The 120,145-nt window shown below is 40.5% G+C and overlaps 3 protein-coding genes across 7 annotated transcripts; 1 reads left to right on the forward strand and 2 right to left on the reverse strand.

Annotated features, from left to right (window-relative positions):
* The first annotated feature begins 51,588 nt into the window (after positions 1-51,588).
* On the forward strand, positions 51,589-90,484 carry runx2b (RUNX family transcription factor 2b). Of its 4 annotated transcripts, none has more exons than XM_067481474.1 (8): positions 51,607-52,172; positions 52,383-52,506; positions 69,605-69,867; positions 71,157-71,313; positions 73,222-73,326; positions 82,404-82,571; positions 84,473-84,634; positions 87,288-90,484. In XM_067481474.1, exons 2-8 carry the CDS (start codon positions 52,449-52,451, stop codon positions 87,764-87,766), a joined length of 1,392 nt encoding a protein of 463 aa, XP_067337575.1. In that variant the 5' UTR covers positions 51,607-52,172; positions 52,383-52,448; the 3' UTR covers positions 87,767-90,484. The 4 variants fall into 4 exon arrangements, with proteins under 4 accessions (XP_067337577.1, XP_067337575.1, XP_067337574.1 ...); XM_067481473.1 differs by having other exon boundaries at positions 51,608-52,168; XM_067481476.1 differs by lacking the exon at positions 84,473-84,634 and having other exon boundaries at positions 51,589-52,168.
* Positions 90,485-95,953: 5,469 nt separating this feature from the next.
* clic5b (chloride intracellular channel 5b) lies at positions 95,954-107,473 on the reverse strand. 2 transcript variants are annotated; one of them, XM_067481477.1, is made up of 6 exons: positions 106,752-107,473; positions 99,622-99,731; positions 99,408-99,533; positions 98,617-98,723; positions 98,209-98,390; positions 95,954-97,596 (listed from the first exon to the last, which is right to left on the reverse strand). In XM_067481477.1, the coding sequence occupies exons 1-6, from the start codon at positions 107,292-107,294 to the stop codon at positions 97,432-97,434; spliced, it is 1,233 nt and encodes a 410-aa protein (XP_067337578.1). In that variant the 5' UTR covers positions 107,295-107,473; the 3' UTR covers positions 95,954-97,431. The 2 variants fall into 2 exon arrangements, with proteins under 2 accessions (XP_067337578.1, XP_067337580.1); XM_067481479.1 differs by lacking the exon at positions 106,752-107,473 and adding an exon at positions 102,703-103,016.
* A 276-nt stretch (positions 107,474-107,749) lies between these two features.
* Positions 107,750-115,581, reverse strand: enpp5 (ectonucleotide pyrophosphatase/phosphodiesterase 5). Its single transcript, XM_067481472.1, has 4 exons — positions 115,330-115,581; positions 111,358-112,260; positions 110,797-110,973; positions 107,750-110,005 (listed from the first exon to the last, which is right to left on the reverse strand). Exons 2-4 carry the CDS (start codon positions 112,235-112,237, stop codon positions 109,602-109,604), a joined length of 1,461 nt encoding a protein of 486 aa, XP_067337573.1. The 5' UTR covers positions 112,238-112,260; positions 115,330-115,581; the 3' UTR covers positions 107,750-109,601.
* Between the last annotated feature and the right edge of the window lie 4,564 nt (positions 115,582-120,145).

Genomic DNA, 120,145 nt, shown 5'->3' on the forward strand with positions numbered 1-120,145 from the left:
AAATAGATGAGTGAGTATGAATTAGTCTTACTTATTTGGTATGTAACCATTCAGCCACCAGTGTGCTGTGCAGTGGTGTGAAGCCAAACTTCTTCCGCAGAGAAATAATCTACATTACTATATATTTGTAATGAAATGAAATTAAATTGCTGAGTTTTAATTGACAATCTTAAGTCTCGTCCACCAGTCCCACAGTTGTTGGTTTGATCCCTGGCTCATCCTGTCACAAGTCAACACAGTGAAACCCAATTTAGTTGCTCCTAGTAAGTGTTGGCCAGCTGTATAGCAGCTCCCCCATCGGAATGTGAGTGTGTGTGATTACAGGTGCGAATGGGTGAATGAAAAGCGGTGTAAAGCGCTTTGAGTACCAATAGATAGAAAAGTGCTAAATAATTGCAGACCATTTACTCACACCTACCGTAAAGAGTAAAAAAATGCTCTTTCAGAGTACACAAATGTTGAATTATGGGGGAATTATGTGTTACACAGCACTACATTTATCATACTAAAACACTTGGGAGTCATCTGATCTCTGCATATAGAAAAAACAGAATGGTAATGTTTTGGTGATCGAAACATGCTGCATTATTCATCAGTGTCAGATACCAGCAAGTGACAGGAGGCTGGAAACTGGCAAGAGCACTTGGCTCGATAACTGCGCATTAATGAACAGATGAAATGTATTCATGTATGCTGATCTGCAACTGGTTCTGCTCACAATTTGTTGCTAAACCAGATGCTATTTGCTTGCATTCAGCTTCCCTTTCACTACCAGTAACAAACTAATGAGTAATTTTGGTAATCGATAATTGTTCTGCATCTGCGTCAACTATGCTACACGCTTATCCAGTTAGATAACAGTAAGTGGGTTACGTAGCTGACATGCCAGGCCGAACCAAGAAGATCACATGTTGCTGGAATGGTAAAAATGTTACTAGATTACCAGGTACTCGCAAGACAAGGAAAGAGGAGGGCACAAACCTGTTGGTGTTTCAGCACTGCTTTCTTTCAAAACTGGGCGCTACAAAGTAGCATCTGCTGCTTAAAGGAGCGAAAATTTATTTGAATGAAAATAAAATTTCTGAATATGAATTTAAGCAAACAGGAGCGTTACTCTTGACTTTTTATTAGAGTTGTCAAGATAACAAAATTATGACTTTGATACCAATGCTTGCTTGAAACAATACCAGAGCATGAACCTAAAGCAGCGCAAAAATTAAATAATAGATGACAGAACATTGAAATCAACAGAGAAATCTATATATTTAGTTTGTTAATATGCTGATGCTGATAGAAAACTAGAATGCACTCAGTAAAGAGCAGACCTTCACAAAGGAGGTGTTTTGAGTAATTTAAGTGAAATTTGTTATTTGCCTTCAATAATGGACTACTTCAGTGCGCCAGCTAATGCTAGGTTTGAGCATTAAAATAATTTATTGCCAGACTTGGATAGAATAGTTTATGCCTATTATTATCATGCTCGATACAATTGTCTAGTAGACTGCATCTTTTAATTGTTGCTCTGATTAATGCATGTATGTGTATAGCATATTAAAGCTTTTGTATGTACTTTGGTATTCTAGTTTCTTTTATACTTGGGTTTATAGTATTTTAATATTAAACTTTAGGTTTGCAACAAAAATATCACTCATTAAACAGTGTTTAATAGAGTGTCAATAGAGACTCAATAGAGAGGTCCTCGCTCTTCTGTGCACATTTTCTAGTCTGTAGAAATAGCTATTGGCAAAGATGTACAGTACATGCCATGATTTCCATTACCGATAGCTACAAAGATTAAGGTAAAGATTGACTATTTAAAACTTGTTATTGATATTCATACTAGTGCAGGCCTGATTTTAAGAAATTTGCATTTATGGTAAAGTTAATATCTCTAGTTGCAATGGTGGTCAAAAAGATAAAACCAAATTAGACTGTTATCTTTTTCCTTTATTGGCTTGCTAAACTCTCCTGGTGAAAACGGTTCCCTTGACAAAAGAAAAACCACACTCATTGGACTTAAATTCATGGGGATGCAATCTATGATATTGGCCAGCCTATTCCTCTTTAAAGTCAGTATATCTGGGAGCGAGGTGATTTGCCAAGTTGGACATGTTGGCTCTGTGTTCATTTGAAACATGTTTTCGAGGCTTTGTAGTGTCTGCTTGCTCACCATGACCATTAGATCTATAAGTGAAATGATGCTGGATTTTGCTTTGCAGCACTGTAGGGTCGGGAAGAGCTTTTGTACTTGCAGTCATGTTTCTTATTCAGCATCAGAACATTCAACAACATCAGAACAAGTCAACTTGCTTAAGGGTAACCTTAAGCAAGTTGACTTTTCTCTAGAAGGCAAATTAGCCTTCTAGACTTCTTAACTGTCATATAAACGTAAAAATTGGTTTCTGATTGGCTGGGGATTAGGGAAACGTAAAGGTATTCAATTAACACTAAATGCCTCGTAGAAGTCTAAATAACGCACTTTCTGCAGTTTATTTTTAATTCACTTCTGGAAGTCTTATCAGCTATGTCTCCCCCCCTCTTTACCTCAATTTCCCTGCTCTGCAGTGACACAAACATAGCAAAAAAGAAATAAGCTTGAAAAGTTTGAAAGCAGCATTTTCTGTCATTATGCAGTTAAAATCTATAAGCCATGCTTACAAAATGATTCCAAAGTGGAGTTAAAATCCAATTACTATTCTGCTGCATATACTGTATTTGTGGATTTCCATTAACGTAGTTTCTTAAGTGCATGTAAATTCCTTTCAGCAATTATTAGAGAAAGCTGATTTCTCAGAGTAACCTGGTTACTTAAGGGTACATACAGGTAGTGCATGCTAGCTGACCACACTCAATTCATCTCAGGAAAAATATCTCTGATTAAAACACTGTCATTCCGAAAGTACCGATCCCAATAAAAATTGGTTTAGTAGTGTTTTTAGTCGCAGGGTATTGCGGTACCTTTTTAGATTTGGTGTACTATGTGACAGTACTTTATATATGTAAGTTACCAAATGTGCTAAACTCAGACACTATTTATCAATAACAAATGAATGTATAAAATGTTTAGCAGCATCTTCTCATTTTCAGCCAGTCCTGACCACTGCATTTACAGGTCATTAAAGTTGTCCCTAATGGAACACAATTCTATTGTTAAAGTACTCTGGAGCTAGTGTCTGTATCTAAATGGTTTGTGAGCAGAGATGGAGAGATTATTTTTGGTTGTTACCACTTTGCAACCACAAATAAACTGAGTCTGTATTTTAATCCATTTCAAGTGAAAGGTCTTCACTTAAGCGTATCGTTGTATCCTGTATCCTTGAGCTCTAAAAACAGGTTGAATATGTTTCCTTCTTTGTTAGTATTAAATAATGTATATAGATTTTTATCAATATTAATCAGTTTTTTAAAAATGTGTTGTGATACTATATATATATGTAACACTGTAAATGCAGCACTGTAAGTGATAAAATTCATACGCTAAATGTATACATTTCTTCTTATTCAAATCATAACAAAAACCCCACACATTACTTGCTTGAATTAAATACAGAGCATGCTGTACTGTGCTGCTACAATCTCATCATTACTCATTTTGGAAACTGATAAATGCTCTAATTTCTGTGGCAAACAAACATGCAACAGAATTATAATAAAACCATTTTTGCCCAACCCAATTTAAATAAATCAGCTTGAAATGGTATCAGAATAAAGCCAAATATGTAATTGAGCCCAGCCTTCATATTGACAAATGGAAAAAAGGAAGCTGACTTTATTTCATTTGCCACTGGGATGGTGCCTCTTTAAGAATGAAAACCGCAAATTGCTCTCAACAATTCCTATACCTCTAGAGTTGACCACTTTAAAATTGGCCTGTTCTGAGATTATAAATATGACTATTTGATGGCTCTGTTATTATGCCTGAAAGGGGGGAGGAGAAGTAGAGTTTGTGGCTGTAAGGACGGATGGTTTCTATTGATGTGGCCAAGAGCTTTGAGCTTCCACACCACACACTTCTGTGCTCTGCAACAGGAAAAACACAGGAGATCACTTCCAAATGAAAATGCACGTGCACATGCAGATACACACTCCATATGCAGGCAATAGAGTGAAGTGATAAACCAAATAAGCAGCTCGTCCTATTACCGCACAACATCCTAAGTGTTAGATTGATGACAACACTAGGTCCTTTCGCTATAAACAGTAGCTCCTTAAGCTATATGTTTGTATGTTGGGTTTTTAATGGGTATACCTCTTTCCATAGGTGCATACATAATGTCATTCCTCCAAATGTTTAATGTGGATTTTAACTGAGACCTTGAATGGAGTCAAAGACATATTTTCATTCCTGCCCTCATTTAATGATAGTAATATTTATTCATGATTTATCTTACAGTGACTCACTCCTTGTATCTACTTGAGGACATACACATGATGATTAATATATTTTTTCTCGTTCTGTTCATGTATGCAGTACACACATGCATGTGTGGGCATGAGAGTTACAACAATAGCAAACAGCAGCCTTTTATGCATCATAAGTCTTTATTGTCGCTGGTGAGCAGCATTTCCAGTAAACAGGGCTGTTATGGAGGCCAGGTTCCTCATTTGTGTTTGTGTGCTATGAGGTCAAGAGTGGAGTCATGGAGTCAAACGATGAATGGCAAAAAAGTAAATCCCACAGCAGGAATCCTTAACAGTCTTATTTTAACAAGAACCTTGGGTTGTTTTCTCTCCCCCTTGTTCTTCTCCGTTCCCTTTGCATCTGGCCATCTCACAAGTACACACACATTTCTCCCTCTCTGCTCCTTGGTGTGGGTAGCTGCTGCAAGGCTGACTCAGCCCTCTGCACTATTCTTGGGTCCTGACGAACAGTGCTGATGTACCCTGTCTGATGGCCACACGCCATAAACCAGTCTTTGTTCCTCCTTCCACTTTTTCAGAGCCATTCGCCCTCGCCTCTCCTCCCAAAACTGCTGCTTGACTGACCAAAGTAATTGATGAATTGTAAGCAAACCACTATAGATCAACACAAGACGTTTATCTTTCAGTAAGTGAGTGGGCCACTGTAGTGAAACATGATATTGCAACTACTGCAGAGGTCTAAAATAAAAACAAGAATGACCACAAGCATCTCAACATACTCCTGTGGCCTTTGGGGTCAGGCGATGTATGATGTTCATTTACAGCATTAGAAGACCAAGGATAATAAATTCATTAATCACTTCATTAGCCTGGACCCTTGATGAAAATAATACTTTAATTCAGTATTGCCAGGGGCTGGAAATGATTTCACTACCTGAGATAGAGGCCTCAGTTGTGCAGGAAAACGAATGGAAGAGAATAGTTTGATTGTTCAGAACTAGGACTATCACTGTGTAGGTTTATTATCAGATAGACACGCATTTGACAGATCTCACAACCGCAGTCTTAACAGTTAAATACATGTGCATTCATTGTGGAGCAGGGGCAAATTTGCTTCTTTTCTTGAATCCATTCATGTAAATATAGTAATAAACAGAAGGCGAGAGGAATGGCTCTACAGTTTGCTTGCTGCTTGCTTACACTGTCTGCATTAAGATGTGAGATAAATTCAAAGCATGTCTGATATTAGTGGATGGCAGCATGGCTCAAACTTAAACCATCTGTGTGTGTGTAATCACGCAACTCTGGAAGAGATGTAGGGGTGAAAACATGCGTTGCCTATTATGATTGTTGAGAGGGGCACAAAGCGACTATGGCAGTCCCGAAAATAGCGTAACTGTCATGATATTATCATATTTGGAAAATTCATAAAGCTACCACTATCAAAGGGACAAAGGGACCTTTAAACATTATCTGAGACATGAAGAGAAATCTGGGGTTGTGCAGCTCATAACAAGTAAGATTGATGGGATGCCTGAGGACAGTGAATAGACAGGATGGATAGAGAGAGTTAGAGCGGCACAGAGAGACAGACAGATATGCTGACAGAAAGTGTTGATCTGACAGCAGAAAGATCATGAGGTGTGTGTCTAGTCTCTATGACCCACATAGAGATGCACAGATACACACACAGATCTGGCTGCCACTGCTCATCAGTCATCTAAGAAAACAGATTCTGCTTTTTCTATTTGACATGTCTGCCATCAGCTGGATATGGAAAAAAGACTGAGGAGTTTGAAATCTTATGCTTCATCGAAAGTATAACCAACTTCAGCAGATTGTGTGGAATGTTTAAAAAGGAATGCAATCCTTATAATAAGAGCCACAGGCTACTTTTATCAGTTATATAAGGCTTAACAGATGCCAACCACTAATCTAATGATGAATATCAAGTGCAGACTTTGTCAAAAGCTTTTATATTAAAGGTGTTGTGATTTTAGCAAATCTCTAGATCGTTTTACCTCCTGAAATTGAAGGAGCTCGGGTTGCTGGTCATAATAAATTATGTCACATAAATCAATCTGCTGAAAAGAAAAAAAAAAAAGACCCGTGGAAGAAAATGTCCATTCATGATGGGAAGAATGAATGCATTGTCTGAACGGCACTGTACTTTACTGTACAGCATTCGGCTTTAAAGAGACAAATCACCCCAGGCCTTCAAGAGTGAAGCATAGTGGGAGGCCAAGATGAATACAGTACATTTCCCCTCTCTGTTTCCCTCTCAGCTAAAACATAGCAATTAAAAAGTCCCCATAGAAGCCGAGCTTGAAGGAGCCAGCAGCTCAGTGAGAGACACAAACCACGGCCTCTGCTTTAATTGAAACAGGGCCTTAAGTCTAACGGCAATACCCATATTTATTTATTTTCAGCCATTTAACATGCCTGAGATCTTTGTCTCAGAGAGCTAATTGCTCCTTCCGACAGGAAGACAGTGAGTCAATGGGTAGATTATGTACAAAGAGATTTTAATCTTATCCCTCTCCTAGTTTTCAGCCTCATGGAATCAGCAGAAAATATGGAAAGTATGAGAGTTGTTTCTCAGTGTTATAACAATACAGGATAATCCCCAACTGTTTTAGTAAGGTTGGTAAATATTTGAAGTGTTTGCCTGGGTGTAAACTTTTGGTTATTGCTTTAGCAGTAGAGGAGAGTTTGTTTTGTTGTTTCCTGCATCTTTCTAGTCCATTACATCATGAGATCATTTGTTTGAAAGTTTGATTAGGGGTCTCAGAAAATCCACAGAAATGCACAAAATTGTCCAGCCTTTTTGGCCTGGCACATACTCAGTAAAGGAAGAAAAAAGGAAAGCTCTGGGTGAAAGGAATGTAATCATGGTGGATTCATGGATGTCAGTGCACTGAAAGATCTTTTTAAAATCCCATCCGATGAGTCTCCCAGACCACTCCAGTAAAGTAGAAAATGGGAAATGTTATACTTTCTCTCTCATCGACCACACACTCACTCAACTAGCCTAGTAACAGAGGAACAGAGGCCACTTCTGGAGTAACAAGAGCTTTTGATTTCTTTGTGCCTCCTTCAGATTTTTTTCTTACTGTCTACATTGCAATACCCCTTGTGTGCACTTTAGGCATGTCTGCACACACTTTTACATGTGCATACATTTTATTTATTTTTTTTGTCCTTTCAGCTTATGCTGTGAGTTCAGGGTCGCCACAGCGGATCATTGTCCGCAGTTGTCCCAGTTTTTACGCCGGATCCCGGATCCCCAATTTCTACCGGGCTTGGACCGCCACTGCACAGCTGGGGATGGGAATGGGCTTTTAGGGGTTCAGTGTCTTGCCATGAGAAACTTCGACATATAGCTGGGACTGGGGATCGAACCTCTGACCCTGTGGTCCGTGGACAACTGCCTTACCAGCTGAGGTATAGCCACCCCCCTTACAAGTGCATACATTATTGTTTTAAATGCAGTTAGTCTTTGTTTCCCTTTGCTAAATTAGCTGGACATCAGGTGAGCAGAGAGGAAGGAATCAAAGACATGGTCACTGCACATCTGTCTGCCAGCTGTGCATATGTTTACACCTGACCCCAGCCAAGTCACCGTCTGGGTCACTCCCTCTCTCTCCCCTTCACATTACCTCCATCCCCCCCCCTCCCTCCAAAAGTTGTCCCTCCTACTGTCGAGGAACTTTTTCAGGTCTGGCTCAAATGCGTAACTGCAGCAGGATTCGAGTGTCTCACATCAGTTACACACAAGCCACCAGCAGGCTCAGACAAAACTATGACAAAGTTTGATTGGTTAAAGGTGATTAAAATAATCAAGGCAAAATGAGGTTATTGAAAAAAGAGAATCGTATAAAATTAGCGGCAGAGAGCTTAACCAGAGGTTGTTGGAAAAACTGTCATGGGATGGGATGGATTTCAGAGAAAAGACCCATTCATGGTGGTCATGTGTGTCATGGCTCACATATGACTGTTACTGCAATTACAGTTTTTTTTCTCGTATAAACACAAGCATTGCATCATGTGCTTCTGTTTTAGCAAACAACGCAAAAAATATACCATCACATTCACTGAGACATTTCTGTTCTTTCTTTATCCAAATGAAGCTGTTTTGAGAAGACAAGTATTTATACTTGCACAGACAAGGGGAAGTCTTGGTCTGACTGATTACTAAACATTGCTAATCGCCATGATAAAAAATGGAGCATTAAAATCAGCATTTGATAAACATGAGCTGCGGAGTCACCAGAAGATAGTCTTTGATACAAAGGGTTTTTCCCTGGTCTATGTTATTTTTATTTTTTTGCTGTTCTGTAGGTGGCCAACCACTGGGCTAAGTTGGGAGTGTAGTGAGACTTAGGTTTGGATGGACTTGGGGTTTCAGCTGTCATTTTGTGGAAACAAACAAATCTTCGTAATCAAAGTCACTGTTTGGAGCGAGTCAAAGATCCATTCCATCTTGTCTACCAACTGTGGGTTGTTTCATTAAAGGAATTTATATTGTATTCTAAGTGCTCTTTAGGTTGCTTTGTTTATACATATCTGTTATACTACAGCTATTGTTGGCATTACAGTTTCCTTTTTTTTTTTAAGCCTCCGTGCTGTTCACATTATTTGAGGATACTGTGTACAAATGACAAACAGCGCTTTCATTTAGGCCATTTAAGAAATAGCTGTTAAATGTACATTAAAGTTATTACGTCATATATTTAGTTCTGTAGAATAGTTTTTGTTGTAAGCGGTAGAGTCCACCAATCCAGTACAGTCCACTGAACAAGAATGAAAGATTGATTGGAAGTGATGTATGCATGCAATCCAGTGTTACAGTTTTCAATTATATCTAATTTTTATCAGCCTCATTATGTAGTGATCACTCTCCCACAACCACATCAGAGCTCTATAAAGTTACTGGTAATGCAAACACGACACTGCTTCCCACTAAAAACAGTCAACCTGTGAAATACGTAGTAGCTTTTATTTTGAAGCAGAAATTGGATGCATTTCTTGCTGAGGTTTTCACTGACCACAATTGATAGTTTTCACATGACTTCACACCCTTATAGGACTGCCCACTTGGAGGGCAAAAGAAGTCTTTCGTCCAATCCCCACCACAATAATTTCTTACCTTTTACTTGCTTTTAGTCTAGACACAGGCCTCATCAATGCAAGCAATGGCACTCGGTTTTTACAAGTGCACAAAATAGCCCCAGTCCCTCTTCTTCGCAGCAAGACTGATGGCTGTCAGCACTGGTTCATTTGACCCGAAGGAACAGTTTACTTGACATTAGTGAAAAGTTTTAATTCTTTTTAAATCATAAGTTATCGTGTTAACCAGACAAAAAACGAGTACATTCTTGAAACTACTGGCAAAAACAGTGACTACAGTGTCCCTGAAACTAATAATCATGGATTATTATGGGTTATTGAGTTAACAGGCTATGAGTTGTTTGTCTAAACAAGACATGGTCTTTTATGGCTTTTATCGTCATTAGATAATTATCATTTTAACTAGGTTCTCATTTTTTGTATTTCTGTAAGTATGGCTGCTCCAGTAGTGTTTGATTCAGTAGCTGTTACCATGGTAACCATGGGTGTCACATAATAAATTAGGACTGAAATATTGTGCCTATCTTGTCACAGTTTTTCCATCATGGCAATAACCACTCAAACCCATATGACTTTGTAAGGTGTCAGATCTTTGTACTTTAACTTAGGTAAAGTTAGTGACTCAAAATCAATGTAATTGAATCTCATAATAAAGTGTAATACTGTAATACATGTTTCTTCGTAAGAGGTCCATGTACTTTTTTCTCGAAATTACTCCCATACAAAAACCTAGCAGCCATCATCAGGGGCCAGTGGGTCTACTAGATGGCCCATGGGGGCCACATGGATGAGCACGGCCTGAGCCAGACTGTTACGGATCGCTTGCTTTTAATTAGCGGCTTCATATGCAGTCCGTGTGGAGCTGCAAGCCCACCGCAAACGCATGGAAGATGTGACAGTTCCCCCTTTGGGAGACACGGCCTGGGGAAAGGCTCCAGCATTACTGCAGCGTCTCGACTCAACACAATGCCCAATGTGCACGCCAGACCCACGGCAATTAGCTTCTAAGGTTCCCCCTCGTTCTTTGCCTTCTCTCTTTCTTTTTAATGTTGGAGCTTGGAAAGGCTCAATATAATCAAGTCAAGAAAAGTTTATTCTGTTTAGAATTCCATCTGGTTTCAGGGGGGCTAATTTTAGCAGCATGCAGGAGCGGTATGTAGTGAGGCTGCATGTACCATCCTACTTAGAGCAGTGGGGGGGAGAGCTCAGCTCAGACACCCAGGCTCCTAGGCAATAGACTGGCCGACTGGTGTTTCTAAACACTGCTGTAGCCGCTCTCCCATCACTCAGCACACCCTGTATTCCAACAAAATGTGTCCCTCTGGCACTTACCACAGGATCCAAGACTCTTTTTCCCTCTCCACCCCCAGTCCCTCGTGCCCCCTATTCTTTCTTCACTCTTTGTTTTTTCTCTGTATCGGTAACTTTTACTGTGTTTCAGCACTTGAGTATCACCTCAGTTGAGGGCCCTGCAAAGAGATTGACTATGTTCCAAGCTGTGATGCTTTGTGGTGATAGTGCTGATTGGATGTGGCACTTAAAATTACCTCGGTCTGAGTATGCAGTCATTACGTACGCCTGCATCATTTGCAAGCAGGACGGGGCAGCAGAATTCAATTCACACGGAAAGTATCATCTTTGTTTCCCTATATGATAATTGCAGGATTTTGACAAAACATTACTCTCTAATTTCAGGGTTAAAAAGTGATGCCTTCAGACTTTCAATTTCCACAGGCACACATGGATTTTTAATTTCAGAATATACCCAAAATATGATGTAATTAATCAATATCACACCTGTATGAGAGTGGGGTTTTTAGGACAATACTAAATAATTTTTTCTCTGTTAAAAGTACAAATCCCTCAGTACAACATGCACATTTATCGCCCGCTGTAGCTCTTCAGTCAGGTAAGGAATCACACCTTTTAGGTTATGGAAAATTATGCATCGTGTGACTGTGGATGTGCCTGCCTCTTCATTTCAGGTTGTGTTCGAGTGCACTGAAATGGGAATAGAGGCAGACTGAGATGGGAATAGAGGCAGACTTGTCCTCTCTTAGGGTTGCATTACACCAGAAGGGAAGCCTTTTCACGCCTAGCTGGAGAAACTTGAGAGAGCTTATATACGAGCTTTGTGGGACCTGCAGAGTCCAGTAGTGATTCAAACCAGTTAAGAATAACACACCCTCACCCACTAAGTACTGTTTAGGCTAATATTTTTTCTTTGGAAAAAAATCCACTGGTCAGAGCATGGATTTCTTCTTGTCTCTGGACTGTCATTTGTCATTTCACATTGTATGTCAGTATTTCACCCTGTGAGAAAACCCTGTGAATCCCCATTGACTATAAGTACATTGTTTATAGTTTCACTAATTTGATATTAGGGTATTTGATGGATTGTGGACAAGGGCTGCAGACACATAATCACTGCATTGAGGCATTTATACCCTCCATAATTAACCAAGTCTTAAAGTAAAAACACCATGTTTTTTTTAACCGTGGTATTATTTGTGTCCTGCTAATCAGAGAAATGTTTATTGCTCTCCACCCACAGCTTGGAGCATATAAATATCAGCAGTGTGTTCATTTCACATTTTTACAGTGGTGGCTGGTGATTTTAGTTTCCTGTAATTAATAAAGTTTAATTTGTGCAAACAGTTTTAAAAGCTCTTTAAAGAAAGTGAATGAGAATACATAGAAAAATAATGCTCAGTGACAGATTAAAATACAGTCTTCCTTTTAAAATGTGCCCCAGCCAAATACACAGATGAAAACAGTTCTTTTTCCCTAATGTCTATTCACTCCTGCAATTATTTTCATGAAATAATCCCAAGGCGAAAATATGGATCAGTCATCAGAAAATGCCCTTATTAATCTCTGTCTGTAGTCCTAACAAATGAACACTACAATCATATGGAAACAATCTGGCCCTTGCCCTTAAAAAGACAGAAAACAGAGCCAAATGAAGAACATCCTTTCTCTTAAGACCTGTAATTTGTTTTTATTACCTATTAGGTAAAACACCTCATTTATCAATGTCAAACTCCTCACAAAATGATAGCTGTCCACATGTAAATCAGCTAATGCGACGTATGGTTCAGAATTAAGTGGGCTCTTTCTTATGAAATGCTCTACTCTGTGGGCTCAGTGACCCAGCTAAGCCACCCACGACCAGACGTTTTTCTTTCACAGGGCTGTGCTGGAAAACTGAGCTGAGAACACTTAAAACAGAACTGATTAAGCATAGACCAAACTGTGTTTCTGCACCCCACACAAGCCACGGACGTGTGTGTATGAACTGCAAGCCCAAGAATTAACACTGAATAATATTAAAACCAAAAAAACCTTTGAAAATTATCCTTAAAGCAGTGTTTGTCTTATTTTGCTCTTTCCGCATTTTGACAATGTAATTAAATGCATGCATCTGTTTTTTTTTTTGTTTTGTTTTGTTTTTTTGTTTCCCAGTTATTACTTATACTGAGTAACTCCATAAACTCACAAAGAAGCTGCATTCCCCCCATTAAGGCTAGGTTCCACTCTTCACACTAATAAAACCTCTGATTCTGACGATGCTTGGTAATTCTACTGTAAATAATTAGCCGCTTTATTTCTCCATAACGTGTAAAAATATTTTTTCTATTCATGTCACAGAATGTGTAACTTTTTGCTTATGGAGATGAAATTTCCCTGTTTGCCACTATCCACAAGTTCCTTTGCAATTGCTTATTCCACATATTGCACACTATGCCATCATAAGCAACTCGGACTACTACTTTCAGCTAGGCAAGAGCATGATGAATGACAGGTCTCATCTGAGCTGTGCCAAGTAACACAACTCAAAATACATGATACGGAACCGTCCACTACAACTGTAGAGTATATCTGTCAGTCTGGCAGAGCTCTCCAAAACAGGGACCACACACTCTTTAGTAGAGCCAGTAAAATGTCCCAAAGATGTGGCTTGACTGTGCTTTTTGCATAGCTACAATGAACAATAGTAGGATTGTGCTGCTTCTCTCTTTTTCTTTTTGTAGGCCTATTATTTTTTCTAGCATTTGTTATTCTCACTTAAACTACAGGCTGGCTCCACGAGCGGGCCACAGCGTCTCAGAACCGGGCCTACTCAGGCCAGGAAAAACCCGGCGGAGCCAGACAAATAAAAAGCCAAAGCGCCGACGCCGCGCGGCTTCCAATCTGGTTCCTGTCAGGGGGACATCAAGGGAACACCCGCAACGCAATCTCTAAACGTCTCCCCATTAGTTTTTCTCCCTCCCTACTTCTCTCCCTCCATCTCCCCACCTTTAAAGGGATACGTCTTACAGATGACTGAACCATCGCCAAATGCTCCCAAAATGCTTTTTTTTTTTCTTCCTCCATTTCTCTTTTTCCCCCTCTCGTGTCTCTATGTTTGGAGCCAGCCCACATGGATTGGGATCAATTTAGGATGAAATGATAATTACCCTGTCAGTTTCAATTCCGACGTGATGAAGTGAGAAACAGGAAATGTAATAAACATAAATGGAATCTCAAGCGCTTTAGATTGGGCAGAATTAAATCAGACTCCACAAACTTGGTTGAATTGTCAATTCCGTGCCATCCCTGCTGAGAGACAGTTATGCATTTATGCCTCGTCTCACACCAAAATGCTGGATAAAGCATATTGCTGCAGATAATTACCAAATTCCACATTCAATACCAGCACTATATGCCTGTTACTGTTTAGTTTGGAACTTCATGCATAAGAAATGATTCATGTCACATCTTTCCAGAGGAAAACTCTGGAGCCTTTCCCTCCTTCAAAACCCTTAGCAGAAGCCACATATCTCTGTAAATTTGATCACGATATCCAGCACCTGAACAAAAGTGAGTTTGTCGTTTTGGAACATATTTGGTGTTGGGAGATCAATGATAGTGTGCAGCTAACGGTAGCCAGTTCTAACCCTGTCATGTTGGCTGTTCCACAGCTGATGTATGGAGCCGATTCCTAGCGGGCCGCCCTGCGCTGCCTGGATTTGTTTAACCCGGCAGATCAACCTTCAGACAGGAGCATGTGTGCAGGTAATGGCTCCCAGATGAGGCGAGCTCTTAGAGGCCTAGGGGATGCTACTGAGGAGTATTGAAAAAGCATACACATCCATATACAAACAAACATACAGACCTCGGAACGTTTGTAAGAGACAAGAACAAATTTGGAGATTAAAAAAATCTATATGCAGAAGAATCAAAGCTGTCTTACTGTATATGGGTGGTTCATTGAAGGTTTGTAAAGATATAAGCCTGAGGTATTTCTAGGTACCATTTGTTTTTGTGGTGCCAGCGTGGCTTTGTGCTGAGCCTTGATGTGCTGTCACTTGCCAAAATATCTTGACACCGGTTGGCAGTGAGAAGTGAATGGACATGAGCTAACAGCAAGGTGCCAGCCGATGTCTGGACATTAGTCTGGAGGAGTGGCTGCCTGACCAACCACAGTCTAGCAGGATGAACGGCCCCCTGTAATGAGGATACACTAGAACTAATAGATCTTTTCCAGCTTGCATATTCATTCATAAAACAAACAAATAAATGCCAAAGACTAAACACAGAAGGGGCATCTTTGGAGCCAACCATGCCCACCCAGAAGGGCTACAAACGACGAACTTAGCCGACAACCGCTCAAATAAAAATAAACAAAAACAACACCTCCTTACTAGGGATGCAAATAATTAATTGTGCGTATGGTTTAGAACAAATATTTTTAATGAATGGATTCTTAGCAGGGAGTATTATAAAAATGTCCAAGCTGTATATGATGGCAATTTTAGAATTTGCACTTTTAGCATCTGATTTCATCTCTTTCACCCAGTTTTACTGTGCGGCTGTTTAGAGGAAAGGTAAAAGTAATTCTTTCCCCTAAACGTCATCATGTTCTAAACTGGTCAGCATGACCATAAATTAATTTGTTCCTTTTGCTGTACAGAAAGTGAACTTGAGCTGTAAATTTCCAAGAGTAAGCTTGGAAATGATGAGGGAGATCTATCTTATAAGCAATTATTACTGAGTGTACCCTCTTTGATGGGTCAAATAAATTGAGGTGGTTATTACAGAGGTGGTTGTAACAGAGACCTCTTTTTCTCTCAGCATAGTGGTTAAAGATCCTTGGGCAATGCACCTTGGGAAGAACATACAGCGAACTGCATGGGAGGTCAAACTTAGCGATGAACACAAAAAGAGCTAAATTTATGACCTCTGCTCATGAAGCTACTTTTATTTGGCTTGTTAAAAAGAAATAAAAAGAACTGTGTTGCTAATATTTTACTTGACCTTCTGTATGGGCTGTAATCAGACAAGGATCCCCACATTTACTACAGTGTAATTTATACCGACAACCCTCCAAGCAGCCTCAACAGGGGAACAAACTAGACTCAGGGGTTACTTAAAGAAGCTGGAAAGGCCTCCGTTAGCATCAGCTACCCTCATGCCTGCACAAGTTAGAAAACAGAGGGAGAGTCAAGCCAAACTCTGCACCTGGCCTCTGCGGAGCCCGCCAAGTCCCTTTCCTGTTCCTGTTTCCTGTTATGACGTGTGTGTTTTTTTTCCTCTCTCTTTCTCCATGTAATTTGCAGCAGGTAAAGGGGGCATTCAAGTGTTGAAGCCACCTGGGACAGCAGGTTGAGCAAAGTACCGGGGGAGTTTTGCTCTGGAACATGTCTGCAGGCAAATTATTCTGCCTTTACTAATTAGTCCGACCAGCCTCTCACCTGGCAAACACAATCTCACCATGTGACAGCCTAACAGTCACACTGTCAGTTAAGATATGTAAAGCCTCATCATTTTGTGACTACATTTCAGGTATTTTTATTAGTAGTAGTACTGGTAGTACTGGTATGTGTATGAATAGTAGTTATATATATAATTTATAGTTTTGGTTTTCCAATAATTCATTATTTTAAGTCAAAAACACAATTTTTAGAGAATTTAAAAAATTTAACAAAAAGTCCACAGTGCATTATAGCTATATTAGTATGTAATAATTTGTTTATTAGACTCTTCGCACAATTTCGATGAATGTTTTGAGCTTTTTATTTTTACTGGTGTTATATGACTGATGTAAAGAAATATTATGCCATATGTTTTATAGCTGTAGAATTTCTTCTTTTACCTGACAGTTTTGAAACACCACTTAACTAGGTTGTTGATTTCACTGTTTATTATTTTAATTTTATTTTTTTTACCTTATTTCTCTACAACATGTCAGATAAAAATGTAATTTTCCCACATTTATTTAACTGCTATGTGGCTCTTAAAGAAGTGTATATAAGTCATAAGTCATACTCATAGTTTCAGCTTTGTAGCAGAATATAAAATTGCTCTAATTAACTAAATATTGAAGAAATGTAAATGCCACTGATGTGTTGTGAGTTAGAAATAATGGTCAAATAGAATATTATTATTATATTAGACACATTGAGTGTTTTTGTGTTTTATACATAAATAGTTTGTCGATAAAACATTCATGCAGGATTTTGAGGAGGGGTATATTTAACAAATAATAATAAATTTTTAGTAAATGATTTAAATGCTTCTTAATTACTGATTATTATAATAATTGCATTTTTTTACTCAGACAGTATTTTAATTCTCCTTTGCTGTGACTAAAGCTCCACAGTTGAACACTGGGTGGCACTGTGCAGGCTGATGCCGATATCTTGACAGCAGCAAAAGAACACAGCTTTAAGATAGAGAGAGAGAGAGTGAACTGCAGTGGTGGTCCTCTCTGTCACCATCCTCCTGGATCAGCACAACACTGGCTGAGAGCTGGGCAATATTTAGCCATAAGAAAATATGAGACCCTGTTTCTATGGTAAGCTAACATACACAAAATTTGGAATGAAAACATTTTGGAAGAAATGTTCCCTCTCCTCTAGTGTCCATTTTGAAAACCTATTCACATTTCAGCAGCAGTGTACATAATAATTACCCTGACCGCTCTTTCCTCCGCTCTCTTCTTCTTGTCCTTATTCTCCTCCTCTCCTGCCTCCTTCATAAGACAGAAATAGATGGTTAGATTCCCATGTAGGGCGGCTCTGGTTTTTATTCAGGATGTACTTTCACTGCATTTTCTCATAGTCATCCATTTATAATGCTAATGAAAAATTTATGGAAAACTCAACATCATACTGTATGTGTAGCTGTGCATCTTTGTGATTTTGAACAAGTGGGATATATGTGATATATATGAATATTTCTAAACATCAGCCTTTATGTGTGTGTGTGTGTGTGTGTGTGTGTGTCTGTGTGTGATTGGTCTGCATAAAGCTGCATATCATTGAATGGACTCTCTGTGAGGTTTCTAAGAAAGGAGGACATCTATTAGGAGGTTAGCAAAACACTATCAGCTAATACGACCTGTAATTACACCAGCAGTGAGGAAACGCAGAAAGCTAACACCAGTATGGAAACAATCTGAGAATGCAAACAGTGCAACTAAGCCACCACGTGTGTGTATGTACATTTGTAAGCGTGTGCATGGGTGAGTGAGTGCGTGCGTGTGTGTATGGACCCGGGCCTTCTTGCGCAGATTGTGGGTGTGCGAACTGTCAAACTGGAGTGGGTGGGTGGGAGTAGAAGGATCACATCTGGAGGGAATTTATTGTATAATTCAGTCTATTATTGCTGCGGTCGGTGCTTAAGGAGCACGCACACAATTACCGTCCACTCTGCAAGGCTACAAGTGGCCTCTGGCCTAAACTAATAAACTGTGGAGGATGGTGGAGAGAGGAGAATTCATTTGAGGTTATCATCATCACACTCCTCTCTGCTACCTCTCAGACTGACACCAGAGTTTACTATAAATCAGCGAGGAACACCTACTGTTCAGGCTCAGATTATGGTCAAATTAAAATTGAATCTGGTTTTAAAGGTTTGAATTAGGCACATATTGCCAGAGCAGCACATGCCTTAAGACTTGCTGAACTCTGGTTTAAGCGTGTTTTTAAGTACTGAAAATGTATATTGGTACACCAAAGCAAGTGAACACAGTAAATGCCTTCTGCAATTCCATTCCTTGTATGTTTTTTAAATTCATTATTCATGTAAGAAATATAAAAGGCTTCTTGAAAACAAAGTATTTGAACAAATGGATAACGTCTAAAACCCCATCACAATTTCATATTTAAACAACTGTTCTGTTACTATGAGTCCAAAAACCACTGATGTAATAAAAACTATTACATACAACAGACTTACATTTTAGAAACTGCAATATTTCACCTTCCTGTTTGGAAAATGACTCAAACCAATAATTGATTGTCAAAATAATTAATTTTCCGTCAAACCACTAATGCACTAGTTTTGTAATTACGCAAATTAGTGCTCCACATACACCATTATAGTTCATGTCATTGTCTGAATGTATTTTGCACTCTCATGTTTCATCCGAAGTGTCCTCTATTGGGTATTAACCAGGTGCAGGAGCAAGGCAACTATATCAGTTTATGAGGTGATGTCTTTTCATATACATTAGTTTGAATCATAAAATGGCCCCAAATAAAACCCACTTTGTCTTTTCCATTTCAGCAGCTTCTAGGAATAGAGTGGTGAGGCGTCTCGGATAAAAACTTTACCAGGGGAAAAATCTGCTCAGGCCAGGCAGTATCTGGCTCAGGCAGCCCCAAATGACCTGTGGTGTGTGTTTGTGTGTGTGTGTGTGTGTCTGTGTGTGTGTGTGAGAGAGAGAGATTTAGGAGCTTCTAAAAGCACTGGTGAGGAGCTCATAACTCAGAACAATAAAGTGCTTCCCCTCCAAGCCTCCCAGCAGTGACCTCCACTAAAAGTTAAAGGTTCAACTAGCTACACGTGTCAGGGTTGTGACCTTACACCCCCTCAGCATGTCGGTCCCTCTCTCTTCCTTGTAGGAAGGAAGAACTTCTACTTCTTTCTCTCCAACCATTAACCCATCTGCAGATATCCCAACACTTTGTTTATGCTACTTAATGATTCTTTGTCCTGCTGTCTGCATCACTTTTTAGTTACCAGTTCATTAATTTTCCATGTCAGGCATTTTCTTCCCCAATGAAATCAAATATGTATTCAGCTTCTATTTTGGCAAGGCAGACTTCCAAATCTGCATTCTACAGCCTGACAAAGATACCGCTTGCATTGCATCAGATGCTTTGCAGATACCTAAGTTTTAGCAACTTTGTCTTCTAAAATCTGTGTACTTGTATAACTAAACTGCAGCCGCGATTACTTTTTTGTGGGGAACATAATCAATGGATGGAATATACGCCAGGGCAACTCTTTTTTGAATGAACGGAGCAGTACACTTTATAAATGAAAGTGAGTCAACAACAACAAGGAGGTGATTAGAGTTGATGGTGGGTGTACAATGCTTACAAGCTTGTACGAAGTTCAACTTATTTTTTGGTTTTGTTTAGGCAAGAAAATCATTTTAGTTAAGGTCAAAGATCAAAGTTCTGTCAAAAAGGTTAATATTTGCTATGTGTAAATTGGCTTTTCATTTTTTCTCTATTAAAACCAACTACACTAAATGTAACCATGAAAAACTAATAATGCTGTAGTCAGACAAACTGCATGCTGTAATACCTGATTAGTTTATCTAGTGCCCAAAAACCCATTGTCTGTGTTCAGAATCGATGTATTTACAACTAGATATTTGATAATTTGACGAGATTAGTCAAATATCCCGTTTATGTTATTAGAAAACAGTCTAGTTGAGATTATGTTCCTTACAAAATGCATGTGTTTGCTCATCAGTTGTATTAAAAAGTATTAGAAGACAGGGCTGGTCTTAGACCTTGCGTAATAGTCTTTTGTTTATTGTCTATATTTTATTGTCACTACTTACATGAGAAGGTTGATAGATAGGCCTTTTGTGGTTGTATGTTAAATAAAAGTACAGCAGTGCAGCTGGATATTGCAGACTGAAACGGGAAACGGCTATTCTGGATCTGTGCGACAGTGAAAAACAACATCTCTAAACTCACTATTTAACATGTCACATCCCACTAGCTTAATCTGTACCAAAATTAAAGTGCAAAGATATATGAGGCTTTTGTGTCATGTCCCAGGCTATTTCTGTACCGTTATGCCAAGCTGAGCTAAACTAATCTGTTTCTGTAGCCTCATGTTTTCTCTACAGATATAAGAATTGCATTGATATTCTGATCTACCTCCAAAATTTTAAGTTTAAGTTGCCAAATGACAGCATCAAAGTCTGACTTCAAACTTAGTCCTGTGGTCCTTTAATAATATTTTGTTGAACACGTTTTCTATGTATTTCAGACTACATTTGATATACACATAGATAATGGTAATTTAAATTCTCCTACAGTTATTTTGTTATTATTGGTTCTGTTTTACAGTAACACCCATAAGGTGTTACGCCTGCCGGGTGCACAGCAGTCTACAGCCTCTGGATACACTATAGTATTTACCAATATTGAAATTGCTTGGGATGAAGTGAGTATTGAATCAGGAATGTGTTTGTGGCAGATCTCCACCCCTGATAATATAGGGTGTTTTTTTTCCCCAAGTGGTTTTGCCCACTTGTTTTTCTCTCAGATTTTTTCTCCCATTGCAATGCTCTGTCACTCTTCCAGTAAATGTCTATATATGTGTGTGTGTGTGCTTGTTTTTATTCCGGTTGCTGTCTGTGTTTGTCGTTATACTTTCTTTACAAGTCTAGGGTAGTGACTTGGAATGTAAAGTCACACATGTCCAAAGAACACAATGAGGTCTGCTGGTTATACTTCCTATGCACAAAGTCTGGGCTAGAGTTTTTCTGGACTGTTCACATAGCAACTATAAAAATGGTTAGATTTTGTGGCCTGTTGTTGAGAATCAATTAGGAATAATTGTTTTGGTTGCTGTTAAATACATTAAGGACAATGCAAGTAAAGTTTAAAAATTGTTCAACGGCATTTAAGTGTGGGATGAGTGACATTGTAGCTTTTCAAAATGTAAGACTGGTCATTCTCAAAGAATATTAGAAAGAGCAGCAGATACGAAAGGCTGTCAGTAGAAAGACACACTATAGAGGTACAAGCAGGAGATTAAATATTTAAACTACGCAGGCGGCATGTGTACTTGTCCTTACTGTAGTTAAGTGTATTTCATTCATTTAATATGTTGCCACGGCATACAGTAGTCAAATGATACCCTAGTCTTTTGTCTGTCCCAATGTGCAATTTCCACAGCTTGGTGATTTGGTCAGAGGGAGACCACACGATGAAGGGCGATAGACCACAGACCAAGTGGCAAAAGAACAGGAAATATGCGATGAAATGTGCAATGAAGTAGATGAGGTCACCCACACACAGCAACCAAAAATCACGAGACTCAGAATCAAAGATAATCATTTCTGTAAAATACAGCATTTAGGCCTCCACCAATGAAAAACTAGTCAAGTGTTTTTTTCCTCCTCAAAGTCAGCTTCAGTGTACATTCATTTAAGATGAGTGTAGAGAGACCACAAAAAAGGGGGAGACAAATAGAAGCCAATTAGAAAATGATGGGAAAAAAACTACAAGAAAATAAATGTCACAAAACTGCTGCGGTCACTACATGTGTGACAGTTAACAAGCTTTCATAAAAGCTGGAACCAAAGAGACACTTTACATACTGTATCTTGACAAGTACAAGGGGATGTAGAATAACAACCACCACACATTCCTTTTTTTGTTGACTTGCTGTTGTTATTTTTGCCTTTCTGTCACTTAAAAGTACCAGAATGTCTTTGTTCCCTGGATAGTGTGGAAAGTTGGGTGTGATTGAGATTGAGCGTGATTTAGAGGATCAGTGAGCCTCCGTGCTCACTAAAATTCCAAAAGATACAACATGGAACAATTTTTAAGTATTGTTTACTAAAATTATGCTCCAGAACAAATCGCACAATTGTGATTCATAATCACAAAATGTCTGTATTTTGCTTTTTTGTTTTTTCTCTGTTTTTTCCCCCCTTTATTACTATTTCATAATGGTGACCAGCACAGCAGTGCAGGCGTAGGGAGGGCTGGACAGTGTAGAGTGGATTTTAAATCTCATGCCAGTTCAAGCTTTGAGGTTCTCCCCATTTCAAAAATGTGTCTATGTACATTTTTAAGTAGCATGTCTCTCTTTCTAACCTTGGTGATTGCTGATTTTTTTGTCCTCTAGATCTACCAACAAGTTTAGGGGATTTTAACAGTATATCTTTACCTATGGGGCCCAGAGGATGAATAATATTAGTTTTGGTGATAACATTTGTTTTTTTGTAGTGCAAGTAAAAGTTAATTAAAATATGAAACTCTAGAACCGATGCTGCTTTTTTAGCGTGATCAGCCCCTGAGAAGCCTCTCACCTGTCAGTGATCCGATAGCAATTTTTGCTCATGATGACAAAGGAAAAAGTTTACTCGTAATATTAGTCTGCAATAGCTAATAAAGTCTATGCCATCTGAAGTAGTCCTGCTGCTCTTTTTGTGGCAATTGACAGAAAAAGGAATAAGTCAATATATTTTGTTAATGTGGTGGATAGTAATATTTTGCCATTACATGTAGGCCTCCTTGGCAAGAAATGATGCTATGATGGAAAAAAAGGGGGTAGGGATCAGACCACCTTGTCAAATACATTACGACTTTGAGAAGGAGCACAATTTTTTTTATTTGTTTCTACAACTCATTGAATTTTCTCTATTGTGTAAATCCTGTTAAATACCCATGTTAATTACAGGTTATATCATCAACCCATATTTTATTAACAATAGAACATAAACAAAATATCAGATGTTAAAACTGAGAAATTTTACTATTTCGTGGAAAATATTAGCTCATTTTGAATTTAATGGCAGCAACACATCTCCAAAAAGTTGGATCAGGGTGATGTTTACCATTGTGTAGCCTCCCTACTTCTTTTTACAGACATTTACAGACAACTGTCTGTAAATGTCTGAGAAGTGAGGAGACCAGTTGCTGGGGCTTTAGGAGAGGATTGTTTTCCCATTCTTGTCTGATGCAGGATTCTAGATGCTGAACAGTCCTGGGCCAGTTCAGCATCCGGACTCTTCTCCAGCGAAGCCATGCTGTTGTGATGGATGCAGTATGTGGTTTTACATTGTCTTGCTGAAATATGCAAGACCTTCCCTGAAAAAGATGTCGTCTGGATTGGAGCATATGTTGCTCTAAAACGTTTATGTTTTCAGCATTGATGGAGACTTTCCAGATGTGTAAGCTGCTCACACCATAGGCACTAATGCAGCCCCACACCATCAGAGGTGCAGGCTTTTGAACTGTCTGCTGATAAAAAGCTGGATGGTCCCTCTCCTCTTTAGTCAACAGGACACGGCGTCCATGGTTTCAAAAAACTATTTCAAATTTTGATTCGTCTGATCACAACACAGTTTTCCATTTTGCTTCAGACCATGTGAAACAAGCTTTGGTCCAGAGAACACGGCTGCATTTCTGGATCGTGTTCACATATGGCTTCTTCTTTGCATGATGCAGCTTTAACTTACATTTGTGAATTGCACAGTGAACTGTGTTCACTGACAGTGATTTCTGAAAGTTTCCTGAGCCCATGCAGTGATGTCCAGTAGAGAATCATGCCTGTTTTTGAATGCAGTGCTGCCTGAGGGCCCAAAGATCATGCGCATCCACCTTTAACCTTGGGCTTAGTCCTTTTCCCACAAAGATTCCCCCGGATTCTCTGAATCTTTTGATGATATTATATATTGTAGATGGTGAGATCTTCGAAGTCTTTTCAATTTTACGCGCAGTTTTTCGGTGCAGATTGTCACAATTTTGTGTTGAGAAACATTTTTCTGAAATTGTTTCACAATTTTTTTTAGACACAGTTTGTCACAGATTGGTGAAACTCTGCCCATCTTTACATTTGAGAGGCTCTGCATCTCTGAAATGCTCCTTTTATGAGCAATCGAGTTACTGACCTGTTGCCAATTAACCTAGTTAGTTTTTAAATGCTCTTCCATTTGTTTTTGATTTGCGGCAATTACTTTTCCAGCCTTTTGTTGCCCCTCTTCCAACTTTTTTGAGATGTGTTGCTGCCATCATTTATTCATTCAAAAGGAGCTAATATTTTCCATGAAATGGTAACATTTCTCAGTTTCAACATCTGATATTTTGTTTATGTTCTATTGTGAATAAAATATGGTTTGATCAGATTTGCAAATCATTACATTGTTTTCATTTACATTTTAGACATCCTCCCATATTTTGGAATTGGAGTTGTATATAGATGTGCTTTTGTGTATCCCTTCATGTTATTCTCTAACTTAGACTGTTATACTGTTCACGTAAGTTTTTAGAAATTTCCCTTGTCACATGGTCAGCAAACAGTTAGTGTGCAGGTCCCAGTTGCTGTCAAGTTTCAAAGGCTAAATGCTGTGTGTGGCGGAAATACACTCACACATTCGGTCACTCACAGTCTTACTTTGTCAAAAGCTATAAACAGTGGCTACACAATTACCAACAATTATGGAATAAACTTCCATCTACTATTACAAAATGATTTTTTTGTGTTTTAAGGGGCTTTATAAATACATCTGTGTAAAGACCAGTTTGTTTTTTCATTGGGTCTACAATCTTCTAATCCTGAGCAGTTCAAAGTATTTACAGGAACAAGCCATAACAAGATCAGCCTCTGAACAAGGCAAGAGATCAAAGCGTGGAGCTGCTGCCGACATAAATATGGAAATAATATGATTCAGTGGGAACACAGGGTGTAACAGAGCCTAGTTTGGCTGACGAGAGAAAAAGACTGGGTGAGGAAGAGACTTGCATTTTAAGGCGATGCTGATTACATTTCTGTTTTGTGAAACTCAATTACTCAAGTCCAGTAGGTTCTTTCATTATTCCCCAGCAGTAATTTGTCTCACAATTTGTTGTTTTATGTTGACCTAAACTTAGCATTTGTGTGGGGTTCAAACCAGAAGGCTTGTTCTGTTGAGTGAGTTATGGCTTTTCATATAAAAACCACTAAAACGTTGGACAACAAAGCCATGTGGCGGAAACTTGGCAGATTTATTTGTACGCAGGTAGTCGGAAACTTGTTAACAAACCGTGACACACTGGCAGACAGCACTCTATCTCTCCATCTCAAGGAAAACAGTAGCTCACAGCCCGCAGCCATTCTGCTGACGAAACCCTGCACATGACCCATGTAAATTTTCATAACCTTTAAAAAGCACAAAAGTAATGTTGACTTGTAAAATCAACTAAAGTTCTTAAGAGTTGCTGACAAGAAACAAGAAAGTGTTCTTTTAACTTTAAGGTGGTCCCGTTTTTTTCCATGCTGCCTTTAGTTTGTTCAGGCTAATAACTCAAGTGCAGTACCACACACATATGACATACTCTACTCGCAAAATGGTTCATCCAGGACATTGTTTGTACTGGGCTCCTAACTGCACCTGCTAACACAAATATCTGCTTGTTATTGATTATTAAATATATTCCTTTACCTTTTTTTTTACTTGTTTATGCAGTTATTGCCTCAAGCTGACACCATATATTTTATATTGCGTTATTTACTTTAACATGACTTAAGTCACACACATAGTTGTCACATCAATACAGAATTTTGCTTTGACTTAAGCAAGTTTATGCATGTGGTTTATGCCGGTGTGAGTATTTCCTTTATAGTTGTGTGCTAGGGTTTCTGTTTCACTCCAATGTGGCTCAAGTCTCTTTCACACATGCACTGGATTCCTGCAATTTTCCAGACTTTATCCAGAAGCATTGTATGTGAGAACTTAAATGTCCTAGTGAGACACTCCCGAGATTTTGTGCATGAGCCTTTGTCTGGAACATGCTGTTCTGTCTGAAGGATTAAAAGATTCTAATAGTCGCCTGTCTCTGCATCTTTCTTTTTTTTTTTTTTTTTTTTTTTTTGATGGCTCCAATGTGCTCTTTAAGAAAAGTTTTTGGCAGCATGTAGTTTCTATCACGTTATACCTCCTGTACGTGCTTAGCCCTTGCTTAGATCAACCAATCAATCTCCCGTGAGAATACTTCATATCTCCCTTTGCATGTTACATGTGTAAAACACAACTCTGGACAATGTTCTGAGCTGATTTCTCTGGACATCTTAAAGGCTCATCTTGAAAGATGCCTCCACTGATATTGAACTTGCTTCTTTTGGGTCTGGTTTGAGTAGTGTATGTAAATAAATACCATTAACCTTCTTACTCTTACTTCTCGACAATAAAATATCTTCCTATTTCAAGCTGAAAAATGCCTTCAGATGACATCACTCAGAGGAGCTTTCAGTCCAGATTGTGACCTTGTTGCTAAAACTATGATAATTGTGGTCAATCTGCTTTTCTAGAGCTCCCACAGTTGACGTCATCTGAACTCCTAATGATGAAAAATTCCTCTAGGGATGTCATCAGGAGTTTTCCAGCCAGCGGCAGATAAATATTATAATATAGGGAATCAGAATGAGGTTTAAAAGCATTAATGTAAATTTGCATCCTGAACTAGAGCCATAGAAAGCAAGTTTAAAATTGGTGAAATTGTCCTAAGTAGAGAGAGCCAGTTCTGGAACAAGGAATTCAAGGTTAAGGAGTTTCAGTTGTTAATTTTATATTGAAAATAGGATGAAAATGTTTATATGCTAAAATTATAATCTGACTGTTAGTGTTTGTGAATTGCAGTAGCTCCATCTGCTGTAGCAGTTCTTTACTCAAAATTACTCAAAAATTTACACAAAAGCCTCATTTAATCTAACAAAGCAATACAGTAGTTTAGTAGTAGCTTAAAACATTAATTGGCTGCCAACATCATTATTCACCTCATCAACATGTAGTATGCAGTGTGCATGTGTATTAGCAAACTGTGCAGAAGCTCTCCGTGGTTTCGAGCTACGGCATGGCTGATAATTGAGGTCTCCTAATTGTATCAGCATAAAAAATAATTTTGGGTAGGAGAGACAAATATGATAAACACTCACATAGCTCGTATCCAAAGCTTTTAGATGCATAGAAAATATTTTAAAAACTCAAAATAACATTTAATAAATAGTTTTGCCATTGTATCAAAATTGGTATCAAGAAGGTAAGGGATTTTTTTTATTTTGAAAGAATCGTAAAACTTAGTGATTTTGGTATTAACTATCAAATTTCTGGTATAGTGACATTCCTAGTTCCTAAATGCCTGGGATGCAGGACCCTGCAGGATCAAATCCCAGCCTACCCACCAGGTTTGTCCTTGAGTGACACACTCATCGCTAGTGCCCCAGGCGCCCCCTTTGGTAATGCCATGTACTGTCCAAGTTAAACTCCAGGTGAAGTATTACTACTGCCAGTACAGTGAAGTATATTTGCATATATCCTTTAAACAGTTTGACAGGTGTCTGCACATTCATTTAAAATCTGTTGGTTTTCTATTATAAACCATCCAGTAAACCACAGCTCATAATATTATACTGCTCAGGCAGTAAATATTTATACATACACATGTCATTTGTCTTTTGGTCTTAGTGCCCAGGCAAGCAGCCTTTGTGCTTTTGAAAATGTATGAAATTGAAGATCAGATGGTCTTGCCCTTTAAATTATGAAATTTATATTCTGGTAGGGAGAATCCTGCATTATATTTAAACTCTTAAAAATGATTTATTTTAAAACTTTCCTCCTTATTCTTCATCTGTGATTTATTCTAAACTGCTGAGTTCTTGTTTCCATACACTGTTGCATCAGCTGCACTCATTGCTAATGTTTGTCTTAATTTTCTGCTAGAGATCTGACTCAACAGCTAGGTAGGTAATAAATGTGATGTAAGGGATGCATTATTTTAATCAGTTAGAAATCATTTATTGTGATGGACTTGAATATGTGAGCTCCTCATAAATTGGCTTTTTTTTAAATTGCTTAATTCATTTGCTATTAATTCCAACTAAAAACTTGCATTGTAATAAAATATTACTGGAAAATGTATCCAATCCATTAACTGGGGAGCCAAGTGGTAATGACCAGTAATTAACCATTAGTGAATATTGCACCTGGTTCCAATACGGGTAGAAATTGGGGAGGGTTGTGTAAAAATCTGTCCAAAATCAACATGCAGACCAGTGATCTGCTGTGGCAACCCTGAACTTATGGGACAAGCTGAAAGATATAAAAATATATAAAAATTGAACCCATTAAGCTCTATTTCCAATTAGTTGTGTATTTCTACTTAGGTTGTTTGAAATGAGATTTTCAGCTCTTCAACGAGCTGGTCAGAGCTTATTATGAATGGTTTGGTTGTTAAAATGAATGTCCCTGACTCTCATTCCCCCCACGGCTTGAAATAATAAACTTTTTTTCCGCTTTCTTAATCACAATATCTGTATGAGGGCTTAATAATGGGGGTGTGCACATACTATCTGTGCATCTGCATGTAAGTAAGCGTGTTCTCTGTTTGTGTGTGTGTGTGTGTGTGTGGGTGGGTGGGTGGTTGGGTGCAGGGTAAGAATTAAAGAGTCCCAGGGATGAATATGTAGAGCAGATGTAGCAGCCGAGCTCAAAGGTTTACGCCTGGAGCCCATTTGACACTGTAGGAAATGTTGTCTATGACAGAAGGCAAATCGTCTGTGGGGTCACCAGGTTGAACTAATAAATGGAATCTTCAAAACGATATAAACATATACAGAAGTATAAGTGGCCTCCCCTTCCAGAGCACCGTTTCTGTTTAACAGAATAATGGAGGCTCTTGCCATAATTCTGGGAGTGCGCTTTTACGACTTCCCTATTTAATTTCTGTTCCTAACATAAAGGCATTTGTAATATAATAAATGCCAGCAACTTCTAGGGGGAAATCTATAATTCATTCCAGTTGGATAATTTATTCCATTTGTTTAGTCACAAAGGGTTTTGGTCCGTATCAGGAAACTACAGAGACAACTGTCTTTAGAAAGCAAGCAGACTGGACGGTGATCAGTCAGTTCTTTCGGAGCAAAAACGAGGAAAGCGTTTCTCTGTAGTCTCAACAACGCCTCCGAACTCACGGGTCGTTTATGCACCATAAGGAAACTCCATGTCAGCGTTTCATGTCAGGACTCCCACTCTCTCTGTCTCATACAGCCCTCTCTCTCTCTCCCTCCCTCTTGGATTCTTCTCTCTCAACTTGCAAAAAACACAGACATGCTCATAAACAAGAAAAAAGCATCCATTAAGAGTCTGTGAAATGAATCCTCAACACCACAACATAATGCTAAGCAGTGAGAAAGAAGTGCTTGATTTTGCAGCTGGCCTGTGTAAAAACAGTGTAGAAGGAGACTGGTCATTTAAGCTGTGAGCAAAAGCCTAAAGGTTAGTGAAGCTGATTTGTGAACAGGAACTTGCTGAAAGCATGAAGAGGCTGCCAGGCTGCCTCGTACAAGGTGTTTAACCCTCAGTAGAGCTGCTTTGTGGCCAGTAGTTGATGAGTGGATATTTTTGCAGTTACCAGTTGTAAATGTGTGTAGCTGAATAAATGCAGATAAAAGCAGTGTGTTACTGAAAAGACAATTGGTGCTTTGTTTGCTTAAATTCATCAATTGAATGTCATCATCTACAACAAAATCAGTACAAAAACCAAATATAAAGTCAATTATAAAAATGGCTATGACAGATATTTTACAACTTTTGCCAACAATAATAAAATTGTATTCATGTAGTGTATTTTTTACAGCCAGCTTGCATATGCAGTAGCTCACTTCTGATTGGTTATACAGTATCTTCCGTTGGCCAACTATGGGCCCAATCAGCCAAGACCCTCTTTAGATTAGAAAACGTAATGCATGTGCATTGCAGTGCATTTTTATGTTGAGAGGTCCTGATCAGACAGGATGCGTTTTAGCTTGCTTGCTAGGTGACCATTTAATTATTGTCCTGAGCCAAAGTGCTAAAGTAAAGACCACTAGTTAGCTAAACATCTCTAAACATTTATATAAACATTTATCATTTTCCTAAACATCTGCAAAATGGACAAGTGCGCGGTACCTGCTCTGGCTCTGGTTGAGCGTGAGAAGCTGCTCTCCACTACACAGGAGAGAGAAATGGAGATCCAAGTGGATACATGAGACAGAAAAGGGGAGAGATCACAGAGAGTATGTCTGCTCGTCTATTTACGGACATTAGTGTCTTATTATATTTCTAGAAAACCTTGGTTTTCGGTTGCGATAAGTCTTTTCACCTCTTTGGATCCACGTCACTTTGCACCTATATTTTAACACCTGTAACCATTGTAACAGTAATAACCAATGATGGGAACAGCTGCTGTACTGTAGCCTAAGAATGCAGAGAGTCCTAATCTGATTCCAGACTCTCAACACGTCTTTAGTAAATGTCTTAATCCTTAAAATCATACATTTTGTCACTATATTATTCAAGGGGTTGTCTCGGATGTGTTTGGATTTGAACTTTGGCGTTGCTTCCCAGCTGCTCTGTGTGGGACACTGTTTCAAATTCGTGTCCCACTCTTGAGCGATTGTGTTTATTTTTCTGACAAGGGAGGCACTGAATGCTTGTGCAAGACACTGAACAAAGACTGTGTAAGTAGATTTTGTGTGGGACTTGGTATATTTGGACTTCCACACTTGTGTACAGTAGAAGCCCTGGAGTGCACTGTGGTGTGTATTTGTTTGCACCTGACTGTCTTTGTAGATATAACCAAGAAAGATGCAAGCTTCCATATGGGAGAGCGACTGAAATAAGTTTCATATAAGAGCTTATGAAGGTTGTGAAACTAGTACGTTACATTCTCCGTGCAAAACCAACAGAACAGTAGAAACATCTAAATTGTTTCAGATGTTACTGAAAATTTAGCATTATCAAATTAAATTGAACAGGCTGTCTGCGAACTAACTTGTATGACATTACTCTGTGTCTGTCTTATATCACATACTTGTCATTAAGCAATTCCTGTACAGTCCATTTTACATCTTCATGGCATTAAGCTTCAGCTATCTATTGAAACCATGTGTCTTGTATTGAACACTTCCCTTCCACTTTAAATAAATCAGCCATAGTTGACGTTCTGACTTATTTGCAGCTGTATTAAGCTACGTTATTCCGCTCAAACTTTCGCCAAAATTCTTTTATTTCATTATTAGAGCTGCTGCTTGGCTATTCAGAAACTCTAAAAGGTACAGCACAAAGTTCCTTATTAGTACTAGACATTTTGCTAGATAAGAGAATTTCATGTTTCCCTTTTATATATATTTACAAAACTTTATTCTTGTTTCAAATTCAAGACGTGCTTTGCTCGTGTTGAAAAATAAAATAAACATTTAACGACTGAATGCTCAAATAGTGGAAGGATCTATTTTCAGGGACTCTGTTTAGGCAGGAGCCACCACAACCCCAAGTTACCCCACCCCACCCATGTCCTATCTTACCCCAGCCCATCCTCACAATACCCCACTGCTCAACTCTACAATTTAAGCCCCCTCTCCTGCACTTCTAAAGCTCTCCTGATGCTTTCCTCTGATGAACTAATCTCTGAGGTGAGGGTCAGGCTGCAGGAGAGGATGACACGCCTCTGACTCTCCTCATCTATCCAGGCCTTTCATTATTAACCCCCATGTACTTTCATTTTTTTGAAACCCCAACCTTATACCCACAGTCTCAACCTCAGCCAAAGGCCCTGAGACAGCCAGCCAACCAGACCCCTTAGAGAGGCACGGTGCCTTTGTGTGGCTGCACTTCCCAGCTTGTCTGCGTCCCATTATTCCCAAGCTGAAGCCTCAAATCAAAGCCAGCTCACATATGAAATGCTTTTGAGGTTTGAAGCTTAACTACACCACTAGTACAACCACTGCCACTATATTACTGATATTGCATGATGGATCAATATTCATGAATGTTTCAAGCTGTACAGAATCATATAGGGACATCCAATTTATGCTAAGCAGCTAATATCAGAAACAACTTAGTGTTTCTGAACTAAACAGTCTTCAGCGATTTAAGCTAAAAATACTGGGTATTTAATTTCTATTTATACCTGCCCAGAGTCTAGGGGTGAGTCATAGTTACAGTGTACCTTTTTTCATTCTCAGTTTGACAAGTGGTCAGTCAAATGGAGTGCCATGGGGCTGGAGACTCCAGAGTACAGAGGAATTTTTGCAGCTTGCTCTTTATTTAATCTAGTGTGAATGGAAATGAAATGACAGCTGTACCACGCTTATATACTCTCCAAACAGTGATGATGGATGCTTTTTGATTCTTTCTTTTCTTTTTTTTCGGATGTTCGTTTTTGCTATGGTTCCCTTTCAATAAATATTTTTTAGTCTGTCAGTTAAATCAGCAATTTTATCGATGAACTCTGTCCAGAAAAATAAACAGGCAGCTACAGCAGTTGGCCTCAATAGGGACATGTTATTTTGTTCCGAGTATTGGCAGGGACTCCCCACCAAAATATTGCTTATTTTGCTTCGTTTCAGATTCAGGCTTCTGACAGTTTATGTGAAAAACTGCTAACTGTATTGCCATTTAAACACAACTGCTCTGGTCTGTAATTACAAGCTCCATTCACACTGATGAATGGGACAGACAGCCACAGAACGAGGATTGTTCTTGAGACGTACACATTCCTAAGATCTATAACAAATTGTGGTCAAATTGCAATCAGAAGGGAAAAAAGACAAATTTCCTCATCATATTAGTCATCATATTTGTATCAATCTTTACTTGCTTTTTAAGCACTGAATGGAAATTTTGGAAATCCCAACGCGGTAATTTGTTGTATAAAATTTGGGAAAACATTGGTGTGTCCACTCTGTCAGTTATATTTCTTTATAAAGGATGCTGCTGTGTAGAAATGTTGACACAATCACCTCAAAAATGTCGTGCGTCAAAAAAGAAACATCATCGGGTGGTTTAGAGCAAGTCATCAAGCTTTGTTGTAAAAGTCATGAGTGGGCCAGCGGCTGTAGTGGCCTACAACCCACTGAGTGGGGTTACTCCAAAATAGAATGGTAAATTCCAAGCCAGTATAACAGCAGCAGTGCACCATCACAAGACCGCAGTAAATGGCAAAATTATTGTGCATACTTTCTGAGGCACGCCTGAAAAACCCCACTGTGTCCACATGCACTCCCGCTAACATCAGGTAGCATTTAAGTGTCCTTCGCCCTAATGTATGACTAAACATGCTGCCCCTTCGCAAAGCTGCCCTGATATCCAGAGAGGGACACTGCAATGCTGCTGTTGCTGTCTCACCAGGCAATAAAGACACCCATTCCTTCAATAACAGGATATGGTTTGCATTTCTCATTTTGAAAATGTGCACAAACAGCTCTTTAAAGTAAAATGCAGTTTGATAAAAAAAGAAAAGTCAAAGAGTAACAAAACAGCCGCCCATTTCCTGGGAAACTTTGCTTTGTCGCTGTAGTGTTTTTTCGTTGTTGTTGTTTTTGTTTTGTTTTTTGCATTTTTTTCTCTCAAACTGTGTGCTGTACTCCTGTGATGAAAAAATCAAGAATGTCCCTACCATAATGTATTAAAAGACAGGATGGGAGAAAATTCAATTAATGTTAATGTGGTCATTAGGTTACGACCCAGCCGGAAAACTTTGGCAAACCTCAGCCAGTCATGCTGTACCACTGTTAATCACTTTGCTAAGCTCCAAACGTTCATCTGCATAGTTTTGGCCAGGAGCAGAGAGAGTAGGCAACCCCAGATCTAAACCAGAGATCTGTCTGCAGCAGAGTCTGTCTTCCAACTGTACACTGAGAGCTCCCAGTGAACACACAAACTTTGCTGTGAGGTATCCTTGAGGAAAATATCCATTGACTTCTCAGTTCCACACAAAGGTGCGCTTGAATTTGGGCAAAAATAGAAAAGCTGACACAAAGGCTGCGTCATATCTCCCCCTTTTCTGTATGCATTTGCCGGTAATTGCATCAAACAGAGCTGTCAAAACCTTTAATTTAATCCCGATGAAAAAATTCATAGAATAGGAAAAAAAACAAACCAAAGGTTTTTATATTTGTAGATTTGGTTTGTTGCTGAATTTTTAGTTTAAATATTAGCTGGAAAGAGTTTTTTTTTTTTTTTTAATTAACGGTGCCAAGTGGAAAGTACACTGTAACCAAAGTAATGAATTTGAGCATGAGAATACTGAAAAGCACAGATCCAACCTTAAACGCATTTACATTTGATAGATCTGAATCTGCCTGTAGAATGAAATTATTGTACGAATATATCCTGGGAATCATCTGTTGTATATCAAATAGATCCACATTTTCAATAGGAGTAGCATCAGCATCAATGTATTCCAGATCTGGCAACCTGATAGCCTGTCTTTCTTCTCTCCGTAAACAGATCATCCATTTCAAGCAGCCGACAGCTGTCTAATATGAGCCCAACATTTTTGACAAGTTTGAGTCTGGTTTCCGTCGGTTCCACTCAATGAAAACAGCTCTTCCCAGAATCTCAAATGATCGTTTGATGCAAGTCGATGCAGAAGAAAGTTCTGTGTTGGTAGTGTAGGATCTCAGTGCTGTTTTTTTAAAACAGAAAGAATTGGCTGTTCTGTTGAGCCTATCTTCTGCAAATTAGACACGTCTATGGACAAGGGTTTAGATCTTATTCTGCATCTAATTTGTTTGGCTCCTTACAGCTGAGGAAGATTGAAAATCCCAAGGCCGGCTGTGTGTCCTTAAGATAATTAGATAGAAGTTATTATTTATGTCTCTTGACTATTGTAATTGTTTTGTTCTCGTTCACCTAGCTTAGCAGGACATGCCTCAGTTGCTTACAAATCATCCAAAGTGATGATGCCAAGTTCTTGACAAAGTTCCATAAAAGGTCTCATGTATAAATAATCTAATGTATGTTGCAGAATGATGGATCAAACTTGTTGGTTTTAGTGTCTTTGTGGGGATTGTTGAAAATTAGATTAAATTAGAACATGGCTTAAATAATTTTTTTAGCTTTTAGTAAGTTATTTTAAAAGTTGTAGTTTTTCTGTTTATGTTTGCATTTTAATTGTGTTGCTCAGGCTTCTATTCAATGTTTGTCTTTATTAAGAAGCACTTGTGACATCTGCTCTTGAACAGCACAACATACCATTCTCATACTTACATACTTACGTTGTTCATTGACTGTGTTTTACATGTTTGCAGTGGGTTGTGCGTGGGCACATTTGATGAGAGCTAAGGGGTCATGAGTCATTGCACCAGGGACGTGACTGATGCCCTCTCTAAGTCTTACTCTAATGACTGCTGAAGTGTTAGTGATTGCCCGGGTGACAATATGGGGCTCAGGTGGCGTGCTCTCTCAGCCCAGCCAAAATGACACTGTCCCAAAACCAAAGCTCGTAAGCTGTAATTGAGCATTACTCAATCACTGCACACCTTGACGTTTGGATGTGCGTAGGTCATGGCGAGCAGCAACCTTGTCAGCTTCTGTAGTAATTGCTGCTGAATAATGTTCTTGCTTTGGCTCAGATTGGGACAAACTCACCAATAAATCTGGAGGCCATTTTAGGACATCGCCCAACAGCCTATGAGTTCACATGGGAAAAAACCTCTACTATAATAAGCCAAACAAATGGCAAAGTTGAAACCATGCAGCCTTAACAACATCAAATTAAAGCTCTCATCAAAAGTTGGCTGCTGTGGAAAGAGGGTGAGAAGGCACAAAGTTGGCCAACAAAGCAGCACAGTTAGAGGCTATACCCGCACTGCTGACTGCACAGAAGCACAGCCTGTAGTCATTTCCAATGCTTGCAAAGACAATGGGGATACGCTGAGGCTTAAGTAATAAGACCAAAATGACTTCCAGAGCAGCAGGGCCTCCTCATTTCAATGTAGCATCGATGCGGGAAAATCAGAGCCACGCGAGTTGAGGGTTTCATGAAGGATCAAAGATCGTGATTAGCCTACACTGTCCATCGACCATTATGAGGAGATCTGCCGTCGATGGCAACCATATGCTGGCTGGATTAACCTCTCCATCAAAATCACTATCCAAGAGATGAGGAGATGAAGACTAGGAAAGGGAAGAGGAGAGACACAAAGCAGGCGAGGAGAGCAGAACAGAGAGGTGAGAGTAGCCCAAACAGAATGAGAGGAGTGGAAGTGGAGGTTGAAAACATCAAATGTCAGTCAGTGATGTGTGGCATAACACATGTGCCCAATATGCACAAAGCCTTTTGGCAGGTTTCCCTGACCTATATAGTCCGGAAGTTGGAGAAACTGCAGCCTGAAACAAGTCTTTCAACTTTTAAATGAGCCACAGTAGATTCTCTGTACTGCACATTTGGTATTTTAATAAAGCTGACAAAGTGAGCAGAGCAGTCGTTTCATTTTAAGCTGTGTAAGAAGAGAGTGTCATCTAATACTCCGTTTTTTTAATTTTTCTTTAATGTATGCATTTATTTAACAACAACAGTAGAAACAGGAATTAAAGTGAATGAGGAGAGATGCGAAATACAACAAAGCCAGACAAAAACTAAGGATACTGTAGTTCAATGTCAGTAATGTGGCCTATACTGCCTCATACAACATATTTGGCACATTCTCTAGTTTTTACAAAAATGGTGAGGCAATTTATTGACATATCATAGATGTTTGTTACAGTATTTCCTATGGTAGCAGTTGACTGAAAAGTGAAAGCTTACTTCTGTGGCATGCTACTCGATCCATGGTCAACACTGACACAATGCATCCTGCCCCCACCGACCTCATGTGAAAAACATAATTATTTCAAACTTTTATCATTAAATTAAAGGTGCAGTGCGTAAGATTTATCGGCATCTACGTAGTAGCAGAAAGCGCGTATCATTATTGTGTAATCAGCTGAACACAAGAATTGTTGCTTTTATTTTGTTTTGTTTTTTTGGTTAGAGTGAGCCTTTTATATCTGCATTGAGCGTGGTTGCCTTTCACAGTCTAGTGTAGCTCAGTTGAACAGATGCTTGTGATGTGACAGCTGTCACCTTTCATTGTTTCATGATGTACTGTGTGAGTGTTGTGTTGTCTGACAATGTCAGTTACTGTTGTTTAAAATGTGCTAAAGGTACAAAAATAATTTTTGATAGGACAAACAAAGAGAAGTGACTCAATGTGAAATTTACAGGTCACATTTCCATCTGTGTTAAAAACAACACCAACGGCTTTTCCCTTCCGAGGTTCCCGCATGTTTTTACGCCAAGCGCCCTTCCTGCCACAGCCCTCCCATTTTTATCCAGGCTCGTGACCGGCACCAAGGTTGCCCTTGGTGACTGGCCAGGCCACACCTGGTGGGGTGGGATTGGAACCCGGGACCTTCTGTATCCCTCCCCCATGCTCTACCACTCTAGGACCAGTCCTCCTAATCTATGAAAAAAAATAAATAATTAAAAGCATTTCATTTTCAAAACGCCAGGTGGCTCTTATTGTGAGCATTAGGAAGTGGCCTCCTTCACTAGTATTTCTCGTACAGTTTTTGAGGATGGCCCAGCAGATTTGCACCTGTGCATCATTATTTCAAATTCTTAATAATGGATTTAACTGTGTTCCGCAGTATTTACTGACTTGTAAATGTTTTGGGATCCATCATAATCCATCATAATTAAGTAAGTGTATTAAGTTTTTTTCAGTTTTATATTTTTAATGAATTTGGATGAGTTAGTAGAACTATGTTTTCTATTTGAGATAAAAGTCTTTTTTGTGTAGATTTTTGTCAAAAAGCCAAATCAAACTGAACATGATTAATTGTACAAAAAATAAAAGGTCAGAAGCACCAAGGGGGATGAATACTTTTTATTGGAACTGTACGTTTAATGATTTATTTGGAAACAAAATAATTTGAGTCCAGCTTTAGAGACTGAACTGTGACTGTTTGTCAGTTGTTTGTCTATCATTCTTCTGTCTTTTTCACCCACTCACCCAGATGTGCCACATTACTCAGATGAGTTGCAAGGTTTAATAAGCTTCTGCTCCCTTTCATCAGAAGAGAGCCCAGTCATCACTACTGAGTGGAAAGCAATGTGGGCTAGGCTCCTTGGGGAATAGAATCAGGATTGTAAGTGATATCATATTGTTTAGCAGGGGATCTCCCTCCCTTGGCAGCAGCTCTAAGATCCAGTCATGCCTTCAATAGGTGGGTAGTCATCGTGTCTTCTGATTCGGCTCTGCAGGCAGTGATATCTTCGCTGGGGATATTGTATCTTGCAGCTGTCATGACAGTAAATCGAAATTAAAATGAATGCATTTGTTAGAAATGGATGAGTCACTTGTATATGTTGTACCCACACATTCATGCAGTTACACACACAGCATCTGTGATGGTCTGTCTTTCTGTTCTCTCCAGCTGACAAAGTGGGTGGGTGTGATCAGTCAGCCAATTCCCTTGAGGCCTGTTTTTGCATGTAGAGTGAGCTATCTGATGAAATAGTATTTTGTGAAGCAGTAGTTATGGTTTATATATTTTCAGTGTAAACTATTTAGCCTTGTTTGATTTAATTGGACCAGGGACAGGAGAACATTTGGCCGGTGAAGTTTCTTGAGTGCACATTAGCTTACCGAATTACAGAATTGCACATCAGTTTACAGTGAAATTTAAATGAACATACTGTAGCACCGAAATGCTTAAGGGAGCCTGGCCCTGGTTATAAGAGAAGGCCATACCAGATAACTGCTATTGCTTCGAGACTTTGTAGTAGCAGTTTACACCAGGCCTCAGATGACTTCCCTGTGGTGTTCTCACACCGAAGGTTAATGTCAATTTTTAGAGCCTTGATACCATGAAACCTGAACTCCAAACCCCTTTAAGTATTCTGCAGAATTACAGTGTCATTCATGTCTTGCCAAAACTGACTTTACGCTTGAATAATACAACGTGTAAGGCATATCCTCATATCCTCATTCATTCTGAGATTTGCTGAAATTAAGGAAACAAGAAAACCCAACACAAAAGCACTGCAGTTGCATTAAAAGACAAGGATATTTGTGAATCTGGAGCAGTGGTTTGTGCCTGTGAAGAAGCAGACCCTTCTATCCCACTATTCCACTCTAATTAGGTGTAGCAAATTCAATATAAACGTCACGGCCTTTCATATAATCCTGCCCATTAAAATAAAACCACCATTAGGGAGCAGTGATGTAATGACTGTTATGAATGCAAGCAGTTCTAAATGTCAAATGTCATTTATTATGGCCACCCAAGTTTCTCTATGTTATGAGATCTTTCGGAAGGTTCACAGAAGATTCTTAAAATGCTATGTGGGTTAGTTTCCTGAACAAAATACAAGCCTAAAATGCTAAAATGGAAAGAATAAAAGGAAATACACACACTAAATTGTTGTATTCTGCAAAGAACATAATGCTACAGGATGAAACCTTATTGAAGATATATTCTTTGCAGTAAGTTGTTCCAAAACGTATCCTACTGTGAAGAGGTGCTGTCCAAGCCTCATGTGAAGTGCTGAGATTAGCTACTGAAAGTTTTTGAGCAAGGCTTACTGAAGAATTACTGCTTCATTAGTATGTTTGGCAGTATTATTTTTTTAAAGGAAATTTATAACCACCAAAGGGACATTGCTGAAGGGCCGTGCAGAGTATGGCAGAGCCTAATGCTGGAGAGGAGCAGAGCAGAGCAGGAAGATGGAAGGCTGGGCTGAAGTTAGCACGAGTTTCAATCTGTGTCACTTCAAATTTAGCCATCCCAAAAAGAACTATCAATAATTATTGTTACCCTTAAAACAAAAACAAAAAATTCCCATCATCCTTTTGCAAAGAAAAAAAAGCAACTCTGTCTGTATTTATGAGCTGCCTGCACATGCACGTTTCATTTTTTAAGATGCAGACAAAACTCATCAGATTGGTGTTATTTCATTAGATAATGTTAAATTTATTTATTTATTTATTTATTTTCAAACTAGCCAGCAGTCTGAAGGGGACTCACAGCTACTTCTGATGCGTAATGAACAAGATTTGTATGTTACTTCTAGGTTTATTAACTTTTAGCATTTAATGGTGGTCAAGCAGAAGCAGCCTGTCCTGTCTGACTGTGAAATGTTAGCTAATAAACTCTGACTTTATAACTTACAAAAAAAAAAAAAGGTCTTACTTAATATATTTAAACACTGTTCACTTCATTTACACCTACAGTATGAGGGGGAAGACATTTCAGTGTAATGCAACCCACTACTAATATTACACTGAATATACATTTGTAGCACTCCTGGGTATGTGTCAAAGTGTCCTTGGGCAAGAAACCCTCAGGTGAGCGAGCACCTTGCATGTGTGGATGGTTAAATGAGAAGCAACACTGTAAATATATTTAAGTAGCCTTTTACCATATACTGTGTTGCCTTTTGTCCTCCTAGATGGATAAATCCTTCAATCCCTGCACAGACAATGATGCTTTAAACACCGCTGGACTGTGCCTGCCTAATTTATTAGATTAAAAAAGCCCTCAAAATACATACACACACCCCCTTATATGGCTGTCTCAGAACAACACACAGGCTGTTCTGTTTATACAACTTGTGTTTGTAAAAACACTGTGTGCGTATGTGAGATTTATTTTTAGGAGTGCAAACATTTATCTGGCTTCAGATCACTACCGTCAAACCTCCATTATTAGTTAGTGGAGGACTTTGTTTTCAAGATGGAATTTCCAAGTACTTTGAGTCCTTTCAAACCAAGAGTTGTATAGTGGTTATGTGTTACTACATGTTAAAGTGAAAAAGCAGAACTTGGGTATATTGATTAATTCCCCTCATGCTGTAACTTTAGTGCCTTCTGGAAATATCTATGCCTGTGGCTGCTTATTCAAAGAACAACACAAAATGTACTTTAGAACATTTCATCAAATTTCATGACATAAAGAAAAATGCAACAAGACAAATATTATTTTTACCTTTATGACAGTTGACATTAATGGTGATATATGAAGTGCAATGTTTAAGTTCGAAACTTCTTTACATCGCAGATATGGCAGGGAATCATCCAGAGAAAGCAGCTTTGAGATTAAAGTGTCCTTTAAGGACTTCAGTCTATTTTGAGTGAAAGTTGGTTTGTTAAATATGTTGGAAAATCACATTTTGTATATGATGATCAACTGCATCAAAGTCAAAAGATGGAACACATGCAATTCTAAATAAAGACTGAGACAGACTATTACAGCAGACAGTAAACACTATAGCAAATATGTCTTTGCGTTTGAAATGTTTTCGATGATCTTCTGAGGCGTTAAAAAATCTGCTCCAGTGAAAAAGAGTTTATAGTTTATTGTGTAGTGATGATGTCTGTGCACACATAAAAATGTTGCTTCCCCACCCACAACTCTTTAGGGAAGACACCAAGGGGAAAAACTGTAAATCTCTCATATGCAAGACTTTTAACAATTTAGCCACCCTTTGAAATTTGCCTTGATGAGCAGTAATTGCCATGCAGACCCTTCCATCATCTGTACACTTTCATGTCCCCTCAGTGGGTCTTGAAATATTGCATCTCGTGGTCTACTAAAAGACCTTTTGGGTCTGTGATCTCTAGGAGAAGACCACCAAAACTGCCAAAACTTTGGCACCTAAAAAGACCCTCTGGTGTGTCCATTAAATCATTGTAACCTTTTCCTTTGTATTTCTGAACTAAATAAATATTTGTCTAATGGAGACTGTAGGTGCATCCAGTGTTAAGATTAAATCCACCACTAATAAAACAGGAGTGAAAGAGGAGCATTTAAAAGTCACTGATTATTGCCAATCAAGTATCTGCACATCTCTGATAAGCCAGCAGCTTGATTCCTGTCAGAGTGAATTCAAATTACATTCCCTAAAGAAAACATTTAACTTGAGCCTAAAACTACAAAATCTGACTTAATTTTTTGATTATTTATTGGCCCTTACAAAAAAAAAAAAACAACATTCAGAAACTATGTGTGGCACTCGCCCTCTTGAAAAGGACTATGTGATAATGAAATAGAAAAATAATTGTAGACAAAATGTCCTTGCTTTCAAGAAGAACTTTGTCTATATTCAGAGCAGTTCCTTCAATTACAACTGTTTCAAAAATCTCAGATATAATATGGAAAAAATAAACACTGATAATTTGTTGAGAGATGATTTTGAAATGTTTACGGTATCTCAGTTACATAATGCCTTATGGGTTGTAGTCCAATTGGAGAGACACTGCTGGCTTTCATTAGCAACAGGCATTTTTCTCCATCATATTGAGCGATGCAGCCAGAAGTCTGTGCTTCTGAAAACATTGCAGGGTCCTGCCAACAAGACCCCCCCCACCCCCCCCCCACTACACACACACACACAGCCTCTCTCCTCCCAGCTCAGCCAGACCGGGGCCAGATTGCTGAAAGGCAGTACAGGCAGTGTGGCCCTTCTCCAAGCTTGGCCACTTTGGTAATCGCCACACGCAAGTGCTGGCTTCCCTGTCAGTGGCATGATGGGGTCACCTCTGGGGCCTGGGGTGGGTAAACACACATGACCCAAGACAAACGTTCACAATTCCGCCAGGTGTGCAAACAGGAGGCCGCAAAAATACCCGGAAAAGTCTGACCATGCAAAAACAATATGAGTGCCTCTGATGAACTCCTGCGAATGCAGAAAGAGAGGCAGAGAGGCCGACCAACAAAGGGTGGACCCACTGCAGGGTATGTTAGCATTGTGCATGAAAATTTGGCACAGATCAGAAAATGAGATATTTGATTGGTTTGGACAGAAGACTCACCTGTTCTAATGGCAACTAATGTGGAAGTCATCCAGCCCACCCAGTTAGCTGAGAAAAGACAGAACTTCATGGAGAAATACATTGAAAAATGGGAAAAGGGGAAATTTTTTAACAGTGTAGATTAAATCTGAGCTTGTCTTCATTTTGTTTAGAGTTCTAGCCCCCCCCCCCCCCCCCCCCCATGTGGCCAGTGTCTTTAATATTGTGAGGCTTTCTAGTGTTAATTTCATGGCCTACACCGGCGATCCAATCCAGCGTGTCCTAAACCATTGTCTCTTGGGCCGGTAGTCCTGAAGCTGACCTCTGTGGGGAGTCTTCCAGGCACCACATGCTGGTTTTGTGTCCATATGAACTCTACTTGCTTGAGCAGTTGGGCCCATGGCACCAAATCTGAAGGACACAGCAAAACAAGGACTTAACTAAAACCAGATGCAGCACTGTCCTCCCAGATCATCCATTATGCTTTGTGTTAGATCTTCCTCAGATAGTCATGCTGCCATTGGGAGGGGATGCCGATTTGTTTGTTTGTGAGGGACAATCAAAGCTGCACAAATATGTTTTAATTCTGGGTGCCATCTAATGCCATGGTACAAGCTGAACATCTGGCTTTGTGTTTTCGCTAATGTGATTTCCAGTTGTGATTTCAGGATTATTCATAAGTGATAATTAATGGATAATCCTACAGTTGACATGCAGAATAATGACAAACCAATAATTCATTTTAAACTGCAGTAAATTTTTGTCATAACAACATGCAATTTGAGCCAACCGACATCTACTATATAATGATATCATTGTTACAGCTTACCTCTGCTCACCCTTACTGCTAGACATTGAGTAAGCACGTAGCAGCCTGCTGGTTATACTATTAGCAATACAGATGAGAGATGTCTGCATGTCTGTAAAGTCAACCTGTAATTATCATGGCTGTATATCTTCAGGCAAGAGACTAAGTCAGATTTATAGATTTATTCTGTCTTCAAATTAGCATCATGCCTCAGATTCCAGCATTTCATATTGCAGGCTGCTGGAATGTTTTGAGAGTAAAAAAGGGAGTCATTGTAATTCACAAGTACACATCCCAAAACCACCATCTGCAAAATAGTGTTGGAGAGGCAACAATATGTGAACATACTGTTCAAAGCAAATACTGTACAAACTTCATTTAACTGCAGTTGTACTACATTTTGGGACAGTTGATAACTTTTACATAAATAAATCCATAGCTTATCTAAATGTTTATATACTGTCATCTGCAACAGCATGCTGTCTTTGCAAATGTATGCATCGATTTAGTTTTTCAATGTGCTGCTGTCACACCCTTTTTCATAAATGGCTCAGACTTTCTACAATGACAATGTGTTTGTCTTCTTTATTATCTGTTATAATAAGAATGGCACATAGAAACATTTATTTTTATTTTTTTATTATTCAGACATTTAGAGACAACAATGGTAATTTCTTAGCCATGATCCACTATAAAACACAATTTTAACGTGCAAAAAAACCTTAGAACATTAACGTACATTGAAAGCAGGTTACCCAAAAGGCATATTCCAGTCAGTGTTAAATTACCATCACAAAACAATTTTTGGTGTGACTGATTCTCATGTTACTTTGATATTCCTTTAAATGCATCATGGCTCCAGTTTCTGTGGTAATACAGTAATAATGTAGTAATACTGAAGTATTTGAGTTTTGGCTTGAAATTGAATAAAATAAAAAGAAAAGAAAAAATAAATACAGTGACTATTGGAAAAAAGTCCAGTAGTGTTTATTACTCAAGCAGTAGGCTCGAATACATATTTTAGGGACTTTATTTGAGAATCTTATATACCACTTTTTTGTATGTCTCTCTTGAACATAACCAATGCACCTTATTTATTTTGCTTAATTTACTTAGAATACTCTTTAAATTATAGTCTATTGCTATGAATTAAACTACCCAGCAGCATTAAAAAACGTAAGTTAATTCCATATTTTAGCAACTACATTTGTTTTAAGAATCCAATAACATAAAATTGTATAATACATATTAGAACATTTTCCTACATAATAAGAGGTTATACTTTTGTACAGTTCTTGTACTTTACCTTTTTGAGTATTTTGCATTTGGAACCTTTACTTGCGATAGGACATTTTTACATAATTACTACTTTTATTTAAGTATGGAATCTGAATGCTTTCACATTTGAAATAAAAAAACAAATCACTTTATTTAAGTTTATTTGCAGATTTTCTCTTGTGCCACATTTGAAAACAACATACAGGGATCCTCCACCTCTCCTGGAATGGACTTTTGGGTATTCACTTTAAAAGTGCTTCCAGAATAACAATTAGCATCTGATACTTTCAAGCATATTTGATCTGCATGCATGTTTTATGGGCTCAGAAAAATGCATCTTACTTTTAACATCTGTTTACAAGTGCACAGGGTACAAGTACACAGGGAAACTGTAACGTATACATTCCTATGTGTCAATATACTGTTGGATAAGTTGAATTCTAGTATATGTTACAATATAATTGCTGCATTAGAGGAAACTGTTTTGTTCCATGAGCAGTAAATACTTTCCATGCATGGCTTGTCCTGGATTGATCGATGCTGACTCAAAAGAAAGATTGCATACCTACCATGCATCCAGTACGGTAGACAATGCTGGGGCAGGCTTTGTGTGAGGAACAGTATTTACAGTTCTACCTTGTTGATAGACTCTCATTTGTACTGTTTCTGCAGACTTTAGTACACTGTTGACAGCAAGAAAACATCAATCATCTTCAAATAGATAAAGGTGCTAAATACCAACTAAGAGGTCCCAATACAATAGGTTTTATTATGCTACATTTTTTTGTCGTTGAAAATAATAGAAAATGTATAAATTTCAGATGTAATATAGCTGTACCATTCTACAAAAATGGCAATTTCTTTTTTTTAGTAGAAATCTGGGTTTAGTTGAAGTATTTCCATCTGAACTGAATTTCATATTCAGACAGCAAAAAGATGTAAACCCATGGTGCAGTTGTGTGAGCACTTTTAAATGATTATTCTAAGACAATACAGCCAGTGAACTCTGGAGCTGGCCTGCCTGCTTGTGCTTCAGGCTGTATTATGACTGGTTCAAGTCAGCGTCCTGCTCTTACATCTTTCTAAAATTATACACCACAATGAAGAAAAGCGGCCACTTCTAAACAATGTCAAAAATTCAGATTTCGATCCCCCCTTTTTTATCTAGTTATTGTGTTACACAGGGACTGAAAGACGAGTCACAGCATTATGAAATCATGTGAGGAGGGCAATTATCCATCACAAAAGCCCCACAGAAAAAAAAAAATAACCCACTGGCTAGAGAAGACAACAGAGCCTTTTGTTTGCCCCATTGTCAGTGACACAGTGCCGAACTCCTCCTCATAATGGCTTGTTTCTCCAGTGAGCCGTCTGCCTTTATCAGGCATACTTTGTTCTCGACAGCAAGTAAACTGAGTTTCGGAGACACATAATGGGCAGCTTATGTATAAGCTCATTCAGGTTGTGATTGGCTGTCATGACCTCCAGATTTGAGTCATGGCCAGTGCAGCTTTAACTTATTCCTCCTCACATTCGCTGTATGCATGACACACAGTCATTTCTGTTATTGACATTTGCCCAGTGTGATGGCATCATGTGACCAAGGGCATCATGTGACTCTCATCCTTGTAGTGGACTTGTATCATCAGTGGAGTGTAATTATAATGCTGACTTAGCAGTTCAGCTGCTTGAACTCTGTTGACCTCAGCCTAGCAGCTATTGTAAAATGTCTCAGCTGTTGACAACTGACCACACAATGACAGGGTTTTTAGAGGCCACAAAAATACTGTACCAAGCTCACTGGACTTGGGCTTTAGAGAGAATAAGTACTGTAGAGTTAAGAGTTGGAGCGGGAACATCAGCGAGGTCCTCAGTCATGATCAGGGAGACTGACATGTAGAAGCAGCTGTAAGTCCCAGTTTAGCGGATCTTAGCGGCTGGACCTGTCCTCACCTTTAACACAGCATGGCATATACTGTATAAACCAGCCAGCAGGAGTTGTGGAGGACCAGTAAGCTTTTCACACAGAGAGGTACCTTAAAGTTCCATAGAGGGGGAGAAATAGTGGCAGAGGTATGTATGCCAAGCAAGAAAGATATTTATAAGTCCACCTCCATCTACTTAGCACACAAATTAAACCAACTTGTCAGCGAACATTTAGAAATCATCGCTTGGGTCTCAGCGGGCATTGCTGTTTGAACTACAGTGTAGGTAGGCACTGTTTATCCTGGACTGGGCCCTTGATTAAAATGAGGAATGAAGGAAAAAAGAAATGGCTCAGTCTCTTGGTGGTCAGCCACAGCCTCCTCATCGCAGCCTCCACCAATGATCTGACTTTCCCCTTTTTGCAATTTTATGTAATCACAACTCCAAAAGCTATTTTTAATGCATGTTTAAGTTGTCCATGCGCCATTCAATATTAAACATTTCCCCTTATTACTTAAAGGCTGACTTTATTTTCCCTCAAAGCTGTGACTCCAAAAACAGCTGTCCAGACACCACAAGAAAGGGTCTTAAGTCAATGGAAGATGTAGATACCACTGCTGGACTCCAAAAGAATAATATCGACTTTTCATTAAGATTACACCATACCGTACCTTACCAAACAATTCGCATAGAAGATCAACATCCCGTTGGCGACACGGGATCTTATGTTACATTTCTGCTCTTTCACGAGTGCTGGACTATGTTGAAGTGAACTCCTCCATGACTCTGGCTTAATCTGGTGGCAGCAGGTCACAGTCCCGCTTCAGCGGTGCTGTAAGGAGATATTTACATTCACAGCTTTTGCACAGCGGCTAACGGGGGCTGATTGCAAATGGTGTTTTTTTCCATTGAAAGCTTGTTAATTCGGGCTCGGCCGCAGTGTAAACTCCCTTGGCATTTTACAGATGTCGCCTGTTAAAGTGAATCACTGTACCTGCCTGTTTGCCCTCCCGGGCCGTTCTAATGCCTTGGCAGAAAGAGTACACAACATTAGCCAGACGGACTATTAATAAACCCTTCCTTTTCTAATACTGTAATACCTTCGTGTCTGTAATGTCTGCTCCGGGCTAATTATGTCACATCGCTTTTAGCTTTTGCAGAGAGACAAATAAAGACAGCCTCAGTCTGAGTTAATTTTAACTCATCTTAGGTGTCATTATCCCTCGATATTTTTCCAGAAATACTGTGTTGCAAGAAATCATTTTGTCTTAAAACAGTCCACTGTAAAACCGTCTGAGTTGTGACAAAGTGATGAAACGGCTAGTCTGCTGTATCTAGCAGCACTACATCGGATACTTACTGTGTTAATAGCATGTATAACTTTAAGCATGTTCCAGCGCATGATAGGTCTATTATGTTTCTGTGAGAGCTTGTGATAACAAAGTATCATTTGAAGGTGTGTGTGGTCCTGAGTGGTAGAAGAGAGAAAGTGTCTGGCAGGGTGGGCCATCTACCACAGTCCTCAGGGCAGACCTTGGCCAGAGCTCAGAGTTCGGCCAAGCTCTTCAGCTCTGCACACACACAAGTACAGCAAGTGTAGTATGCGGCCACCAGTGGAGAAGCAGTAATGAATGAAATATTATATTTCATGTCATATTCCAGCTTTTAACCTCGTTACATTTATGTTAAAGCATTTTTTCAAAGCAAGAAATACATATATTAGCAAATTGTCTCTGCAGTAAAACAAAGACCCTTCCAAAGTGGCTTTTTTTCCTTGAGTTGCCATTTATATTTCCTTCCCCTCTACACAGTACATATACAGTATGATTAGACACATTATTTAAAAAAAAAAAAAAAAACAGTTTCATATGAGCTCCAGATAGGATCACAGTTGGCTCCTCTCACAATATAATTGCTAAAATCCTTCCAATCAAGTTGAAAAAAATTTTAATAAATACCCTTTAAAGTGAACACTTTTTATGTGCCCAACGTCTCAAAAACATTCTTTTGAAAACAAAATCCGAACCTTTAATTTACATGCTTTGTTGGATTAGCTCTCGGTCTTTAGACTTGCTTACAGACAAGAGAAGCAGTTGTGGTCAAGGTTTCAGTGATGAAAAAGGTTTGTTGTAGTTTTCCTAAGATGGGTGAACCGCTGACCTGACTGAGAGTTGGGCAAGTAAAATAATATTTGGCCAGCTTTAACTAAACTTTGTTACTGTATCGGGGGAAACATTGTCCATTCCTTGTAGTTACAGACTTTGCAGCTCTTAAAGAATTCATGCTGTGATATCTGAGACTACAACATCATCACAGTTCAGATTTTTGCCATCAAGGTTGTTTATCACATGCCATGCCACCCAAGAAGTTATGTTTCCTGCCATATGAGTTGGGTTTGACATTTATGCTTTATTTTCATTGCATGTTTTAGAGTCAGTCACAATGTGCAAATTATATTCCCATCAAAATGTGTGTAATTTACTGGGGCTCGGCGAAACTCACAGCAGTGCCGCTCTCTTTCTCCTAAAGTTTAGTTTGCCTGACAGCAAAGCATCCATTTGCAGTAACCTTAAAATTGTTTATACGTAACCTTAAATATTATTCTTGAAATACTCCAATATCAAGTATCTAATGAATTCTGATGTCTATAATGTCTTTGGTATTAAGGAAGACTGTTGTTGAGTATATAGCATGAAGGTAAACAGCATGGGTGACATGATCAATTACATTTCTGAATGGAAACAGTCACTGTAAACGTACAGTACTAGGTATTACGATAGTCCGCATGTTTGCAGCAGCAGCATGTGAATAGCTCTTCCCTAAGGATTCTGTAACATGTGCTGCAACTCAAGAGGCGTGTTCTTGTTTTAGACAGCAAATATTTACAAAGCACCAGGCCAAGAAAAATGTTTCACTGCACAAAAATAAGGTAGGTGGCAAAGACTTGTGGAAATGCTGTTGTGCCATCTTTGACATTTTTGACATCACACTTTTTTTTTTTAGATTAAGGTTATAAAAATTCAAAACAAATAAGAGCTAAGCACTCATATCCTTGCATTTGTTGCACTGAAATGTAAATTATTTTTTTTTTGAACTGAAAGCTATGATTAACTTTTTCATAGATTATTATAAAAACAAAAGTATATTTAATAGAACTTCATTTTCAGATAGTTAAAGAGATATTTGAAAATATTACTTTCAGAAATGCATAATGTCTCTCCACAAATACACCAACTGTAATATTGCGGCCAGTGTTTTTGAAACGATTGTCCATTTCACATTTCAAACAAAGTATGAATAAAAAGCTCACTTCAGGTTTATGATATTTATTCTTGCAACCTTTACTTCGTGTCATGTTGCAAAGATTTATCTGGCTACCCAAAATTAAGTCTGTTTGCGCCTCTCTGAAATTATTTTTCAAATGTTTACAGCAACATAAATTGGCAAAACAGTGAGAATCTTTTTTATTGGGAATATTTGATTACTAGAAAGTCATTCCACTGCAGACAGTTCAGTGTCTGTTTATTAACCACCATTTATTAACAATTATTGAGATTTTTGATTGATTTTACTTAAAATATGTTATAATTGAACAACACTGATAGATTTATACAAATTACAAATCAAAAGCTGGAAACTTTTCTGCTGGCAACAAAACATCCCAATAAAGGAGCCTGCAGCACTTTTTCTCAGTTTGTCATGCTTTCCCACCGGCTATTGACAAGATAACTGAGCTTTACACTTCGAAACCTGACTGAGCTCTCAGCTTGATTCCACACGTTCTTCTTTACTAACACCCAGTCTGCATTTTTGATCTGTTGCAACAACCACCTGTGATCACTGATCAAAGATAAGCCCCTGTGCTTGTGAAGGTGTGCGCTGAATGTGCGTGAGTGGGAACCTGTGTGTGGAACGTGATGATTCATCTTTAATCGTCTTAAGTTGCCTGCCCAGCACTATATGTCAGTGGGCCATTCTTGCGGGGTGTCTATGTTATAATGTGTCGCCCAAGTGTTAGCAAGACTGTGCGCAGGCATCTCTTAGACAGAGAAGACAGGTGGTCTTACAGGAGTTGTCTACGTTTCCCTCACTTCTATGAGAGCTGATTAAAGCTCAGCACAGGCTTGCATGCATACATGCACAAGTACACAGGCAGTTATTACAGTAATAACATAATAACAGAAGTGCTGAACACATGAACTTGAAGAGTGTGAAACATGGGAAAGGGAGCAATCCCAGGCTGCAAAGTGGCACTGGAATAAGCACTGGATTTTACACCCCGTCTGCTTTCTCTTCACATAGGATCTCTGTGTCTCTTTCCCCATTCTCGCTGCAACCCAGACAAACACACACATGCTCAGACACACACACATACACACCCAGTCTCACACCGCCAGCCAGCCATTCGCTCCTCACTCACACCCTCAAATCTTACCAAGCTCAGCTCTCCCTGCTCAGAGGCAGACAGGAGCAGAATGACAGCCTGTTAAAAGGAGTTGAGGGAAGTAGAGTCAGAGAGAGACATAATATGAGACAAGGAGGGGGATGAAAGAGTGAAAAAAGAGCGCAAAGCAGAGAGAGCGCTGTTCCCCATATGCTCAAGAGGCATGGGCGGTTGAACAAGCTGCCCCCACTGAAGCCTCCTAACTCATGGGAGCATCAGACCCCGATCCCCCAGAGAGCCTGGAAACGCTGCTGAACCACGCGTAAGAGAGAAAAAGGGGAACCAGAGAGGAGAGAAAAAAGTCCAGGGAGAGGAGAGGAGAGAAGAGAAGAAGGAAAAAAGCCACAACGGGAGGCAGTCCCACTCAACTGCTGTGCCGTGATGACGTCAGAGGGCATGTGACCCAGGCTCTCCACTGACGGCACATGGAGGGCAGGAAAGAGACAAGTTTTAAAGCTGGTGCCTTTTGAGTTGTGTGAGGGCTCTGCTCGCCTTCCAAACAACCACAGAACCACAGACGTGCGGCTCGGGGTTGGTGTTTGAGGGCGACCTGGAGTGTAAATGGTTAATCGTCGCGGGCCAGCACCAGTCACAAGGACGGCGCTAAGCGAGTAAGTACGTTCCAACCACACTCGCCAAGCAAGCAAGTCCGACACCATCTGATCTATCCGCAAAGGCGATATTTGCCTCTGCAATTTTTTTTCTCTATAAAACCAAACCTGGTTTTTACTTGTGGTCATCCAAACAGTTGATACGTAAAGCATGTCTTGTGGATGGCTTTTGCATTTTTTTTTCTTCTTGACATGCTCCGTGCTCTTGGTTTAGGACGTGTCAAGGGTCACAGAAACCACAGAGGAACAAAAGTGGGGCTTGCTGCAACCAGAGGCAGCCATGGCATCTAACAGTCTTTTCAGCACAGTGACACCATGTCAACAAAACTTCTTTTGGGGTGAGTACTGCTTTGCTGATCACTGTGTCTTGAATTGGGTTAGGGGTTTGGGTCATAGGAGAGCCTGAGGTCAGGTGTTGAGGTTTGGATAGTGGAATGAAGGGGTTTGGGGTGAAGGGGGTAAGGATGTTGGATGGGACTGAGGGGTCCAGATGAGTGGAGGGGATCAGCTAAGGTCACCACAGAGGACCCTTCTCTCAAAGTTCAAGCTTTTGTGGAAAGACCCAGCTATCATCAAGGTTTTTTGTGGTACTGAAATGAAAAAGATGAAGAAAAAAATCCTCTCCATATTTATGGATTCCAGTATTTACTCTACGTGGTGTTTATAAATATTTCTGAAAGAGGGAGATGACATGTTTGTGCAACATACGCTCAGATTTACAAAGCGATGCCATTGTGGAACCAAAAACAAAAGCATGGGTGATATTTTTGACAAACGTAAACACGCTGCACAAGAGAGTTTACAGTCAAGCATTGAAACAAGATGTGGGGAACACTGGACTGTGTGCGTTGGGTGTCTCTGTTGTGCCCAGGGAAGAAATCTGGATTAATTTGCCAAGAAAGGCTTGTAATCACTTCCTGAAATTGCTCGGTTGTGCCGCTGTCATTAATTAATCAGTTTCAATTTCTGCTGCCTCCAGGGAGCATTTAACAGCCATAAATCTGCATTAAAAAGGAAGTTGCTCTATGTCAGCTTCTATAGCATAAATTCATAATACAAGTATAACTAATGAATTCACACTTGTGATGCTTTATATTGATGTATTGCTTGCCTGCAAATTACTGAAACAAAAAACTAATATTTGTTTGGATAATCAAAACCTAATTTGTTCGCATGTATTAACAAAGCCACCTGGAACACATGGTTTATGCCAATCACAATATTTATGTTTTCAAATAATTTTACATTTACAGTCTAATTTATTTATCATATTTAATATTTTTTCAATCCTGTATTATTAACAACCACCTTGGCTAGAGAATGAATCCATAGTAAATAAGATCACAAGAGACTCATAACCTGTGAACAGTAGCAGTGTCAACTTTATGATTTTCAATTACCTGTGAAGGCGAGCTTGCATGCTCCACTGTGCAGCCTCTGTTTTGGGTTTGCTGTATTCTGTTGTGACAGTTTCTTTACACAGTGTAATTTAATCAGTAAATAAATTATGTTTTAGGTTTACCAGATGAATTTTCAAATTTAAACAAACATTTTCATTCCTGTGCGACACACAAAAAAAAAAAAAGACCCCACCTCCCCACCGCTATGGTCCGGAGCCTTCACTCCCCTGTCCAAATCAAATGTTTAAAAGATGATTTTAAGATGTCGCTCCATGGTCAGACACAGCTGTTCTGGGCTCCTGCTACACACAGAAGCCGGGTGGCTTCTAATACGCTATGAAAGCCCAGAGAGAGTGAGAGACTTCTACCAATCACCACCACCTATTACTTTGTTAACCCCCTGACCTCTCGGCGTGTCTCTGGGGTTGGAGTGCAGGAGAGGAGAAGAGCGTTGCTGCAGGAAATTGAAAGCATGCTGTAGTAGTGGCAAAGGGAAAGAGAGGAGCAGATGTGTGCAGATGTTCAGGTGGAAAGACACTGAGGCAAGATAATCCTGATTGATCCTTGTATTTAATATTGCTGATGGATTTTCTGTTACACCTCACTGATACTGCCCCTGTTTATGAACATCTGGGTAGTAAATCTGTCAGTACAACCACAAAAAGTCCCCTTGACAGCGCAGTGTGATTTTGCAATACCATCAGAGGTTTCTGTTATAGTTATGGCTTAAAATAAATAAATGTAATGTACTGTGCTGCACCAGAACATAGGCAAAAATTTGGATTGGCATCTTGAATATTTTTGTGTTAATCAGACAGGATTCAAGTTTCAGTAAAGCTGACTTTGACTTTGCGTGCCCACTGACTCAAAATAGTGTAATATGGTAATTGTAATAGTGTAAGATTTTGGATTTTAAAACATATATGTTTATTTGCTGAATGGATTCTTTACCATTATCTATTTCTTACGGTGTAAGTCTGTCTCTTAGACAAAACCATGCTCTGACGGAGCTCAAGTCCTGCCTTTTGTGTTTATTTTTGTGTAATTTTCTTTAAATTCCCCTCAGCCCTGTTTCTCCTGGATCGTTTTGTCCAGCGTCAGCCAATTTGCTGAGAACACATATTACAAAATATTGTTTTGTTTGTTAGAAAGCCACATTACTCATTCCTTCTGTAGATTTGTATTTAAGGACATTTTTAATTTGGGACTGAGCACACTTTCCCAGCTCATTAAAAATTTGTGTTGGCATTTACATCAAGCAGTTTTCATTTAATTGCCTCAAATACATTTTTATAACTCCTCAGACTGGCAGATGCAACGGAGGAGGGCAGAATAATCTTCAACATGTGTGGCACCCACTCAACCACTGTGCCTCTCTGGTAAACACTTAAGTGCCCGTTTTCACTATTACAAACTTAATTACTTATAGACAATTAAGTCATGCAAGCAAATATAATTTAGTAAAGTTGTGTATTCTCAGTAGAGACAAAAAAGGGGGTTGACACAGACAAACCAAAATCAACATGATCAAAAGAAAAGCAGGGAGATGTGGCTAAATATGTGAAGACTCCGGGTGGAAGACTTGCCTTTAGAAAAATCTCAGATAATTTGCAAGGAAAATGTATGTATGTGTATAAATATATATATATATGGCCGCTTCTGTTGCACAAGTGTTGCCTTAGATCTAACCACAGGCCTACTTCTTGGAGACATCTTAAAAGTGAACCAGACATCCTCCCCTTCTTCCCCCTCCCCAGCCAGGGAGAGACGTGAAGCCCACTCATCAATAGGTAATTTGAAAAAGCCAGGGGGGAAAACCTGAGCACTCCACTGGTTGCTACTGTGCAGCGCAGACTCTTCCCTTAACGTCAGGCTCAAAGGAACTCTATTTAGCAATGCTTAATTGTACCTCTGAGGCAAACATGTTATTTAATCCCAGCGGGGTCGTATTGATGGAATAAAATGGTGCTGTGTGTGTTTGCGAGCTGTGCCAGCTATTAGAAACCTTCTGTATAATTCCTGAGGGCAATCAGGGAGGTACAGGGTGCTAATATGATCAGTGATTAATCAAAAATAGATTAATTGGTGTGTATTTTCACCCAAATGTACTCGCAGTGAATGGTGTTGATTAAGGCTTTAAATAGGCTGTAGGCAGTTATTAAGGTCTAAATGAGTGTGCCATGGGAACACCACAACATATGATCTTTTCCACTGCTGAGATGTGAAAGTGGTGGTGAAAGTTGTGTGCTTTTCTTTTCATTTATAAAGGTATTTGCATGGTCACAGTTCATGTTTTTGAAGCATCCGAAATGGTGATAAAAACAATAAAAATCACTCAGGGAATCAAGTGAGCTCTTCAGAAAACAAAAGAAACTCTGTGAGTTATTTTACTTCCAGTGTCATCTGTCAGACTTTGTTGTCTTGTCCAGAACAGCTCTGAAACACTGATTCATGCACAATATCTTCTTTTCCTCCTTCCAAATCAAGCAGTGAGGAGTTATTTAAAATATTCAAGCAAAGGAGTGATATTACAAATTCAGAATACCTTGTAAATTTTCACAGGGCACTGTGTATTTTTGCTTCTTTTTTCCTCATGCTCAGTAGCGATAGTGCTAATTACGTTATTATGATAATGATAAGCCACTTTGCTTGTTGACTGTGCTCACTGCAGGTTCGTGTCTGTTTGAAGTGTTGATAAAAGATGGAAAAACCGGATGGAGCAATTTGCTTTTTTAAGCACTTTTGCATGAAACAGATTTTTCTCATAAATTAATGCAAGGATTTTGTATGTTTGCAGTGTGGGCTTCTCAAATTAGGGTGTATTTGGGTGGTTCTGCAAGCTCATGCCATGCAAAACTATGACTTTTCTTTATGTACCATAATTACCAGGTAGCTTAATGCCATTACACTTGCTGGTGAAGCTTTTAATGCAGTGCCATGCTATTTTCACACTTAACAAGATCCTGCAGTCCTTCATCCATTTCAATTGCATCATGCTGGGCGAATTACTGTTATCCGATATAAGCCCTCAGAGAGGAAGTAACTACCTAACACTTTGAAAATTGGTCTATCTTGGAACTGGCTCACCCTAATGAAACAGAACACCAGTATTATAACCCAGATTCATATACGTCTTTTTCTCTGCACTCTCTGTTTTGTGTCCTGTCTTTTCACTGATCCATTCAAGCACTCAGGTTTTATTTTAGTTATTTAAGTCAAAAGATGGCTTTAAGCAAAGTTGATACAGCAAACTCAAACCACAGGAAACTCGAACATCGTCGTTCATACTTCCCTTGCTCTCCTGCGAACAGCTAAGGCAGGTTCGCTTCCACGTTGTGTTTCTATAAGGGGAAAATATGGACTGTCGACCCTCCTGGATGTTTGGGTTCTGCCTGTAACGATGTGAGTGAGAGCGTGGCCAAAGCACCTATACAAGGCCTTATCTGTTCTTTTCCACTCTGGAGAAAAGGGAACGTTTTTTTCCCTTCTTAGTTTAATCTTAAAGGAATGCGATATCCCCACTGACTCAGGACTGACTCCCAAATATATAAACCCTACTTACCAGCAGGTCATGAAAAGAGCAGCGCGGGGTGGATGTGTCAGCTGTATTTCTTTAGTAATACTGATTATTTACATGAGGTAACACATAATGTGCCACAGCGTAAACACAGAAGGCTTCAATTTTGCTAAATTTTCGACAAGAAAGGTGAAACAGGATTAGTCAAGGACCATGAAAGAGTTTTACAGGCTCTGACTATGATCAATAGCTTGGCAACACATCAGTGGGGATAAGTACTGTACTCCCTGTTACAACATGTCTTCAGACGTTGGTATCAGTGCTCACTTTCTCTCAAGTTGTAATCATTTAACACACAACACATATTTATTAAAAAACATTGTAAGAGAACAAAACAGTGAGGATTTTAAGTTGCTGCTGTGTAGGCACAGTACTGTAAAGTGTTTATAATATTACAGTATTGTGTATGTGTTATGTACAGTACTATGTGTGTGTGCATTAACAGTTCTGTGTAGGTGTGTGCTTGTTAAAGGTGTCTGTGACAGGAAGACCTGTCTGCTTGATTAATGCTCTCACTCAAACTGGCACCTGGAACCTATCCCCTCTCCTGCTGTTCCTGTCCCATGTGCACTGTGTGTGTGTGTGTGTGTGTGTGCATTCCATACACTGTGCCCTTAGAGGAGCTGAGGGTGGGTGTAGAGCGGGAGGGCCAGATGGGACCAGGGGACTCTTAACTAAAGAAAGAAAAGGTGTGTGTTGAGGAGGGAACAATAGGTGGACGTGCAGTGAAGGGTATGGAGTGTCGTTAATAACACACTGGCCCCATCTCCTAATTTGCTCAAATTACCTGCCCACACAGTGGGCCCCCTGCCAACGCCAAGGTGTGAACATAACAGATCAAATACACCTGAAAATCAGAGCGCCCACCCACTCTGCAACGCCCACTCAGACCTTTTATGGCTATCTGACAACTATAAGCACTTGTGTGGGGGGGGATGAGAAGGGTTTTGTGCCTATTCTTTCATGTGAGAGTTAGGCTTAAAATGTGAGAAAATTAGAGAGGGAGAAAGAAACTTTAAAGTGAAGCAAAAGAGAAAAGAGTAAGTGAGAAGTAGGAAATGGTATAGAAAGGGGAGGATCAGTTTGCGTTCGTCACTTGTCCAGTAAGAGCAACACAAAAGTGACTCTTTCAAATCACCTCCCATATGGCATTGCGGGGGTGGCCATTTACCTTCATCCATCCTCCTCTCTTTCCTTCATCCTTTTCTTTGCTACTTCCCCTTATGTTCTCCCTCTATCCTTCCCCTCCCACCCACGCTTGCAGGAAAAGGTTGATGACAAATGTGGTGGGGCGGCTATGCTTTGGTCGCCGCGATAATCAGAGTCACCAGCACCACCTGTGGCACACACAAACGCAGATACAGACATATTCCAAAGTGTGCACAGCCACTGAAATTAAATATGCCCCAGAGACAAAAAAGGGGTCAGGAGTGTGTGTGTGTAGGTGTGTGTAGTGGGATGCTAGTCTTTGAACTTGAATAGTGTGTGAAGCTGATATTGACAAGTCTCTGGGGAGAGGAGGAAAGCTAGAAATGGTGGCTATCATCTGTAAAGTGGCCTCAAGAGAAAAGAAACAAAGGGAAACAGGGAAAGAAATCGTGAAACAAGCCTGCACATAATCAGGATTAAAAAAAAATGTAATAACATTAATTTGTAAAGGTTAATGCTTTGAGTTACTACACTGTAACTTTTTAAAAGATTATGTTAATGTTGTGAAAATAGATAAAGAATGATCAGTAACACAGTTCAACATGGCTGGAAACATATTTAATGATATAGAATTATAGTGAAGTATTTATACAAGAGTATAAATCATTTACAGGCTGTTTGAGTTTCAGGCTCATTCTTTCAACAAATAGAAAACAAAGAAAAGATCCACTTACAAAACTTTTTGCTGGCTTTCAGCCACATATCTTGGCCTTTTTTTACTGTAGGTAGAGTTTACTCAGTAGTTTAGTTGTGATGCACAGTGAAAGCACAATCAGTATAACAAGAGCTAAACCGGCATTCATGTATAATGGGGAGTTACTGAAGAATCTGTAACATTACATTGTTTTTCGTACTGAATGTTTCATGTTTTAGGTGGAATTAATTGCTTACAGTTACATTAAAAGAATTGTCCCTATATCTGTTGAAAGCTGTGTTGAAACTACATCCTACGTGTTACCTGTTAGACTTTAACTTCTTCTAACATTTCTGCAAATATCCCGAAACTTTTCTGACTCTTGCTTTGAAAAAAGAAAAGTTTCGAACAATTTCTGCTGGTACAGCAATGTTACAAAACTGCAAAATCCCCGACATTACATTTCAGGTTGTTTCAAGTTGTTTCCTATGACTGAGACTTGCATCTTTTGAGAACTTAGTAGCTGTTGTTTTATGTTGATCCCTGAGCTGTTCCAGTTACACATATTCAGTCCAATCACACTCCTCCAACAAGCAGCTCTGTGTGATCAAAGTCTATATACATACATGGTGTCTGATCCTCACTGGGGCAGGCTGTCAGTCTGGAGTTGAATCCTGTCACTCAGCCAAACAAAAAGCTGCCCTCTTACAGTCGTCTGTTGTTCATTTTGTTGTCGCAGTTAAAAGTTTCCGTCAACTGTTGCACTGTTCACTCTGTTTTCCGTCTTTACCCAAAGGAAATAGGTCTCTCTCTCTTTCTCTTTTCCTCCTTTTTGGACAGGAACCAATACAGGCCTTTTCCACTTCTATCCTCCTGATGCTGAATGAGCAAAGGAGAATCCCAGAGGAGCAGGAATATTTCATTAGTGATATTTTGAAGGTTCCTCTCCTAGTCTGTCTTTCTTCCTCTTGTGAATTTTAAGATGCTGCAACAATTGTGTGTGTGTTAGTGTGTGCGTGTGTGTGTGTGTGTGTGTGTGAGAGAGACAGAGAAGGAAAACAGCTCATGCAGAGCAATGGCAATTCAAAGTAACAGCTAAATGACAGGCTGGGAGCTCCGGTCTTTTGAATTGTATTGTTTTCTTTTTTCCTGCTTGGGAGCAGAATTGGTGAAAAAACAAAGCCCAATTGGGGCGGAAAGTGAGCAGTTTAGTCTCAGGAGATTTACATTCGGCACAAACAAAAATAGCAGTCAGCTTTTTGCTGACAAACATTTTTAATGTGAGAATGTTTTTTGTCAAGCTGGGCTCTTTTTGTTTCTTTATTTATGACAAAGCTGCCATTTCTGGATAGAAGGGGGGCGTATGTATATTTTAGCCTTGATTTACTGTAGCTTAAACATGTATGCGAAAAAGGAAAATGAGAACTTTAGGTTAATTGGAAGGACGGGTTCGTTAAAAAGAGAATATGTGCTACATTAGAAATGTGGTAATCTAAGATTGAGGAACCAAATTGCCTTTATAATGTCTACAGATAGATTTATGTTATCTTTAAGATTCAAGATTAAACAATTATCTATTTACCAACCTAAAATATCACTTTCACATGTACAGCACATTATACACATGATTACATCTACACACACATGCACACACATCCAGACAGATACACACGCCCTTTTCCAGCAGGACCCTGCAGATGCAGCAGAAACAGTAGAGCCGCTCTCTCTGGTAAACAAACAGTTAGAGGCTGCTGGGAGTCTTCACTGGGCCTCCAAATTATAGTCTGGTTAACCAAAGTCTCAGAGCCAGCCCCTTTGCTGCTACACACACATACGCACACCCATGTCACATGTATAGGCACACATATGCACATGACCTGTTCACATTAAAGCCACTATAGAGGCATAGTTAAAAAGCACATATACAATGCAACCAGGTTCTGATAGGACACTGTCTGTGCCGCAGTTGAGCAGAGTGTGAAAGATTTTATAGACATACAGTAAGAAAGGCTGAGAGGGAAGCACACCCTGAGGATTACCCAATCTTCAACCTCACAGTCTGAGGCAATTACCGATGAAAAACAATCTATTGCAATTTAAATGCAGGTTTTATGTTCACAGTTTTTTAAACCTGTATACCTGTTTTATGGATTTCAAGGTTTTCCTTACTGGTAGGAGCTTCTTTGCTTAACCTGAAAGATGTTTGCGAGAGTTATATAATCATGCTTTGTGGTTTGTCACACGTCAAATATTTGCGTCTTTTGCAGGAAATTTGCTAAAAGAAACTAATTTGGTGGAGGACGTTTTCAGAAAGGGTTCAGTGAAAGAAGGTTGGCTTGTTTAGAGCTTCTTTAATTGTCTGTAAATGAGTTCTGCAACTACTGGGGACAGATTTCAGTCTCTCTGGGACGTAAGAACATATCAGAGTGATCTATGACACTATAAAATACAGTTAAAACATTTAAGATGATCAGTTCTCGCGAAATGATTTGCTGTAAATCTCATGCTTCCAGAGTGACAGTATATTCCAAGGGGACGATTTAATTGTCAGCCCAAGACCACATCCCAACAACCCCATTGCCAGAGAGGGATTTTTTATGTGTGTGACGTTCAAATTCTCAGCTTTGCCATAATGCAACACCACAGAATAGCTTGTATTTGAAGGACAGCGTTTCACAATGTAATTGATGTTCCTCATGGGACTCGGCACTGGATGAGTCTCCCTGCTCAGGACTCGATTTAGGCGCTATAAAGCTGGCGTCATTGGAGCCTCAGCTAGGGGCAGAGCAGACACGACATGAGGAGGCCCTGTCCTGGAATAACCGGGATGTTCTGAGAGTATGTGGAAAACATAGGGTCATAGGTCACATAATCAGACAATAGTCATTTATCTTCTGTGAAATCATGTTTTCCCTTAACTTTGATGATGTTTTCATACCGTCTAAAGAGCCATCTTTTCCAAAGATGACTGGGATTGATTTTGTCTGAGGACAGGCTGGAAGCCATGAAAGTGAACTCCATCCACCCATCTCTTTTCTCCCCCTCTACACCCCGACCTTCTTGTGAGTCATTTCTGACCAGTAGCCTAATAAGCTCAGTGTAATTACAGGCTAAGGTTTTAGTCAAAGGCACATCTCTGAGTGAGCTGCATCAGCCGTGACACTCTCAGTTTAATATGTTAACTCATTCATTACACAGAGTGTTGTGCGCTACATGTAAGGCCTCTAAACTTTTTTACAAGCCAAGGCTTCCTGGGGCCATTTTGATGTTTGAATGGTTCAGAATTTGATCTGGTGTGTATGGCTTGAGGTTGTAGAGTTCAGGCTTGAGTCTTTTGGATTGGTTCCGAGGAAAATAAAGAGAAAAAGGACAAGATCCAAACCCTCGGAAGTTGAATGATGTTGCTTGAAGCACGCCTAGTGCATGGCTGCTTGCAGTGTCTGCCCAGTAATGTTTTTTCATTTCCTGTTTATCTGATTGGAGGTCGTCTCAGTGTTGGACATGCTCACTTGACTGACAGTTTGATACTGATCCGCCACCCCACCCCCCCCCCCCCACCCCCCAAAAAAATAGAGCAGTAATGCAATGCAAGGACTTTTCTAAAGAGTCTCACTTATTTTCAGTAAAGCCATTCACGATAGTCATGCTGTGAAGATGGCCAAGCAAAACAGACATATTAAATGCATTTATATGCTCCAGGTCAAAAAAAAAATTGTATATGGTACATTTCCAGGTGTGGGTTTACTCCATGTTTGGTTAAATGTTTATGTCTGTGTGCAATTGAGCATCCATTGACAGACTTGATTTCCCTCCATCTGGCCCTGCTTTACAGCTCCTTGCATCGGTTTGGACCCAGTGCACCTGGACATTCCTAAACCCTGTCTCCATGCATATACATACATATATCCCTGCCTCCCACCTCCTTCCTTTCCCTCCCTGTCTCCAGCCATTGCCAGTTCTTCCTTACCTTCCTCCAGTCTCAAAACAGGAGTAGTGGAAATGGGCAAGTGATAGACGATAGCCCCCCTGCGAGTGCTAGTCTGGGCCATTGCCTGTTCCCCGCTCGATGCATAGTCATTCTATCTATTCTCGCCTGTGCCTGCCTACCTCACATAAATCATCCTCAATTGTGCTATATGTACAGCGAGAATAGAATGAAATCTCCCCCTATAATAAATCTGGTATTAGTTTTACCTCGCATAATGAACACGGGCTAAACGGTTCTGGATACATGAGAACAGCATGTCTTGCCGATGTACTATAAATATTTTGATACTAGCCGGCTAGTTTGCAGAGAGGAAGTAGACCAGTGAAATACACATAGGAAGGGAAAAGTGTAAAGTGGAATGTTGGCCTAGCCCAAGTGTCTGTATTGTCTTTAGCACTTACATAGGGTCCTGGTCCAAGAAAAACGCTCTTTACGGGGTTTCTTTCCCCAGCCATGGTGCGGTACCACTCCTGGATACGTTGTGCTTCCTTAAGTCAGTCTGTCAAACTGGTCTCGGAGGAGGTGGGTTCATTGTTTGATTAATAGCATGATCAGATCTGATTGAGTGATAGATGGTTCGAAGGGGAAACCAGCATGCCTTAAGGGACACTGTGGGACCAAGTCTGGGGAAAGCAGCTCCAGGGAGGGTTTGATTGGTGGAGTGCTTGAATTAAAGTGAAGGACTAATAATAGTATAGCTAATGACACAAAGGCTGCATAGAGAACGGCGGCCAAGTAATTCCGATGACTGTAAAGATATTTTGTTGCAGCTATTTAGAGACAAACTTCAATATGCACAGTTGCATACAAAAGTGGAAAAACTGAACCTCATTTATGGCATGTTTCTGGACTCAACCCCGGGCACTGTCACCCTACCCCATCAAAGAACCACATACACACAAAAAGCCTACAAATACACTGTTACATGCACAGTTTTAGCGCTGTGACGGCAGGTGGTGTGTGACACGTCAACATCTGAAGGTTCCCTGGCATACACAGAAAGAGTTCTCAGCTCAGCCCCGGTCCTCAGATCTATCATTGGGACTCTTTAATGGCAGCCTTCGTCACATATTACTGCTTTATTTTCTCCTCTCCATCTCCCAGCCCACAGAAGTTCCTTTTTTGTTCCTATTTTTAAGTACAAGTGATCTCAATTAGGGACCTCCATGAAGGCAGTAGGCGGCAGACAGTCAGAGCAATAAGAGCAGAGAGGAAATTGTCTTTATACCCCCTTACCCCCCCACCCTCCTGCCACAAGCAGTGAGCAGCCGCCCCCTCCATGTCTCCATCTCTTTCCCGTGTTCTTGTGTGATTTCAAGAATGGAGCAAAACTTCTTCAAAATTGAAATATATTAAACTCAATAGGGACAGCAAGTCCAGCCATCTCAAAAGTCTAAATGCTACACTCCATGAAAATGGTTGCTCTGTGATATGCACACGCAGACACACACACCACAAAACGTGCTGTCTTCATCCTAACAGTTCACGGTGATGTCACGGGCTCAGTGACAAACAGTCATTAAGGGCTTAGCTATGATCTGGGATCAGTGTGTGGATGTGAGTTGGTGAGGTTGTGCCGATGAGGTCACAAGGAATAAAGTTTCTGCCTATCATCATCCTCCTCTGTTTGCTAGCTGCTCCACTAATTGACTGCTTAGTTGGCTGTATACCAGCCCTGGTCTCACTGACCAGCAGCGTAGTTTTGCAGCTGCATGTCTTCTATCCTGGTTGGTTTGGTTGAGTGGCTATTAGGATGGGTACTGGGTTGGTTGGCCAACTTGCCTGGTGGCCTGGCTGATTGGTTAGCTGGCAAGCTGGCTTGTTGATAGCCTGCCAAACATGGAAACATCCCGTTAGTGCTGAAAAAGCCTGGGCCTCGTCACAGCCGTCCTCTAGAAAGCTATAATTACGTGTCTTGAAAAATGCACCACTGTGAAATGGAACCTCAATCTTGAGTCTTAAGTGGCTGTAGTTTTCCTCTTCAATAATATCAGTATACCCTTGTGAAAGTAAGAAGAGTGGTACAGAGACAGTAATGCTGCTCGCCATGGTTTTTAATATTTTTCTATAAAACATAAAGTGTGTACATTTCGGTGTGTCCTGCTTCAACTTTACTCTTTGTTGTTGAATGTACATTTTCGCATCATTGCCAAGCTGAGGCTCCTGCTATGTTTCCTAATGAGTTGTTGTTAATAGTGATCACACACAGTTCCTCTAACTGTGCATTTCTGTGAATTGGAAAGAGCAAGAGGGATGTAAAGAAGTTGACGGATGAGGGAAAGAAACAGGGGAATAGAAAGGTCTTGCATGTTTAGTTTGTTGACAACATTATAGACAACGGGTGTGTGTGTGCATATTAGTGGTTCACACAGTCTTTGTCATTCCAAGTGGGAACGAGAACAGAAACTTTTATTACTCGCTTGATATCTCGACAGGAACATTAGTTAGAAAATGTCAGCTGAGTTTGATTTTTATTGAAAACAAATAATTGAAACTCAGCAGCAGAAATACAATATTACCATAAATCAAAAAACGCACATCCTGCTCATTGTGGTATACTGTGGTTGTTCAATGTTAGTGACTTCTCCTACTGTGCAGTTACTCCAAGCCAGTGTAACACAGTAGATGAATAATACCAGAGCGGAGAGAGACGATCCAGCTGTGCACCAGGCGAGTAGCAGCCGCATTAAATGAACAGCTTTACGCTACATGCATTTCTACATAATATTAAGTCTGTTAATACTGAACAGGATCAGTCAAATACCCTCAAAGTCCAACAGTGCATGAACGTTCCAGCATTCGCGTTTGATCAGAAGTTGACTTTTGGCTGGGTTAAATCCAGGACACTGGCGCGGTGGAAGTGGTATTTTTTGATTGAACAGCGTATTCTGGCACATTAACGCCTTCTCCACTGTCTCCCTCACATCTCCAGGACATCAAACACAGATTTTCATCTCAGGGGTCGCCCTATACCTCCGACTAACAGAGAAACCGACAGCAGGCTTTACTGTATGAATGCGTGCCGTATCCTGTAGGAACCTGGAAGACAGATGCTGGACATACAGCGGCGAGGCAAAGCAGAGTCAGATGGGACAAACACTCTTTGATGAGCCAGGCTTGTCAGGGTTTAAGTCACGACTACGTTGGGGTGGGGGGGTGGGGGGTGGTTGTTTGAGGCCTAGATGTTTGGTTGGGAATATCAAGAGGCTCTTCCCTTCCACTGATTCTGATGGGACAATAAGACTGATTAGTTTGCTTTAAAAAGCATTTGAGGATATGAAATGATACTGATATGATATGATGTACTTATTGGAGCGTCATTAAATCACTCATCAATCATGCAAATAAAGAGTTGCTCATTTAAAGTCCAGTTCCGATCTGAACAGAAACACAATTTCGATAATTAAATTGATGGCATCAAATTGACTAAAAGGCAATAATTATGTCTATGCTAAGATTTCATAAATTAGATTCCAGAACAACATTAAGGATGTTTTCCACATTACCTCAAATGTATTCGGCGCTGAAAAAGAAAGATATTGTCAGAGCTGAAACTTAACTCTGTTGGAATAACTAACTCCACGGTTCCTGCAAGGCCATGTTTACCACTATTACAGATTTAATTACTACTATTCACATTTATCCATCCATGAATTTGTTAGTTGATCTTTGAGAATGTTGGCCAATGTGAACCATATTTCTGGTGTTTGGGGTACACGGAAGGGAATTGTAACTCAATCACTTTTTTTCCCCCTCCCAGTCCACATGACGAGGTGCCAGATGCGTGTCAGTGCTTTCAGACTTTATATATATATCCCTCCCACATCCTTACACACATGCTAACAGACATGTCTGCATGTGCACAGTACACCCACGTACATACATACTTATGAAACACAAGAAGTTATTTCAAGTGCTCGGGCCTTAGTACCGCGAATAAATGTCTAATGCTATATCCAACTTTACAGCATAAAAACAAGTTGCAAAAGCCCTCACAGGATCTAAGCTGACAGCTGTGCTTCCTTGTTCTTCCTTTTATTTTGAAATAAGTCTGAACTATCAAAGGCCTTTGTCCTAACATCTGCAATAAAAGCTTGTTTAGGAGCAACAGGAACACAGAGTGACTGTACACACACTACTGTGTGATGTGGCACTCAGAAAGACTCATTTGGAGACGGATGGGTAACAGGGAGGGTGGGGTGGGTGGTGAGAGCCAGTTGAGATATTAGAACCCGACAGACAGCTCACAGAGGGTAGAGGATGCCCTCTACAGTAGACACTTGAGGGGCAGGCAAAGCAGGCCTTCTCACTGACTGCGATCAGAGCAATGTCCACAACTACTGGACATTTAAACATGAAATTATTTTTTGTTTTTTTTTTAAAACAGGATGTTCATCAAAACATCTTGATTTTATTTTTTTCTTTCTTCGTTTTCATCTCGCTCTGAAACAATGTGTAATTTGTAAGAAAAGGGTTTAGCATTATGCCATCCTATTTTTGTGGTGGAAAAATATTGAGATCCTTTATTTTAAGTAGAAGTAGCGATTCACTTTTATGTAAGTCCTGCACTGAAATTATTACATAAGTAAAAGTAGTGCTATAGTGTTATAAGAGGAAAATGTACTGTGAGGTTAAAATTACCCATCCTGCAGAAATGTGCCATCTGTGTGTTGCACTTTATGCATATTATTTCTAATATATTAATTTGTGGAGTTTTACTGTTTAATTGTGCGATTGAAGAGTTTCTTTTATACTGCATTATGTACTGCTGGTTATTTAAATATATGACTGCCTCGTGTTTTAGAAGTTCCTCGTGTGTTTTTTTTTATATAAAATCTGCAAAGAAACCAGTAACTACCCTTCTTAAATAAATGTAGAGTACAAATTAAAGTTTTTTCCTCTTATCTGTCGTGGAGTAGAAATAGTATTTAATAGAAATCTTCCAGCTAAGTAGAGTTAATTTTAACTTTATCTAACTGCAATACTTAATTCAGTCATATTGATATTTAGATATGAAACAGCGTGCGTAATTGCGCACTTTCATTATGATCCAAGGCTTTTTTTTTTTTTTTTTTTTGCCGCGGTTGGTTTTGTAATGAAGTCATGAAATTGTAGTTATGTGAGAAGTTTATCAACTTATTTCAGGCACCACAGATAATGAGACAGATATGTATATAAATGGCTTTCTATATAAACGGCAGTTGTATTACAAGAAGCGACCACATGCTTGGATGAACCTCGTGTCAAGTAGAATACCTGTACACCTGCACAACAGCTCTCCCCTGCGCTCGAGTGAAACTCTACTCCTGCGTCTCAACCTGACTCACCGCTCTCCGGTGACTCACTCACTCCTACCTTATGGAGTATAGTTCACTTCTCACACCGGCTCGGTTCTCTGATCGCTCTCTGACCGCGTACAGTATTGTTAGGGCTCAGTGGTAACACAACACGGACGGATGGACCGGTGCGTGTCGACTGACTGGAAATGACCGTCTCAGGCGTTAGGAGCGCGCGGATGGTCCAGGGGAGTGCTAACATGTCGGTACGTAGGCTACAGCTGACTGTGTGTAAACTCTGAACTGTGGGTAACGGCGTGAAATGTCGTCCCATGTGTGTTTCATGAAGGTATCGACGTTACACAGAGACCTGTCCGGTCTTCTATATAGCCGTGATAGATTATGGCGGAGGGATTGGATCTGACTCCAGACACCACGTGTTGGAGTCGCATCAGCGCAATAATTGCTGGGGCTCTCGAGCTATATAAACCGCAAAAAGCCTGAGCACGGGAAACCCCGGCCCCCAAACACTAACCACATTTACGGCTACAAAACAGGATTCGTTTTCCGCCTCCTTCATCTCACCGGCGATGATTTTTTTGTTGTTGTTTTTTTTTTTTCCGACTTCACCAACCTTTTTTAACCCTATACAAAACCCTCGGGTCGGCAGAGAGACTTCACGGAAAAATATACACAATTTGCAGACGTCGCGGCTTTATAAATAGTCGTGTTAAGTATTGTTAAAGCTTTTTCCTTTGACTTTGAAAACTTTGTGTGTACATAGCCTGCGGGCTTTCACAGAGCCTTTCAGTTTGGCACAAAGACTTCAATGACACACCTGGAGCAGCGCTTTGACTTTTCACTGAAGGAAGTCAGACAAAAAAACTGTTTTGAGCCTCTGGGTCGGCTGTTCCATTTTAGACCTGCTTTTTTGAAATTGTATAGCCTATTAAGCGCCCGGACATTTATTTGATGTTATTTATATCCACAACCGAGTAACTGTGTCGGCGTTATGGGGCACGGACGTTTTTACTGAGAAGTTTGGGAGAAAAAAAAAGAACCCTTGTCATTTAAAACATCATCAAGTTTTCAAGGCTTGTTTTTCTTTCTGGAGAAGTATATTTTATGTCGTTTGAAGGCGCCCACTAAAGTTTGTAGTGGAGAGAGTTTTGAAACGCGGTGTGCGCTCACCGAGTCCCATTTTCCATTGGCAGACGCGCTGAGGTTCAGCGGCGGCGCACACTCCGGGTTTCTTCCAGAGTGTGTGAGAGAAAGAAAGAAAGTGAGAGGAACTGGAGAGCGTTTGGTGTCTTTATTGATAATCCACGCTGTTGTGATGCGAATTCCCGTAGATCCCAGCGCCAGTCGGAGGTTCAGTCCGCCGTCCAATAGCCTCCAGCCGGTCCCAGGGAAGATGAACGATGTGAGCTCTCCAGCCGGGCAGCCGGACGCAGCCGCGGCGGTGCCAAGACTGCGTCCCCACGAAAACCGCAGCATGGCCGAGATCATCGCCGACCACCCAGCCGAACTGGTCCGGACCGACAGCCCCAACTTCCTTTGCTCGGTCCTGCCCTCCCACTGGCGGTGCAACAAGACGCTGCCTGTCGCCTTTAAGGTGAGTCCCGACTCAGTCATGTGTGGGTAAAGTAAAAGGTGTGTAAACCACAACGTGATGCTGTCTACACTGGAGCACAAACAACAACCAAATGTAAATGTATCAAAAAAGGGCGCGGACGCATGCTTTTTATTTAAATATGCATTCGTTGTACAAAGTAAATTAATTTAATCGAAGGTCAGAAAAGCTGAAAATCTTGTTGTGTTTCTCTTCTTCCCTCCTGTCCCTTCTGGGAAAGGCTAAATGTTGGGTTAAATGTATCTGGCTCAATTTTGTTTGGAGATTTTGTAAACAAACAAAAACGGAGTTTTATTTATTACCAACCAATCAGTTAATGTAATAAAACATTACAAAAATGGCAGGCAATTTTGTTTGAGTTACTACACTGTGGCCTATTAGAATCACAACATTTTTTTATTATACAGTTTTTTTTGTAATTAATCTGCACATGTTTAGTTTAACTGCAAGGCAGAAAACCTAATACAGAAATGTGTATTTTTCTCTATGCAACAGAGATTGTTTATACATCTTAGGCCTTTGTAGGCATTTTTAAAGCCTGGAGAGTTTTTTGCTCCCATGACATTTCACAGGAAAGGCCCTATTAATTACTTGACAGATATTATTTAAACAACAGATCAAAGACACCAAAATGGAAATTTGTAGCTGTAGCTCTGGCTTCAAATCATATGTGACACATTTAAAAATATTTCTGTTATTTAACTGTTCTTATTACTGTGGCTCTGTAATTATTGCTACTCTGTAGGCCTGCTTATGCTCTTTTATCTTCATCCAGGAATCTAAATGATAACAAGAGGCCTCTGCGCCTTTGTTTTTAAGACTGCTTTATAGAATTCATTCACATAATTACACTTATAATATTCCACTGCTTCAGGAGAACAAAATTAAAACCATCTATCTGCATCATTTGTTGGAGGATGGTGTGATGCAAAACAGAGCTGTCACATTAGCTGGATTAATTATTTTATGAGTGAAACTGAGAATGAAACATATTTAATTTCACTTAGTGTTTGACATTAAAACAAAATGAATTTCTTTATTAAGTTTAGTTTTATAATAAACATTTCTGTTTTATTTGAGTTTTTTTTTTTTTTTTTTTTTTTTTTTTTTACATGAGCAGAGGAAGAAAACATGTTGTAGCATACATAGATTAATTGATGTTTTAACAGTTTGTGGCTGTCTGAGGAGGGTGCACATTTTGTTAATTCTCCCAATACATTGATGAAAATAGTTCCTAAATTTCTGCCTTCTGACTTTTGCACACGTGACAGGTGGTTGCCCTTGGAGACATACCCGACGGGACCGTTGTCACTGTAATGGCAGGCAATGATGAGAATTACTCTGCTGAGCTGCGGAACGCCTCAGGTGTGATGAAGAACCAAGTAGCGCGTTTCAATGACCTTCGCTTTGTGGGCCGCAGTGGCAGAGGTGAGGCCTGAAACGCTCTGTGCTTGTTTCACTGCACACTGCTACCACTCAGAAGGAGCTATTTGGTTCAGTGGTGTGGATTAGTGGTCACACTCCCTACGTGGCAACCACATAATGATCTCTCTAACTCCGGGCACAAATCCCACTGCCTGTCTGAGATGTTGCTACCACTCTCTTTGCTTTAAAATTAGGAACCTTTTTTTTCCTAACTAAGGTAAGAATGACAAGCTTTCTAACTCCCAGTGTTTACTAATGCAGTGGGTTTTGGCGCTTTAATTTAGGATACAAAGTTCTGGTCAAAGATGGGATGTGTCAGTTCAGCATTGCCACCCTTAGGAAAGTGTTGATCTGATAACAAGAATTCTTTCTTTAATGTTCACCTGACATGAACCAGCTCAGTTTCAGGGTTATAAACATGTTGGGTGGTGTCACAGCCCTACAGCTGATCACTCTAAGCACATGCCCTCAGGCTCTCAGACAGCAAAGCAGAGGCACACTCTGATTGGGTCAAATGGCATTCCCTGAATATTTGGCATCGCTAAAGCGACTCTGTGAATAATTTTCCATCGTGTTGCTTAATCATCTTATTTATGTTTCAAAATTTGGCACTGGGGATGTGCTGTCTTACTGTCTCCAAAGTTACTGGAAATATTTTCTAAGAGGCTCTTTATTTTCTGCTCACAGAGAGTGGTCGCATACAATAAGCTGATGGTGATGTGCGCTGTCAGCAGCTCCACCAGTGACTTTTCTTTGCAGTTTCCCTTCCTATTGTAGCCGTCAAATAGAGATGAATCTAAGACAGTAAAAAAGGATGATGGGGGGACAAGGTATAGAGAGGAGAGCAGGCATGGTGACTGTCGCCAGGGAGATCTTGCATGCGTCAGCTCTCTGTGACACAGAATCTTATGACAGGAAGTGACATAGGAACCAGGGAAGATCAGACTACGAGGTGTCTGAAATCAATACCCAGGAACGACGAGATAGGTACAAACAGAGCGAACTGATAGGATGTTAGATAGCTAAAAGTCATGCACAGAGAGGCAGAAGCGGCCAACAAAGATAGACTGGGATTATTAGTAGGTGGCTGAAATAGTGTCACAGCACAATGACAGCACGAACAGACTTAGAGTAATCAAATACTAGTGATCAGATAATTAAAGTTAATAGTATAGTATTGCCTTGACACTAAGCCCAAATGAGGTAACAGGTACCAGATGACAGCAGTCAATCTTTAATCATATCTTACTATCTCTACATCGCCCACATGCCCATCATATCAGGTATGTGGAACACCTGTTGCATCTGTGATCTGCTATCTCCCAGACTCATCACTTCTTCAAAAAGCATGTTTATAGTGAACCAGTGTGTGTAACGGAAGAGGGGAGGACACACACGGGTGGCTGGCTGCGACTGAATGGACAGCTGCGTAGATGAGTCGCTGCAGCAACCTGCCCCCCACTTCCTGTTTCCTGCACGTAGCCATGGTTACTGGATGCGTCTGCATACTTCAGCTGTTAGTGCTGCTGCTGACTTGACTATTGCAATCTGATTCATAGCATTCTTTGTGCATGCACACAGGAACATAGACACTCAACCCCAAGGCAGCAACCTCTTGGGATTATTGAGAAAGGAAGTGACTATTAAAGTGCCTCTCACCCACTCACGCTGCGTTAGATAGCGAGAAGGTCTGCATAACAAGAAACTCCAGTTAGTCTTTCATTTGGGCTGTACCTAAAGAGACATCCTCACACAAGCAATGTTGTCTTATAATAATCCTTTTAAAGTCATTTTTGCTTTGGCTATTATGTGATCACAAACCCATTTGGGACTTAGGGGTGATTAGAAATGAAAGCAGTTCATTGTCTCCTCAGATGGTTTGTCATTTGATGTTGTTTGATGTCACCACAGGCAAAAGCTTCACGCTGACAATCACAGTATTCACCAACCCCCCACAAGTGGCCACTTACCACCGAGCCATAAAGGTCACCGTGGATGGACCACGTGAGCCCAGAAGTGAGTAGAAATACATGCACATACAGCATGGTAATATGCATATGACATGGTTCTGTAATTTGCCTTTAAATCTTTACAATGGTAAACTTTCATAAAGTTTGAGGATTATGAAGAAAGAACAGGTTAAACTGAATGGGCAGGACTTTTAATCACTTAAATTGTGGCTTTTATGCTATTTATTGGCTCTTCAGTGGACATTTAAGTCAAATCATGATTCATTTGCTAAATCTGTTTCAATTGCACATTTTGCCTTTTTCAATATGCCAACATTTTAAATGAATGCAAACAAACAAAAAAAAACTTTTTTTTTTTTTTTTTGCAGTATTTAATTTTTTATTTCCACTCCAGGTGCTTTATGTGCAAATTGATAATGTGCGTAAAACAGTTGGTTTGAAGTCCATTTAACATGGTGACAGCCTAATAAAGCAAGTTGATTAACAAAAAAATGTTGTTGATTAATTGAGCTGTTTGGCATTTACAAGAATTTTCATTTAGTTGACCTCTCTGTAAGCAGCTCAGCCTTCTGTGTGATGGTTTGAGAGAGAGAAGAGAAATAACAAGTGAGGCTGAATATTCCTGAGAGGGTACACTGGGTAGCAGAGTGCTAGCATCAGCTCCTTTTAATGGGCCATATAAAAACAACTGAGGAGGAAAAAAAAACTTTACTATAGCCGTCAGTGCCAGCTGGTCTGGCATGCAGCTGTTTCCCTAAACCTCCTCCCTATTCATAAAAAAACATATTCTCATCTCATGGCGTCGCAGTTAACAATATCACATCACAAACAGCCTGCCCGCCCGCCTGCCTGCCCCCGTCACATATGGCACCAGGACACACGGAGACATAGAGGAGCCGCGACACACTAGGCTTAGTACCATCGTCACTCTCCAATGTAGGAAACCTGCTCATGGTGCCAAAGAAGGCTTCACACAGTCACATTCAGCACTCATCAACACACATCCTAAAACAAAGGCACATGCTTGTCCTCCAACACACATACTCACAATCACACCCTTATTTTTTCCCCTTCATCCCTCTTCGCCGTCGAGGCATGTTGTTTGATCAAAAGCATTTCCTGTGCATCTGCTGTCCCCCGTCAGACGACTTTCAAACAAGTCCTGCTATTTGGTGGCGAGCAGATGGGAATCGAGGCAGAATTTGTTTGGAAAAGCCATAGTTGCAGTCTTCAATTTGCATGCAAGATGTATTATTGGTGTGTGTGGACATGTAAAGTGAAACTAGTTAAGGCAGAACTGACTTGGATATCCATGGTTGGAGATGAGACTTTCCTCTGTTGTTCTTTCCTTCCATCTTGTCAATTTGTGATCTCAAGAAAAAGCTTTAAAGTTTGCATGTTCCAGCTTTAGTCTCAGGACAGTAATTTAGGCAATAAAGTGTATGTCATCATACGTAACCTCTGAACTTCTTCACTTTTCTCTTAAGTGGTCAGAATTGCGGCGTGGTGTAATTTACTCTGAAACTGCAGCCAGAACACGTCTCCCTCTCAGGGTTCATTAAGTCGAGGTCGGAGGGTGGCAAAACACACATGTGCCCTCTCAACCATTCTTCCCCTCCTCCAGGTTACAGAATGGAGAGACTCACAGCTGAGAGCACCGGCTGTCCCCGAAAACACGATTCTATCTGTGAACGCTTCATTGACCCGGGGCAGGGGGCTTTGTCAGCCATTACAACTCTATTTTGTGTTAAAACAGTTGGTAATTAGGAGGCCTGTAGTACACTGGGCCTCTGGTGGGGTCTACACAGAGACAGAATACTGGAGTGTCTGAAAGTTGACACACACTGGCACTCTGTGGCCCCTGTTTGTAAAAACACTGTAGTTTCTCGAAAATAAGCTGACAGTAACAGACGATTTCAACATGGGCTGGATCCTGGTCTGGAGCAGCTAGAACTAAAAACAGTTTTCAGCTGTTTTATTGGTGTTAGTGGCACTTTTTCTCCCCCTGTTAATGGCTTGCTTGGTTGTGGGTCTCTCATTCAGGAAGGACATTTTGTGTCTTTGATAAGCCTTATGGTAGCCATATGGGTCTTCCTGAGGGATGTCATTTCCCCAGCAGTTCTCCCAACAATGGTAGTATGGGACCACCCGTGAATGAATGGGGCTCGTATCTCCGAATTGTGGCAGTGAGCTTCAGCCAATTAATTATGCGGTCAGAGTGGCTAATATCAGCGTGGCCTAGTTTAAAGATCTGTGGAATAATTTTTCCTCAGAGGTTTACAGTGTGCGCTTCGGTGTAGTAAGTGGTTAGTCAGGTCCCTCTGGCCACTGTGTTATTAGCGGGAGGCTAACTCGGTTTCTGCGGCTCGTATTGTGCTTAATCACTTGACAGCTCTTGGTTACTCTGTGGTTTGCCACTGCACAGACCAACTCGCCAAGTGTGTTTGTACATGCATATGTCTGTGTGTGTTCATCCGTATAGGCATGTCGGTATGCTCATATGACTGCTAATGGATGTACATGTAGCGCCTGTGTCTGCATGTGCACCCACACGACATGTTTTGGAGAGAGAGCCTGTGTTATTGGTGTCATTAGTCTAGTGTAGCCACAGAGCTGATTTGAGGCAGAGCTAATAGGCCTCATTAAATGTCATTTTGAGCTAATAGACAGGGAGTGGCTGTTTAAACCAATATGCTTTTATAGGTGGTTCTGTCTCCTGAAGGTGGCTGCAGCCAGCTGAAGCAAACTTCCTGAGTGATAATAGCTGAGCTGTAATAACACAATATACAAGGCTTTCTGTCTAAACCCACTGTTCTCATTATAGTTAATTGATGTCAGACAAACATAGGAGGTGACAAAAACCACTGTGGTGTCGCACACTCTCTGTCTAGCTGTGGCATATTTCAGTGGTTATTGTGCATAAACGCGTGTGTGCGTGACGTGTGTGATGTATATGTCAGTGGTGGAGGTTAGTGGTCAGGCCTGTCTCTGCGCTCTGGCATTTGAAGGTGCCAGGTCTAGGGGGTTCTGGACTCGGGGATGGGGTCGTGTTTAGGTTTGGTTTTGGTCAGAGCGTTAACAAGTCTGGTGAAGAGCCCCTGGTTACTTACAGGCCTGTAGACAATATTAGTGGTTTAGAGAACCCGTCTGCCAAGCCAATATCTTCCTGTGACACTCACACACATTACATACTACTGCAGTCATGCCTACCTATACAATTACGCTAGAAGACGCAATCCCTAAAGGAAGGCTGAAAAGCCTTCATATCAAAGCCTCTGCTGCTTCTTGTCATCCAAGGGACCCTGTCAGATTTTACATTTTAACCTCAAATGTAGTTAGTTCAAATTTTAAATCAGTTCTGATATAAACTGATAGTGATGGAAGGCTAAGGAAAGGGCAATATGATGACACCTACCTGAGGTTTTCAAAATTGTTGCTCCCACATTTCAGACTCTCTGCCACCGAGAGACACTTTGGTTATGACACACAAAGTGGGAGACAATAGTCTAGTCGGGATGAAATAGAAGCAATAGATAACAAAAGAATAAAATAGATAGCAAATGATCGCATCAAGCAGTAACACCAGTACTCACTCACATGCTCTCATCCTGTTAAAACTCCTTTTAAAAAAATGCCATTGTCAATGCTGCTTCCGAAACTTTGTGAGCGGGATGCTTCCATTAACATGTCTGTCAAGACATCACCAAAAGGCAGCTAAACAGTGACATCACACACCTACATGCCAGTACATGTACAGCGTACTATTATCTGCTGTAAGGCCTGGACGTTTTTACCCCAGATGGTTATGGTCAGTGTTAAATGCTAACATCCTCACAAATGCTAATTACATTTGTACCACAATATTTAGATGATGTCAGCCAGCTCTCATTTCATTGAATTATCTAAAGTAATATGAGGATTTTTATGACTGGATTATCATACCATCAGCGACTGCCTCAAGCAACTGTAGAAAAATACAATATGCTTTTGTACAGCATCCAGGTAATTAAAGAGGATTTAAGAAGACTCCTGTCTCACTCTGAGAAAAAAATCACACAAACACCCACATCTTTCTGCTGCTGTCTTACTTGAATCAACTTTTAACAATGGGAGCCGGACAAATAAAACTCACCCCAACATCAGGAGGAAAAGAAATGAAAGGAAGGAGGGAGGGAGGAAAGAGGGAGGGAGGAGTGGGGGGAAAAAGAGAAGAGGTAAAAAGACCAGAGGCAGGCAGTCAGTTGAATGTCTTATGAAGCTGCTTGAAGAGGTGCCAAAGCCTCTACAATTCAAAACACAAAATCATTCAGTGAGAGGTAGCAACAGAGAGGAAGATACAGGAATAAAGAGTGAGAATAGGAGGCAGAAGTGAGTCATAAGATGAGATAAAGATTAGGAAAGAGAGTCCGGAGTTGGTTAGCCCCAAGCTGCAACAAAAACATCTCTGAGGGATTTGTTCCCCCCTGTTGTGAATCAAAACACTTTAATGTGAGTAAAGACGTGAAGAGGCAATCTCCACGAAAACCACACACAAGTCAAACTCTGTGTGTGTGTGTGTGTGTGTCCGTGTGTGTGTCCGTCCTCTTTAAACTATGCACAAGTGTTTATATATAAAGTGTTTTTGCATTTTTTGCATTCAATACTGTAAATGTATCACCTTTGGGAATTGTTGTGTGTGTGTGTGTGTGTGTGCGTGTGTTTGCGTTTGTGTGTGTGTGTGTGCCCTTCCCTTGCCTGGCTTGCTTCCTCCAGGCTGGAACGCATGGACCACACAGACGGCTGGCAGCGCTCCACGACAGCCTGGCTCCCCCTTTCTCTCGTTCTCCTTCACTCGCTGCCTCGTCTCCCACACCTTCTCTCTCGTTTCTGTATTTTACTTCCTCTTTTCCCTCCTTTTTCCCCCCAATCCTGTTTTTATTATCTCCACTCTTTCTTTCTCCCCTCCTACTCTCTTTTTATACTAGACCCCCATGGTAGACATGGCGTCTGGCTGTCACCCACTCAGTGCTTTTCCTCCCGAGCCATGCTCTGCCAGCTTCAGATTGCCACCTGAAATAATTCATTGTTTCTGACTGCTCGCAAAAATAACATGGCCAATGTGAGGACTTCACATAAAAAGTGAAATACGGACCCAGTGTATTCATTCATTGCCTTTACTGGCTGCTCCACTCTGAGATGACTGACGCACATGTACACACACAAACACAGACTGGCTGATTCAACACAGGCCCTGTGAGCATGGGGGGATTTTCTGAATCAGCCCCTAAGATACATTCATCCGAACTCACCCAGTGATCATAAAACAGACTGAAGGGCTTAGAGGGCATGACGTGACACCAAATTTATAAATTATCCCATTTATTCAGGATTTTCTGGTGCTCTACATTTTCCTCACATGTTGCTTAGTCAGGCAGCAGGGAGGAGAATTCCCAATTGTCAGCAGCGATAACTTAAACGTGTCAGAGGACGGTCTTCAAGGACACAGATTGACATTTTTTTTAAACTCGGTAAGGGAGAAGTATCGATTGCACTCGCATGTCTGAATATAAAGCTATAGTGAGCAACACATTGGCTCAAGTTTGCACAGGCTGGTAAAAGGCAGATAACTGCGTTCTACCTAAAGGCAGCTAAATCCCTCATCCAGCACAAAGTAACACATTATATCTTGTTCATTTAATGCATAGAAAAACTACAGTAATTATGTTTCTTTAAAAAAAAAAAAAACAGGACAGCTGTTTCTCCCTGCTTCCAGTTTTTGGTAAGCTTAGCTAAGCCAGCTATTGGCCATAGCTTCATATTTATTCACTTTCTCATCCTGAACATATTTCACCCAGTGTGTAAACTGTTACTTTAAACCTTTTAGCCCTTGGAAGTAATTAGGTTTTGAAAACTACCCTGATCCTTTTGTGATATAGTTGTCAGTGTAAAATCCCAGCACAAGTCATATGAAAGCTGAAGGAACTTGGGTATTTGAGAAGTGTTTTCAACTGGGATGTGTTGTAAAAGGGAACAACTAGCCATCCATCAAAGATCTCTGAGCTCAGGCCTAGATCCAGTCTAATGCTGCTAATAATTACAGACTTATATTCTGTTTGCCTACTTGCTTTTACTAACTGTTATCAGATCAGCAGCAGCAAGTTGAATCCAGACGTTGTCTCTGGGACGGCTGAAATAATACTATTCTAGGATAAGTGTGCAACTGTGTGATTTGAGATTACCATCTATAGAGGTGTTATTTAATCACTATTCATCTTTTTTAGTGTGTGTGTGTGTGTATCTGAGTCTGAACAAGTGTGACTCTGTGCTGTTTGTGCATGTGCGAAAGTTTATGCACCATACGTGTGTGCATGATGGCATGTCCAAACGTGTGTCTGCATATATCCGTCCTTGCACGTGTGTGTTTTCTCTGTGTGTGTGTGTTTCTGTGAGTGCACTATAGTTCCTCACATCTGGTCTGAATCTGTCCATGTTTCCGGCTGCTGGCTGGGCAGGGAAGTGGCAGGCGCTATCGAAAATCTCCGTTGTTTTCGCAGAGATGATGGGAATCTCAGGGACTTTCCCTACGGCAGTGAAATCATCCGCCTTTCCCGCTCCTTTAAATACCCCTGGCTCATTCCTCCACCCTGTTAGGGTTCCGATAAAACAGCTGAGACGTCTTGTGTTGGCAACAGTTGTCGTCTAAAAGGTGTAATTAACTCATGAAAAACTGTATTTACTGTCAGGGCCCACTAAACTAATAGACTTGAGGTCTGGCTCTTTGGAGTGTAAATTGGACCTTAATGTAGTGGTTGACATGCTGCATTCCTATAGAAGAAAAAAGATGTTGGTGTCCTTAAACGTGGTTGCATCCTCACTGTAGGTTTCTTGACAGCATGGTAATCCAGGGTGAAAACTGACAATTAATGACACTGTGACATCAAGTTTTTGGTGACAGAGAGCTGGCAGTCAGATCAAAATCCTCCTCTTTTTTTAAATATGCATGTAAATATCTGTTATCTGTGTCTCAGGGATCCTCCTCAGGGATCCTTCTCGAAGATGTCGAAATCTTAAACCCTCTTTAACTATTTCACCATTCGCTCCACTCAGCAATCTGTACAAAGCCTGTGTCTCCTCGCTGGTTCAGACCCATCCAGAGTTCTTAATTTACTGGTCATCAGGGTCTCTTCTTTTCTGTATGCCTCCTCCCCTCCCCTCTTGTCTGTCCCCCCCTCTGTCTCCATCCATCTCCCTTGGTCTCCAGTTGCTATTTATTCCCATCACTAGGAGACGGCCAGTGCACAAAGCCCGCACTGTGTCCCAGGGCTTTTTTAGAATAGAGATTTGGTCTGTTGAAAATGGAAACGCTATGATTGACTGGGCACAGCTTGCACAGAGAGATGAGGAATGCCAGCGAGAGGCACAAGTTATCCACAGGAACGATAAAGAAATATTAATGGAATATGGACATGAATTATTTTATAAAGTCTTTAATAAGCTGAGGTTTTCAAGAAGCTGATATTATTCTTCGTTCCAAAGCAACTATGTTAAGAAGTCGATGATGAGATTCTGTTTATTTTGAAGTGGGTGATGCCAGTCCTGTAACGTCACTGTAATAAAAATCATGTCTGTCTGACTGTCACTGGCGGCATTTTCACTGCTGCTTTTCTTAAGTCTCATTTTTATAGCAGCAGTATTTGGTATTAAAATTCCAAACAGCTGATCCGTAATAAATGAATTTGTTGGGGAGAATCAGATGGTTAATAAAAGTATTTCTAAGGCAGAATTTCTCTTTTTTTTTCTTCTTCTTTTTTTCTTTTCTTTTTTTGAAGTTGCAGTAGTGAAAAAGAGCTCTGAAAATATTTTGCCATTTATTAGACTGTTAAAGCAACTGGGAAAGACAAACAAAAAGACTCAAGCTTTAGGAGGTTATTGTACATAAGTGAGACCAAGTTCACAAGGATCCCCTGTGAGGCAGTTTTCTGCAGTCTGTGATCACTGTAATGGTGATTCATTGATACAAATGATGTATTTTTTTGAAGATGTCTTCTCCTCTGCAGTCCCCACATAACACCCTCTCAGAGATCTAGTGCCAGATCTTTGTTCCCAGCCCAGGCAGCAGGCAGGTTGGGCTGGATTGTGAAGTAGCTTGCTGTTTTTTGCCTGTGCCAACTGGAGCTCTGCCAAACACAGCAGGAGTTTCTAATCTCCTCTGTTTCATATTTACTTTACCGCCTTTACAGGGGAACTTGTGCGAAACCAGACAGACACACTGATACAGTCTTGTGTCACTGATAAAAAGAACGGTGTGTGTGTACAGGCCTCTGTTTTTACCCCACCTTTTCTAAACTGGAGTCTACACCTGAGCCCCGGGGCAGGTTTTACTGTGGTTCTCACTACAAGGCAGATAATGCTGCTGGCACTGGGATGGGCTGGTTCAGACAGAACCAATCACACATTGTCTTATCTTGTGTGCATGTGCTGTATGGGATTGACATTTTTGTGTCCTGTCTTTTTATATTGGAGCAGGGTAGAATTGCCAGTTCGTAAGAGGGATGAGAGTAAAATCAGGGATATAAAGGGTGCAAACTTATCAGCAGAGGAATGCAGGAAAAGAACTGGTAAAATACATTTGGCATAGCTTACGACTCCTGTGGGGATAATGGTGGGATGGCGTGAGAGCTTGTATTTACCTGTGGATGAAGCCTCAGGTTCAAACTTCACATACGTGCAGCTTCTCACTCTCAGCGTTTAACTTTTCTTGTTTTACGCGCACCGTGATGAGATAATTGCCAAAGTTTTTGCTAATTAGCAGGATGTAGCATCCCATTCTCAACAGCCTCTGTACTTTGCCTTTGTTCAGGAGCACAAGGTATGTTTAACAAGCAAGGCATGGCACACAGAAGAAATGAGTCATTACGTGCAAATTTCTACAGCATAACTGACAAATTGTAGGCCAAGAAAAGAAGCTAACAAATTGAGATAATCAGTTATATCAAACTCAGGGGGGTTCAACTGTCATTAATGTAAATATGATTTTTATGCCCTATCACAGCAGTTATAACAGCTTGGATCCCACCTCCAACTGCTGCAGCTCTGCTCTGCTCTGCTTTGTACCAAATCAAATCCTATTTTTTGTGTCCGCAGGGCATCGTCAAAAACTCGAGGACCCTCCCAAGAGTGGTCTCTTCTCAGACCGCCTCAGCGAGCTTGAGAGGATGAGGGTGAGGGTCACCGTTCCTACTCAAGCCCCCCGGCCAACGCTTAACACAGCAGCCAGCTCTTTCAACCCACAGGGACAGACGCAGATAACAGGTGAGCCGCTCAAGCATCAACTATTACCTTAGACACGGGAAAGACTGGGTACGAGCGCCAGTACAACTAGTAACCACCCTCCTGAAGGGCAGTTGTGCTTGTAGCGGATCTTGACTTCTGACCTCTGGGATTAACTGCTTAGAATTGATAAGTGTTTTGTGTCGTTAGAATACGTTTAAAATACTATTTACTGCATAACCTTTGCAGGTTAGCAGCGTAACATTTTTTTCAAAGTGTATGTCATGTTATAGGTATCACTTTGTAAAATGATCCTAGTAAGTTGTTTCCTTGTACTGAACAAAGAAACCAGTTTTTGTGTGATTGTTTTTCTTCTAATACATGACATTATTTTTTTTATGTTGTGGTTCCAAGAATACAAAGTATTTATGCTAATGAATAACTTGTATTACCGTGTGTGGAGAATTGTTACAGTGTTATTGTTTTTAAAACTTGCCTTTCAGTTTTGGTTGTACAGGGAAGTTGTGTCTAATGTGCAGTAATACAACACATGACAACACCCTTTATTGCTTTTAATGTCCGTGTCACACTCTGAGCATCATTTACTGAAAATAATGGTGAAAGATCACATGCCAAATGGGGTCACGCCCTGGTGGCACCAGCCACTGAACACCTAGTGCAGTACATTACATTGCCTCAGAGATCGTCTGTCTTTCTCTGCACAGTCACTCCATCAATCTACATCCTAGAAGGTAACAACATCTCTCACGGTCCAGGGTGGCTGCTACCTGATCACCCACACCTCTGAAAGCTCATCACAGGTCATCATTTAGCTCTTAGTTACTCTCCGCCTTGGCTTTGTAGATTACCTCATTTGAGGGATGTTTAAACACTATAGCAGCAATTCAGGAGGAATATACACTGGATTGGATGTTAATTCCATGTAAGCAAACAGCTCAGTAAATGTAAATATTTTCAAGTGAAGCTTGAACTGTATGTCACAATGTCCAGCCTTATTAATTTGAGGAGTAGTGTTCAGTGCTCTTCTTTAATATAAATTTGGACGTTAAACGATTATTCATATTTTTTAGTTATTTCAAGTCTTTATCCATTAGATTAACTAACAAATTAAACTCTATATCCCTTATTTTATCTATTACTCTTAACCAATAATTTGTAATGAATAACTTATTGCTGTTTAGCCTTTACTTTGAGCTATGTCAACCAATTATCTATTAGTGCTTTTAGATATCTACTTCAGCTAACTAAATATTCATTAATAAGTTTATAATGGAACTTTAATTGGTTAAAATTAGTTGAGCAACAATGTTTAATTTTTGTAGCGTCACCCTGAAGTACCCCCAGGGTACAAGGAGACTGTAAATCTCTACCCATGTGTTCAAAGGTTTTATAAGAACACATAAAAATAGCTCACATACACTCACATGATCAACTTTTATACTTGTGTTGCAGCACAGAGGGACACACACACACACACACACACACACACACTGAACTGTGTGCAGCAGTTATTTTCCTGGTTGTCTGATGGTGTGTTTACACCCTGGTTGTGTGCCAGCAAGGCTCTCTGTGCCTCAGCTGCAAGCCCAATGTTTTATTAGGCAAACAGGAAGATCTTCTCTAGGAAGGTAAACATTAGATGTGTCATTACAGAGGATGTTGCATAACGCGCCCAACTGATACTTACCTCTAAATACAAGCAGAGAAACAGAGACGCTAATAATGCTGACACTTGTTAGCAGTGTTCTCATCAATTTACTTTCCATTTTAGCAAAAGATTAGACCATCTGAAGCAGCTGATGGGCTCGTGCTAATGGTTCTTTCTTTCTTTCTTTCTCTCTTTTCCTGTTTGTTTTTTCTTCTTCTGTCCTATGCCTTCTGCCTTCCTTGTTTTCCTCCCTTGCTCCATTTCTTCTCATCAGACCCTCGCCAGTCCCAGTCCTCTCCTCCTTGGTCCTATGAACAGACGTATCCATCCTACCTGAGTCCAATGGCGTCCCCCTCAGTCCACTCCACCACCCCCCTCTCCTCAAGCCGAGGCACGGGCTTGCCTGCCATCAGTGACGTGCCTAGACGATTGCCAGGTAGAACCACCACTCTACCACTGGGTGAAACCAACCTAATCTCCTCCAAAGAAATTTGTAAATAAATGTTCTTATGTAATAGAAAGAGGGACGGAGGGAGAGAAAGACAGACGCTCACACACAGAACCTCACACTCAGACGAAAGACAAAGACTTGTTCATTGAACTCCAAAAAAAACAAAAATCAATGTGCTACTATTCACCAGAGACTAATAGAGCACAGAGAGCTGCTATTAGCTCATTCTCGAATGAACGTGAGGAATGAGGCATGTTGTCAGACTCCGACTGTCTCTCCACAGAGTGGTTTGGATGGCGTTTTTTTAAACACTGGAGGAAAAACGATTGTTTCCCTTTTTCCTCGTTCCAAGCCTTTGATCCCAGGGGAGCACGGGTATTAACAGGCCCAGGGATAATAACAGGCTCGTGACTGACAAATAAAGTGTCTTTATAGTGATACGCCACCCTCACAAGGCATTCTGGGTAATTGCATTAGCCAGTCTGTTTGCTGTAACGCCAATTTGTCTCCGTTTTTTCCCTCGATGTGAAACTCCTTTAAAATCCCTTTGGTACATGCCGGCAGACAAGTTTCTCCCCTGTACACCTGTTTGACTCACTGCCATGTGAGTTTTTGTCTGCACTGCTTTTTTTTTCTTTTCTTTTTTTTTTTCTTTCTGTTTCCTTGTGCTAACATACTACACCCTCCTCTGGGTGTGTGGGTGTATGTGTGTGTTTGTACGCACGAGCCCCGAGCTACAGTGTGTGATTATGCGATGCAGCCGTGTGACTCTGCATTAGAAGGGGTTTAACATCCAGCCAGCTGCCTTGTCAACATTGATTAGTTTGGTCTTTCCCTTCAGCTTTCATCTCACGAGTGTCAGGCTTTGTTCTGGCAGTGACACAAGAGGCCAAAACCACGCCTCCCGCCTTTGCCCACTTGCACACCTCGAGCATTTAATGCCTCACAAGTGATGTGACTAAGGCTCTCAGATCTCTGGAGATCATGTTGACACCTCGCCAAGCTGCACTGTAACAATATCCAGCCACAGCACATACCGACAAGTACAAGCAGAAGCTGATATGGATGCTCCAATGCAAGGTCCGCACTATGCCGACCCTGTCCACTCCACACACACCCTCACACATTCAGGCTCTGGTGTTGAAAGGTTACATTTGCTGAAAGCTGGTTACAAAATTTCATCAGTCAAGTCAAACACCTAATTTGAAAGTGATTCTCGAAAGTTTACAACAACCTTTCAAACATTTAGACAATGTTCCACTTTGGTTTCACTTAAATTAATAAAGTCCAATCTGGCTCATCATCACAGGGTCTCTTTGAACACTAAAACTAGTCCAAATGTTAAAAGCAGAAGGCAGGAGTTTATTGAACAGCGCCGGTCTTGTCTGAGATCACACTGCTCGTCTACAGCAGGGACAATCACCTACTATTTCTATTGAAATCAAACACATCTTGTAGAAAGAGGAAGTTTAACGGCCTTAATTGGCAGCATATGCTATCTGACGCTAGCGACAAACCCAGCTTTGCAATTCCTCCACGCACGTAAACACTGCACCCCCACCTCACTCGCCACCCCCTGTCCTCTCACAGCAGACATGGTGACACGGAAGACGCCTAGTGATTTATGATAAGAGCGCAATGGCTGGACTAAACCACTGAGAGGAGACGGTAGGGAGGGAGCACAAGTCGTGGAGGACCTATTCTCCTTAAACTCTGCGCCCAGTGCGAAGCTCGCCACAGCCAGTTAGTGGTTTTTTGGGGTATTTTTTAAGGGATGAAGCAAAGAGAGGAACAAAGGGTGAGATGGAGCAGCTCCCTCTCAGCTCTCTCTCTTTCTGTCTCTCTCTTTCTCTCTCTCTTTCTCTCTCACGGACACACTGACTCACATTCATGCGCATGCACACACACACACACACACACACACACACGATGGAGCCGATGGGAGGCGAGGAGAGGAGCCACATCAGAGCTCAGCCCTGCCTCATTATGGATCTCATGGAAACTGTTTCTGCTCAAAGTGTTTCCACATGTGCAGCTCCTGATTCATCCCAACTGCTTTTTTATGTGCATACAGTATTCACACAATCTCCCCCCCCCCCCATTTGCACACACACATCCGCATGCATAAACAGTTATTCAGATACACATAAACATGCGCACCACACACAGAAATATAAATATGCAGAGGTGTAAACATGTTAAGGGATATAGATGTGTGGGAATTTGCTGATGTGTTTGTTAACTTTATCAAAACTCTGAAGTAAAGTTAGCAGCAGCACTAAAGTTGATGAATAGAACAATATTTATAGATAAATGCTTTTTATGAACTGTGCCCACAAAATCCATTAGCCAATCCAAATTGGTTAATACACATATCAGGCTTAAAATTGATTACGTACAATTCAGTTTACTACTGTTTGATTCCTCATGGGACTTATTTGTTAAACTCAATTACTTTACAAGAGTGAATGCAAAATAGTCGAGGCCAAAGCCACATTTCACATAATCACGAATGACAAACTGGTAAAATGAAGTGTAATTGTTTAGGCTTGCACAACAATATCTGCTGCTTTGTTGATCTCAGAGAATCTTAAAGATATTAAGCTGTGTGTGTGTGTGTGTGTGTGTGTTTCTTTAGGTTCCTCCGACCTGAGCCCATTCCCTGGTCAGTTTGAGCGTCAGTTCCCGGGGCTCTCCTCCCTCACAGAGAGTCGCTTTTCCAGCCCTCGGATGCACTACCCAGCCACTTTCACCTACACCCCGCCCGTCACCTCCGCCATGTCACTGGGCAGTGCCCACTACCACACCTACCTTCCTCCTCCTTACCCGGGCTCCACCCAAAGCCAGAGCGGACCTTTCCAGACCAGCAGCACACCTTATCTCTACTATGGTGCTTCATCCGGCTCATACCAATTCTCCATGGTTCCAGGTGGGGATCGCTCACCCTCCCGGATGATCCCGCCTTGCACTAGCGCCTCCACAGGCACCTCCCTGGTGAACCCCAACCTGCCCAGCCAGACAGAGGGAGGGGTGGATGGCGATGGGAGCCATAGTAATTCCCCAACTGTTCTTAACCCCGGAGGCCGCATGGATGAAGCTGTCTGGAGGCCATATTGAAGAAAAGCAGGGACGGAGATTGCAAATCAACTGATGTCATGGTTTGAAAGCACAAAACCTTTTTTTTTTCATTGAAAAGGGGATTTTTGAGCTCTCATCAACTATCTCTACCTTTTGCTTGGAAATTAAGGTTGAGATAAAAAATAAAAGACCAGACTTGTATGGACTTGTCTTCCTGGAATGTGTTTTGACCAAGGCACAACAAAGGGAGTCATTCTCACAGCAATAATGAGAAAGACGATTTTGGTTTACTAGGCCCAAGTGGATCAGACATTATTTCAGTTGTATTATTATCTGCAAGCTAAGGGGTACTTCAACAATATTTGTAAAAGACTGCCTCTTTTGTATAGTGTTTGTATTTCAGTAAGGCTTTTTGCAAAGCATGTTTTTGTACTACGACAATATCAAGATGCAAGTTAAGCACTGAGTAGCACGTGGTGAGAGTAACATATATGTTACCTTAAGTGGTATGACCAGTAACTTTGCTTTAAACCAATTAATTTAACTTGTATATTGTGGGTGAAACGTTGATGTAGATTGCGGCGTTTTTCTTAGTTTTAACTTATAAAGCCATAAATTATGTATTGTATTTGAAACTTGAGTCAAACAAGTGTAATCTGAATATTTTTGATGCATCTATATGACTAAGTTAAAATGTTTTTGATAGGTAATTTAAGAGAGTGAGAAGTTTAATGTTTTTGTAGTACCCAAAGATTTAAATGGTTTCATATATGAAATGTGTTTTCCAAAGAGTATTGCAACACGTTTCAATGGTTTAACCTTCAGTTTAACTGCTCCACACATTAAAAGCCCAACATCCTCGCTAGGTGTTGACACACATTTGGCTTGAAATTAAACCTTTGGTATTTATTGAGCAATAACTCGTATTGTGCCTGTTGAGCTTCAATGAGGGAAAATGATTGTCCACTGGGGGAAATTTTTTTGCTGAATTTCTGGTTTCTCTGCTCTGACATGCACATAGATACTTATGTATTTTGTCGTGCAAATGGTACATTTAATTGACACATCGCCCAGAAATTCAAACACTGGTGCCACACTTGGTGGTGTGCTCCAAAGCAGCAGGTCAGACTTCAGGGTTCAGTGATTCTGTTATACACGAACTCCTCACGCCTGGAATAATCCTTGGATAATCCTACATTTTTGCTATGTATGCATGTTTTTTTTTTTTTTTTTTTCAGATCCACTCCAAGCTGTCAAAGTTACACGGCCGATATGCCAAGTCCATTATAGATTTCATATCACGTGCACGACATAACTTAAAAAGTTTGTACTTCTTTGTTAGCTTTCTTCTACTTTTGTCCGACAATCTTTATCATTGAGGGGACGTCACTGCTGAAGACAGGGCAGAGGCTGAGACATTCCTTAAGATGTTTCTTTATTTTTTTTTTTCTTTGTCTCTTGTCAACATGGTTTACCAAATATATTTGTACCATCCTTATTAATTAGTGTCACATCCTAAAATTAGTATGTGGCACCGGAGTAAGGGGGGGTCAGATATTTTGTGATCAGATTTTTTGTTTTGTTTTGTTTTTGAAAGTGCTGGAGTAAAAGGAATAAGTGCAAAAACCGAGGTGATTGGATGCAGCTGCTGGCAGCAAACTGGTAACCAGAAAATATGGAAGACTTGTGTATGTTTGTTTCATAAAGCACTTATTACTTGTTTTATTTCTAGCAGCACTTGCGGCTGGCTGCCAGCAGGGCTCGTGGTTTTGGTCCTTAGTGCAGCAATAACGCCACTGGAGTCACACACACACACACACACACACACACACACACACACACACAGAGAGAATGGATAACACTTGGCCAAACAAACCATTTATATTGGAGTTGAATCTGATCTCACAAGGCAGTTGGTATTTGTTTGAATAATTTTTTTTTTAATTTCATACAATATGATATTCAGTGCATGTAGGTAATATAATAACCCAATTTGAAAAAGCTGAGAAAAACATAGCTCTGTCCAAGGATCAGGCTTCTCATTGAAGGTTTGCACGAAGTGCTTCTTTTCCAGTCTCTGCAGAGGATATTCTGAACTCACCTAATCAAATTGAACATGTCACACTGCATTATCCCAGCTGCTTCTGCCCAAGCAAGCAGTATTTTTGCTGTTACAGGTTTACATAAGAAAGCAAAGAAAACCCCCTGGTTTTGCTTCTTTTTTTTACTTATTAATTTGTCAGGTGTCTCCAGTACAGTAACTATGCACATCTGTTGCAATTTATTTAAACTTTGTTCTTTTCAGATTTCGAACAGGAAACTATAGTTTAAAAACTGTTTACAGATCAGCGCAGCACTGTCATCCCATTGTGTCCCCATCTGCATTTGTTTGTGGGTTTTTGTTCCTCCAAAAATAAGAGGTTCATATTTTTCTTTCCTTTGGTTAAATGTTTGGTACAAACTGTCATCAGAGACCTTGTATTATTTAATGAACAGCATGTATAATATCCAGGAACTGTACTTTACCCTGCGCTTATGTAAAGTTTACTTGTTATGTCATTTGTACACTTCTTGTCTCATGAACACTTGGAAACTGAATCTAATGGAGCCTCCATTAGAGTTTGCTGGTACGTTTCATCATTAAGTAAAAGTTTTTTTAAATAAGGGACAAACAGGCCTGACAACAGTGAGTGAAATTGGCATTGTGATTGTACATTTTGTTTATTTTAAGAATAAAATAGGAATTTTGTAACTTAATTTCATTCTCCTCTTTCCACTAAAATACTGTTTGTGTAATTATATGTATCACATTATCCACCACATTTCTTTGCGTATTTAGATGATCCCACTTTTTTCCGAGTTTTTTTTCTTTTGTTTGTTAGTGAAGGACTGCTCCAATTTTGGTCCAGTGGTCCAATTTTCACATTGTGGGATGTGGAAAATTTTAAACACCCCGTGCTCATATGCTGAGAAATGGAATTTTTTGTGATTTAGGAGATTCTTTTGTCAGCGGGTTACAGTGTTTACATATTCATATATATTGAAATGTACACAAAAGGAAGAAGGCAAATGTGCTTTTAAGCATTTTAATCGGGTTGCTGAGCTTTTTGAGAATCTCTAAGAAATTTGTGTTAGATTTCCGTGTCTGCTGAACATCTATTTAAACATAAAAAAGCCCCCACTGAGTACACTCTTAAATGTCTAAAAACATTTAGTGTCATCACTTTTCTGAAACGGTTAATAAGCAGATCTGCGAATATGTTCTGTGTGAGAACCACATTTAACGTTGTCATCTTGGGTCTGCAACTTCATCTACACCAACATTGTCTTTGGACGGGGACTAAGGCAGACTAAGGCCACGGCATGCTCAGCCAGACTACTACTGCCACTGCCACTGCCATGGCTTCATTTCAAAGGTACATCGAGAAACCAGAGAGACGGAGACAGAAACAGAGACAGGGAGAACCAGGGAAGCTGTTTTACATTATTCCAAGACATAATAGAGCCAATCTAAGTGAGCACACACACACACACACACACACACTACACCATGTGTTTTTTTAAGGTTCGGATTGGGAACGTTCTTGGGATTTCCCTGAATATAGATTGTGTGGAAAAGGCCTGCTGGTTTCAGGTTCACATTCTCGGCGTTCTCAGCCATGTCTAGCAATTATAATAATGAACTCCGGAGGAGCAACGGGACCCAGACACCCAGAGAAATTAGCATAATGTCCTGCATGCACGTGAGAGACAGCAGTGCTGAGGCAGATACATTTATCTGGGGTTGGTATCGAGTTTTGGTCTTTGTTAAACACGGTGGTTGAACACGATGGCAGTGATGATGTACGCTTGATTTTTATACCAATTTCTAAGTAGTTTTGCAGGACAAAGCAGACTAGTCTGTCTCTGTAGATTATGCAATCATCAGAGAGCAATACAAACAGAAAGAAGTTCATGAGGAAACAAATCCACTCTATTTAGATGATTGTGCACACACACACACACTCACACACAGGCCCATCGCAAAAAGGTTCCTTGACCTCTACAATCACTTCTCAGGCGGGAAGTGATTCTCAAGGGTCCCATACCATTCACTGTATCTCTGCCTATGTTTCCATCTCCACTAACAGGGCTGTGTGTGTGTGTGTGTGTGTGTGTGTGTGTGTGTGTGTGTGTGTGTGTGTGTGTGTGTGTGTAATCCTTCATCCTTCTTGATTTCTCATTTAGGCCAGAGATAAACTTGGGGCCCCTGCTCCCCAGTGTGTCCCCTGACCATTGAACCTGATGCCATCGGAATTTAAAAGCTATCGACATGTCTCTTTAATGTCTCAGAGGAAGAAGACCCTTGTTGAAACCAGCCCATGCCCACTATAAAGTACACAAAATTGATCTGAATGGGATCTGAGTGTAAATGAGCACCCTCACCCCACCCCCTCCCAGTTCAGCAGAATTGCAGTCAATAATAACTGTGTACTTTGGCGCACTCTAGTGGCTTTTACTTTAATGGAACCTTGGGGAGCAGCATGAGGGGCCCACCCATATAGTGTTGCACAGAGCCAAAGGCAGGCTGCCTGTGGCCCAACTAACACTTATTATATTATTGGTCCTCCCACTAAAGTTCCAACACCCCACATGTTGTCTCTGTGGATTTGAGCCTGTGCACAAGCTTTTGCTCTGTAAATTAATGGCAGATATGAACAGTTCTTCACCCTCACAGGGAGGGGGTTGTAAACGATGACTTGTCTTTTGACCTATAATAAACGAAATGATCAATTGGCAGGAGAGCTGCATCCAGGCAACAGCCCAGAACCTCACAGGCATGTTTGGTTGTAAGGCAGCCTGACCTAGAGTCCATTCATCACTAGATTAAAGCTCGCCTGTGTCTTTAGCTGCTTTGGAAACGTTTGATTCTATGAAACCATTTGCTGCTAAGTGAAAGGCAGCTCGGAGAAAAGTGCACTTATAAAAACTTTAAATGCCTACATTTAATGAGTTCTGCCAGTTCAGATTATGCAATCTGATACTGGCCACACCGCCTGAAAAAAAAAAACTGGAATTACTGTGAAAATGTGAGTGTCAGGACCATGGACAGCGACCAAACACGCAAACAAAAGGCCTCTTTGTCCAAAGCCTTCGCTTCATGTCAGTGTTTCAAATTATACACCATCTCAACTGTCAAAGAAAGGCAAAGTGTTGCAGCACGACTGAGTGTACAGAACATAAGACAGGATAAATCTCAGCTCGGTGCCAAATATTCATGCAAAACAGGCTTTTTCCATAGGTTTCAGCCAGGCAATAAAATTTCAAAAATTTGGGGCAGGGGCCCCATCCCCGCCTGAAACCAAGCATGAAGGAGCTCTATGTATTTTTCCTGTCAGATGAAGGGCTGTTAAAACTTTATCAGGTGAGTGTTAATTGAGAACTAATGGCCTGGTAATTCAGAGTGGTCCCACCGATCCAGATCACTGCTGAGTGACATACAACCCTGGTGACTTTTAGATCATGTTGGAGCTTTTTTGGAAAATCCACCAAAACGACTGTAGCCGTGTGGGGATGCCAGGCAAAAAAAGGGGGATGAAGCATGCCCGCCATCGTGTCTGGTTCTGCTTTAGACATTCATCCTCTCTGTCTCCAAGGATCATAACTCGTGTTAGAGGCAGGTTTTATGGTTTATGACTGGAAAATAAAATGCGCCGTGTTTCCTGCAGGCGAAGCAATGATTTACAACTCTGAATGATAAAGTGAGAGCCCGCCTGACAGTGCGGATACGTGAGGGGCTGCTGAGGATCCAGACATGTCCGACATGTGGATGCGAGTGTGGTCACCACATTGCGGTTATATACATTGGAACACGGCTAAGAGGAAAAAGTTCGGGCTCACTAGCGGGTATTAATACCTGACATCATCATCTCACATAATTAGCACAGTGTCCACATCCTTCTCCAGTGACCGTGGATTATTTCATGTGGTCCACAACTGGAACTGAAAACTTCACCAGTAAATCTAACAAGCGCACAAATACCCAGGGGCTGTGCTGTCTGCAGACACGGTTACTCACTCCACTGACTCCTCTCCAAAAAAGCCAGTCGGATATGTTTATTGTTATCTTTTGACTAAATTTGGGTCTGATTATTTAAATGCACATAAAAATGTCTTGATCACCTGGCTCCGAGCTCAGACAGACCAAACTTCAGGCCATGACAAGTCTGTCCCAGCCTCCACGGCTCCTCCGGTGATCTAAGGCTGGGGTCAGTGTGTGCCAAGAACTCTCTCTGCTGAGGTCGTCAGACTTACGCCGAAACCGCAGGCGTGCGCCAGGCAGATCAATAATCCCCAGCAAGCTTCGCCACAAGTCATTCAATCCTCTGAGGGCAGGGGAGCAGAGGAGGTTGGGGGCTGGGGGCTGGAGGCGGGGGGGAGACCTGTTGAGAATATGATACGCTCTAAGATGTTCTCTGTGTCAGAGTGGAAGAGATGAGGAGTCGTCTTCTGCAGCCCTGTCTCCCTCTTTAAACATGATCTCCTGTTATGACAGCAGTTCATGGGCTCTGATTAGACACTTCCTCCTCAGGCCTCAGCTCGCACCTTCTAGATTTGGTTTGTGCTGCTGTCGCCATGTCAGGGACTACACCATCGTGAGGAAACACAGCAGTTAGTGGTTGCATGAAGTATGTCAGAGACCTTGCTCTAATCATTTGTGTCAATGTAGTAGCACATAGATATAAAAAAAACACAGCTGTTTTTATTGTTTGCTCTGCATGCAGTCAGAAATGATAAATGTATCTCCTCTTGTTATTCCTTTATGGAAATAGAAATGAACGGAACAGAAGTAAAGAGAACAAAAAAAAACCTCTTTAATTTTGGTTCACATGTTACAAATTGGGCAAGAGCTCATTTTTTCTGATTACCATATTTGTTTGGATTAGGACAAATGGCAGCAGCCACTTAAAAATCAGTTTGATGTGCAGCGGTGTGGCAACGAGGGTTTATTTAAAGATTTATGTATTTATTTGTGAGGGGACAAATGTTGCTTATCTTTGTTATAATAATACAGGACAGGCACAGGCTGAGTTTAAAGAAGGCGAAATAAGGAACTTTTCTCCACTGCCACAGTTAAAAGAAAAACATGGATAATGGACGAGGTTTCTACTTAAATAGAAGGGCACGAGAAGAGAAAACCAAACTACACCTCAGGCTAAAGCACATGTGTCTGTCTCCTGGGTACAATAACTATGGTAAGCAGCAGCTAAATTTGACTTGTTCTTGTAAGAGGCATTGAAGTCTACATGGCAGTATTTCTTAAACTATGGGTCTGGGCCTTAATTGGATCACAGGTCTGTTTCTGGTAGGTCCTCACGCGTCAAACACACCAGTTTGTTTTAATCAGCTCAGGTCTCAAAGCACGACTCAATTTACACAATTTATGCCTGAGCTGAAAAGGTTTACTAAACCTGGCTATAAAAGTATGCTGTGTGTGAGTCCCTGTCAGCCCATACACACTCCCTGCGCTATGGTGGCCGAGCCAAGGCCAGTGACTGGTAGATCCACTGGGAGTGTAATAACAGATTAATGTGGCGTGCCAGGCCCCATGACCAGACGTGTTTGACGTTAATGCTCCACTGTATATTATCCAGCTTGCAGAAATGTTGGATCTGAGCGATGGGATCCAAGGACAGGGATGTTTAGGTACTAATTACCAAACAGCAAGGCACAAGTCTCGCTCCATATTTCCTTACTCCTGTGGAAACACTAGGCAGGCTCCATTTATTTTCTTTGACTGTTGTTTCTGGCAAAGCTGCGTCTCAGTAAACACCACTCGCCCACCATTGTAAATCCGACAGGCGCAGATCTTTCAAGTTAGACTCCTTTGAGGAAAAATGGAGACAGATCGGATGGCGGCGCTCGGGTTTTCCGTCTTAATGAGAGAGTGGAGAAGAGGGATGGCGTTTGATCCCTGGCATGGAAGCCTCTATTTAAGCCTGTCAACGGTCATCACTCTCTCTCTCTCTTCTTCTCTCTCTCTGTTATAGATGAAGAAACAGACCTGCACCACTGGATTTGATCAGCTCAGTCAGGCACACTTAACCCTTTTCAGGACCAGGATCCACTTTCCACCGGGAGTCTTACTGTCATTGTGACAGGCCACTCATCCCTCTCTCTTCATGACAACTTCTAACTATCAGTACTGATTGATCACCTAGCTGGAAAAGAAAAGGCAGAAGCAGATCTGTGAAAATATTATTTTATTTGTGGAGCTTTGCATTGAGCAAGCCAAGTCATCATGCTCCAATTTCATATCATATGTTTATCCAAACCACACAAGAGACTTATGGTTCTTCAAGGAAGTCTTGCTATAGTTGCACCATGACACCGAGCCAAAGACGATAAGCCCCAAGACAAATTTCCATCGTCCTCTGTATGGACAATGGAACTTTTGAACTTGAACTTTTAGGCTGTGGAAGTTGATAGACTCCTCAGCACAGAGGAAATGTCTCTTTGATGAGGGGCTGGAGGGCAGGGCTCCTGACCGTTGTGGACCTGGCCTGGAAGACGCTTTTCATCGCACCACTAATGGCTCTACCTAATCAGGCCTGATTGGAGCTGCTAAATAAATACTCTCTCCATTCATAATATCGTGTAACTTAAGACAAAATCAATATGTAGGCTGAACACTAATAGCTGGAGGCAAAACAAATGTCTCAGCACTGGCTGCAATACATTTTTCACAATGAGTCCATCAGTGACATTGGCTTGGACTTTTGATGCTTTCAAATAAAGGCACATAGTTGAGGATTTGTCATATCTGAATAAAATGAGCCTCTATGCTGGGCTTTCATATCATAAATTATTAATATCAACTGATTCATGCATACAACTCAGCAACAACCTTAGCTCTAAACTATGTCCCTAAAAAGCTAATCTTGTCCTTCTGAACAAACATTGTGAAGAACAAAAGCTTATTTCTTATCAATCAATCTTTCGTAAAAATCAAACTTTCTGAAGCAGCAGGAGTGAAATTTTAAGATAAGCTCCAGGAAACAAAACAACTACGACGACACCTACAGTAATGGGCCACAAATCAAAATGAATGAGTGAAACAGTCATAGCCAGCAAACAATTGGGAGCATCAATCATAGATGAATCAAGGTGTCTCCCCCAGGAGCCAGAGCTCGATAATAAACACTGGAGTCAGACTAGACTAGACTGTGGGCTTAGGAATAAATAAAGTGAATGACCCTGACATCAGCAGCTAGTAAAAATGCTTGGCTGTGTGGGCCAGTGGAATATGTATGAAAGAGAGCTTTGTGTTATGAGAAATAAATACAGACAGACACAATCATGTTCGAGTGAAAAGTGTTATGTCAGACGTTTCACGGCAGCAAAACTGGAATCTGGTTTAAAAATTGGGAAGTTAATTGTGCTGGATTTATCTTCTGCTCCACTTCTGTGTTGCTGTGTCTGTTTCTGTAATTATAAGACCATAACACTACGTACTGAACCTCTGAAATCCTTCACATCTGGAACTGGGGAAGTGTAAATCAGTACAAGTCACCCTACAACACAGACAAATGTGACAGAAGAGGTTCAGTGGTTCCTCAAAATGCCACTGAGGAAGACTCAAAAAACCAGTCATGTTTAGAAGTGTTGTTTTTGTGTGTGTGTGTTGTTGTGTTGTTTTGTTTGAGAGCGGGTCGGCTGTAAAGCTACTTGGCCAGTCTCCTCGCCACATCTTTGTAGGCGGTCTCGATCTCAGAATCGGCAGCACAGGTGTTGGTGAATTCATCACGTGTGTACGCGTTATTCAGGTAGCGCCACACACCTGTCATGTCTGAGGGGATGTCGTAGTTGCGATACCTCTTAGCAACGACCTAGAAGAAGAGACAAAACTCTAATGTCAGCGTGAAATGGACTTATTTCAGACCTTTAAAGTCCAACAGAGACGTGTTTTTTAAAGGCTTAAAGCAATTTTTCAAAAGGCCACCAGCTTCTTTGTGGGGTAACATCAAAATGCTCTTATGCTCAAAACGTGTTTTACTAGTACAAACACAAAGTACATCTGAGGCCAATGGGAAGGTGCTGATTTGGTGGTTTTTTTTTTTTGGTCATACACCTGCAGAGGGCACTACAGGAGAAGTCAGGGGGTCGGCTTCCACAAATGTCATGGCTGTTTCTCCAGCAGCTGTTGGGACGTTTCAGTTCGAATGGAGAAGTTCATCTGTTTTAGTCCTAGAGCTGTTGCGAGGTTGCAAAGTTACGGTATAATGTACAATAAGAGTTGAGGGCTCAGTGTTTCTGCTTGTCCTGAACGGTTTGTTTATTGGTTTCATTAATACTGGAGCTTTCTCAAATAGTCCCCATGTCTACATTTTGCTATTCTTAGCAAGAACAACTTCGTACAGAGAATGTGAACTAGGCTTGTACTGTAAAGCAATGGAAGGGGACCCTCCCCCCCATTTGCCTCGGATACACTCTTTCTTTACCTTGACTATGTGTAATTTAGGCAGCAGGTTGCAGTCTGCGAGAGTGAGCTCGTTCCCATCCAGGAAGCATCTGTTGGAGCTTTTCTCGTCCTCCATGCTGTCTGCATCGATCTCGTCTGGCAAGGGGCTGTTCAGGTAGTCATCCAGCTTCTTTAGAGCCCTGGATAAACCTTTCTCTAAAGCTGAACACACAGAAACATACATAAGCATGGACACACAAAGCAGAGTCATCGGACCGTGTGCTGGTTTCCTCACTAGGTGGCAGCACAGCAAAATATATGAGTCAAAGCAAGACTCAAATCCTGGACTCTGCTACGACCTAGTGGAGAAATATTAAATTGTCTTTCTTATGTTTAATCATCTCATTCGGTTTCTGTAAGTGTAAATGACACAAAATGAGCAGCCCACCAGCGTTGGCCTCTGGTTTGGTGTTCTTGATGTAAGCTGAGAACTTGGCGAAGATGTCATTTCCAGCTGTGTTGGACTCCCTCTGTTTGGCGGCCAGTTTGGGATACCTGAGCAAACGGGGGGGGGAGGGGCAGAGGCAGGACACGCAGTCAGAGACACAGTCAGACTGAACCATCTGGATAGCATTAACACCTGGACTGGAGCTCAGCTCAGACTGAAACCATGTTACACTCTCACGCCGAGCTGGCCGCCTGCCCCCTAAACTCGCTCCCACTAAAGTCCCTTTGTAATGTAAAAAACTTTACAGGCAATAAAAGAAAGATTTAGTTAATCTGACATCTTTTCTCTGCAACTGCTTGCATACTGACTCAGGCTTTTTTTTTTCCCTTTTTGACGGAGGGTAGGACAACAACAATAAAACAAAAAGTTCTAATATTACACAAAAGCTGTAACCGAGTCAGTGAAGCACATATTTATAGCTAGTTATTTGTTTTCAAGGATGAAATATGAAAGAGTACCTGAGAATCGTATATACACTGATTCACCAGAGATTTACAACAGCCATAAACAACAGTTACACTGTATCAGTTAACATCAGTCCTCCTCAAATGCAGCACTTTTTCACTGGTGTTTCCTGTGCTTTCAACAGTGTTTCTGAAGTGAAATAAATCTAGCACACAAAAGCAGTGTGTGTGTGTGTGTGTGTGTGTGTGTGCTGGTGTATTTGTGTGTAGTCAGCAATATAATCCACTACTGTAAATGACATGTTGTAAACCTTCTAGCTGAATTACTTTGGAGGACAGAGAGTTTCCTCGAGAAACTCCTCGATCTTGTTGATATCGGTCTTGACCTCTCCGTTGTAGGTCAGGAAAGGAGGGTGTGTCCCCGGGGCTAGGTTCCGCAGATCTGCTGGCTTTCTACAGGGGACACAGAGAATAGTAGTGTGTCATGAGGAAGCCATAAGTAGCATTTCTGCGCCGCGAGCCTCCATCTTTGTGCGCTAACCTTTTGAGGTCGACGGTGGTGACGTTGAACACGACTCCTTTGAGCCAGAGGATCATGAAGAGGCGCTGAGAGAATGGACAGTTTCCAATGCTTTCGCCATCGTTGCCTGCCTGCACGCGCGCACACACACACACACACACACACACACACACACACACACACACGACAGAAAATAATTCAGAGTGATGAAATACTACACAGTGGAAATATGGTGTATACATGCAAAGACACATATACAGTTGGTGGACAGCTTATAGTATAATGTAATTCAACATGACAACAGAAACAACCGTGGCATAGTAAACGAGCATAGAGTTATATCAACTCTGACATATTCTCAACAAATCTGAACATTAAATATTTCAAACATATACTAGTATTTCATTGAAGTTTACAGTGCTGCAGAATTTTCTGTTATTGTCTCTTTTTCTGTTTGTGTTTTAACCAAACTATATCCATCTCTGCAGAACACATTTCTCAAATACTTGCTGTCCTCCACAAACAGGACAGAGATTGACTGGACTACCCCCCTCCCCCCCGAACACACGCACGCACACACACACACACACACACACACACACACACACACACACACACACACACACACACACACACACACACACACACACACACACACACACACACACACACACACACACACACACTTGCTACTTGCTACAACATCTTGCTCACAGGAACAGAGGAAAATCACTTCTGCGATGCTTTGAGTGTTTTTCCAGGAAGTTAACGTAAGAGAAGCGTCATGGGTTGTATATAAATGTAAACACTGCACAAACTGTTACAGACGTATGACACGGACAGAATTTGGAAAGAAGTATTTTATGTATTAGGTAAAAGTAGCAAAACATCCAAAAAGTCAATGTAATAAAAATTTTGCAAAGCATAGAATTGTGAAAAATGGCCAATGTGTATTGCCTATTATTAAAATACCATTAGCTTTTTATTATTCATGCATTAATATGTGCAGTATTATTCTGTAGGAGGAGATAATTAGAACTGATGTATATACTGTTGGGTAGTTTACTGTGTACTTGTACGCTATACTTTACTTTGGTTTATGTGTAAAATTTGTTTGTAAAACATTACTGGCATCACACTTGTACAGGATCCTGAAATGTTCGCTTGATAAAACCACTACCACTGTTTATATGTTTTGCCTTCATCGGCATTTTATATTTTTTATAAAACCATCAACTGAGAAAAGAACTGGAAAATAAATTCTAGATAAAAGAACCACCTCTTCCCCACAGTATACAATACTCGTGTACATGTAGTGATATTATGTGTGGGGATGTATGAGAACACAGCAGAGTACCCACAGTGACACCTGATCCCTTTGCCTGGCTGAATTATACATACTGTAGTGATTCCAGCACTTGGTTCAGTGACCAGGGGGGCACAGAGTGTAGGGTCAGACCTGTCAACTTGCAGTCCACAGCACGTGGCAAAAGAAGTGCACTGACCCCGAGGTCAGCGGGATGAGGAACACTTTGACAGGAGCTGGAAGTTATGTAATCATGATTTCAAAATGAAACCCTCTTTAAACAACGAATCAACTTCATTAGTATTATTATTATTATGCTTAAACAAGGGCTCTGGCGATAGTTAATATCACAAACGATTCACTTGAATGCAGGCTTTGCAGTCACTTCACAAGAAATTTAGAAGTTTACGTGCAGCTTCCAGCAAAGATCAGAGAACAGAGGTGCTGAGCCAACTGTATGTACGCCAAGCCCTGATGCTGCTGAGTGCATGTGATGCTTCTGTCTGTGCATTGTAATCACTAGGCTCAGCTGCACAGTTGTAACACAATACACAGCCACTAATAATGGCCAATCAACTTCTAGAACATTGAGAACAAAAGGTGGGGGGGCACTGGAGCCAACATTACTTCACATCATCTATCATATGCATATACATGTAGATTATATAGCAAATGGGTTTTGTTTTCCTTGGTTTTTACCACATCATATTTTCTGAATGGCCGAGTCTTAGTTACAGTTATATTAAAAAAAGCACATTGGTATCATCAGATTGGCAAAGTCAAAAAAGTTTTTCAAGAGTGACCAAAAAAAATGTTGCTGAGGTTGATCCTTACTTTAATTTTCAAGTATTGGTAAAAATGCTGCATCCTCCTATAAATGATATATGACCCCATATGGAGATTCATAACTTGAGTAATGATCTAAACTGATGTAAAGCTCATGATGCTACGTGCTTTATCATAAAATATGTATCCAATTATTAGGTTTGTGCATCAGATTGGCTCTGCACAGACCAAAAGAGGGTTTGATTTCCTTGAGACCAGCATTTATTGAAGGAGCCGACATCTTAGAATCTATAACTAAACAGAGTTAAGCTGTAAGACAGAGTTAGTGCGTGTACTAGAGCTGGTTTTGTGACTGAAGCAAGAGAAGAATACTGTTAATGGTGAGGCTTAGTGACCCAAGGAACCCGTGTTGTCCGCGCTGGTGAAATTAAAGTTACCAAGCTGACTGGTTTCCTAGGAGGTGCGTTTGGCTGAAAGCAGCCTTCACACCAGCTAATTGGGTCAGTGCATCCAGGCAGCACATTAGCTTTTCCACTTGCTTCCACTTCACCTGCCTCAGGTACACTCACCTGCCTCTAATGTTTCTCTGGGGGCCTCAGGTGCATCTGGTCTTAGAGAACAAAACAACTCTACCTAATGTGGCACTTCCAAAATGATATTTCTACTCAGGTGAGCATCTCAGTGAGTAGCTGCACAAAAATAATGGCTCCTTTCATTTCTCAGATAATAAGCTCACCATGCACATCCAAATCAAGTTTACAAATTGCATTTAAGTCTATTTAAGGGAATCCTTTTTGTAAAAGACAGTAGTACAGTGTCCCACCATCAATACGCAGCTTTGGTATCACTGTCCCAACAATCCTGAGTCAACAGTGTGCCAGTGCCGCTGTAACTCTACCTCCACTATTAGGTTACGTGAGCTCTTCACAGCACACAGTCATATACAGCTTCGATCTTCCATCACAACTTAACTTTGGAAAATACCATAAGCACATTTCTGTCCATCTTACCTTGACAAAAAGTTCAATGTCAGGCTCTCTGTCCTGACTGTTAGCGGACATGATGTCTGGCTGTCTCCGTGATTCTTTAAGTTTTTTTTTTTTTTTGTAACCTACAGTTCTCTTCTCATGCTTGGAGGTCTACATCCTCCCCAAAAATGATGAAGAAACCCAAATATCTTCTCTCAGATTATCCTCTCTCAGCTGACAGAGGTCCCTCGCACTTCAAAAGGTTATCTCTCCCTTTACAGTTTTTACTCCCTTATTTAAGGTTTCCACCACCTTTTTTTTTTTTTGCAGTGCGAAGTCTGTTTTCTCCCTCGTTTGTGTCCTGCAGGTGAGGCTGAGAGTGGGTCCAGGTGGCAGTTAGAGCCCCGTGCTCTGATTTAGACACAGATGGGGAGCAGAACTAGCTCTCACTGGCACAAAGTGGAAAACAGGTGTCAGTCTATACCAGGGGGTGGAGCTCCATCTCTCTCTTCCCACCATTGCTCCCCTCTAACACACATAACTAGCACCACTTTTTCGCTCATCTGTCCCTTCTTTTCAAAACTGGTTACGTCATACTTTTGTTTTGCATTTGCACACACATACACAACCCCCAAACTATCAAAACTACTACATACAGTACATCCCAAAACACTAGCAAAAAAAGTGGGATCATGTTTGGACAGCTTGTTTCTGTGGTTGTCTCTCCACCTGTATATGAGTGCATGAGCAGCAGCATTCATATTTAAAGTGCATTCACACATGTTTGACTCTGGGGCGGGTTATATTTGATTAGTAGGAGACCTGGAGAGAATCCTCTGTGAATTATTAATGCTTGGCTTTGGACTTAAGGCAGGAATTGGCGCTCATTTACAGAGTGAGGCGATGTAGGGCAACAAAAATAAATGCAGGACTGACAACAAAAATCTGCACACACTGACGACAGTAAGTGACACTCGCTGTGTGGCACAGTAAAACAGGACACACAGTTCTGACAGCTACATTCAAGAAAGTCATCTTTCATCATCAACAAATGTGAACGTTAGACGAAAGCAGAAAAAGAGGAAAAAAACTGGGAAGCTATAGATCTTTATTTTTTTTAAAGTTTCTATTTATAGTGTGGCCTCCTTCTATATGCAAAACACACCAATTACTGGGCCAGTGTGGAAAACAGTTAATTATCAGTGTTTATGTGGGAAAATGTTGAGACGTTTCTAGATGTGCAATTTTAGGTTTTGGGGTCAGATGTCATTTACCAGTCTTTCAGCTACCAAATATGGAGTCCATGAATAGATCTGTGTTAGAGCTTTGTATGAGGTGCATTTGCTGTTTTATATTTCTAAGACGCACAAATAAAATGTTTAGCTACTTGAACTTCTGCAGCACAGAGCAGACACTGTAAGGTCTGTCACTGGTCAAGAGTTGGGGAAACGGATCATCAGTCTATCACAGGGCCAACACACAGAGACTTACCCAGAAAGACAACAATTCACACCTACGCTCGCAGAGTCACTAATTAACCCAACATGCATGTTTTTGGACTCGGGGTGGAAACCAGAGTACCTGGAGGAGGAGAGGGAGAACAAGCAAACTCCACACAGAAAGGCCACTGCCGGCCAGGGCAGACAGGGACACACAGAAAAGGTGCTTCTGTGACTTTCTATCTTTGTCTACATAACATCTCTAACATCTCTTTTAGTAACCCTGTATTCTTTTGTAGATCCACCAGAGGTCTCTGCCTGCCCTCCCTCGATGTGAGCTGGGTCTTTGTCAGGCCATTATCAGCCCTGTTGTGTGCGTATGTATAATCTCTGTACTACACCTGTCATTGCTTGAGTCAAAAGACAAGAGAACTGAGCTCCCAGTCCCAGGATTGCTTCCTGTTAAGAGTGTTTTTTTTATTATTATTATTATGATTGTGCACGCCTTAAAGCCTTCAGGTAATCCCATAGGAATAACCTACCTCAGTTACCTTTGTCCTTTTTACATTTGGGTCTTCACTCTCTGCCAGTGTCATAGTTTAGAAGAATCACCTTGTTTTTGTCCTCTTGAGACAAAAGGAACCTCAAATCCCTGACTTGGCGAGCTAATCATTCACTCAAACATCAAACAGTAACTGATTTTAATACATTTCCAGTGCAAAGGTGGAGAGTGTTTCACTTTTCCTCTTGTAAAGACGTAGCAATGCCAAAGTCTTGTCTCGTACTTACAGCTTGTTTTAAGTCATGAGACGAACCATCAGTTACAAAGAACCCATTTAATACAATTCCGTGGCCGTTCTGACTTTGAAAGTGACCACCTGAGCATCCAGTTAGTGTTATCTTAAGCGGGGCCTGTTATCAAAAAGTATGAGATTAAAAACACCTTTTTTTATCACAGGGAGGGAGGGAGGGAGGGAGGAGTCATGGAAGTTTTCAGCTTGCACAGATGATCTCCTCCCTACTTTTATAGGGCCCAGTTTGTTTTATGGCAATTGTTGATTAAAGTGTTCAGCAATCCACCTGAGGGTGGATTTGCTCTGACAGAAAGGTCAGTCAAAGTAGAAAGGGAGTGGTAATATGTGGAGCGGGGGCCAAGTATATTGTCACTTCTCTGAACTATGATCCAGGTTAATCATGAGATGGTTATAACATCTTGGAGTTGCATAATTGCTGTACGTGTCAAAAGTCTCCTCACGGTAAATGTTTTAATTTGTTGAATTTTCTGACTTCCAGTGTCGACTGAGGTTCTGATTTAGTACCAGCTGCCTCTATACTTCCCTAATACAAGGATCTCAAAGTGAGCTCTATGAGTTCAGCCGACTGATACTGAATCTCCAATCAGTTGCCCAATCAGCAAAGTGACCCCTGCATGCGCTGATATTACAAAGCAGAGCTGAGCAGCTCTATCAGAAATGCAGGAAAACACACAGTCAGATTTGCTCCAGCATGGAGTTCACCCCCGTCTCCATGGCCCTACAGTAAACTAGTTAATTATTACATCAAATTGCCAGCAGCCTAAAGTGACTGTTCTTCTAATACACACAGCTCATTGTTTCTATGGCATTTCTTCCTTAAATCGATACTCTGTTATAAATACACCTGTTTAGAACTAAAGCTTTTGTTAAACTCCATTCATGCCTATTTATTGATTTTCAAAAGTTCAAGTTTTTATTGTTAACATAAATCACCTCCACAGTCAGTTAGGCCTCAACAGTGAAGCAGGCATATATCTGGCTCCAATATAAGTATGAGTTTTATTTTCTGGTATTTGTGAGCTTGAGAGCTTTTTCTCCACACATATTATTAGTATTACATCCTTTTCAATGTTTTATAAAACTATATGATTTAGGCCTTAGTATGCTTAACATAAATAAATAAATACAAAATCCTTCATTATAAACATTTACGTGGCACATCAGGCTTGGCCAGATTAGAGCATCATTCATTGACGACACTGCTTTGGGATATGACATTTAAGAAATGGTTAAGCCACCCACATACACAGAATAACACTGATGTTGCACTTTTGGATTATTTGGCCCAATCAAGTCCAATATTTCACACTGCAATACATAATTTCCACTTTACATTGTGGGCTCAGAATCTATCCTTTGTCTATATTCTATTTTATTCTCCCATTTTATGTGGCCATTGTTTTACATGCTTCATTGTTTTGTGATATATGTTGTTGTAGACACGGGTGTCTACAGTTTATAATCTTCATTCAATTCAGTATATTTTAAAATCCATTCTGCGTTATGCACAAGGAGAAATTATGTCTCATATGAGCTCTAATTAGCCTGGAACTGACAACAGGTTGAGGATTACTGGCAGACTGCCATCAAAATATATTTTGGTGCTATCCACAAATTTGGAACATGCATTTATCAGTGGGTGAACTATTAGTAAAAAAAAAAAAAAAAAGCTGTGGATTCAAGATCCGAAAATCCTCTAAATTCCCGGCACTGTGACGTTTACACAACATGAGGAGCTTGAATAGAGTTCATCGGTAATGCACTGGGGATGAGGCAAACGGAAGCCTATCCCGGGTGGGGCCTGCAGAGACCTCCCTGTACCTATCGATCTTCTTACCTTGACGAACAGAGAGATGTCGGGCTGGCTGGGGTCAGCCGGGGCTGCGCTGCTCTCATCCGGAGTGAAATCCTCCAGAGTTTTCAGGCTGTAGTCGACAGGCTCCGCCGGCCTGGCGCCAGTGTTGGGGTGGGAGTACGCCATGAGCATCCCGTCTTCGGCGTTATCCTCGTCCTCTATCTTCGGATGGATCGGCGGGTCGTCGCACGGGTCATGGGTGTCGGAGGATGCCGAGGAAGTCGATGAGCGCCTGGATCCGCCGTGCGCCACGCCATTCACATCCTCCACCGTCAGCGCCACTTTCTGCCCTGCAACTTCCTTGGATTTAACTTTTTCCTCGTCGCTGGATGAAGATGACGAGCTGCTGCGTCTGTCCCTGATGTTCATATAGTCTGGTGAGCTGCGCTCTCGCTCCGCAGAGGCGTGGACCTGCACGTCGCTGTAAAGTTGCGCCCTCGACACACCTGAGTTTTCATACATAGGTTCTCCGTCCGGGCTGTCATGTCCATCACGGCGCCCCTCATCTACAGTGATAATGTCCATATTTGCAGTTTTTTTTTCCTCTTTGGCAGAGCCGAGGTTTGCGGAGAAGAGCTGGAATGGTCAGCGTAATGGCACACAGCGCGCCTGCTTCTGAGTGCATGAGCGCCTGGGCAAAGTCCAGCGATAACGTACAAGAGACCTTTGATCCTGCAAGTTAACAAATGGTTAAGGCTTAAGCAGAGGACGGTGCCTTCAAGGACACTGGGCAGAGAAGGGACGTCAGTAAAAGCGTGTCATTTTGCTCAAGTGCAGTGACACACAATTTGTTACCAAGCCTGTGTAAAAAAAAAAGGAAGGAGGAAGCTGGAAACATCAAGACAAACAAAAAGCGCTAAATTACTTTGTTTAATCTTTCATTTGCCTAACTCACTGGAATAACCTATTTTACATCAGTCCCTGGCGTCACACTCGAACACATGCAAATACATACAGAAAGAAAAAACCAAAACAATGTATCCAGTTTCACATAAGTTCCTTTAATTTCTGAAGACTCTTTATTTGCATTAACATGGCAAAGATTGTTCAAATTTGTAAATCATATTAAATATCCACATTTAAAGTCCAAGGTAATATTCAACTTACAATTTTAACTGAATTGTTTATATATAGCCTGGATATATGCATTTCTCTGTCAACAAGTTAGGGGATAATTATCAGACATTTCTTTCATAAAACAAGACAATTATCATAACAATTAAAAATGTTATATAAATAGTTTCGATTTATTAATTTGAATTTTGTAAAAAGCATATCACAGTGGTGTATGTCATTTTTGGGCACAGGCTTTTATCAATGAACATGAAAGCCTAACATGAAAACCGAACCATGTCTTTTTTAAAGATGTTGCCAAAAAATAAAAATAAATTGAATAATTTACAGGCAGATTTTGACTCAAATTTATGTTAAAGATTTTTGACAAGAGGCACCTAACTTTCCTTCTACTATTGTTTCAAATCATCACTACAAACAAAAAGTGCAAATTATATGTGACCTAAAAAGCATCCAACTACTGCCTATTTGTTCAGTTTAATTTCCATCCTATAGTGCAAATCAGAGGAGCAGTTCTTTCAAGTCATGACGAAGTAGTCTTCTCAACGAAGCAACCTTAAATTTCCTAAGACAAAATACTGACCAATAGCAATTGCACTTCACATTTCACTATCAAATGACCATGATTATGACAATCGACATATGAACAGGAACCAATTTGTCAATACAGAAAAATGTCCTCTTAACAAAACACTACAGAGAGAATAGACAAACTTTACACACAAACGATTGCACAGCTTGGAGAGATGTTCTCTGATAAGTTAAAAGGCAAATGTAACGGACCTCTAAAGGAGGTCTGGTGGGACTGATGTGGTCAGCTCATGGAATGACCGACACATATGAGCAGTAGTCTGGCACATTGAGAGAGTCTTTAGTGGAACATCTGCTTCCAAAAAACATTCAAAAATGACACTGGCCTTCAGCCAACATCCTAAAGTAGTGGAGTGCTGAATGCTTTAATCACTTTTAATTCAGTGCTCAGACCATTAAGTAGAACATTTGGTGGAAAAACAGGGCTTTTTATTTATCTGCTTTGCATGGATTTGAACATTTTGAATAAACCAAATCTACTGTCAGTCGTAGCACAGCTACAGTGAAAAATGAAAGGTGTCAATATGCTTTAAACAACAAGTGGTTTTCAGATCACTGAACAACATCGGCCCGATCACAGGCCTGAATGTCTTGCTCAAGCCATCTTTTAAATTCTTCCAAACAATTGCTTTTGCTTTGCTACATATAAATAGAAGTTTTAACGCTATAAATATGATCGAGTGACTGTGTAGTAGTTAGCATTGCCATTCAGAACAGAAGTGCTTTCAATCAAACTGGTTAATTTTGAGCATACTGATGCTTTAATGTTAACAAGTCACAGTTTTTGCCACCAAAGAGTCATACTCGCTAGAAACACTGGCTTCGAGTTTACTTATTAAGTGACAATGAAAATGATGAGATGATTTTAAGTAAAATTCACAACCAAAGCAAAGCCACTATAAAGCCAATGTAAAGGTTTTTATCTTGCCTACGTCAGAAGCAAACCCTAGATATTTTCCTCACACTTGCGCAACCAAGACACATCTCTGTACATGATTGGATTGGATTCCCTTGATCTCCAACTAAAAACAAAACAAACAAACCAAAAAATGAAGCAGCACATTTACAATTAGTTGTGCAAGGGAAACATTTATGGGAGGCTTCTGGACAGGGCACTAACTTGGGGAGCAATATCTCCACTTCTTCCTATCCTTTCTGTTTCTTCTGCTACAGGTGCAAATCCTCTTGGAGTAAAGGCTGTGACATCTCCCTGCTACGGTGTTTTAGTGAGGGCAGCTGTCTGAGCGTCACTTGTCTGATGTAGACCAAGAGAAAGCACAGCACCATCACCACACCGAGGAAAGAACCCACAACAGGTGCATAGGAGTACTTCTGGACCCCTGGAGGGATAGTAGGTGCGAGTGGAGTTGGCTCTGGATATAGAAGATCCTTAACGTTTAAGAGGGAGCCGTTGTTAGGAAGAGGGGGGATGGACAGGATGTGGCACATGAGAGGATAAAGGTCGACAGAGCGCATGGAGGTCTTCACGTAATTCTGGCGAAAGGCTGGCCCACGTGCTACGAACACAGGCTGCATGCTCTGTAGGGTGTTGTCATAACCATGGTTTCCCACTGGTGAGAAAAATAAACAAAAAAATCAATTTTAATAAGTTTGTGCAATGTTTTAAAGTTCATTATTCTTACATTGTTAATCTCTATATCTCCAATAGAATTTGGGATTTCTCTACTCTCTGATGTTTAACTACCACCACTGCTTGCGCCAGATGACTGGTTATTGCTAAATCATTGTGCAAATGTGCCAATATGGCAACAAAGGTAGGAAAATGAAGACTGCTAACAAGTGGACACAAATTTAGATGTTGTAATGGCCATGAGTGGCTATGGCGCAGCAGGATCACTAACTGCAAACGCATGTTTTCTTTTCAGTGTCTTGTTATAAAACATGTAATGATGATCTCTGCACCATTTCCAGATAGAGTGCAACACTCTATGCCCCTGCAGCTCAGACAGCTATTCAGCAGAATCAGCTTTTCATAAGCAGGATCGTATCATGCTAGACATATCAAGTTAAGCAGTCTCACAGCATGTTGTAAACAGGTTTTCCTTTCAGCTGCAGACTGCATCAGATTATTTTACAGATTAACGGGCCTACAAAGAGATGGTGTTTGGGAGAAAGAGAAAAAATAAAAACTTGCTAAAATGAATTAGAGTATGAAATATAAGTGCTCCAAACCTACCCACACACCTACACACACACCCACACAACCCTGCTGCCTCTACAGGAAAACATTTTCTTTGTTAATTACAGTATAACATGAGCTATTTCAACGTCTGCCTAAAGCTGAAGCTATTAAAAGAGCAGAGCGATGCCAAAGAGAACATTAAAAGGTTTGCATATTTACACATGAAGGGTCCGCTCCTGTTCTGCACAATGGTCCAGCCCTCCTTTGCCTCTATGATGATGGGCATGATCTTGATGTTGTGCCGATAATGGAAGTGCTCAGGAATTTCTTCTTTCTTATACACCATCATGTTTGGGTTTGCATCCACCAGCTTGTTATATACTTCATCAAGCTTCCCTGCAAGACAGAGACACAAAAATGCAGCATGTTACATTTGCATGAAAACGTTTGCATCCCCCTATTTTGAAATGGTAAAAAGTAAAACGTTTTCCTTCAACTTAATATTTCATGCACATTCAGCTAGTAATCCAATTGTCCCTTCATAATTTAAAAGTCATTTTTCAAATGTTTTATCCGTGCAGTGGATATAATTGTCAATCATTTTACTATAACTTTTTTAAATACACTCGACTATTTTTGTAACTTATGATAAAGGAACCTTTGTACTAGCTGAATATGTATTATTAGGATGCCATTGAAAGGGTATGCAAGTTATTCTCATCCATCTAACTCTTAACAAGAATGGAAATAGTATTACTTTCTTAAAAATGATTGGTTTACCTTCTTTTGGCAGTATTCCCACTACCGGACTCTTGTCCACCAAGGTATACTGGTCTCTGTTCACATACTCATCCAGTTCTATGATATTGTCCGCAAAAAGCTGTGTCATCCCGTGGTCACTGGTCACTATCAGGTTCACCTTTTCATACAGCCCAGCTTTCTTTAGCTCATTAATGAGGAACCCAAGCTTCTCATCAATCCCAACAATGACTGCGTCCATGTTGGAGCTCTGAGGTCCATACTTGTGCCCGCTCTCATCTGGTTCCTCCCAGTACAGAACTCCAAAATCCACTGCCTCCTCTTTAGGTGCTGAGAACCACTCGATAAGCCGCTCCACTCGGGTTTCAAAGGGCACTGAGGCATTGTATGGCAGGTATTGATTGGGGAACATGCCGTGGATCTTCACATCAGACCCCGGCCACATTGCAGCTCCGCTCCGTCCTCCAGCTTTTTGAATGGTCACCCAGAGAGGTACTGCCTCCTCCCACCACCGTGACTCATAAATACTGTCCGTTTCCATGGAGAAGGACCGGTTCAGAGTAGGGTCGTACATCTCATTAGCCACAATGCCATGTGTCTCAGCATACAGCCCTGTCACCAGGCTGTAGTGGTCAGGGAGGGTTTTGGTGATGTAAGCATTCTCCACATGCTCTACCATCACTCCCTCAAGCATCAGGCTACTGAAGTTGGGCGTTGGCACCCGATCAACATAGTCACAGCGGAAACCATCGAATGACACGAGCAGCAGCTTGGGCCTCTCCCTCACACCATGCCTTCTGCCCCTGTGTTGGTCCAGCTGATGGAGAGAGACTAGAGGACACAGCAGGGTCCACAGGCAGAGCAGAGGATTGCAGCCTCGTTGCAACAAGCAGTGCAGCATAGTGTCGTGTATGAGGAAACAACCTACAAAAACACAGAAGAACTGCTTAGGCTCAGCCTCTAACCCCTGATGTCTGGCAAAAACTATATTGGAAGTTCTGCTCACATCTTTCTGTGTGCTTCTGTTTGGAGGATGTTTTGGTTTTTACTTCCAGTAAGGAACATCATACTGCTACAGTATGAAATTATATTTTGAAAAGTGTGGATTATAATTATGGCTGCAAATATCATTTGCATTAAATATTAACCTGAAAATTCTTTAGTCTTGTCGTGTCTATAAGATGAGGGAAAGCACCAAAACTTTACAATTTAATGTCCTTTTTAATTAAATTAAAATATTTAATAGTCATCTCTGGGTACATCGAGAATGTAGCTACTTGTAATTATAGCACATTCAAAACAAAGGCTATTAAAGTGCTGAGCTGATGATGGATTAGTCGATTGAGACTTCATGGACTTTTACTCTAATCGATTAATCACCAAATCATTTATAATGCACAAAATGCTCCACAAACCATCTGCTGGAAGGATAAAATAAGCAATTTAAAGAAGTCACCTTGGGTAACATGTGTCAGGCATTCTTCAGTTACACAGTAAATCAATAGAAGAAAGCATGTAAAAATATTAACATATACAATAAAGCATTGGCAAAACGATTAGTTGCTGCACGTAAGTAGGCCAGTTTGGTTAAGAGATTTCACTGCGATATCAATCTTTAAAGCTCAGTCATAACACTATAGAGCTCCAGGAGACAACGTCACGCAATTCCAGAATTCCTCATTTAAAAATGACATCGCTGCCATTTTGGCAGGAGCAATGACGCTTGAATAATTAACCAGTTTTACAAAATTTTATGACGCTGCTGTGATAAATTCAACAAAAGGCAGGGTGTATGATGGTTATAAAGGCATCATTTAGTGAAGGAGGTTGTGCCTTTCAAAATTCATTCGTAAACCCTTCTGAATCAAAAATTACAAACTAACTAGCTACAGCTGTTTAGCACTAATAACTATCCTAATAGTAATAGTACTATGATAGAGTGACAATGAGAGGAAAAATTATTTGGATACTGCACGTCTCTATCTCCAGCTAATGTCCGACAAGTATTACTTACACTCCAGTCACAGAGATAAGTCGCTGATAAAAGTTGTCCCTACTTGCCCAACTGAACGTAGACTGTGTGAACACTATAAATCATTGGCGACTAGCAGTTTATTCGGCCTACGGTATCCGGTAAAATAAGTCTGAGGATTCCAGGAAATACCTTCTGAGCTTCTGTGCGTGTTGTAAAACAACTTACGAATTAGAAACAATGCCTTGTATTTTTAATAAGTGTCTTTGAATAAGTGACTATAATGCAGTTTGGAAAAAAAAGCAATGGGACTGTGATGCAAATGTGATCTGATCTTCACCAAAATTGCAAATATTACTAAACACAATATTTCCAAGCTGAAACAGCAGGACTTTTCATGTTTTTACTGAACACACCCATTACAAATGCAAAGCGATGCCACTAAACATGAACCTATGAAACAAGAATGGAGATGTGGTTTAGATCTATCATGTTTTATTAAAACACTGAAAAAGTGTCAGTGTTTTACAAGCAGCATCAGATGACCTGAACCATGACTCAGAAGATTTAGGATCAAGAGTTGTTGATTTTCATGTAGCTGGAAATGGCTGCAGAGTGATCAGAGTGACTTTAGACATTTATTAGTCCACAGACAAACTGGTACTGTGGCTGCTCACACGGATGTGGGCCCTAGAAAAAGAACCAAAGACTAACAACTTAAGACTTGAGGGATTCATTTCAGTTGGTTTAAATATCTGTTTATGAGTGGATCATACACAAAGCATTTAAACATCAATTGTATCCATAGTAGGACACCACAAAGGAAGCCACTGATCTCCAAAAACAACAGTGCAGCACGTCTGCCATTGGTCCAAAGACCACCTATATCTTCATCTTCCCAATGGTGAAGTATGGTGGGGGGAGCATCATGATTTGGGGCTGCTTTAGTCCATCTGGACCTGGACCACTTGTCATTCTTGAGGGGAAAGTTACTTTTCAAGTTTAACAATGTTTCCTGAAGGATAATTGCAGGGTGGCTGTCTGCAAAAGAAGAAGCTGGGAGATACAGCCCAAACCTCAACCCAACAAAGATGCTGTGGAATAAACTCAAGAAAGTCATTCACACCAGACGTCCTAAGAACATGGCTGATCTGAAGCAGTTCTGTGAGGGAGAATGAACATTGTGCAGGAAGAATTACTGCCAAAGGTGGTTCAACCAGTTATTAAGACATTGCTGCCATTCCCTTTTCCACCATCCCTTTGTATGTGTAATGGGTGTGTTCAATACACACATGAAACATCACAACTGTGATCAGCTAAAAAATATTGTATTTATTTACATTTGGGAGTATGGTGAAGATCAGATCACATTTCATGACCAATTTATGCATAAAACTAGGAAATGGCAAACAGTGCCGTCACTTCTTATAGTAACCTAAGCAGAAGCTACAGGTCTGTCAGACTGTGTATTCAGGTTGTTGCCATCATTATGAAAGCACTTCAGTGGCGCGGTAATGGTCACAAATGTTTCATCTATTGACTTCTGGAAGATAGTGTTTAATGTACTGGGAATCAAAGTGCATAATGACTTCTTACGGCTGCACTATTCCACCATCCACAGCACCGTCATCTCCTCCAGTCATCATGGCCGCATACAGAGGATTGGTCACGTGACGTCCGGAGCGCTATAGTCAGTGGATTTACATGTCCAGAACAGTACTGCACTAAAACACATTAGCACTGTTGACATTACAGCTCAGGGGAGCAATGGCTGCAAATTTAAAAGACTGAAGATATAACGACTGTTATGCATCGTTATGAGCTAATAAACTACATCAAGTCAATGTGAACCTGCCCACTCACAGTCAGACATATTGGCTCTGGCGTTGCTGCGCTTACAGCCACAGCTCCGCCTGCAACTATAATGCAATCCACACTCTGCACAAAGTCCCAAATAATCCAGAACAAGATACACGAATTCAAAACGCAGAAATGTTGTGCTGTCAACAAGCTCAACTCACCCTGTTATCTGATCCTGCACTGGCGCGCCTCACGATGCACTCACATAAACAACCGGACCCGTTTATGAAGGAAGTCCCGCCTTTTCACCTTGTGTGTTTTTACCTCTCTGTCCCTTTTTTTTTATTTGGTGAAGCAAACCGGATCACAGAAATACAGGCAGCTGCTCAGTGTTTCCTGTAGCAGCATATTTCGTGGCATGAAGCGGTGCATCCCCGGATTACCAGCCTGTGATCAAGTGTGCAGGTCCCCATGACGTAATGGGGAGGAGGAAGAGGGTGGGCGCACCGTGGGGGGAGTGAGTGTGTGTGTGGGGGGGTAATAGGTGGCACTAAGGTTAATGTTATTTACACGTCAAGATGCATAAATAAATAAGAACAAACTGTAACTTGATAAAATGTGTCAACGTAAAGGGAGTTACAAAAAATAGCATTCAAAATAACAATAGGCTACTAAAAATTGGGAAATACAAAGATACCGCTGCTCTTATTCACTGTTAAATTAATTTAACATATGATAACGATGAACGCAATTTGTGCTACAAAAAAAAAAAAAGAGAAAAATGCTGTCCACAAGGTGTCAGTCAAGTCCTGTCTACAAGTATATCTACCAGAGCCCGGAGCCTTTCTTCACTTTCTGTTACAAAGGAAGATGGCATCTCAGCAATGTCGCTGCATGGTGAGAGGGAGACTATTTCTGAGCCCCTGACAGGCTCTCCCACCCCTGTGGAGAGAGAGAGATTAGTTTACCGAAGCTTATTGCTTGAAAGCATCGTTTTAAGAGCCTATCCATTTGCTGTTAACGCAATGACCTGCCATTTTTATAGAGGCTAAATTAATTTTATGACCTTGATTTAAGATTATGATCAAAAGCTTCACAATAGCTATGGGCAAAAAGGTAAAACAACTCTTTCTAACCTTTAAGCCAGCAGATAATGACAAGTGATTAAAGTGCTTACAAAATGCACATTTGAACATACTGTTCGACCCAAGGGCCTGGTGAAGATCACGTGGTGTGATCAAGAGCTTCAGAGCAACAAATAAATAGACCCTCCAGGTGAATCCTCCTCGTTGTTGCACGAGGTGCAATTTGGTATTTGTGTGTTACTTGTTCCAAGGTTAGTAATGAGCCCTGAATCACAAAGATTGGTTGTATTTACTGTGAATTCAACGTAATTAGAAAATAACTCTGTATGTGTTCTAAATTTAACAGTATTAGGATTAAGGAAGGGTTGTTTACATTATCAGGGTTAATTCCATATTAATGTTTAGTGACAAATAGAGGGGAAAATAGGCTGGGAAAGACACTTATTGGGCAGATAACATGAACAACATAAAGACATTTCTTATCGACATTTGATTAAACATATTGAGTTAGATTTGTAATAACTTTCATTTAGTGAGCATTTAAAGGACAAATACTTGAAATGGCTTATTTGGTAAGAAGCCCAGAGGAGGGATCAAAAATATCTGACACTGTGGAGCAAGGCCCATTATGTGCCTTGAACACAACAACAACATTCTTAAAATCTCCTCTAACCCTCAAGAGACATTATGAGGCTGTTTATTGATTCACTAGTCTGACTTAATATTCTGCTTTAATATTCTTTACTTACATTAATATTCTTTATTCAACAGCAGCACTTTTTCTAATGGGCAAACAAAAGAGTCTTGCAGTACTTTTATAGACCAGCACATTTGCAGAATAATAGAAAACAACCCCCTTGAAATTTAAGGCTTATGTTTGTTATTTATTGACAGAATTGTAAAATAGGCAACTGTAATTTTTTTAACACAAATATTCGGCTATAAGGGGTTTTATTCCCTTAACGGTTTGTGGATTTGGATTACAACTGGATGAGCTAGGTATTGAAATTTTAAATTTAGGTTGGGTTATTAGACATTATTTATAGTTATAGTTATAGTTATAAGTAAATTGTAAATTGACAATTGTTGGATCCATTACTTTGGTCCATGCCCACTATGTAATTATTAATGGCCCACGGATATACCCTGCCTCTTGCCCAGTGACAAGTGGGATCACCTCAAGCCTTCTCTACAGCAAAAGTGAATATAGCTAAATAATAGACGGATAAAATCACTTTGCACTTCATCCAGTGGTTCTCCGTCTATGGGTCAGGCTTGTAGGGTCACAGAGTGATGAAGAACAAAAAAGAAAGTAAAACACTTCTTTGCACACATTTGCTGTTAGACGTTGTGTTAAGTTTTAATGTGTAAACTTACTATAGAAAATAACTAGTATAGCTACAGATGTCAGCTAAATGTATTGGTGTAAAAACAATACATCCCTCTGCAGTGTAGTGGGGTAGTAACACATAAAGTTCAAAGTACAGACAAAATCATATTTAAGTATAGTCTTGTAATACATAGGTATTTTCTGCTGATTGCTGACTGCTGATTAACTTCTTATGACATTTTTGGCAGACAAACATATCGCCTCAATGGATAAATCCCACAGATTTTAATGAACTCAAATTGAATGAGAGAGCCAACCTTTTTTGACAAAACCAACCTTCTTTGAAGAAACAAACCATTTGCTGTAATTTTGAAAGGTAAACTACTTTTTATAAGTCTAAAACTGGACACCACGGAACACAAGCTTCGATGGACTGTGTGTGTGTGTGTGTGTTTTAGAGGCTCAACACGAAGAATAAAAAAAAAGTTAAGATATTACTAAAGGAATACATCAGAAAGAAAGATAACTGATGCAGTATAGTACAGTATCTGCGAAAAGGGAAAAAAAATGAGGGAAAAAAACTGGTCAGCAGTGTGTGTCCATCATGTACTGTGTCACAGCACTGTATACATTTTTAGACAATTATAAGGGGAAATACTTCTTCTCTTTGTGAATCCTTCTGTGTCTTTCTTTTATGTGTTGTACATGTTCCTCATTGTGTTTTTTCATTTAGCTGACAGGGTGAAACCATGTGGGAACAGTGAGCAGCCATCAAGCTACCTGCTCCTGTGTGTTCTGGGTTGACTTCTAAAACAGTTGTGTATCCACTGCTATGCATACATGAAGGGGTGTGTTTGTTTGGGCATTGTGTTATTTTCTATCTCTCTGTTTCCCTTTGTATTGTGATGTTGCACAAGAACGTTGAGGTTGCTTTTGTTGATTTCTTTGTAGAATGTTTTAACGGGTTTTGAACAGCGTTGAATGAAATGGCGTTGTGGCAGCAGTTATCTATACAACGAGAAGTATCAAGAATTTTGAAGATGATTTGCGTTGTACTGTTCATCATTCAGACATGAAAAGATTGCCTGAGCGGAAAATCTTTTTTAAATCATCAAGTATACAACAAACAAAAAATTGATTAGAAACAACTTTATTATTATCTTTTAAGCAAAATGGCATTTTTCTAACTTTGCCTAATAATGTCAAAGTGGCAAATTCAACATATTTAGATTTAGATTTTGAATTATTTGCATTGTTTTGGACTCATTGGAGAAATTCTCAATGAGATTCTTCACAGTTTGTAAAAACGCTGTATTACTTGGTAGATGAATCAGTTGAGGAAATATTTGGAAGGTTATAAAGGTCATTATGATTTCCAGTCCCAGTTAAATTCTAGACAATGTTCAAATTTGGGTTCTTGTACAAATTGGTGTATGGAATGAGGATATATTCCCCCAACTACAAACTTAGTTCCTGTTCTGTCCCTGGCCCCCTTTCTATGGATTGAGTATCCAGAGACTTTGCAACCAGTGAAACAAGTAACATGGTTGAAGCAATAACTGGTATTTACCGGATAAACTGGTGGATTGGTGAACATTTTAAAAAACAGCACCTCTGCTGCATGCAGGGTTAAGATATTATTTTGCCCTAAGGCCTGATGGTTACATAGGATTACTAGAATGGCATGTGTGGGACTGTGTGGCCATCTGAAGTGCACCTGGGCCAAACAGAGGGCATTAAGACTGACCACAGGGCCATTTTTGGCTTATCAGAAGGACACCTAGGATTACTAGAAACTTGTGGCTGCTTTGGTTGATCAAAAGTGCACTAAAGCTTACCAGAAGGTAATTTGGCTTTATCCTTCGGGATAAACCGAATCAAATAAAATCAAATAAGTTCAGCAATAGCAAATACTGTACTCAACCATTACACCGCCTTAAACCAGCTAAATACCTGTTTTTGTTAGTGAAAAGTACTCATTTCCTAAACTCATGTAGGACCTTGGTTTCTTGGTGTAGCTTATATCAGGGCTGCCCAGTGGCTTTTCATCTTAATCCAGTGTAGGCAATATGAATGAGTTTTTATAGACATAGACAAGTCTTCAAAATGCAATGGATGACTAAACATAACACATTTATGAATGTGTGCACAATGTTTATTACACTGGACGGTTGTAACATGAACCAAAACATTTTTTATCTTCTTCTTGGTGCTCCTTATTTACACTTTATTCTGATGTTGCTGTGACTATAATCGTAGCCCTTATTTAGCGAGTAGTATTAATGAATTTGAGGTACATAGCCCTGACTTCTATAGACATGTCATAGTCTTATAGTTCACATTCTCATAAATGAAATGAAAGAATCACATCACACCCTATAATTCAGAATAATTGCATTCTATAAACTTGATGCTGAATTTGCATTGTTATTATTCATTGCATTGCTTCACTGCATAACATGTTCCAACAAAGACTGGTGCCTTTTTTTTATACTGGGCCGTTTACAGTGCACAGCTGAGGTGTGTGATTAATCCAGTTCTTTACAGCAGTGAGAAGCCTACTGGAGCTCGTCTATGGCCGACATTGTGCCCATTTTTCTGGTCCTTTGTGCTTTATTTACA

The sequence above is a fragment of the Channa argus genome, chromosome 17 (assembly GCF_033026475.1).
Source record: "Channa argus isolate prfri chromosome 17, Channa argus male v1.0, whole genome shotgun sequence".
Taxonomy (NCBI): domain Eukaryota; kingdom Metazoa; phylum Chordata; class Actinopteri; order Anabantiformes; family Channidae; genus Channa; species Channa argus.

Coding starts and splice junctions, on each gene's coding strand:
- runx2b (XM_067481474.1), top strand. CDS start 52,449: ATGGCATCTAACAGTCTTTTCAGCACAGTGACACCATGTCAACAAAAC. Junction 69,868..71,156: donor CGCTGCCTGTCGCCTTTAAG/GTGAGTCCCGAC, acceptor CACACGTGACAG/GTGGTTGCCCTTGGAGACAT. Junction 71,314..73,221: donor TGTGGGCCGCAGTGGCAGAG/GTGAGGCCTGAA, acceptor ATGTCACCACAG/GCAAAAGCTTCACGCTGACA.
- clic5b (XM_067481477.1), bottom strand. CDS start 107,294: ATGGACATTATCACTGTAGATGAGGGGCGCCGTGATGGACATGACAGC. Junction 99,732..106,751: donor ACATCTCTCTGTTCGTCAAG/GTAAGAAGATCG, acceptor GCGCGCGTGCAG/GCAGGCAACGATGGCGAAAG. Junction 97,597..98,208: donor CTAAATTACACATAGTCAAG/GTAAAGAAAGAG, acceptor CTCTTCTTCTAG/GTCGTTGCTAAGAGGTATCG.
- enpp5 (XM_067481472.1), bottom strand. CDS start 112,237: ATGCTGCACTGCTTGTTGCAACGAGGCTGCAATCCTCTGCTCTGCCTG. Junction 110,974..111,357: donor GGGAATACTGCCAAAAGAAG/GTAAACCAATCA, acceptor TCTGTCTTGCAG/GGAAGCTTGATGAAGTATAT. Junction 110,006..110,796: donor CAGGAGCGGACCCTTCATGT/GTAAATATGCAA, acceptor TTTTCTCACCAG/TGGGAAACCATGGTTATGAC.